Raw genomic sequence first — 134458 nt, forward strand, 5'->3', positions numbered from 1 at the left:
CATCACCACCTGCTTATTAATTTTTTTATGTGCATTGGTGTGAGGGTGTCAGATCCCCTGGAACTGCGGTTACAGACAGTTGTTAGCTGCCATGTGGGTGCTGGGAATTGAATCCAGGTCCTCTGAAAGAGCAGTGCTCTTAACCACTGAGCCATCTCCCCATCCACTGAAGATTATACTTAATGCTTAAGTTCAGGGTGACTGCACTGGGCAGTACACCTCAGGTGCATACTAATTACTACAGTGCCCAGTGTTCTTGTCACTCTCCCTGGCCTTTCTTCCTGTCTTAGGCTCATGATGAAATGATGATGTGCTCTTTTCTTGTCTCTGTGATAAAAGGCAACTTAAGCAAAGATTTATTTTGGCTCACAGTTTGAGAAGATATGGCCCATCACAGTGACTGGGGTGTCATCAGTGGTCACAGGGCAGCTGCTGGTTATGTCATAGCAGGGAGATGGGCCAGCAGCTGAGACTGGAAGCCCGAGGGGGGGGGGGGATGGCGTTCCATCTGTGCAGCTACAGGGAAGCTTTCCAGGTATGGCCAGTTGGAGAAGGGCCCACACCCATGTAACCCCTCACCCATGTGCTGTAAGGAAGCCCAAAAGACTCAGTTCCTCACAGAGAACTTTGGTGGAACTGTGCTTCAGTGTGTTGTTGGGACCTTAGGAGAAGGGGTAGGTAAGTAGGTGTGGCTTACATTTCCCCCTGGGAATACATTTTAACATTTGGCATTGTTGGTAGAATATGACAAACAGGATGGGTTTATGAGGAGCAGTGGTAACCCCAATATGAGGAATGAGACAAACAGATGAAGCGAAGTTGTGGAAATTGGGGTGGGGAGTGGTGTTTGTGGAGGAAACTTTGGCATGGTGGCATTCCCTGTAGGGCTTTATAGGAATAGTGGCCCAGGCACGGACAGTGCAGAAAATAGTGAGGTGTATATCTAAGGTGTGGCCAGCCGGGCAGGAGCTGTCAGTGGGGGAAATCCCATGATGGCAGGCTTCTTCCAGGTGGTATGCAGTGGCATTACTGCTTGATGGCTGGGCTTTCGATGGAAGTAGGGAGATGGTTTGAGAACTGCCCGTGGTTTAGAGAGGCATTGCAAGTCCTGGGAGTAGCACACTGGGGGTGGCGGTATCAACAAGTGGCTGCTGCGAGTAATAAAGGTCTATCCGAGGCCAGGGGTAGGGACAGCCCAGAGGCAGACTACTGTTATCGGGTGGAGAGAATGACAGGAAGAAAGACACAAGGTAGTGGCTTTGGTATTGGCATCCCTGACTGAACAGGTAAGCTGGATGAAACAGATGGGAAAATGGAGGTATTTTCTATGGCCAGACCCCAGTGAGTGTTGTGTGACACATCATTAGATCACTCAGCATCAGTCTTCCACTCTGCTAGTGCTGCCCATTCTGAAGGGGAAGAGCATCTGGTCCCACTCTGTGGGTTGAATGAGAAATGTCCCGTTAGTCTCCGGTATTTGAATATTTGTTTCCAATTGGTAGCACTGTTTGGGGACATTCAGAAGGTATGGTCTTGCAGGAGACTGTTTCTGAGGAGGTGGAGGCAGTAGACTGCCTACTCTAGTCCACTTGCTTTACTTTGTGCTTACAGTTCAAGACACAAGTTCTCAGTATCCAATTCCTGCTGCTTGCTGCTCAGTTCCTGCCCTGATGGAACCATAAGCCAACATAAACTATTGTATAAGTTGTTTTGGTCATGGTGTTTTGTCACAGAAACAGAAATAACCAGCAGAGCTCCCTAATCTTGCTATTGGTTTCTCTGACTGTGACCCGAGGTCACTTCAGATTCCAGGGCACTGTGTAGCTGGTTGAGATGACAGTTAATACAATTCACCAGAGGCCACAGATCTTTCCAAGTGAACTATTGTGTGAAGCAGTTCTAACTGGCTTTAAATGTAACCCATACACAGCTTTCTCCTTGTGTTAGATTTCCTTTCTGTTCAGAAACATTTATCTCTCACTGGAAGGTGGTGGGCCCAGAATCTGCTCCAAGCCCCTCTCTAAGGAACACAGACAGACAAGCTACTTTTCTGCTTTTTCCCACCTTAGTGAGCAGCAAGAGGCAGCTGCTGGGCAAAGGTTTTATCTTTACATTTGACAAGAAAACAGCCATATTCTTCTAGCATGTCAGAAGCAGCAAGGTGGCAAGGATCTGGCAGGTCTGAGTAAAGCTGGCCCCATCTGGGGCTGACAACCGGGCCCCAAGGTGGTTCCAAGTGGGCACTAGAGAACAGTATAGCTGGGCTGCACTTCTGATAAGATCATTATGTCCAGTTGCTTCAGTGTGCTGAGCATGCTGTCTGCATCATTCTCTCCCTGCAGCAGCCCCACAGCATCTCCTGCTGTGAAGTGCATCCATTCTGCTGGGAATGCTTCTGCCAGACAATCTCAGGCTTCCACCCAGGAGAGGCACATCTGATGGGCATTCAGTGAAGCCAGGAAATTTGTGTTTTCAACAGTTTTCTCAGTGAGAAGGATGGCTGGGGAGGTACTGCAGCTAATGGCTTATGCCCCGCTCCCTGCTTGCTCCTGACACATGAGCTCCACTGTAACCCTTTAAAAGCATTTAGCTTAGAGAAGCCCTTGGAAAACAATGCCAAGACAGTGTGCAGATGCACATTAGTGCCAGGAAACAATGCCATCCTGTGTCGAAAGCCCTGCAGCTTTCTAGAGGCCTGGCTTGAAAGCCCACCTCCCCCATCCCCAGGACTCGCCCACTGGCACATGGCTTAGGATAATGTTATGTAATGATTGCCACAGTAAGCTAAGCAGACTCCGGGAGTTTCTGCTCTGAGAAGTAGCAGAACAGGCTGTCATACACAAAGCATACAGCCCAATATACCACAACCACAACAATGTTATTCACAAAAAGCCAAGCTTACAGTCTAGCTAAAAAAAATATGCATTTTGGATAAAGATGGTTCTTTTGAAAAAAAAAAAAAAAAAACCGCTCAGGGATAATTCAAGGGCAAACCTGGCACCTTTACTTAAAGTCCACACAAAAGCCAGTAGTTGGGAGCAGTGAGATGTCTCAGTGGGTAAAAGTGCTTGTCATCAGCCTGATCTCAATTCCCAGGAGTCCACAGGGAGGAGAGAACAGACTATTACAAGTTATCCTTTGACCCATGCATATGTATCACAGCACACATCCCTCCCATACACACATTTTTAAAATGGACTGGTGAGACAGTAGCTCTCTCGGCAGGTAATGGCACTTGTCGGCAAGCCTGATATCCTGATTAGATCCTTGGAATCCTCATAGTGGAAGAACCAACTACTGCAGTGTCCTCTGACCTCCAGATATGCTGCCCATCTTGTCATCTCCCCAGACTCCTGAGACCACCTTTATTTACAGCTTGTACAGTGCGCAGGCCTGGTAAGGAGGGCCAAGTTATCAGGTTCGCCAACAAGTGCCATTACCCACTGAGCCGCCATCTTACCAGGCCATTTTTCAACATTTGTGTATGAGAGGGACACGGCTGCGATGTCCTCAGACACACCATTTGGACTGATCTCATTGAGTAACACATTAGAGCTGAAACTGTCCTCATGTCTACATGAAGAAAATAAGGTCCCAAGATGGGAGACACTTGCCCAGGGTTTGCAGTGAGGCAGATGCTGAGCCTGGTAGTCCGCTCCTCCTGCACAGTCAGCATCAAATACCCGAGCTTACAAGCCAAGGATGGAACACGTACTGAGTGCAGAGTGAAGGAGGGCTCCAACCTCGCCTCGCTGCAGTGTTGTGTGCAGACATGTGCCTCTACACCACAGTTAATAATTAAAATGTTCATTTGCGACACCATCTGTCATCAATGTTTTTCATCAGTGGGTCTGTTTAACCTGTTTATTGATCTGTTTGGCTATCATAAGGCTAAAACCATACTGGCTTAACTGCCACTGCTCTGTACATCTGGCATATAAGTTTCACATCTGAAAGTCAGGGATTTCAGAATTGACTCAAGTTCTATTCAACAGAAGTTGCAATTTCAATTAAATTTATAGTTTTTAAACATGGGTGTCTGAACATTCTTTCAATCTATAATTTTAATATGGGTCTTTAATGACTTTCAGTGAAGCTTAATAGTATTCTCCATTGTTATAAACTTCTTTGAGATGAAATCCTTGTTAGTTTGGGGTGAGTATATTTTCTCGCTGTTATTTGTGTTCCTTGAGTGCAACCAGGATTCTTCCATGCTCTGCACGTGCTTCATCCCTGAGAGACACCTACCTAGGCTGCTACTGTAAAAGGCATCTTCTTGAGTTAATTTTTGCTTATCAATGCGTTGAAATGCCTTTGGTTCCTCACAGATCTTAAATCTAGCACCTCTGAACTCTTCTGGACTTTCTACTAAGTTCTTTCTTCTTTTCATCCTTTTTGCCTTTTATCACACTGGTGGGACCCAGCAAAGCCACCAGAAGCAGTGACAGAGGGAGTCTTTGCCACCCTGACCTGTCCTCATTCATAAACTGCACTTACTCTTGGCTTTCTCCTAATCCTTGGTCTGTTAAGGGCCTTTGTTGCTGTTTTAGTTAACTAGGTATTGAACGTTACCTGTCTACATAATCTATTTCACTTTTCCTTCGCTTCTTGATGACTACTTGAGTTCCCCAACCTTCTCAACCAAGAGTGATTTCATGAACTTAACACACACTGGCTGTATAGACTAGAAGCAAGAAAGGCTACTTCCCAAGTCCAGAGCTACCTGATTGCTTCCAGGGTAGACTGTGGCTTAAGTCTAGTGGATGAGACTGCCTTGAGGGAGGCTGGAACCCCTTCTCTGACAGTTACAGAAGTACCCAGGAAGCAGGGAACAGGGCTGCTGCAGTAAATATTAGGGGTTTCTACTCCACCTTGGATCATGTAGTTCCCAAATAAAAGACACAAAACCTTTGTATTTTAATAAGCCTTAAAGCATTAGAGCTGGGCAGATATCAACCCTCTGTGCTAGTTCATCTACTTGCTTGTCAATGACCCCGAGATATCACTTGCATGTTCTGCCTGGGCCACTCCTATCCCACCGCATGGGCCCCATGGCCATGCACTCACCATCCACCTTCCCATGGCACTTCCTCTCCCTCTCCTCGAGGTCTCTCCTCAGACACCCCCATGGGACTGGGAGCAAGAACCAGACCAAATTTCTACAGGGGGTTTAGTATACACAACATGGTTGTCCAACTTGAAGGGAGGAAAAGCACACACCTTCCTACCATTCTCAGATGTGGCCAGTTTGCCAGCTCCCTTTGTTAGACCCTCTCAACCAGGGGATGGCATGCCATTTTCTTCTCTCAGAAGCGGGAAAACATGGCTACAGATGAGACGGCTCAGGAGTTAAGAGCACGCAGTGCTCTTGCAGAAGACCCAAGTTGGTTCCTAGGATCCATTGGGTGGGTCACCATAGCCTTTTAACTCTAAGGAACATGACACCCTCTTCTGGTCGCTGAAGGCACCTGCACTCACACCTGCATACCTACACATAAACACACACACAGGTATACATAATTTAAAAATACAACCTTTAAAAAGAAAAAAAAAAAAAAAAAAACCCAAAACCTCCAGTAGAATACTGGAGAAACAGCCTATGGAAACAGGTTTTCCAAATGGTGGTTTCCCCAGTATGAAGGCACAGCATACTCATTGCCTAGTGCCACCCTCCACATCTGTCTGCTGTGTGGGGATCTTTGGTTCCAGGAGACTTAGTAGGCCTTGATTGCTGTATTCACTTCAAGAGTTGTCTGGAAGCAGAACAGGAGATAAGTTGGGACCAGCAAAAGGTGCTTCAGGGGTGCAGAAGCTGATTCCACACAAGGAAGAACTTTCACGTTGACTTTGACAGGAAGTACTCTATCACAGCAAGTGAACAGAGCCATCAGCCAGGAATTTTGTGGAGGGAACAGATATGTGCTGGGGTGGGCTGCTGGTCTGTGCTCTGGAGTGAGCTCGGATATGAAATGAGCAGCTAACAGAGGTGCCTGGGTTTACTGGAGAGCCATTGTGAACAGGGAGTGTTTTAGTTTGGAGCTACTGGGTTCACAGCAGCCCTCCATAGGCTTCTCTGCCCTTTGTGCCATTGGCTTTTACGCCTTTGATCGTGGAGGCTGACATGCCTGTTTCTGAAGAGCTGGAGAGCCTTTACATAATGTGCAAACTGGATCAGGTACAGAATAGGGACTAAAAAACAAAGACCTCCAGAATCCATTCTTACTGTAGAGGGAGTATTGCTCAGACCACCTTCACACAGCACTGTGGCACCAACGGACTTTATTGGTGGGACCTAGAACTGTGGTAAACCCTGGCATGCAGACTGTGAGGGCTTGGGACAGGTGCTAGGAGAGCAGAGATGAGAAGCCTCCATGGGAACTGCTCCTTGGGCGCTCTGTCTCTTAGTTCTTACAGGCAAGTTTGCAGGCAGACAGTTCAGCACTTCACAAACTGATGGGTGACCTCGAAAATCCCCACAGACTCCTGAGCCTTTTCATCATAGTCTGTCCAGTCCTATGAAATAAGAAGGCAGCATTAGCCTTTCAAGGCAGAACAGGACAATGTGGACAGTGGAGAACCAGAAGTTCCAGAGCCTAACATAGGTTCTGACTCAGCTCGTCATGAAGGCAGGAGACTTTTAACAGAGCAGACAACCCAGGCCTAAACTCCATCTCTTGGTCTTGTAACCAGGCAAGTCTTGTCATTTCCCCAAACCCGAGTTCTGTCCTTTATTAAAAAAGAAAAACAGGAGACTTGAGAGTGAATGTTAGAAGAATGAAACATTTCATTTTCCATTCACAGGGAAACACATTTGGCATAGTAACCGGCACAAGGTGGGCACAGAATGCCACCCACTGCTGTTAAAAGGAGCCAGGCAAACAGAATGAGCTGGTGTTCTTCCTTCACAGAGGTAAAGCCCCAGGGGGGATTGTGCTCAGAGTGCCCCTGGCTGCTGCTAGGCCTTACTGTGCTTGATGCTATCATGTTCTCGTGTTTGTGGTGGTGCGGTTATTTTATGGGAGATTTCCACCCCTCTGGGCAGTTTACCTGAAGTACATAAGAGTGATGATGGTCTTCCTGACAGTGCTGTTTAGATGGTTAGTGATTCAGTTGAATTTTCTGAGAATAGTTTAAAGATACAAGTGGCCAGGGCTTCTTGAGTGATATACAGAAGATAGCAATAAAACTAAAAAATACCCTTTTTTCATCTGGATGTAAGATTTACTGGAGATAAGGAACAAGAACAGGGAAATTTCAGGCATTGCTAGCTCACGAGTCATGTCTGTGAGAGACAGGCCAATGATCAAAAAAGCAATTGTTCCTATAACTATGGTTAGGTCTGAGTCATATAGTTTACAGATGGAATTACAGGTTTTTGGTATGCACCTCGAGAAAGCAGTTCTAAGGAGGAAAATAAATGACCCTATTGGGAGTGAAAGCGAAGGAAAGTAGACAGTTAGCAAGGCCAGCTCAGCAAGGCTTTGTAAATTAGAACAAGAACCAAAGTCGGTCTCACTGTAACCACAAACTGCTGCCAGCCATACAAGAAGACTGGCTGAAATATGCTTTAATTGCATAAACTTTGTTAATCAATAATAAAAAAATGTTGCTTTGGAGTAAAGATGTAATTATGGAAGGAAAAACAGTAGGGGAGAATGTTTAACTACATGTGGACTTCTGAGAAAATTTGTTTTTTGAACTTGTGACTTAATGATTATGAGGTGATTTCTTTCTTCGTAAAGACTTTTGTTCCGAGTAGTATACAAGGGGTAAGAGGAAAAATAACATTACAGAGAACAGGAGGAAGTATGAGCTTGCTTCAACCATAATATGTCTATGTGTCTTCTTGTTGCCAACTTCACAGGTCCTCCTCAGAACCTTGACCTGCTGGCGCTGGACTCTGACACCTGCCCTTAAACATTATACACTTATGGCCATTTCAGTAGCAGAATCACCAACCAAAAGCACAAAGATCTGGAGCTTGCTTAGAAACCCTGTTCACCAAAAAGAGAATTCCCACCAGGTACCACATAACACCTTGCAAGATCCCCAAGTCTCACCTTTTCTTGCAGATTAATGTCACTGAAGACTGTCCCTGACTCCACACCTTCAGCAGCAAACCCAGCCTGAGGAGACAGGGAGGCAGCAGGGAGGGTGGGGAAAAGAAGGAGCCAGTGAAGACTGGTCCAGGGCTGTTCTTCCTATCAAAGCCTTCACGATGGAAGGCAACTTCAGCATACACAGCTGCTCCTGATAAACTCGAGTTTCCAAGTTACTCAGCACTGCTGTGGTGTCTCTGAATTATAGCCCTGGCCCAGAAGATTGCCTCAGTTTCCTTTCTGTTGCTGTGATAAAACACCATGACCCAAAAGCAACTTGGGAGAGCAAGGATTTACTTTTCGTACAGCCCATCATCCAGGGACACCAAGGCAGGATCCTACAGATAGGCACTAAAGCAGAGACCATTTGGAAGAGTACTTCCTGTCTTGCTCAGCTACTTTTCTTTCCCATCCTTTTCCTTCCTCCCTCCCTCCCTCCCTCCCTCCCCCCTCTGTCTCTTTCCCCTTTTCCCATCGTGTCTCACGATGTAGCTGTGGTTGATCTGGAATTTACTATGTAAACCAGGCTGGGTTTGAGCTCACAGCCTCTGCCCCTCAAGTGCTGGGATTAAAGGCATATAACCATGTCCAGCCTCAGCTATTTTTCTTATATAGCAATTGGGACAATTCTTCAGTTGAGGCTAACAAAAACTAACCAAGTATAAAGGCAGGCATGGGGTAAACTCTCCCATCACTCCATCTGCTGAAGGACCTGGGTATGCATCCCACTTCCCTCTCTGAACCTTAGTTTGTGGGCTGTTTATTTGGTGAGACAGGGTCTCTCTCTACATATCTCTGGCTATCTTGGAACTTGCTATGTAGACTGGGCTATCTTTGAACTTACAAAAACCCACCTGTCTTAGCCTCCTGAGTGCTGGGATTATAGTTGGGACCCACTATGCCTGGCTCTGAGCCTAGGTTTTATTTGTTTGTTTCTGAGACAGGGTCTCATGGATCCCAGGCTGGCCTTTAACTTTCTGTGTGGCTAAAGATTTTTATCTGTCTTTTTGTTTATGAATTGGGGATGCCGATACCATCTTTTCTAATTTACCTCACAGATTTACCGTGAGGTAAAAATGTACAAATAAGGGGATGAGCACTGACTCTAAGACTCAGACAGACCTGGGTTCAAATTACAGCCCTCACAGATTTACCGTGAGGTAAAAATGTACAAATAAGGGGATGAGCACTGACTGTAAGACTCAGACAGACCTGGGTTCAAATTACAGCCCCCTGCTTACTAGCTGTGGGACTCTGGCACGCTACAGTCTCTGAAGTTCCCTTGTCTAAAAACTAGGATGAATCACTCCACAGGTTATAGTAAGGATGAACTGAAGTAACACAGAAAAGTGATGGGCATGGAACACAGCACACAGTAGGCATTTAATAAGTGACAGTTACTATTCATAGCCTTCCTGCTTTGTGTGCTACAGCTCAGTGCTAGAACACAGAAGGGAAAAGCAAGATAGAGAATTCCTATTTTAGTCTCTGTAAGAAGCAAAGTTCGCTCACTTCATTCCCACCCAGTCTTAAAACTACACACCTGGGGCTGGAAGTCAACTGGTTCAAGGCCCCGGCATTCAAACTCCACTATCGTCTTGAACTTCTCATTGTCTTCAGCCTGGAGAGGAAGTGGATTGAGGAGGTGGGCCCAGTGGGTCCTCAGGAGACACCCATGCCCTCTCCTCTTCTACCATGTACACCAGTGAGCCTAGAACAGGACCCAGAACAAGCTAGCCCTTTAAAAAAGCAAAAAGCCTGCTTGGGTACTGCTCCCAGTGGGACCTTCTGTAGACAGACTCTGCAGAAGAGGGAGGATCCTTGGGTCAGCCCTCCTGCATGTCAGTAGAGCAGAGGAAACCCTACATGTCTACTGTGAGGATCTGAGTCATGAACTGAGAGCCAAGCATTGGCCCTACCACTATGTTCAGTGAATAGTAAATAACCAAAAAGACACGAATGTTAAGCTACAAGGACTCTAGACCATCCAGATGGTCCCAGTAAGTACACCACGGCCTTTTGCTAACCATCCACCATGTTGGGCTGGAGAGATGGCTCAGAGGGTAAGAGCACTGTCTGCTCTTCCAGAGGTCCCAAGTTCAATTGCCAGCGGTTGCTATAGATGGTGGCTCATAACCATCTATGAGATTCTGGTGCCCTCTTCTGGCCTGCAAGCATATATGCAGACAGAATGTTATATACATAATAAATAAATCTTTAAAAAATAAGGAAAAAAAAAAAACCCTATCTACCATGTCATGAGGAGAAGGACTAGGTATGTGGAGAGGGTACCTCTTGGGAGGTGGGTAGCCAAGAAATCCATGCCTACTTCATCCATGGGCTCAGACTACCAAGCACCATGGCCTGACTTTCATTCCGCATACTTTCTCTGTGTACTTTCAGAAAAACACTGTGGTATCACCGTGCAGTGGATGATATGGATATGGCAGACCAAAGGTGACTGAGCAAATGAACAACTGACTTAGGTGCATGAGAGAGTAACTAAGCAGGGGACATGGTGTCAAGTACCTGGACTCTCAGCACTCAAGAGGCTGAAACAGGGGTATGAGGAGTCTGGACCAACCCTGGGCTACCTACTGAGACCCAGTCTAAAGCAAAACAAAGAGTTAATTAAGTACATGGGACAATGTCCAGTAGTAGGCCACTGTGCCAGAGCTACTCTTGAACCCACTCCTACTCACCATCCTGACACCATCCCTGACACTACAGCAGAAAACTTACATTGTAAGACTTGATGGTGCTGCTCAAAATGTCTGAAATATAAAAAGAAAAAGCTGACTTGAATGTGTACCCAGGGTCCAACCAGGTGCCCAGACACGGCCTGGGAAAAAGAGAGAGCTGCACAGGTTACAGACATCACAAGCCTGCTTCCAGTCAGACTGGAAGAGCCTGCCTGACCTACCAATAGAGTTTTCCCGTGCACACAGCTTGCACTTCTGGACCATGGAGGCACTGCCTCGGCCTCCTTTCAGCGCCACACTGTCCTGGCAAGAAGCAAACAGAATCTCTAGTCATGTAACGGCTAGACGCGGGGGTCCCAGAGAGGTCTCACCCCACCACCTCATCCAGTGGAACAGACTAAGACCACAGAAGTGAGTCACTTGCTGACAAGTGACAAGAGGGTTAAGGAACACTCAGCAGGGGTGCATGCTCAGGATGTGCAAAGCCCTGGATTCAATCCCCTGAACGGGGCAAAATCCTAAGGAGTCTTCTTGTGGTTGAGAAAAAAAGGCCCTCTTGATTTTGAACTCTGCCTCATACCCCAAAGATGCCTGTTGTTCCCCATGCAGGTCACATTGGTGCTAAATACTTGCCCCCCAAGTGGTCAAAGGAAATAGAGATGAAGGCCAGTTTCCCCAAATTTCTGCCCAGGAGCATATATGTGAATGGTAGGGACTGTTACCATCAGGCGGATATACTGCCACTTCTCTGAAATCTCACCACAGTTGCCACATTTCATCTTGGGGGAGAAAAAGAGTATTAGTTGAGCAGGTGGAAAGGCTTCCTTGGAAAGACACCATGGGAAGGGTAGGTACAGTGCAAAGCAAGCGCATAGCCTAAAATGCCTCCTCTTAACTTATTTTAGACTCGCCCAAACTATTTTTGAACCTGAGATCTTCCTGCCTTTGCTTTCCAAGTACTGGGATTACAAATGAGTGCCGCCATACCTAATACATCCTCTCTCCTAGGTGACTCTTACATCATCCTACCATCAGTCCCAATAAGGACATGAGCAGATCTATCTCCAGGTAAGAACAGGTTGTTTCTGATGCTGTCACCCCCCCCTAGAATCTGTGCTATTTGGCTGGGGACTCCAGGTTGTCACAGGCCTCCAGCTCTGTGCTTACGGTCCTGAGTGATGGGGTTAACAGTTCATCATTTTGTTACTGTTTCTCTCTTACTCTGTTTCTTCAAGTCAAAAAAGTTCATTCTGCAAATGAGCTCTGGAACTCATGCTCCAAACGTTTGGAAATCGGAGCTGTGGGTGAAGTGTAGAGCCCAGCACTGGGGGGGCAGTGGCAGTGTGGAAATAAACGTGATACGTTATGGCTATGGTATGTGAGTCACTGAGACAGACTACGGGAATAAGGCAGAATCTGGGACAATGAAGGGCCTCACACTGCTTGGACCTCTACACACCATATGGACAGAGTACCCACCCAGCTTACTAGCACTGTGTGAGGACGAAGGGTGGCCAACTTTCACAATAAGCCAGCAAAAAAAAAAAAAAAAAAAAAAAAAAAAAAGTGAATTTATTCACTGCATTAAGTAGTCACAAGGTCCCTTCAAATAACATTTTGTTCAGTGTATGTTTACAAACCAAGAGCTGGAAGGATTTCACATCAGGAGAGTGCTAGCATGGGACTCCAAATTCAGATATGCCCCCCAGAACTAAAGAGGGTAAAAACAGAAAACTCCACCGTGTGAGGAGGCCAAACATCTGTAATCCTAGCAAGATGATCAGGAGTTTAAAGTCATCCTTCGCTACATAAAGAGCTCAAGGCCAGCCTGGATTACATAAGACTAATATTTAATTTAAAAAATTAAAATTTCATCCTGAAAAACTCACTTAGATGCCTGGTTAAGTACCTTAGACGCAATGGAACAGAAAAGTTCCCAGTTCAACACTGAGATCATAGCCGGGCAGTGGTGGCGCACGCCTTTAATCCCAGCACTTGGGAGGCAAGGACAGGCGGATTTCTGAGTTCGAGACCAGCCTGGTCTACAGAGTGAGTTCCAGGACAGACAGCCAGGGCTATACGGAGAAACCCTGCCTCGAAAAAGATCATAGCTTTGCCCCGAGCCCTAAGATGCCCACTGCCTCCCGATGCTCCTCCTCCCTTTCCCAGGAGGAATCCGCCTTCCGTCGCACCTTCAGGTACCACCGGAAGTCCTCGCCCACTGGCCGAAGGTTCGTGACGTTCTCTAGCGTGGCTTTGAGCTGCAGTGCGATTTTCTGAGAAGAGGGCGGAACAAGCTGAGTGCATGGCCTCGTCTGCCACGCCCCACTCCGCCCCTCCCGGCTCAAGCCGGGCCTCCCGGGTCTTACTCCTTCCACTCCCTTCTGGCCTGAGCAAGTGACTCTGAACCCCTCGCCGCCTCCGCCCCACCTCTCACTCGGCTACCCATGGGATGCCCCGATGGCGAATCGCCTCCCTTACCCCCATAGCTGCCCGGTCCACGTTATGCCGCTGCGACAGCTGCTTTCCGGCCCGTCGTAAAAGGCTGGCGTCGTCGCGCAGCCTCACTGCGAGTGGGCGGGGAGCCGGGCATAGGCGAGCGGTGTAGGTTACCTTTTTCTAACTTATCACTCCTTAACCTGCCGGGCTGGGCTGTTTTTGGTAGGTTCGCTGGAACCGGTGGGATCCCTAATGCCAGAGATGGTTCCTGATTCTCAGTCTGTGCCTTCACTAAGCAGGCAAAATAGTCGGGCTCGAAATCTCTGCCAGATGTCTCTAGGTCCTCGGTTCTCTACCTTCTCACTACCCTGTGGTCAGATTACATTGCAGCCTCCTAGATTTGGGATAGTCGCCCTCTAAACTGTCCACTGGTTCTACACGATCTGATGCTACGACCTTTCCCACAGGGCTGCCCTGTGTCCACGTCCTCCTCGTGGTACCTGTGCTTTAACAGAGCTGGCTTTCCCCACACTTTAGTTATATACTTACCGATACTGCAGGGTTTTTGAGACACGGTTTCTCTGTAATAATTGCCCTGGACTGACCTCGAACTCAAAGAGATCCACCTGCCTCTGCCTCCCGAGTGCTGGCATTAAAGGCGTGTGCCACCACACTTGGCCCCCACTTTTATGGCCTAGTCTTTTTAAATATTATGTGTTTGAGTGTTTTGGCAGGTAGTATGTGTGTGTGTATTCGTGTAGCTCCCACCACGGCTACAAGAGGGCACAGTAATCCTTTCTAACACTAATGTGAGCCACCCTGTGATGTTAGGAATGGGATGGGTTCCTCTACTAGAGCAGCAAGTTCCTTTAACCGCTGAGCCATTCCCCTTCTTGCTCGACACCACCAGACTAGCCTTTAAATATCTCAGAAATCTGGCATCCTGACATATCAGATACAAATGATATGCCTAACTTGAAGCACACAGTATGAAAAGTCTGAGGACGCTTAGGACCTTGTCTCAGACTGGAATGTCTCTAAGGATATGTATGCATTTAGGCTCATCGTGTCCCTTCAGCCAAATGAACCCTCTCAAGTCCCATTCCTTCTGGTGCAGTCTAATCAGCTATTTCCTGAAAGCTATGAAATTTAAGTAATGGCAAGAGAAAGTTCCTGCCAGTTTACCTACTGAACAGTTTTCCTCCACACTGAAATAAAGGATGTGTAAAAAAGCCCAAACACAATACAGCTTCGTGCCTGAGAAGCTAACGCTAATGCTAGCCAGGTGTTTTTACTACTGAGCTATAACTCCAGCAATTGCTTTGTAAATCTTCAGGGTTCTCATTTTCCTTGAAACTTAAAAACCTGGGTGTGGTGGCACCTGCCTATAATACCAACACTTGGGAGACTGACCCCAAGTTCAAAGTCATCCTGGGCAGCAAAGGGAGGGGAGGCTTTGTCAAAACAAGATCCAGGTACCTTGTCTTGGAATATTGCTAATGAGATTGACTCAGATGTGTGTGTACTAACACACGTCCAAACACTGCACAATGTGGAAGCTCTGAGTCGGTTCTTGCCTTCCACCTGTTAAGGCAGGGTCTTTCTGCTGGGTGGCTTAGTCCAGGCTAGCCGGCCCAGCGTAGGTCCCAGGGATTCGGATGGTGGTCAGGTTTATGCAGCTAAAGCTTTTACTGCCAGAACCATCTCCTTGGCCCTCACTGTATTTTTAAACCCTTCCCCATCATTTCCTATAAAATGGTAGTTTTTAGACAGTTGCTTGGGTTTTTGTTTCTTTCCTTTGTCAAGTCTCCTAGAATGTATTTTACATATTGAGAATTCACAAATTCAGGTGTTTAGAAAAATAAAAAAAGATGTTATCACATTTATTAAAGACCATCATTTATTGTTTATAAAAATTGCCCCAATATACAGAAAAAAAAAATCCTAATTATGGTAACTAAAATCTCCCACCCGCCTTGTGTCCACAATATCCAATTTAGATTGGTTTAATCTTGAAGTGTAATCCAATAAGACTGAAGACTAAACACTTCAGGTCCTGGACAAGATAATAAAACACTCGTAAGCCTTCTGGATCCCTAAAACACAAAAGAAAACCAAAATGTTTTAAGAAGCAGAGAACAATTGGCAAATACAAAAAAAAATAATAACCCAATTACAATAAAAATGCTCCCTTTGAAGATATTTACAGTAATAAATCCTGAGGAAGCACATGTCCATTAAGAAAGGTCACTTATTAAAATGGAGCCATTTAAGCATGTTGTTTTTACTGTGAAAATACATAAAATTAAGGGGAAAAACTGTGATTTTTAAAACAGTTTGTCTCTTATGCTTTCAAAACAAAACTGTATATAGAACTGGAAATCCAGGTCAGTGGAAGATAAATGCAAGGCTCTAACCACTTAATTCCCAGCACCACAAACCTAAACAAAAAGTCTCACCTCCACCCCCAGCACAGGGTGAGGGGGTTAAAATCTGTTTTGTTTTTGAGGCTGAGTCTTGTTATATAGATCAGGATGGCTCAATCATAAGACTCCTGTGTTTTTTTTTTTTTTTTTTTAAAACAAAATCTCAATCATTTGGTTTTATCAATGACTCCAGAGCCAGATGCTGGGGTAAAAGCCTTCTAGCTCAGAGGGGCAGAGAAAGCACCCAGCTGACCTTCCCCATCAGCCAATGCTCCAGAAGCCATCTCTCCTTCAAACCGAATGCCCCTCCCTTCTACTTCCCGTGTGTCTCCTCATCTGCCCTCCTGACTCCCTGTTACTCTCTGGTTTTTTTTTCCTGTGTTCATTCTCTGTCAACTGTTTGCTCTGCCTTTTGGCCTATGGTTGACTTTATTTAATCATGTTTACAATGTTCAAGCAGAAAGCTCTTGGATTAAAAGTGTGTGCTAAGGCTGAGCCACACCACAACTAAAGGCAGGGTTTTTCAAAGTAAGTAACAATCTCAGGGTTCACAGTGTGATCAGATATCCTGTGCTGTACCTCTCAAGTACTTGAGATTATAAGCATGCACCACCATGCCTCAGCTCCTGGTGTTTTCTAAGACTAAGAAATTACATGTCAAGATGTTGGGTGGAGATGGGCACACATGCTTCTGTTCAACATTCAAGGCCGGCCTGACCTATATAGCTGAATTCTTGGGACAGTCATGGCTAGATAATAAGATCCTTTCTGAAACCAAAAGGATGTTATCACTGGTTGGCTATTAAGGATATGAAAGAACTTTCCCTTTCTCTTTTCTATATTTCCTGTATTTTCTACAATGACCATCTATTGCTCTCAGAATTGAAGAAAAAAAAGGAGTAAGCAGGACTGACAAGTATGTCCAGGAAGCAGAGAGCTGCCAAATTCTAAGAGTTCTTTATGGCAAATAGAGTCACATCCAGTGTTAGAATTGACCAATGACAACATGAATTTAAAATTTAAACACAGCAAGATTTCAAATTTCACCAAGACTAAGATGCTAGTCTGAACAGTAAAACACCCAGAAAGCTGTTCACACAGTGAGCAGCATGGTGTGGCCTCATTTCTTTTCCTCTTCTGGTTGTCACTACGCATTCCTTCATGTCTCTTGAGAAGCAGTCACTGCATGAACCACCACAAGTAAAAGAAGCAACTTCTGAAAATACAACTGGGCTTGTGGGCTCAGCCATGATGGCTATAGTTAGGCCTATAAGGTTTCCAACTGTCACATGTACGTTCAGATGTTTCCTCTTGTCATTTCCTAAGCGATACGTTACACCAGCTATTTACACAGAATTTGGCTTTACAAAGATGACTTAAAGTATATGGAAAGTACACAGGCTTCATGCAAACATGACACTATTTTATATAAGGAAATAAAGCATTCAAGATTCTAGTACCAAAATTCCTGAAACCAACCCCTCCATGATACTGAGCCACTGTAAACTGGAACCCCCTATGAATGAAGAGGATCCCACCACCCACTTCTGTGTTGTGTCTGCACCATCTTTGTATGATGGCCCCATATGGTTGACACTTTCTGTTCAATCTCCAACAACAGACACAACTGATTATAAATGTCATATATGCTTACTTGGACTGGTTGACATCAATAAGGGAACCAATTTTTGATGTTGTGAAAGAAATGTGTTCATCTCCAATGACAATTTCAAGCTCCTAAAGACAAACAATATATATATCAAAGTCAGACAGTATTGGTCCATTCATCAAGCACACAGGACAAGGGCTCACCCAAACTCTGGTCTTTATGCTTGCATGTGTGTGAAAGATATATGCACGTAGGCATGAATCTCAGAACGTATTCATGGAGACATGAGGACAACTTGTACAAGTTCTCTCCTCACACCTTTACGTGGGTTATGGAGATTGAACACAAGCTGCCAGGTGTAGCCACAAGTCTCCATCCCCATCCCATCTTTTTAAAAGGAAGCACACGTGAAGCCTGTTCTCTGGCACCCCCTAAACGACTGTGTATCCCTCCTGCTTGCCTTCTTAGACTTAGCAGCATCTTTATAAGTAAATGGCCACAGCACACGTGTGTTCTCTTTCATTCACCGTTGCTTCTGAGATTTGGCCTCGTTGAGCTGGTCGACACTTTAAATGCTATGAACATGCCATTTCCTTACTGAGTGGACTTAAGTTCCCAAGTTCTGTTACTATAAACGATGTGGCAAGAATGTTCTAGATCTTGGGGCTGAGCTCACAGTAGACATTTGTGCCAGCCCCTGGTTGGGTCCCCAGGCCCACTCTGCTAGCTCCTAGTCACACGGCTGCCGATGTGGCTTCACAGATACCTTGTTCCTAACAGCACTGTACTGGCTCTTTCTAGCCTTTTGAAGACCTGGGTGAGGCTTTTAAGTGTTCTACTTCTGCAAGTTATAAATGCACCTGTAAATCTTTTGTGTTTACTGGTTATTATTTGAGTCTATAAACTGTCTACGCATAGCCTTGGCAACATTTTCCCCCTACCTCAGGTTATCTTTTTATTGGTTTAAATATATTTTCCAAGCATCTTCATCCAGTCTGTGGCTTGTTTCAATTTTATTTTGATGTCTTTTATCAAACTTTTAAGGGTTTTTTTTGTTTGTTTGTTTGTTGAGACAGGGTTTCTCTGTATAGGCCTGGCTGTCCTGAAACTTGCTCTGTACACCAAGCTGGCCTTGAACTCAAGATCCACCTGCCTCTGCCTCCTGAGTACTGAGATTAAAGACATGCGCCACCACAGCCTGGCTAAGTTTTAACTTTAATGAAGTCAAATTTATAAATTTTTTCCTTTAAAAAAAAAAGGGGGGGTTTTTTGTTTGTTTGTTTTTGAGATGGGTCTCACTATATAATTTTGGTTGGCCTAGAACGTGTAGACCCAGTCTGGCCTAGAATCCAAAGAGATCCACCTGGCTCTGCTTCTCAAGTGCTGAGATTAGATGCATATGCCACCATACCCAGCAGAATTTTACATTTTAAAAGCACCCTCTCCCCACTTCCCCTGCTTTAGGATAGAAGCATGGGGCTATACAAGACAGGAGAAACATGGAAAACTGAAGTCTGGAGTAGAAGAGTAAGTAGCACTTGAGGTGGAAGTATCTTTTCTTTTTTAGTTATCAGGATGGTAATGTAGGACTGTAAGGCTGGCTCAGTTAAGCACACTGACGGCCCATCTAGAGGACCTGAGCTCCATCCCAGCACCAACATGTAATTAGTGATTCCCTAGAACAGGGTATTCCTAGTCATACAGGGTTCCCTCCTCCCCATGTCCCACAGAGCAGTCCTCTTCCTCTTTATAAGTACAAAGTACAGTCAATAAAGTACTCACCTGCCGGCCCACTCGGTCAGGAGGGGGCCATAGAGCATCATCTTCTTTGGTGATTTCACTGTCATCAATAATTCTCTTTAATTCTTCCATCACACTTTTATGTACATAAGCCTGGAATCAAGTTTAAAATGTATGATGAGCCTATTAGGGGCCACTCTCTTTCAAACCACCGCACCCCAACAACATTAATTCAGAAAGGAACAGGAGATAAAACAACTGCTCCTGGAGATCTGCTTCTGGCACCTCCATAAGGAGGGTCAGGATCAAACTGTATCCAATGACAATATTCCAGCCCCCCAGCTTCCTACTGGCACATCCTGTTCACGTACATCTTCTCGCTATTCTCAATGTGAGAACAGTGAGAGGTACAGCCTTTAGTACAGATCAGGGAACAAAGACAGAAGGATGCAAGGAAATTATCTGGTCCCCTTTGCCCCTTTGTTATGTGAAGAACAAAGTTTGTTTTGGGAAGCTACAGCAATAAGACACCATACAGAACAGACAGGGTCTTGGAATTCACTGAGAGGTGAATCTAGTCTTTAAACTCAGTCTCAGGTATTTTAATATAGCAGTGCAAATGGACAGAGATACACCTTTACTCTGTGGTATGGCTTGGACATGATTTCAGTGTGTCTTTCCCAACTCCATTTATGTGACTAAAGGTTTGGTCCTCAGGGTGGTACTATGGGAAATGGTACAGCCCTTCAAGAGGTGGAAATTAATGGTGGGTTTTTAGATCATTGTAGCATATCATCAGAGGAATTGTGGGACTCCAGTGTCTGTGTGTATCTCTCTCCTTGTTTGAGAGGCCACTGCATGGCCACACATACATTCTCACTACTGCTGTGATGTTTGGATTTTGAACCTCCAGAGAATGATGAGCTAAATAATCTCATTTTTGAGTCTCATTTAGCCCCACTTTGGTCAGTGGGGTGCACGCCTTTAAATCTAGCACTTGGGAGACAGAGGCAGGTGGATTTCTGAGTTCAAGGCCAGCCTGGTCTACAGAGTGAGTTCCAAGACAGCCAGGGCTACACAGAGAAACCCTGTCTCAAAAAACAAACAATCAATCAATCAAACAAACAAACAAAAAATGTCATTTAGCCCCTGTGGCTTCAAACTTGCTATAAACGCTAATTAATTCCAGACAGAGTTTCCCTGTGTAGACCTGGAACTTGCTCTGTAGACCAGGCTGTCCTCAAACTCTGAGATCCACCTCCTTCTGCATCCTGAGTGCAGGGATTAAATGTATGCACCATCACCGCCACCATTTCTGTGTCCAACTGGAATTTCCAATCCCCCTGCCTTCAACTACAAAGTCCTGGGATTGCAGGCCTGTATCATTCCTGGCAATAATCCTGCAATAGTCTCTGTCAGATATATTGTTATAATGTTAATAGACAACTAATACACCCTGCTTTTTAAAGACAAGGTTTTCTGCAGCTTAGACTGGCCTTGGACACTTTGTGTAGCCAAGGATGATCTTCTGATCTTGCTTTCACCTCCCCAGTGCTGATATTACAGACATGACTACCATAACCGTTTTCTGTGATGCTGAAACCCAGGGCTCATGAAGACAAGCACTCTATCAACTGAGCCCCATCCCAGTCATTCTTAATCAGACAGTATGATTTTGAGAAGCATGAGGTCATACCAAAAACAAACTAACTAACAAACAAAAGATATGATGCTGACTTGGCATAAAATTAACTGCTAAATAGTATGAAGACACACTGACTATGTCATATTTTCAGGTGTAACAAAGTGGTTAAAAGAAAACAGTTCTTTTTTTTCCTGGAACTCACTCTATAGGCCAGGCTGGCCTTGAACTCAGAAATCTGCCTGCCTCTGCCTCCCAAGTGCTGGGATTAAAGGTATGCACCACCACTGTCCGGCTTAAAAGAAAACAGTTTTGATGAAGCCTTAATGCTATAGTAGAAATCACAGAATGTAACACATGGACTTTACTGAGATATGAATATGCCCAAATTTCTATCATTATCTCTTACAAGCAAAAGTAATAACTATGAACAAGCCTCAGATTTAATATGTAGGCCTTCATTTTCCTGTATGAAAATATGGCAGAATACTTTGTCACATGGGCTTTTAAAATCAGGATTAAAGAAATACATACATGTTAAATTCCTAGTGCCACACAAGGCATCAGCCTGCACTTAAAAAACTTTCCCCCAATTCCTTTCCCCTTCAGAAGCAAATTCAATGTTCTCTTCATAGTCTATGTACTAGGAACTATATCAAACACTGCAAATATACTTAATTCTATGATAGCACTTGGGAGTGGAAGGTAGGTCCTTTGTTTTACAGATGAAAACACAGAGACCAGGTTCAGTCAGAGAACTTGTCTGAGGTCACATGGTCAGTATGGGACATACCGAGGGTACAAACCAAGACACACAGATTTCAAACAGTTACTAGTTATTGATTCAGCTGTGGGGGTGAGAAAGCGAATTAGAGACCTGAGAAGTAATCTAGTTGTTTAGAAATGAGTGCTTGCTTCCCACCTTTCATCTTTCATTACCAGAACTAGAGAGCATAAACAATGTGAAACTGAAGGCTAGCTTACAGTGAAGGAAAGGTCTGTACCTCTTTCCTGATCATGACGTCATTTTTGTAATTGCTGTTGTTGGCATATCGCAATTTACCTTTGGGAGAAACAAAAAAAAGGAATGCAATGTATTAGAAACACAAACAAAGCATCATTACCCCTAAGAATATCAGCTTTACCTAAATCATATCCAATGTTCCCACCCATTTCCCAGCTGTGATATTAGTCTTTTTGGTGCTTTACTTTAAACTACTGAACAACAGAAGATGGACCTGATAGTGAACTAGAGTCCTGGCGAAAGGCTATGATTATATAGCAAAAGAACATATTCTCATCTCTGGCAAATAGTTTTTCTGCAGGTGAACGTCCTCGGCTGTAAACAGGAATTTTAATGTTGTCTTACCTGCACAGAAAACATGTTGATGTTCAACTGTGTTGTGAAAAGTTCTTTGAAAACTAAGGAAGCTGCAAGCAAGCAACAAGCAAGCAAACACACAGGCATGCACACAGTCACTGATCTATTTCTGCATTTTTAAATTGAGCACATATAGTTCAAAAGGCCCTTTTTATGTGTGTACAGCCAAAAGACTACTTTGGGCATATCCTGGAGATGAAGGGGGGGCGGGGGGGAAGCATGGTGATACACCTTTAATCCCAGAAGGCAAGGCAGAGGCACGTGAATCTGAGTTTGAGGCTAGCCTGGTCTGCACTGAAATTTTTTGGGACAGGGCTACACAGTAAGAATCGGTCTCAAAAATCAAAACAATAAAACAGCCCACAGCGGAAGTGTGGTGATTAGGTGGTCCTTTTCTACTGAAAGAAACAGAGTAAACTTTGGAAAGAACCACCTAATGTAGGCTGAAGGTCTGAGTAGTTTCATGAATAAAGTTACCTTGGGTGGGTGGGTGGGCTATGGGAGGAAGGTACAGTGAAATCTAGGGGCCGGTTAAGGGACCAAGAAAAGACAAGATGGTGTTTTGAACAGAAGACACAGGGAAGAGACTAAAAACTAGAAAGTGCTTGGGATGCTACAGGCATAAACAAAGTATTTGATTCTAAGAGTGTGGAAAGAATTTGTAGGGCTGGGGCTGGAAAGGCAGGCAGGAACTCAATCTTGGCTGTATGCCATGGTAGGGGTTTGAATTTTTTCAGGAAGGTAGAGGGACGCTACAGTAATGTAATTACATAGGCCCGTTGCTACATTTTCTTGTCCAGGATACTTTTAAAAGGACAAACCACACCTTTTCTCTTAAAATTTTACAACTGTTTCCTGCTGCACCTATTCATGCCCTACAAACACCTGTATAGTGACCCTCCTGCCTAACATCACCGACTACTACTGTCCTCCAATCACCCCAATGACCACCGGAAGGATGTCTGGCTCTTTGAGGTCCTATGACCTTGACCCCTGCTACCCCTATAGACGATTTTCTTTCTGAACTTCAAAACCTGATCCCTTTTCAATTACGGCTTAATTTAAATACACTCTTCAGTGTGCTCTCTAAAGCGACCTTACTTTCTGATCACTCCTCACTACAAGAGATCACTGTGGTTTCTTCCTTTCTTCCGACTCTGAAACACATGTTATACGAGAGGGGAAATTTATTTTCGTTGCTCTGTCCCCAGACTGGAAAAAAAAAACCGTTCTGAGATGAGCATTAAATCGTTGTTGTAATATAAGCAATCTGGCTTTTTAAAAAGCTACTAAGAAGACTCTCCAGCGGATTAAGATAAAGAACCAATGAAGCCGACAAAAGAATGCGCCTTTCACAACCCAACAGCACCACCGATCTGAGTCAATTGCTTCGCTTCGCCACATTCCGGAGCCCGCCTTCTCCGCCCTCCCCGGGCTCGGGTCCCATTGCCCGCAGGCTGTAGGCCGCTCTTACCGTCAGGCCGGAATTCAAACTCCAGGAACTCATGACCGAACTTGCCTTTGTGACCCACGTAGTAACGTAGGTAAAAGTCACTCTCCATGCTTCACAAGGGACAAGCACGACGGGAACTTTAGGAACAGATGACACCACCACGGTATGCCGTCCGCCTCTTAAACTGGCGTAATGGTGGCGCGCGGAAATGACGTCTACCACCGCGACATTAAGAGTTTTTCCGCTCTCCGGAGGCGGGAACAAGATTACCACGCCCCCTCGCTTTGCCACACGACGGAGTTCGCCGGGCTCCCTTCGTTGTAAGTCAAGAGTTCTGGAAAGTCTTGGGATCCGAGTACTGTACCTGGAGAGAGCTTGACCTAGCGCTAGAGTCCAGTCAGGCGCAACCTCAATTTAATGAGACAAGTGAGTCGAACGAGGCTATTCACACTCTGAACCTAGATGGGTTTCCACAGTAAAATGATTTGCCCATCTATGAGCACACTGCCCTCTCCCCGTCTTTCACTCCTCAGTGTATGGATTAGGAGTTGGCTTTGAGGCGGGAGAGTAGTAATGAATGTCTATGGTTTAGCGCTAAAGAGCTTAACGCAGTCAAAAGTTTGAGACCAGTGGCTGCATACTAAGTCCCTGTCTCGAAAAACAAAGTTGGCTTTACTTAACTGTCTTTTAAGAAAACTGTTTTCAACGACTCCTTCCCCATTCCACAATGTTGCCTGAAGCTTGCCTACACTTAGTCAACATCCCTTTCTGCTATTATAGGCAGGGTACTGCTACATGATCCAGACTGACCTGGAACCTCATCTTTCAGAGTGTCACCACTCATGAACAAGTTGCCTTTCATTCTTTCCTGTCTTCCAAGCTAACTGATATCTAGGATAGGTGTTATAGGTCAGGTAGTTGGATGTTGGATTCCTACATCTTATTTAGCAGTGATTTTCAGCCCTGGCCACATGCTGACGGACTCATTTCATTGAAGCCTCTTTAAAAAAAAAAAACAGGTCAGGACTGGGCATGGTGGCCACTGCTTTTAATCCCAGCACTTCAGAGGCAGAGTGGAGTAGATCTCTGTGAGTTAAAGCCTAGACTGCCCTATGCATAGTGAGCTCCAGGCCAGCCAGGACTACCAAGTGAGATACACACACACACACACACACACACACACACACACACACAAACTGAAACAAAATAACAAGGTAACAAGGTGAGTCAAACATGGGGACCACTACCAAAGAGGTTGAGTTCAAGGCCAGCCTGGTCTACAGAGTGAGTTCCAAGACAGCCAGGGCTACACAGAGAAACACTGTCTTGAAAAACAACAACAAAAAAAATGACACACATCTTTACCAGAGATGACATCTTACCACTCTCTGCCTTGCCACTGGTTTGTTTCTTGTTCTCTGAGACAGGTCTAGCCCTGGCTGGCCTGAAACTCACTATATTGGGCAGACTGGGCTTGAGTACAGATATCCACCTGCCTTTGCCTCTGGAATGCTGATATTAAAGGGGTGTGCCACCTGGCTCCTATTGCACTTTAGAAAGATCACTGTGGTTGTCATGTAAGCTAGACTGGAAAATGGAAAGGCCAGAAGTGTAATACATGAAGATAGGTAGTTGTTAAAGTAATCCATGAAGGTATACTGTGATGATGCCCCCATGTGTAGGTGGTAACTATGCAAATTGGAAAATGAGTGGATCTGAAATGAAATACCTTAATGAAAAGGGTAGGTGTGATGGCTATTCCTGGTTGTCAACTTGACTATACCTGGAATGAACTACAATCCAGAATTGGAAGGTTCACCTATAATCCAGATCTTAAGGCTGGGAGATGCAAGTTTCTGACCTGGATCTTGGCATGGAGATCTTGGGGCATAGTGGCTATGATCCCAGTAAACTAAGGCAAGATCATCTCTGAGACAAAGCAAGTCCGAGATCCAGGCGTGGTAGTACACACCTTAATCTGGGCCATACCTTCTGCTGGAGACCTACATAAGGAGGTTGGAAGAAGGAAAATTCACTCTGCCTGCTTGCCTTGTGGGACTGAACAACTACTAGAACATTGGACTACAGACTATAAGTCATCATAACAAATTCCCTTACTACACAGAGACTACCCACAAGTTCTGTGACTCTAGAGAACTCTGAGTAATACAGTAGGCAAAGGAAACTAAGCTGTGGCCAAAGCTGTACGGAGAAAGCCAGGAATATGGAGCCATAGAAGCCAAAATTAGAGCATTCCATGAGTGGCCTGGTATAAAATACTGCCTCTAGGTCAAGGAAGAAAAGGACTGGAGGTGTCTACAAGAAGCCTGAGATGACCTTGTAAAAGCCACCTCAGTGACATGAGAGTAAGTGGCAGCTCAGAAAGACTGGGCTGCAAGTGAACAAAAAAACATAATGGAAATACGGAGTTTTCTAACCCAGACAGACAAGAGGTTACTTCCTAGAAGAGACACTGCCTCAATTGAGTTCTTAATAAGTAGGAATAAAATCTAGCCAGAGGGTGCTACACATTCTGTTGTTCTTTAGAACTACTAAAAAGAAGTGTGGTTTTGGGCTGTTACTTTACCCAGTTCTTTATAAAATGGGAGTGGAGAATACTGAATATTTATTGCTAAGATTGAGATGTCTGTGCAAAACCTTTGGTATACATTAGGTGGTTAGCCAGTGAGAGCTCACACCTTCCCCCATCCCCCACCAAATCACCACAAGGAAACAAAACAGATTTTAAAAAATGAATTTAATCTCTCTAGAAATAGTGTACTGATTTTACAAATGTCCACATTTGGATGACGTCAGTACAGCTAGTGAAATGGAGCACACTTCCTTCAGCCCCTCTGCCTCTGGAAGAAGCTGGATTGCCGGGTACAGGAACAAACGGAACCCAGAATGACATGACAAGAGCAGAAATGGTTAATGTGACCCAATAATTTTGCATGCCCTACTATTACACCAAATATGGTAATTTAGAGGGTGCAGTGACAAGAAAATCATTTGGATAGTGTGAGTTTGCAAACCAGTACCTTACCCCTCACATTAACAGCTTGTAGAGAACAAAATGCTATTTTAAAAGCCTGTGGTTTGTACAGTCTTCTCTTGTAGTTTTTGTTTTTAAAAAAAGTATCAAAAACTTGTCTTTAAATATATATATTTATACAGGTAGCTTTTTTAAAATTAACTTTTTATAACACGTATTTGCAAATGCAGTTCCTGCTGATTCTTAAGACTGTGCACATGGTGCCCAGCCTGAATGAAACTCCCTTTAGTTAACTGAAAAAAAATTGAAGCCATAATTTTCCTCCACCTTCTAAATTCTTCACATCCTAGAAACTCCCAAATACCCTAAAAAAATAGTGTAAGGAGATCTTCATGCATTTATGGGGAAGGAAATTACATAATTTGAAACTGCTGACTTATTGATGTTCATGAAATGGTGAATGTGTGGTAGGACAGGAGTATCTTTGTAGTGTTGTGGGATTAGAATTGTTTTCTCCTCCATCCAATAGCACTGACTGTAGTGTGATTGGGGTGCCCTCTCCAGATTCTGTATATCATTTTGTTCTCTTCCTCACAGGCGAGAAAAATCTCAAAGGTGCTTGGGGCAACATGGCATGCTTCTATTGAAAATCCCGCTGCCTTTCCATTAGCGTTCACGAACTGTATCAAAACCTCTGGCTCAAATAAATAAAAAACCATCACTTCCCTGTGGCCACTGGAAAGCTTGAGGTGGAATAATGCCTGCAAAGTGCTGGCAGTGAGTTTTCCATGATGCCTTGCACACAGGAACCTACCACAGAAATGTCTGCTTACTTACATCAGACATTTTATAAAGTGCTTGTGTTGACCTTGTCTTTCCATCCAGTTTTACATCTTGCCAACCCTCCTAAAGTTTATTCTAGGTGTAATGAACTATGTTTTCCTTAAAAGTCCTGCTGCTGATTCACTCCCCAGTCTTAGCCCAGTGTCACTTCTCACAGAAGCAGCCTGAATACTACTTTTTTTTTTTCTTGTTTTTTCGAGACAGGGTTTCTCTGTGTAGCCCTGGCTGTCCTGGAACTCACTCTGTAGACCAGGCTGGTCTCTAACTCAGAAATCCGCCTGAATACTACATTTTAAGACATGGCTTAAGGTCACTTCTATGTAGACCTAATTTTTTCACCTCTTCAGGTAAAATGGCCCATCTCTTTTGTTATGCCTTGGGAGTAGTCTAAGTGAAATCTATGGGAAATCTTTTCTTTTTTTCCTCTTTTTTCGTCTTGTATCCGTATGTACTGTTGTGAGTTCTGAAAGGGTGAAAAACGTTGAATTGACCTGTGATGTTTGCAATGCCTGGCACGCAGCAACTAGTGAATAGTTTCAGAGTATGTTGCAAAGACATGAGAATAACTGGAGGGCTCAACAGTGTTCACTGCCATCAGTTTAAATCCCACCTCCTTCTTACTCAGAGTCAGAAGCTGTCTCAGCCTGTCCCTCTCTGTGCACACACATACACACATTCTGAAGAGTAAACAAAGTCGTAGCTTCCTGTTTCAGGAAGGTCATTTCTGTTAATGCCTTCATCAAGCCACTGGGCAGATAACTGTGGGAGAAGGAGCAGGTCCGAGACCTTGTTCAGGCTGCCCAGAATTGTCTTCTAGAGAAGGGAGGGGTTGGCATTGTTTTAGTAAGTAGTTTGTTGAATTTCCTGCCCTCTTGGTTTATCACTAAGCATTCCTCCGGCTGTGAATACATAGGCAGAGGCAAAAGGCAACAGAAGACCTGAATTACACCTCAGAATGAGGCTCAAAAACTTTCCAAGGATCGGAGGAAGTGGGTCTGCCTCCTCAGAGTGCCTCTGCTCTCCAGCTGTCTCTGGATTTGCCCATCTGTTTACTGTAGGCTGCTTTCAGACTGCAGCTGTAGTACATTCAGGAAACATGGTATTTCTGATATGAATTTAATCATCTTTCGGAAACCCTAGATATGTTTCAACCTTGTTGTGAAGGTTAGAATCTGACCAAAAGTTCAGAAACTATGTACTATTGAGGTTTCAATTTTCTGAGAGACAGATTAAAAGAAAAAAAAAAAAACCTGCCTGTCTTGTGTTAATTTTGATGATTTTCTTTCCCATTCGTGGATGAATGGTGATAGCTGTGCTCCAGAGGAGTTGGCCACCTGTTTCTGAGACTGGAATGGGTCAGGGGTCAGCTGCATTTATTCAGTGAATATCAAGACCATCAACACATGCATACCAAAAAAAAATGCATGGATGAGTCTGAAACACAGCCATGTTTTAAAGGCTAGGAAACCATGAGTGACATAGAGCAAGCTCCTAGGAACAGGATGACAGGCCCCCAAACGGTCTGCCTGGAAAGCCATCAAGCAGGTGAGCCATTCAAGCTTCACTGGTTTGGGGGAAGCTGGTATGTGGGAACATGGAGACATGTCTCAAATGTCAAATTCCAGTTATGTCAACTTTAGACATTAGTCTGCTACCACTTAAGCCAAACACCTGGGTTGTCCCTGGTCATTCAGCTGGGGTGTAGAACAGCAGAGTTACAGAAAGACCACACTTTGGAAGAGAAAACTAGTGGGGACTAAATTCCTTCTGGGACTATGGGATTATGTTTCCAATAGTGGATTCCACAGACAGAAAGTGGCATTTCTCCCACCCCACCCCCAAGGCTCAGAAACTGTAAAGGTGTTACATATGAAGAAAATTCTATACAAATACCCAGAGTTTTTCCTTTTATTTATAAAGCAGTGAAACAAATCCTTGTGTGGACACATACCTAATATGCTATAATATCTCATGGTATTTCCCCAAAATATAAATTTGGACATAGTCACCTTTTTGGACTTAGTCTAATCCATGTGAACATACAGTGGTAAGAAACATGTTTCTTATTTTAAAATGTTCCCCTATGAAGGAAAAATGGTGGAATGTAAGGGGATGAGAAATAGATGCAACCAAACCTATTCCAAAATCTTTGTCCTCATTCACATGACTTAGAGGTTCAGAGCCTGAGCCAGTCCTTACAGTAAACTTGGGAACCCTAGAAATGCCTTCACTTGGCTCTAGAGCAGTGGTTCTCAACCTTCCTAATGCTTCAAAAATTTTAATACAGTTCCTCATGTCGTACTGACCCCCAGCCATAAAATTGCTTTTATTTCTACTTCATAATTGTAATTTTGCTACTGTTATGAATCATAATGTAAGTGTCCATGTTTACCGTGTTCTTAGGCGACCCCTGTGGGAGAGTTTTGACCTACAAAGGTTGAGAACGGCTACTCTAAAGCTCAGCCTTCAAGCTTCAGGGGAAGCTTACTGAAGTTGACCAGAGTCCTCACTGAGAGCTGAATTTTGAAAGGACTCTGCCATCTTGAGCTCATGAAGGCTTGTAGCACTGTGCAGTATCTGTACACTGATCAGAAAGCCTAGGTAGGCATCATGACAGCCACAGAAGAACCGAGAAGCTTTTTGCTGGCTCATCAGGGCCTCAGGAGTAGCCAGAGGTGAAAAGATCTACCTTTCTGACCACACATCTGCACAAACCGTGGCATCTGTTTTCTGAGCAAAGATTCTGAAGGTGTCTCTGAAAACTAGACACCCCTTGTGTGTTGTCGACTATTTTAAAATAACTGTTTTTATGTATTTGAACAATAGTCATAAGCGTGCCTCTCTACAGATTTTTTTTCTCTCATACAAACACACACACATAAACACAGAGTCTGTGCAGTGGGCCAATCATACCAAAAATAAATACTCTCGCTTCTCTAAATTATTTATAGAGCTAACCTTACTTTTGAGATATGTTAATAAATAGTCTAACTGGGGAAGGGAGTTGAAGTGTTCTTTCTTTTTATACTTATGTTGATGGATAGCCACAAAGCATAATTTTATTTACAAAAAAAACCCAAGCTCCTCAAACCTAAAAAAGCTCTCAAATCAAACATCCTCTGTAAATACTGTATTCAAATGATGAGTAAAGTTTGTACCATTGGCCCCGTTTGGTTATGTGCATCATGTTAGTCACTCAGCAGTGGCTGTCCCATGAATTCTTCATGGGTAGTGCAACCAGTTAAAAAGTGTATAAAACATTATACATATAAAAACGTTCACATCCTTTGGATGTTTGCAGTTCATCATAACTTTGTGGTTACCTTTCCGCAACATAAATTTAAAAAAAGTCACACACACTCACACACACTCACACAGACCCATATATAGAAATGGCATTCATCCAATCACACACCATCCAGAGAGAGTAGTGCATAGGACTGAACTCCATGAGGCACGAAGTGGGTGGGCCCATCCTCAGGGCAGTCCATCATCTTCAAGACTTAATGCCACTCGCTGGGGAAACAGACCAAAGAAACCATCGTTAGCTCATAAGAGGTGATCTTTACTGAATGGCAACAAAAGCATCAAACATACGATCACCTTCCAGACATTAGCTCACATAACCCTCACTTCCAATGATAAGATTTATCTGACTTACTTTAGAGGTGAGAAAACTGAGGCTCAGTCATAGCACTCTGGATCACACAGCAAATGGCTGAACTCAAGTTTGCTCCCATGTCTGTGCAGATCTACAAGTGTAGCTTTCCCCCACCATTCTGTTCTGTCCTTTCAGAAGGGTGGCAAAGACCTAACCTTGGTTCCTTATAGTAGTTTACGTTGGGTGAACTTAAAGAGGGTTAACTCTCGAATGTTAAATCTTGGGCTATTAGCTACCGGTCCCCAGAATACAATCACAATTAGGTGGGTACCATGCTCTGCCCCTCTTAACTGATAGAAGAGCACTGGGAAGCAATGCAAGTGATACTGTTTGGTCCCTCTCTCCCCTATCCCTCACGTCCAGTTACTGGATGCTCAACTCTCTTCTGCCACAAATGGCTAACCAATGGCTCTGATCCATTAAGGGTTTAAATTCTTTCCTACATCTGTGTGGATTATATCTTCTCATGTTCCCTGGCTTGCATTAGTCTCAGAGTCCTGGACAGGAAAGCTCCAAAACTTATTTTTGAAGAAGTGATCCCTTTTCTAGGATGCACATCCAGCATTCCTTAGCTCATCATGAGTGACTCCTGATTGCTACTTTCCCCATTTCCTGCCACCTTCCTTGGATGGACCCAAGCTGCATTTCCCCTCTCAGAGCTATGTGATTTGGGGGCAGCCTCATTGCACTTTTCTAAGCCTTAGTTTATCAGCTGTCAATGATTCTTAGATCTACTTCATGGGATGGGTGAGAAGCCCAATGAAAAGATGTATCTGGACTCCTGACATGATACCTAGCAAGTATGGCATCTGAAGTAGTCTAGTCAAACCCAACCCACATAAAATAAGCATTTTCCAACTCTGGACATGCTACATATAACAAAACAAAACCCTGTTGCCTTTCAAGTTAATTTTGAGTTATTTTTAATTTCTCCATGCATGCTTGGTCATGTTTTACCAACAGTGGTATCGTCAAGCCACCCTTATTTTTGCCAAGCCTATCTAGGCCAAACACAGGCCCTAGTAGTGATGGCAAAGTCACAGGAGAAAAGGACAGAAGAAGAAAGGAGGTTGAGAATTCTGATTTCCAGAGCTTCGAGGACATGTACCCCATGTGAGAATGGAAGGAACTTGGGCCTCTGTGCACTGCCTGGAGTTAATCTTGGTTCTGCCACTTTCCGCCTATGATTTCAGGGAAGTTATTAAAATCCTGTGGGTCTCAGTTTTCTCAACTGTAAATGAAACTAATGCTATCACCTCTGAAGGTAACTGTGAAGACTATATGAGAAAGCCGTGACACACGGAAAGCAGTGTCTGACACATAGTAGGTGCTTGCCAAATATCCCTTTGCCTACTCCATTTCTCTGTAACTAGTAGGAGCTTATCATACAGAACAGGGTTTCTCTTTGTATCCTGGCTGGCCTGCAACTCGCTCTGTAGACCAGCCAACCTCTAACTCAGAACCACCTTATTAACCAGAGTTAACTTCATTGCATCATTTCCTTCTCTGGAAATGATGATTCTTTAGTGTAGACTGATTTGTAATTTACAAAATGCTCTTAAACTTTATAACCACAGGAAGCAGAGACTGGAGTTATCACTCTCATCTCACTAGTAAAGCAAAGGAGATAGGGCAGCAGGGCAATGGGACAGTGGGACAGTGGAGTCATTGTCCCTCTCCAAGCTCTTGGCTTCCTGTACCATGCCTTCTCCAATCTCTAAAAATCTTGTTTGCCTGCACTGACCACAGTTACGGAGCCTCAGGACCATCTGCTGACCCTCACTACGCTGTCTGACTTTGTTTCATACATCTCTCCTTTATAAGCAGTTTGCTTCAAATGCAGTTTGTCTGCCACACATTCAGTAACATTATTCCGCATACCCTTTCCTCTGTCTAGGACAAGCCCATTCTTTCTCTGTCCCGATTTCAAGCCTTCTAAAATCAGAAAGCCTGCTAGGATTTGCTGTAGCTGCCTAGATTTAAGGCCCTCACTCACCAGCCCCTCAGGCTCAGAGTGGCACTGCCCTACCTTGCACTTGACGACAGGCAGCTCGGAAAGAGGGTTCTTCGGGAGTTGGTGCAGCTGTGACCTTGGTTCCCCCGGCAAGACAAAAAGCTCCTTGAGGGCAGGGGCAGGGTCTTCCAGGTCTCTGGTCTCCCCAAGACAGGGCTCTGCCCACAGTGGGCGATCATAGCTGCTGATTGCCTGACAGGGGGATGGACTGGATGACCTCTGAGGTCATACTCAGCCCCCTGACTCTGCTGTGCAACAATAACACCTGCTCTAACAACCACTTCATACTCCTCGCTCCCCAACAGGCCATGCCCTTTCATGCCTCTAAGCCTTTCCACAGGATTCTCTTTGGAATGTCATTCCTATTCTTCCCTACCTGAAAATTACTATTATTTATTTTTAAAGACACAACTCATGTGTTACTGGGAGTCATTCTATGCGCTGGATCCCCAGACAAGCCAGCAGCCCCATTGCGGTGCTCCTAGACCATCCACCCATTCAGCATTTGTTAAAGCCAGTCGTGCTATGCCACGCCCAGGAAAACAGACTAACCACATCAGACCCTGCCCTCAGGGACCTCACTGTCCAGTGGCTTAACTGCTAAGCAAACTGTATGAGGACTGTGGATGGAGAGGCCCAGGAAACTGAGGGAGAAGAAAGCAAGCCTAGGAAGGCTTCCTAGACAGAGATTCTTCAGCTTCCACTCCATGACACTGAGCACCTCTGACACCCCGGCAGCGACTTGGGAAGCAATGCACTCCTTTATTAACTCTGAATACTTGATGTCTAATGTAGTGTTTAGCATTTAACTGGCATTCAGAGCTGCTTGAAACTCAGCCAGTTATCCTTCTGCAGAAAGTCATTTGGCTTCTTAACTGCCAGGAAGACCCTGCAGGTAAAAGGTATCCTGATACTCTGTCACCCCATCTCCTGCTTCAGTATAGCTGTGTTTTCCCAGAGCCAAAACAGTGCCTGATATGTGGGAGGTTCCTGATAAGGTGGGAGGGAGGGAGGGAGGGAGGGAGGGAGGGAGGAAGGAAGGAAAGAAGGAAGGAAGGAAGGAAGGAAGGAAGGAAGGAAGGAAGGAAGGAAGGAAGGAAGGAAGGGAAGGGTGAGCAGAAAGGAGGGGAGGAGCTGTGAGGAGTACTTACTGCGGGATAGACATGGCCAATCTGAGCCGTCCTCCCTATGTGCAGTTCATCTTCCTCTTCCTCTTCTGTTGTTTTCCTGTACACTGGGTTGTCGAAATTCATGCTCTTGGTGTTCTTCCGCTTCCAGTTTCTCCAGATGAGGTACCCACTCATACACAGCAGGGCTATTACCACTGGAGGGAAGGTCACATCGCACTGAACAACCGGAGCTCTGGCCCAGCATCAACACCCATCTGCCACCTCCCCGACTTCATTACCCCTTGCTTCCCAGCTCTGTTTCTGTGTCTCCACCAAGTTCCTTTACTAATTTTTCATCTGTTGTGACATCTTTCCCAACTGCTCTAGGAAGATCCTGCCTCCCTCTTAGGTGTGTTTGCAGGCCACACTATTTTAATATATCTGCTCTCTCAACTGAACTGAGCTTTTGAGGGCTGTGCTAACTTTTAAATAAAAGTGTGTCTGTGAGTGTATACATATGTACATGTATGCACAAGTATGGGCAGGGCCAGGAAAAGGCATCCAATATCCTGGAACTGGTATTACAGCTGGCTGTGAGCCACCTGACATGGACAATGGGAAGTAAACGCTATACTCTTTTAGAAGAACAGCCAGAGTCCCTAACTGCTGAGCCATCTCTCTGGCCCTGGACATGATTATTTCTTTCTGTGTCATGCCCAGTATGTGCTCAGTGACACTTGCTAAATGGCTGACAAGTGTTTGCCTACACCTGTACCCTAATGCTGCTGCTTCACTGGAACTCTTAAGAAGGCCACCCTCCCTCCAAATTGCAGGTCTTTCCAACTCTAAGGCTCCATCAGATGAAGAGTCTCTCAACAGAGATATAGAAGGGCAACAGAGGTTTAAGTTGAAGACTTCGGGGCTGGTTAAAAATACTAAGAAGTCTGGTTCTTGGACGGATGGGAAAATCAAGTCCTACCACACTTTCTGTCCCTTTGTCAGAACAAAGGAAGGGGTGACTTATAGGTCCAGGGCCAAGGCCTACGAAGGAATCTATGCTGGATTCCAACTTGATGGACAGATCTTTTAGAACTGGTGGAAGTGCAAACAAAGAGTTAGATCCAGATGGTGGGAATGAGCAATAATTCAGCTGGGCATGTGAGGACTGCAGAGGTAACCCAGGGTGGCCTACAGGATGGGAGTTTCTCAGACTGTGCCCACCAAAGAACATACTGGCTCTGAGCATATTGCTCAAAACAATGCTGTAGAGGGGTTTCTGTTTGAGTAAGAATACCATAATTCTTATAGCAACAAGAAAAAGAGCATTATAGAAGCAGGTAAAAGAATATTAGAAATAATCTAGTTATACTCAAGAATCAATATAAAAAACCAATAGCCTTCCTTTTAGTAAGCAATAACACATTAGTAACACAGTCTGTACTTTATCGTTAGATCAGGCAAGTATGACTTATAGAGTTTCTGCAACCCTGTCCCAAAAAAACTACCCATCCAAACAAACAAACATAATTCTGCAAACAAATAACCAATTAGAAAATGGCATGGAACAAGCATATTCATAGTGGCCCAGAAAAAGTTACAAACTGCACAGACTAGCCGAACAAGAAGTAGGCAAATGCAACACGATCTATCAAAGTGTCTGAAGGCTGAAATAAAGATGCCATGTCTTAAATGGGAAAGCTTGATACTGTAAAAACGTAAATTCCTCACATAAGTGTATATATCCAAAGCAAGTTCAATGAAAATCCTACCGTAAATTTTACAAAATGGCACAATTATTCTAAAGTTCATCTAGAAGAGAAGCCATATACAAACATTTAAGAAGATGTTTACAAGGATAACATTTCATAAAGTATTACTAGTCTATGTGAATGGACCGATACCAGATGATGGGGATTACACAGGCTGACATGTGTCGGCTACAATAATGATGGTCACTCAAGTCAGAGGGAGGTTCCTAAGTATGGTTTTGGAAAATCTCTACACACATATAAAGAATTATATTCACAGACTAGAACAGGTATAACAATTACAAAAGAAAAGTTACATCTCTAGCTCAGGCCATCCTCTAAGATAATAATATAAAGCGCTGAAAAACGAGTTTAAGTTAGAAGAAGAAAATATTAGTAGACATTTTAATAATTCAGAATGAAATAGGCCTTTGTAAGTAAGACATTAAACACAGAACTGACAGAACAAAAGATGGACAGATCTAAGACTTAAGAAATATAAATTAATGAATGGTAAAAGATACCATGAGCAAATTTAAAATCCAGTGTCAGACTGGGAGAAAATATTTGTTTATATATTGCTAAGGTTCTAATATTTATTATGCATTTCTGCAAACAAAATAACTAAAAGAAAAAAATGAGACTGCCAGTAGGCAATTCATAGAGAATAAAATGTAAATGACTGTCCAGGAATCTTGTGGAAACCTAACTGTACTGCTTGTGGGAATAATACTCATCTTTCCCTGAAGATCAGTAGACATTTAAATGTGATGATTTAATTCATTACATTTGACTTTATTGATTCTTTCAGCAAGGCTCACAGCAACCAGAAAGGACACACAGACGGCAGGAACAGGATCACTCAAAATAGACTAGTCATCTCTCCACCGTCTTTTGTGGTGAGCCCTTTTAAGACCAACTCAAATGCTACCTTCTCTAGACCCTTCCCCTCCACTCTGGGACTACCTTTCTATTTCCTCCCCAGGAATATCAAGATGCTATTATATCACCAATGTATCTGTCATGCCTCTACTACAGCACATTATATAAAGTGGTCTTCACATGATGTGGATGTGGGGTGTGGAGGGGGGTGGGCAGGGAAATGCGCCTGGATATTCACATAGCGGCAGAAGTTGAAGAGCACTGTGTGCCAGGCAAGAACCCACATTGAACCAGGTAGCATGCAGAGTTCTTTATCCCTCTAGTGCCTTTCCCAAACCTTGGGCAAAGAATCCTTTTGCCCCCGCCACTAGTTGGGGCCACACTCACCTATGGGCACGATGACCCCAATGACAGCAGCGGTGACTGTTGAACCCATCTGGCTGCCTTCATTCCCATCTGTAAAACACGATTTACAGAATGATGCTCCATCACTGTGAATCCAAGCCCTGTCTGCCTTCGAGCTGTAAGGACCACCCAACCTCTTCTTGTCCTTGCTCTAGGATGATACTCCCAGTTACTGTGTAATAATTCAGTCTTGACTCAAGTCAAGTCCCATACTGTCCCATAGAATCAAGATGGTAGGAAGCTGGGGGCTACACAGCAGGTGAGAGTTTAGGCCTCCTTGTTGCTAATAGGGTCAGTTGTCTTTTTCCACCAAAATCCAATGCATTGTCTCCACTGTTTTGGTGGTCAGCCTGTCCTATGCACTACCAGCCTGTTTTCTTAAGAGATTAAAACAAATATATACTAGAATGAAGTAGAATGTAACTGGGAGCATAGGCTTCTGGGTCAGGACTCCTCGGTTCAGATTCTATCTCTATTACATATTACCTGTGTGACACTGTGGAAGTTAATATAATATTAAATACATAATATATATATATATATATATATATATATATATTATATTTCTTTATCTTAAAATATTTTCTACCTCTTAGGGTAAGATTTAAGGATTAAATGGGATAATTCATATAAGATATTTAGCATAATGTCTAGCTGGCCTTGCCTAATTCAAGACAGTAGTGAGGGGGTAGTAGTTATTATAAGGACTAAATTTAAAAAGGTATGTTAGCCATGCATGATGGTGCATGCGTATCACACACCACTCAGGATGGTAAGGATGGAAGACCTCAAGTTTAGATTAGCCTGGGCTACATAGTAAGACCCCATCTCTAAAGAAAAGACTTTTGTTGTTGTTGTGAAAGGCACATAAAAGCCCATTCTTAAACTGAAGAGTGATTGTAGAATGTACTGTATTTTAAGTAAGTATCCTTCGCTAACTCTAACAGCTATCTTCCCTGAGACATCTGTACAGCACTAGGCCTGGGATCCCTCGAGAGCTCTCTGAGACATGAGACTAATGGCTAGCCACTGGCAACATTCCCCAATCCATCTCCTCAATCTAGTTCTCCATGTTTCTTTAAGAGATTCTGGCTAATCAGAGAGCTGCACTGCTTACCAAGTTAGCTAACTGCAGGGTGCTGGAGAGATGGCTCACTTGTTAAGTGCTTGCCATTTAAGAATAAAGATCTGAATTCTACTCCCCAGTACATGGCAGCCAGGCATGGTACCATGTGTTCATAGTCCTAACACTGACGAAGTAGAGACAGGAGGAAACCTGAAGCTTGCTGGCCAGCCAGTTTAGCTGAATCAATGAGCTCAAGGTTCTGTGAGAGATTCCATCTCAAGAATTAAGATGGAGAACTATTGAGAACACTCTCCATACACATATACATATTACACCCCCCAACACACACACGTGCACACACAAATATGAACATGTACACACACACACACACACACACACACACACACACACACACACACAAGGAAGAAAACAAGCTAGTTGGAAGCACTGCTGCCCCCTTGCTCTGATGTGCTTGAAAACGTACTGACTCACTCAGAGCTCTGCCCCACATGAGAGGAAATGGAATCCCACCTCTGCAAACACCAGGCTGCCTCAAACGTCTATTCTTAGAATCTAGCTTCTGCTGGCAAAATAGCCCTGATCTGAATGAAGAATGTCGCCAGGTTGCTTGGTTTCTGGCCAGCCATATATGGAAAAAACTGTGAGAAATGGTTTGTCCTTTAAAATGAACGTCCTTGGCAATTATAAAGGTATTTTCTGGCTAACGAGATAGAGCAGTTCCAACAGAGACAATTACTGCTCCCAGTGATTTAAGCCATGCTAAGCTTGATTATCTCATCCCAGGGTTTGGAACCAGGCACAAGCAGATCCTACTCACAGACATCCAGTTTATCAAGGCTGCTGGGAGCTTCGATCACTTTCCAAACTTGATGACACCCCGCCTCAGGAACACATGAAACACTGACACACACCCAGGCAGCTGGCACTTCCATTTACAATGCCTCTTTTGCCTAGCTCCCTCTCTTGAGGCAGGGTCTTAACGATGTTGCCTTGGCTAGCCTGGAATGCTCTATGTAGATCAGGCTGGCCTAAAACTTAGAGAGATCCACCTGCCTCTGTCTCCCATTTGCTGAGACTGAAGATGTGTGCCACCACTGCCAGGTTCCTTTGTCTCTCCTGACCATTTGAGAAGCAAGTAGAGTATACTTATTATTTGTTCCTTTTAGGGGGAAAGGAGGCTTAGAGATGGAATGGATGGCTTGCCTCCAGGCCCTTCAAAACTTATGGACACACACACACACACACACACACACACACACACACACACACACACACACGTTTCCTCAATTCCAGGATGGCCCATTCTCCTTCTCTCCCTTGCTTCCTTCTAAGAGGTGGACATTACATAGTTCTGGCAAGATTTCCCTTCCCAGCCACTCCCAACCCTCATCCTAGCTTCCACAGAGATCCCCCAAGTTATGAGAAATGCAGAGCCGACTTCCTTACAGTGCTGGGAGTGGTTGCTCGTTGCAGGGCTCGGGGTGGACGGGCTGGTACTGGGAGCCCTAGGGATGTTAACTGAGTGAGGGACGGCAGCTGTGTGGCTTGGCGTCTCTGTGCTGTGGTTCTGGTAGGTAGGGTCGTGGATGGTTGTCCCAGGGGCTCTTGTGGTAGCGGGTACTGTCCTTGTCATGGCAGAGGCTAAGGTTGTAGTTGAGGTAGACTGAGGGGCTAGAGGAGAAAGACCAGGGAGGTTACGTACACAGGGCAGTTTGCTGCTTTAGTGCCTAAATTATTGCTGCTGAGTTACACGTAGGGACTCATCCTCTGGGCTTAGCTCAGACATCACTTTTGTGAGACTTCTCCTATCCCCCTGAATGGGTCATGATCGTCTCCCCAGCTGAGTCCTAGCACTTCATGTTGATCTGATAAAGATGAGTCAGTGGAACAGTGCTGTGGGAACAAGTGTGGGAGAGGCCTCTGGAAAAGACCAGAGGGAGCAGACATACAAACCCAGAAGCATTTTATCCTAATCTAGAGTCACATCATTAGGTTTAAATTCTTCACATTAAACAATTGAATCTGGACATTATAAAGGAGACCTAATGCTCAACCCAAAGGCCTCGGCTGTGCATGGAGACTGGGAACCCAACCCCATTTATGAGGATGCAGTGCTATTCCACATGAGTTGCACGGGCACTCAAGGGCGTCTGATGCAGCATGCTAGGTCTAGCTAAGAACAGGCATCTGCTAGAAACGGTCAGCGGAGATCAAGGACTCTTTACTCAAAGTCTTCTTGATTTTATGTTACTTTTAAAAGACTTGTTTACTTTATTTTATATCTATAGGTGCTCTGCACCACGAGCTTGCCTGGTGTCCTCAGAGGTCAGTAGAAGGAATCAGGATTGGAACTTCTGGAATTGGAGTTAAGGATGGCTGAAAGCCAGTATATAGGTGTTGGGAACTGAACCAGGGTCCTCTGCAAGAGCAACAAGTGCTCTCAGCCACAGAGCCTTCTTCAGGCCCAGTAACTTGAGGTTTTCAAGGGATTCCAGAAACTTCCTGAAAGTTGGATTTAAAACATCTTATGCACATTACACTTTTCTGGGAGATGGGAAAGCCTTAGAAGGTGCCGCGAACTCACACATTCAAGGAAGTGTAAATAAGACAAAATGTGCAAACGTGAGAGACAACCAGGGAAGATGGAGGAAAACCTGGAACATACTGTGTCCTAGGAGTCAAGGGCAATGTTTGTCACTAACCTCGGTAGCATCTCTTCATGTCTGGGCCCAGCCACATTGTGTCAGGACAGGCACACGTGTACTTGGGAGAGTGGCTGGAGATCTGAGGAGCAGGAAGGCACAGGTATTCACAGCCGCCATTGGGCTGGGCACTCAGTTCGCAGGCATCTGCAGCTAATGGCAGGGGGAGGAGCAGATAGAGAGCATGTTGGGACATGGACAGGCTGTGCCAGGTCCTCTTGTCTACCAATAATGAGATCTCACCAACTGGACTTACTTAAAAATCTTTCCTTACTTTTACTTGGGCACCTACCAGCATAGTGCTTGGAACTTTATCGTTACCCGTAGTCATTCTTACAGCTCTGAGAGGTGGGGGTTACAGTCCCAACTGACAGAGAAGCCTACGCTCAGAGAAGACATGTACATGTTACAACTCTAGGAATTTTGGAGACAGACTTTAAATTGAGTTATATTGATTCCCAAACTAAAACTACCCCTCCCCCACGGTGCTTGTCTTGTTTTTCCCTCCTCTGTGTACCTGCCATTCTTTTCTGCTTTAAATCTCTAGAACTAGATTCAGGCACCAGTCTTATTATCTTCTTGCCCTCTTTGCTGTCTCCATTACCCTGGCAACCAATACCCATTACAGTCGGTCACGACAGCCCTGCAGTATGAGTATTAGACCGTTTCCCATAAGCCACCTGGCTAACTGCAAGGCCTCGAGACACATGATTTCCTAGTACTGCAAAATGGGTGCAAGAAGTGAGCATGCACTGCTGTGTCACAACAGAAGGAACTTGGCCATCAGGTGAATCCGAGTTTATATTTTTGTTCTTCTACCTGCTGACAGTGTTTTATCTCTCCAACTTCAGTTTCCTTGGTTATTGAATGAGAAATACAATAAGCACCTGTTATAGTGTTGGCAAAACTAGGATGCCTATGTGATTATTTATTCCTAGCCTTGCTTCACACAGAGGCTGAAGTAGACTGAGACAAAATATGGCAACACGTTCTGCAACAAAGAAGGATTATTGTATTCCTGGGGATGCTGGATGAATGGAAAGAAACTTAGCCTGTCAAGTGGCAGGAGAGGACACAGGCAGGTGCGGACCAGGGAAGGCTTACTTACCCTTTGGCTGCTTCAGCTCATGGAAGATTACAATGTCATGTGGGTTATTGAGGTTCTCAGCCAGGATGGAGATTTCCAGGCCGTTGAGACGATTTGCGCTGAAAATGGCCTCGTTCTCCAGATCCGTCCAGAATACCTTGTCCTGTGGAGTACGGATGTAAAGACTCGGAAGCCCAGAATCTAAACTCCATCCAAGCTTAGGGCCTAGCCCCAAATCAGGGACAGGACGAGCTGGTCCCAGCGCTATCTACCCTGCCCATAGGTTGTCAGAAGATTCTGTCTCTGTCGATGAACCAAAGTCTCCTAGCTTCCTTTATCTTAGATGATTTCTTGGTGATTCTGTGCTGCTGAGCTAAGCTTACTTCCTGGAGCCAAAAGAAAACCAAGGTTGGATGTCTACAACTGGTACCATTCCTGTGGCTTGGGACTAAGATCAGAAGAAATGTGTGAGTTCCTGAGGGCTAGCTGCTGTTGGGCCTTTTGGGAGGAACACACAAGTCTATATGGTTAGTCCATAGAAGACTAGACACACATCTGTAGGCAAATCCACAATTACAGGTGCAACCATGCATCTTGTCCACAGACCCAGACACACCCGCACAGGTCCACCTAGACTCCTGAAGACACTCATGCTGAAGTACCATTTAACGTACATACACATCAAAGAGCACACACAGGAACGCACACGTCTACTCTGGTGCACTTATGCAAACTCATGCACATGCACAGACTTTACACATGCGGGGAGGTGCTCAAGTACACATACATACACTTGATCGAAGCAGGGGCTAGATTAGAGGAGGTACTTGGCACACAACGTCAAGCCATACTGAATGACGCTGTTCTAAGACAATACTGCCATTGCCCACACAGACCACCCCTTCTTACTCGGCCTTCCCTCGACAGCACGGTTAGTCTGTGTGTAAGAAATTTTGGTAGGTTCTGGCTTCCTTATTTCCCAAAAAGAAAGGATGTTAAGGTCAAAGCAGACAGGCTTCTTGATTCTTTTCCTTCTTGGGAGCTTCCTGAGGGCTTGGGTAGTGTCTATTTTACTTCTATGACCCCAAGATTTGGCAAAGGTCAACAAAAATGAGCCTAACTGCATAGCATCTCTCAGGGTGTGCCCTACACTAAGTGATTCTAAGGACACGCATATATATTTCTCTCTCCCTGCCTCCTTCTGTATGTGAGACACAGGAGCTGAGGATGTGGACAGGAAGCATCTGTGCTGAGTGATTTACTGATGTGACAGTATCTGAGGAGCACAGAAAAGGCTGCCAGGCAGACTGGGAGGCTGAGCCTCTGTGAAGGCAGCTCTTGGAGTCTACACAAACCTGTCAGCTGGCTTCCCGGTTCTTTTGTTTCCCTTTGGACAAGTCTGGAAGCATCCTATTTGAACAAGCCTTTTCTGGGTTTCAGATTCCCAATAGGGTCATGCCTACCCCTCTGGGGCTCACCTCAAATACAGCTACCGAAAAAGGGTGACTCAGGAAGTCAGTGGAGAAAATCAGCATCTTTCTGTTGCCTCCGTTGAAGTCAATGCTGGATAGCTGGTGCAGCTTGGAGTCCACCCAGTACAAACGCTGGCTCAGCAAGTCTTGGGGAGGAGGGGTCAGGTCAGACCGAGGTTACTGCAGCTGCCTCTCCACTCCACTGCATTCCCCCCTACCCACATGCCCAGCCTAAGGGAACAAAGATACTGGCCACCATGAGGGGACTCTGACACAAGACCCATGGGTCTCCAAACAGTTGTCAGGATCAGTTCTAGTGCAGGCTCACAACTCATGTAGATAGGCAGGGCTCACCCAGCGTGATTCCGTTGGGCCATTCAATGTTGTCTGAAACCAGTGTTTGCCGGTCTGCACCGTTGAGTCCAGCCTTCTCAATCTTTGCCTGGAAGCCCCAGTCAGACCAGTACATGAACCTGAAAGACAGAAGACCCCAAATTAGCTTCTTGTTTGGAATAGATGGAGTATCTGAGTCACAAAGGCTCAGTGGTCCACTGAATAGTTGGGGATTATATTTAATGGGCAAACCTCTGAACTCCTTTGGAACTATCAAATCTTTTTTTTTTTTTTTTTTTTTTTTTTTTTTTTTTTTTTTTTTTTTGGTTTTTTGAGACAGGGTTTCTCTGTGTAGCCCTGGCTGTCCTGGAACTCACTCTGTAGACCAGGCTGGCCTCGAACTCAGAAATCCACCTGCCTCTGCCTCCCAAGTGCTGGGATTAAAGGCATGCGACACCACTGCCTGGCAGGAACTATCAAATCTTAGAACAGGCATTTTACCCTTCAGCTCGTGCGAGCCTGGGGGAAGCTCAACTTGCCCATAATCTACTCAGTGTCAGCTGAATGGCCTGTGAGCTCGGCTGTCGCTGTGGCTGCTCGCACCAGAATCCTGGAGCCTTACACACCTCTCCTGATTTACAGAGATGAAAGTAGAAGACCATCTTAACCCAGGTCCCTGCTCCTAGACCCTCGTTTCCACTAGAGATCATGGCAGCTCACTGTTGCTAACTCACCCTTTCATGAGAAAGAAGGAACATTTCCACTAAGGAACATTTCCTCAGTCCCACCCAGATGTGGCCAGAGTAAAGTAGCCTAGGTTACAGGGGTCCACATACCGGGCAACAAGGGTCAGGCAGGGGTGGGGAAAGGTGAGAGGAGCTAGGATCAGAGCAGCTTCCAGGGACCCGAGTCCTCGAATCTTACTGGTTGCACTGAGTGAATGGCTTATGTAATTCCCACTGGGGAAAGTTGTAGGGAGACAGACTTGGGATTGTTTGGGAGGGAGGGAAAACTCCACTATGTAATGGGAGGTATTCCACAATGAAATAAGGGCCATGAAAAACAGTAATGAGTTCTCTGTCCCCAAAAATGGTTAAGCAGCTGCCCAGATACCTATGGATAGAAGCCTGAAGAAAAGCCTCTACCTCTGAAGCTACCAGGGACCTCTAGTCCCATAGCATTCCAAGACATGCCATTCCAGCTTTACAGTGAGTGAGCCAAGAGTCCAGGGTGATCTCTGGTGACTAATGCCCAATACCTTGCCTGAGGACAAATAGCATGTGGGTTGTTTGGACTTTTTTCCCTGTGTCTGACTGGCCGACAGGCTTCTAGAACCTTTGACAGCTCCGTAACAGACACACGAGAACTGAGCACCTTTGGAATGGAAGGTTTGTGTGGGGTTACTCACCCTCTCAGGGGGTCCACGGCAATGGCTCGGGGCTCGCTGAGTTCACGGCTGAAGAGAGTACAGCGGCGGCGTCCATCGGTTGTGGCCACTGAGATGGTCTTATTGCCTGAGTCTGTCCAGTAGATGTGCTTATGGACCCAGTCCACCGCCAGGCCCTCTGGAGAATGCAGCTGCTCATCAATGAGGACCACCTGCTCGTCCGGGATACTGGCCTTGTCCATGTGGGCGCTTAGGAGAAAGCAGGGCTGGCCATGGGCAGATGCTCCACCCATGGGCCCATGTGGAGCTGCCTCTGCAACCCTCCCCTCTTTGTCTTCTCTCTGGGCCATGGCAGTGGGTTCTAGAGGAACTTGACTAATCTCCACTCAACACATTCCTTGAGCCACCAGGGTAGGGACACGGGCTGAATCAGCTAGTTTCTGGCCTGAAGGAGGTCAGTTAGTGGGGGAAGAAGCTTGCAGGCAGGCACAATGCAGTGCGGAAGCTACGGCAGCAGGGAAATGGAGACTGCACCGTCCTGCAGAGTGGGAGAAGCCTTTGTGGTTGAGTCTTGAAGGACTAGATCACCAGGGGCACAAAGATGAAACCAAACACACACAGAGACCAGTATACACAAGCGTAGAAGTGCACACGTTCAGAAAGGATGCAGTGTTTGGTGTGGCAGAGCTGGATTATGGGATGCAAACCTGGAGATAAGTTTAGGCAAGAACTGCATCCTGATAGCTCTGGGTACACTGCTAAGGAACTGGGTTGTAACCTGGGGCAAGGGTGGGACAGGTGACCAAGTGAGTCCAGGGATATAGCTGGGAACGTTAGATCACTGTGGCAGCTGAGGAATGGACGGTCTCAAAAGGAAGGGAAGGGAGGGAAAGGGGAGGTTATGACATGCAGAGGTGAGGTGAAGAGACTGCAGAAGGCTGTGCAGTGCAGAGCAAGCTGACTACACAAGCACACAGGAGGCGTCAGGTTGCCATCCCCGCCCCCTCGGTGCTCTCTCCATCTTAATACTTCCGTACTGCCCACTGCCATCCAAAATTCTCGGGGGGGCACCTTTACTCAATGCATAGCAAACTGCGAGTCTCCATTCCTGTCCCTCAACCACAGACTGCCCAGCTCCCGATACCTGATCTCCCATGTGTCCCATCTCAAAGAGGAGCACAGCTGTGGTTTCTGAGTTAATTCAGTTAATGCCTCATCTAGCACCATACCCAGGCTCTCACCACATCCTGCTTCCCAGTCACACTTGCCGGACAGACTCTAGCTGCTTCTGTGTGTGTAGGCATGAACTCTGTGTGTGTGTGTGCTATGGGTAGGTAGGAATCCAGATGTCAGCGAATCACACTTGGCAGTTCGCTTCTGTCTTCTCATCCACCCACGCACCTCATCCATCTTTCCTTCTACAGTGACTCAGTGTCTACCCAATGCCTGGTTATCAGCAGGCTTGCCAAGTAGATCTCAAGGGCAAAACAAGAACATTAACTCTCCAAGGAGGTCCAGATATGCAGGGAAGCCAGATAAGGGAGAGAACTTTCTCAAGTATCCAAGAAGTTTCTCAAGCGCTAAAGTCATAGCCAGTGACTGGAGCACCCAGTGATGACTGGGGTACTACCATCCAGGAAGGTTTCCCAACTGTCGAATTGGGTCAGAGGTTTCCTTAGAACTCATGACTGCAAAAAGGTGGCCCTCCAGGTGGGATCCTCCAGGCAGAGGCCAGATCTTAGTCACGTTGAGTCCACAGGGTCCAGAACACAGGTATGTGACCTTATTTGTAGTTCTCCATGGAGAACCCAGGGAGGTTTCTCCCTTTCCTCATTTCCTCTGTCCTGCAATTGACAGCTAGGCCACCAGGGGTCAGACATAGTCTAGGATGTGGACTCAAGGCTGTTTCCCCACAGGTTAATGAGTCCTGGGACTTCTACTCCAGCTGTGATTCAATATCCTTTGTCAAGCCCAACTCTGCCCTGAGGCAGAGGCCAGGCTTCTTCTCTGTAAACTGCCCTCCTTCAAGCCTCTCATGCTTTGCCACAGCGTGCATGACACTCACCTGTAGATCTTGCGGTAGGAAAGGTCGCACCAGTATATTCGATTGGTAGCTACTTCCACGTCCAATGCCACGACATTCTTGAGCATGGGGATGAGGCGCGAGTAGTCCCGCTTCACCAGGTCTATTCTCCGCACCTCATGTCGGTTCGTGAAGATTAGGGTTGGGCTCTTGCCAGCTGCCATGGAAGGAAGCAGTGTCAATGGAGAAAGCAGTGAGCCTGGAGACCAAGCTTCTAACCCTCGTTTGCTGGGTGAGAGAGAGGTTCATTTTCCTATGAAGTGGGGAGGATGGTCCCTACTTCACAGGCTAGAAGGGCAGATGAATAATGAGTACCAGCACACAGCAGAAGCTCTACTTTCTGTTAGGTACATACTCCCAAGTCCATGACTCCCCGTGTCCTCATGCCTGCACTGAAGCCTTCTGCAGCACGGACCTGGCTGCCTGTCCAGTCCATCAGCCTTTCTCCCATCATGGATTCCCAGTCAAGTTTCACGACCCAGGCCCTTTTCAAGTCTTTCCTTTGCCTTAGAGTGTGTTTCTTTCAAGAGATCACTACCCTTTCTACTTGGGCCTCCACCTGCCATCCTGCAAGAACGGCCTTACCTAAAGCGCATAAAGGTCCTAGAAAGATAGCCCGCCATCAACCGAGATAGGACATGTGGCATCACAAATCACATGCATGCACTGGACAGAGCATATAACTGAACTTGTATAGTCAAAACTTATTTTTAGACTCTAGTGCTAGATTTAGAAGATCACATGGGGCCTAGATATTCTTGACTTCCATTTGGAAGACCGATAGATATCCCAGAGGTCTTTAAGGACCATGCGCTGCCCCGCCCACAGGTGGTTTTGAGATGATTCAGGTAATTCTCAGGCATAGTTCCCATGTTTTCCAGTACACATTTCTGTCAGCCACCTGGTCCCGTTTCTATGAGTCTGTGCCAGGCTAGTGGGGACAGGATGGGCGCAGTCCAGAGCCATATACCAACAGGGACTGTGTAGTATTCACACAAATATACTGTGTATAGTGACAGAAACTTCCAGGGCAGAGGGGTAAGAGGGAAGTGGTGATACAAATATCCAGAAAATGGGGTTCACAGTACAGGAAGCACCAGATGGAAAAAAAAAAAAAAAGCTAGGTTCTGGGCCTGCTCAGTCACCTAAAACCAGAACTTTCCCCACCCCAAATTACAGCCATGACTTCATCTCTCTCAGCTGGGGTAGAGCACATCTTGTGAATTTTATTGAGGACTGTGTCAGCAACAGGGACCTGTGTGTTTATGCTTTGAGTTTTTTTTTAATAACTATACCTTAGTCACATGATTTGGTATATATATTCAGAGTTGTTGCCATTGCCTACATATGGGTCATGTCACTCCTGTCCCATATGGAAGTAAAGACAGGTTTACATGTGATGTGTGAATGTGTGTTAGAACATGGTGTGGGCAGGATATTTTGGGATTTATGGGTTTTTATATCAAGTATTGTAGCTACTGTGTTACTGTAATCTATGTGTTCTATCAAGTATTTGTGAAACTCCAGAACTGTCTGTTCAATACCTCCGTGTGAAAAGCTACGTACGGTTTCCTTATACTCAACCTGTAGCAAAGTCTAAACTCCTCCTAGACTTGCCTCTCTCGCCATCTTTCTCGTATACTGAAATATTCTTTTTTTCCCTCCAGTTATTCTTTTTTTCCCTCCAGTTATTTGTCCTTGGAATCTTCTGATTCATTTTTCTCTAGAATCCCCACATTAAACTTACAAGCAAACCCTGTTGGTTGGCCTTCAAAATATACACACGTCTGTTCACTTCTCAATATTCCCACAGCAACCATCCTGCTCCAAGCCTTTCTCCTGGAAGATCCCAGTAAAATGTGGCTTCTCTCTGGCCCTCTGTAGTCTGTTCTCAGCAATGAAGCCAAGCAGAGCTTAAATATTACAATGTGCTTCCCTTCCACTTGGAACCTTTTGAGGACTTCTCTCAGACTCAGGAGAAACCAAGTCCATCTTTAGGACGGTCTGGAAGGCTCTGGGGGAATGCTCCAGACACCTCTGACTTCACCTCCCGCTAGTCTCTTTGTTCCAACTACACCAGTGTCCTCGTGATTCCTTCAACATTGGAGCACACTCCCTGCCTAGGGCTTTTGTGATTTTTGTTCCTTCGGCCTGGGATGCTGTTCCTGCTTGCCCCCTCATCTCCTTCAGCTTCTCATTCAAATGTCACCTTCTTAGTGAGAGCGTCCCCGACTCTTCTGTTTAAAACCACAAGCCACCATCCTCTCAGCCTTTCTCATCCCCATTCCCTCCTTTATTTCCCCTCAGCCCTTACTTGCCACCTGCCAGGTGCTGTATTTTGGTTAGCTATCTTATTTTTTCATCTGTCTCGGTGACAAACAAGCGTACCGTGCCATTTGCTGACTGAATCTTAGTGCCTTTAGCAGTGCTACTGCATTTAATATGAAGAACTAAATAATTGCATCAGCTGGATAAATGGATCAATATAGAGAGCTGCACACGTTTTTGTGTGAGCTGCCTATCCTGGCTCTGTGGTCCAAGCTTGTGCCTGTACACTGTGTTGTGCTAATGTAAACTGCAGGCTATCATGAATGATTCGAACCATGCCTGTGGGTGTTAGCAGGCAGCGCATCACATATGTGATGTTCACTTGTACTTTGAGCACTGTGTGTGACCCATTTGCTCTCTCTCTCTCTCTCTGTGTGTGTGTGTGTGTGTGTGTGTGTGTGTGTGTGTGCTCCTCACACATGTGGCTGTTTGGTGTTTTCTAGACTGTCCAGCATTGTTCTCTATCCTTTAGGAAGTCCATACCTACAGCTTTGCAGTTCTTGGTCAGAGTATCCATCTCATAACCAGGGTGGCATTCACACTTAAAGTAGCCCTTGTAATTCACACAGATTTGGCTGCAGGCATCTGGGTCCTGGCATTCATCAATGTCTGTGGAAAAGACCAGAAGTCAGAACTAGCAGGAGGCTCTGCATGTGCTTGGGTAGATGGGGGAGGGCTCACCACCACAGGTCTTCTGGTCCAAGAGCTGAAAGCCTGCTGGGCATGTGCACTCAAAGCCGATTTTGAGGTCCGTGCAGATGTGGGAACAGCCGCCATTATTGTGCAGACACTCGTTCAGCCCTGGGGAGGGATACAGGCTTCTGAACTCTGCTGACAGGCAGGCAAGCGGTCCAGAGCAAAGCAAAGCCTTGGGGCAGCAGACACCCACAACCAGGCGACCAGGAAGCGGCACTGAACCAATAGCCAGATGGGAAGGAGGAGGATCAGAGGGCAGGCTTCCTGATTAGACAGGGCCAGTGGAACAAAGAAAACACAGGTCCTTGTCCCCCTAGACCACGACTCCATCCATTACTAAACTAGAGGCAGCTAGGTCTTACCTGGAGCTCTGAGGTCGTTCACAAACACATTTTTAATAGTTCCTTCTTCCTTCTAACCTTTAAGCTTAAACTCACATGTATAACGTTCACCCCAGGGATATCCCCTGAGTGCTTTCTGAATGCCTCTGCACATCCATCTCCAGGTTCAAGGGCTCTCTCTGGAGGCAGGTGCTGCCACTTTGGAATGCTGCTGCCCTTACAAACCTCTTCCCAGCTCTGCTCTGTGGGGTCAGCCCAGGTGCAGGGGCTCCCTCAGATCTCCATAAACTGCTGACTTCTGGCCCCTACTATTTGTGCTTTCTCAAGGCAGGGCCCAGAGTTAGTTGGCCAGTTGGCAGAAGTCAGATAGTGCAGAATGCCCTTGCTTGCTACAGCTGGGTCTCTAGGCCACACTTTCTTTTAAATATGCCTGTGGCCAAGTCAAAATTCTCTCCTACCAGGATTTACACTATGGAGCCTTTTCAACTTCTCTCTGACCTGTCTCATTGATCTACCTTGCCACAAGCCTAGACCAGGATTACCAAGTGCTACAAACGGTGAAGGGATGCCAAGAGGTTGTCTGGGTCTGGTCCCTCATTCTCCACCCCCTCACCACCGTCTGGAGGGTCCTTGGGGAGGCCAGGACCAAGGCTTACCAAGTTCTCACAGTACCTTCTGAGCTCAGAATCACAGAAAGTTAATCCCACAAGCCAGGAGAAAGTACCATAGCAACCCCTCTGCCCACCAGGCTCATGCACTGTGACTCCAGCCAAGCAAAGCAGAGCTGAGCGTGGCCATGCATCCAGCTGGTCGGAGCTGCCCACCCCAGGCCATGCACAGCTGTGGGCATCCCCACCTCCAGCCGGAGCCATGCTTAGGGAATGTCCCCTTTACCCCTGGGCCTCCTCCTGTTTCCCTGGAATGTTGGTGCAACTGAAAGAACAAGACCACAGCGAGCCCATGACTTTGGGGGACTGGGAGTAGCTCCATGAGGCCCATCCCTGGGGAGCCCCAGACTTGTGGAGGTCATTTGAGCCATGGTGGCTTCAGACTAGTTGCTGGGAGAGCTCCCACTGGGAACCATTTGGTCACTCACACCCTCTGTCACCTGTTTTGGGTTTTACTATTCCACGAGCACCATCCATCCATTCATGTTTTCCCGTTCACTCACTGCCTCCGTCACACACCCACCCACTTCCTTCCTCTCTCTTTGCAGGTCGTGGCAATCTGCAGCTCTATTTACTGGACACTCAGCGACAGGGCATGTGCAGGGTGGTGCTGCCCAGGAAGAGCTCAACCTGACTGTGGCTTCTGATGAAAGAAGCCACGGAGTGCTTCAAGGCCAACATGGGTTGAGAGAGAAAAGCTAGGAGACCCAGATTAGTTTATCCCTGATCATCTTCTTTGGAAGGGCGAAAGGGAGTCTCTGTCCTTCTCAAATTCTGTGGAGCCCGGAGAGGAAGGAAGGGGCTGGAGGCCTGAGTAGGATTTGATGTCACTTCCCCCAGCACAGTACATACTTGCATGCACACACCTTCATGCATACACACACATATACACACTAGCTTATGTGCAGAGGCATAGACAGGTCTGCAGGCTCTACAGACATGGAGATGCAAGCAGAGATACATGAATGCAGTAATTCAGAGATGTGGGTACGGACACTTGACTCTCACCAGCACAGACAAAAAAAGGACACACGTGGACACAAACAAGCATGTATTTCTCTGTGACATGTCATGCAGAGGATGCGGATAGAGAGTTTGGTAGGTTAGAAGACCCTGGATAACCACAAATCTGAGTGTTGTGGACAAGGGGTTCAGCTGCTCCTGATTCCCTGCCCCCCTTTCTAGGAGTCCCTTCTGGATCTCTTCCAGGCAAGGCCTGCAGGCAGTGGGGTCTCTGTCTCCTGCAAGCCCAGGCAGAGGCTCAGTGAGCTTTACTTAACTATGTTTCCCTTCAGTCTGACTTCATTTACATCTTCAGTAGGGGAGCAAAGAAGCTCAGAGCTCCGGGGCACACTGTTCCTCTGAGTCCCCAGGAGGGGAGATGCGGGTCTTCCAGGAGACAGGACAAGGAGGGGCCAATCTGACTCTGTTCTCTGGGACTCCTTTGTCCAATTCTCTAAATTCTGGCCTGAGACAAGTAGAGATGGCTCACAAACCCTTCTGCACACTCATGGCTTCTGCTCCACCTGCATCTCAGAGCCTCTGCTCTCCTCACTAGTCCTTGGAGAGCAGGCTCACCCTACTTCTCTCTAGTTAGACTGCAACTCTGGATTCTTTCACCAGTTCCAGCTTCTCAGGATTTAGAACGGTGACACTGCCTGCTGCTGGGAGGGCCCTACTCCCATTCAGGCCCGGCCTGCGCTGCTGGGCTATGCTCCTAACGGGCTCCCTGGCTGCTTCCTCCAATCTTTGACTTTGTACGATGTCCTGCCAAGAACTGGAAGAGCTCAGGGGCCGAGGCCATGGCTAGATCAGCAAGGCAGGAACACAGAGGAAGGGAGAAACTTGCAGAGGGCGCACACTCAGTTTGTATGTGGCTGAAATGAGGAGGCTGATTTTGTGAGAAGCAGCTGCATCTGAGTGTGCGGATTGTTAAGAGGGCCCTGGGGCTTTGCAGCAATACAGACCACGAGATCCCAGAGGCAGAGGGCCCAGTGTGAGGCTACAGGAGAGCACAGGGTCTAAAGGGTAAGAGGGCCTCCAGCCTGGGTGCCAGGAGGGAGCACGGTGAGAGCATTAGTTCAGCTGTTAGGTGTAGACAGGTAGCATACCACACACTTTCTGAGGCTCATCCGACCAGTCCCGGCAGTCCCTCTGATCATCACACACTTTCCCGCCGTCCACGCACTCGCCACTCTTACACTGAAATCTGCGGGGACCCTCACAAGTTGACTCTGTCGGGCCAGACAAGAGAGTGGACAGTGCCTGTGAGAGGGTGGGAAACACATGGCTGGGCAGGGCCAACCAAGGCCCACAGAAAATGCACAGAGTTCAAAGGCCAACCCTAACAGGTCTCTCAGGGGACCTTAGGACAGACAGTGGAACCACAGTCTTCTCACAGGACAGATCCTCACATATCCACACAGGGGTCTTTGTCCTGGGGGGCACTTAGGGTCCTGGGAGTCCCATGAGCCTGGGATATGCTCATTGCCCACTCTGAGATGAATGCTCCCAGATGGCAGGTGGGTAGGGTCTCTATCCCTCAAGGGCAGGTAGTGAACAACAGAGCCTCCTGAGATTGAGAGGGACTCTCTGGGGGGGGGGGGGGGGAGGCTCAGTCTGGGAACTAGTAAGGAAGCTTAGGTGTAGACACGGCGGGAGGCTAGATTCCCTGCAGAGCCCTATCTGGCCCCCTTAGTCCTCTTCAGCCTTTACAAAGCCCAGTTCTTGGACCCCCAGATCCCCATGGGAAGGAATTCCAGTGATAATGGGCAAGGGACGCAGAAGGGGTAAAATCGTCTCAATGATCAAGGGAAAAACTCCCCCAGCTCTGTTCTGTCTGAGCTTGGGAGGGTCACAAGCCTTTCCTCACGGACCCTTGCCAGGACCCTTGCCAGGATCGCACGCACCCTGCAGGCAGCCTGCTTCGTCACTCCCGTCCAGGCAGTCCCGCTCCTGGTTGCACCGTTTGATTGCAAGAACGCAAGTCCCATCCCCACACTGGAACTCATTCTCGCCGCAGGGTCCCAGTGCTGCTGAGAGAGGACAAGAGGTGGTCAGGACCCACGCGACCAGGACAGCTCTCCCCACCACCTCATGTCCCATCCGCCCCTGGAAAGAATGAACCAGTGGCTGAGCTTAGGAGGCCTCAAAGGACACCTACCCAAGACATCTCTAGTGTACACATGGGGAGACTGAAGCTCAGAGAGGGGGAAGGCCTTGCCAAAGGTCACACAGCACTCCAGCTTCCTGTTTCCCTGTCCACCACCTCAGCACAGACATGAGGTTTTCCACTGAGTATTGGTGCTCATGACTTAGTGATTTGGTCCACTCAGTCAACCTTTCCTGAACCTGGCACTGTGCTGGGTGTTGGTGGGGAGCCTGGAGACTAAGAGCCCATTTCCAGAAGCTCAGGTGCAGAGAGATGGGAAACGCACAGATGAAGAAAGCACACTGTGAGTTGTGCCTGTAAGAGCAAGCAGCCGGGATCTGCCAAAGTCCTGGAAGGCTCCCAACATAGCTGGGGCAGTCAGCAGACTCTGACAGGGTCAGGGTCGGTATGGAAGCACTCCTAGGTCGGTATGACAGAGGTGGCAGGGGTGGGGTGGGGGGTGGGGGCCAGTGCCAGACTCCTTGGAACAGGAAAGGGCAGCAATAGGTGTGATGAAATGGCCACACAGCAGAGACAAAGGTACCAGTGACGAAGCCTAGCTTCTGGGGTCAGACCTGAGCTCCACTCCTTAGCAGCCATGTGACCTCCCGCAAGTCACTTCATTCTCCCAATGTAAAGTCTCTGTTAAAGCAGGGTTTGTATTCCCAGTAGGAGGGTCATATCAGCAGGCTCTGGGTGGGACTGGGTGACACGGAGGGGGCTTACAGCAGTCGGCCTCGTCAGACTTGTCCTTGCAGTCGCGATCGCCATCACAGCGCCAGCCCAGGTGTATACACTCGCCACTGCGGCAGGTGAACTGGGTGGTAGGGGCGCAGGCTGCTGGCGTGGCCGTGGTCCCCTGGCCCGCTCGCCCGCAGAGCTCAGCCGCCTCATCTGAGCGGTCCTCGCAGTCGAACTGGCGGTCGCAGACCCAGCGCTCAGGGATGCAGGTGCCACCTCCTCCACAGCGGAACTCGCGGGGCGGGCAGGCCGGGTCCGAGCAGCCGCGCTCGTCACTGCCGTCACCGCAGTCATCGTCGCCATCGCACACGAACACAGAGGCCAGGCAAGAGCGGTTGCTGCACTGGAACTCGTGCGGGGCGCACACTGCGCAGGACAGAGAGCCGTCGGCCGGCCAGATCCCATCCCTTGTGACCCAGCCCGTTGTTTCTGCTACAGTGGGGTACAGGGAGTTCTGACCCTCCCCTACAGGCCGGAATAGGTCCTGCTCGAGACTTGAAGGGGAGCTGACCTTGGACCACATTTGCCCTTTCTGAGTCTCTGGGCTTCACCAAGTACATGGTGGGGCAGAGAGGGGCTCTAAGTTTGCAGAGCACTTTTGTCTTGAAGGATAGGAAATCATCTGTAACATGACTGACACCAGACGACAGGGCAGGGGTTTGTTTGTCCGTTTGTGGCATAGTTGGGTATATAGCTTGCAGAGACTACTTAATTCCCCAGCCTCTACTACCCTGGTCCCCACACCTCACTCCTCAACAAACCCCAGCTATGACTACCTTGATGATTTGCTAGGTCCAGAACACACAGTTCCACTCCAGGGTTTTGTTCGAATTGTTCCATCTTCTGGGAAACCCATTGCAGCCTACCATTGCTTTTAGTTCTAAATCAGAGAGCTTCTACTATAAGGGTCCAAATTCCATCTGTATCCATCACATGCCTCTTGTTTCCCTGCATAGGAAATCTCCCTCTGCCCCAGCCTGCCTCTGTGTGCCTTTCACAGCCACCCACACGTCTGGGTGCCATGCCCTTCATTCTCCCTAATTCTAAGGACAGGCACGGAGACCCCTTACAGGGTGTGGATGAAGTAATTAAAGAACAGCCTGTCTTCAGCCTGGGCTTCCTCTCTCTGATAGGCTAGTCTGAAGTCCGCAGGAAAGACCTTAGAGACCAGCCAGCCCAGCTGCTAGTTTAAAGACAGGAAACCTGAGGCTCAGCGGGGAACACCCTGCTCTCGATCACATCTGACAAGAGAACCAGAACTTGGATTCCGGAGCATTTCCGTCTGCTCTGACCCATCCTCTCGGCTTTCTTGTTTGTTTGTTTGGGTTGGTTTGGGGTGTTGCCTCCTTTCCCTCTTTAGAGTTCCCCCCTGAGGGCTCAAGGGGGTCAGGAACGCTATGGCCACCACCAACACAATGGTAGCAGCTCCGCATCTCTCCACATGGGGGCGCCCGGAGCCCACATTTCTATTTTCTGGTGACAAGATGTCAATTTTCACTGTTACTGAACATAAAATAAAGTGATGTCTTCGGTGTTACAGTGTCAGCAGATCATGTCACGTTCTTCTGACAGCTCTACCAATTCCCTAACGGCTGCATTTTCCCCCTTCTGGGCTTTTGGGATGTGGTGACACCAGAGGGGAAAGCACATGCTCTCTGGTACCCCAGCCCCCAAGATGCTGCTGCTGACACCCACCTGCCTGTCTAGACACAGTTTATACAAGCCCAGAGAGAGAAGATTCCATCTTCTGAGAGTCCTGATAGGAAGTGCTTCATAACAATGGATTGATTCCCAGGGAGGTTCTGATGCTGACAGTAACTGGCAGATCCCACCACCAAGACCAGGGCCCCCACTCCCTGCATTCACAAGCAGGACAGAACTGGAAGGAAAGTTTCCTTCCCTACACCAGCTACAGCAAGCCCACAGGACCTTCTCTCAGCTCTGGTTTCTTTAACAAGAAATGTCCCTGTCTAAAATGCCCTATCCACCTGCAGTGGTGGCTGGTAGCTTTATACTAGAAGGATCATGTGACTACACGGTTGGGGCTGTTGAGGGGGGCTGTCATGGGAGGATGAGTTCTCACAGAACTATCACAGCTGAAGCCACTGCATCACTGAAGCTTTAAACTGTAGACCCTAGCCAGGACCCTCGCCTCCATCCCCATACTTCCTGCTTCATCCATCAGCCCTCCACTCTTGGGATCTCAGAAGCCTTGAGGAGATGGCCTGGCTCCTGGACCAGGAGAGGTGGCTAGGGAGAGAGTGGGGAGTGGGGAGATGCTTGGAGAGGCAGTAACAGGCAAGTGCCTGGCATACACCCTCCCGATTGACCATGTAGATCTCAGCCCTAGTAGCACAGTCAGTCTGTAGTTACCAGGGGACCGTGGGATCACCTTCTTGTCCCTTTCAGAACCTTACTCCAGACCTGGCACACTGTAAGTACCCAGAGAAGTGGAATGAGCCTCCCCATCCCCCAACCCCAGCCCAAACCTTGCCGGACTGTTCTCTGAGGAGATAATCCTGTGTTTGAAGTTCAGCCATGTGGAACCATCCCAATGACCACTTCCATCTGTCCCTGCTGAGGCTGCTTCTTTGCATGTGACATGCACCCCAGTCTGAGCTTTCAGCAATAGTCGTCCTTCACACCCTGAGAATCTGTCTGCACATGCCCTCTCCCCAGTACTGCCAGTGCCCTGGCCCAAGACACCACATTTCACACAGCCCAGTTTTTGGTCCCCTGCTCTTACTCGGAGATCAGTAGAAACGGCAGAGTTGGAGAATGGATGAGCAGATGTCAGTCATGGTAAAAGAGCTGTGTGTAGACCTGAATTTGAATCTCAGTTCCACCCCTCAGCCTTGGCCATGTTTCCTCCCTTGTCTGAGCCTCAGTTTCCTCATCCATTAAATGGGGATGGTAATGGCTATTCATGAGGTGTTCATGAGAATGAAAGAAGAAAATGTCTCCTTAAGTGCCCAGCCATTTGTTTCTAATGTTCTTATCATTATTCATCCCTTCCCACCGACCCTCCCAAGAAGAGGTCAGCACTCCTGAGGCTGCCTGGCCACGGGGCCCTGGACTCACAGGTAGGACAGCCAGCCTCGTCAGCTCCACCCTCACAGTCCTTCTCTCCATCGCAGCGCCATGAGGCAGGCACACACTTGTGGCTGCTGGGTCCACAGCTTAACTTCTCAGCAGGACACTCTTCACTGGCTGTAGAGACAGACATCCAGGCATAGCTTAGCTAAGGGTGACACAGGTCATAGCACCAACCAGTCATGCTACTTAGCGTAAGTCCCTGGCAGTCTGCTGGGGACGCCCTGCTCCATGTTTTCATTGGAAGCCAATCTGTTCTAAAGGCTGTCTGTGTCCTAAATCTGGCCTCATCCCACACAGCCCTGCTGAACACTCTCAGAGTCTCCTAGCCTAAGGCACACAACTCTTTCTTGACCCAAGGGCCCCAACATGTCTTCCCTTTAAGATCTAGCACCACGGAGTTGCCACACCCTTGATATATTCCAGCTGTGTGCCTCTGGGTAAGATATGGCTAACTGGACCTAAGTTTACCTTCCAGCTCAGCAACTGTCATCTGAACCTGTGGGTCTGAAGGGCTCATCAGAACCTTAGCAGCAACAGGCTAAGTCTCTGCAAAGATGGCGTCGAGCCCACCACAGAGAGCAGCCTCCATGTGCAGGGCCCAGCGGGACTGCGCAGCTATAATTACTGCAGCCGCAATCAGAGGCTGACTCAATCAGGGGCCTAGAGCCCCTGGGTTGATTCTCAATTTGTAAGAATGAGAACCCCATTCAGTACTGGGGGAAGCTCCTACTCTGAGCTTCCTTTACTCCACATGGCGGCTGAGGCAGATGCATCCACGACCTCTGGTTGGCTCCCTGCAGCCTTCCCCAGTGTGCAGGAGTCCCAGGCTCAGGTCTAGATTGTGCTAGACACTTCTATTTAATCTTTATAATAACCCAGCAGGGTGAGGATTATGTCTCAGCCTTCAGCATGGAACGTAAGGGCGTGGGCTCTGAAGGCCGGCTGCCTGGGCTTGAATCGGAGCTCAGTTATTTGCCGGCCACGTGACCGTGGCCTAACATATTTCTCTTTGTGTCAACAAAGTATAGATGACACAGTGATCTGCTGCATGGGATTTTTTAACGACCAGATTAATGTCTGTGAAACATTTAGAAGAACACCCGGCCTAGGCTTACTACGTGTTCCCGGTCACTATTATCCACACATAATTGAGTCTTGTTGATCCATTCAATGAATGACATTGAGCACTGCTGAATACCATGATGCTGAGCCCTGAGTTCCATATACACACAAACACGCACGCACACAAGAGTGACATGGGTATTTGGCAGCTTTGTCTGATACCAGAGACTGGGCACAGTTTTATACCACAGAAGAAGGGTGATTCATGTCTCACCCTGATCTATGATCCGTTTCCTCTCATTCTGTTTCTGTGGCTGGAATGAAAGGCCACAAGAGATGAATAAAAATGGGCTGATGCAAGAAAAGGCACAGAAAAGTGAGCAGGGGCAGGGGGAGGGGCAGGGGGCAGAGGGAGGGGAAGTGGAAGGGGGGCAGTGGGCAGAGGCAGTGGGGAGGGGCAGAGGGCGGGGGCAGGTGTCTAAATCAAGGACCCCAGGTGATTCCATACCATTTCAGTGGGGAGAGTGGATCCCGAAGCTATCCCATGACACCTGTCATGGAGTACAGGGCAGTCCACTGGGAACCCAGTGCTCACAGAGTTCACTCTACATGAAGTAACTGCCTGGTAGAGTTCTGGAAAGCACTGGTACTCAGTGAACTTTTAAAATGGCCAATTTTGCTAGAAGATCGCCATCTACATACACATACACATACACATACATGTAATCCCAGCACTCGGGAGGTGGAGACAGGCAAATCTCTGAGTTCAGTGCCAAACTGGCCCACAGAATGAGTTCCAGGACATCCAGGGCTACACAGAGAAACCTTGTCTCAAAAAACCAAAAACAAAAAAGAAAAACCAAAAAAAAAAAAAAAAAAAAAACAAACAAAACAAACAAAACAAAACTGTTTTGGGCTGTCCTGTGGGGTGGTGAATTGTGGGCTGATGGAGGGGGATGGCCATTCGGGGAGAGCAGGCAGTCCATGTTGGAATGCCAGAAGCACTTCTTGATGCCTCAGAGCATGAAGCAGCTGGAGCTGACCAGCCGACTCTCAGAAGGTACTAACAGAGAGGCAGGAGCTGAGGCAGGTGGTAGAAGCTCAAGTTCCTGGGCCCCAGGTCATGGTGACTGAACAGAGATGTTGAAGGTCAAGGAATTTGCATTTTTAAAAAGTCTTATATTTTTCTTCCAGTGAAGACGTGTCTGGCAGATGTATAGGGGTGCTGGTGTGGGGAGAGGTGCTAGTGGGAGGGGTGCTGGTGGGAGGGGTCCTGGTGGGGGAGGGGTGCTGGTAGGGGGAGAGGTGCTGGTGAGAGGGATTGGGGGGAGGGGTACTGGTAAGGGAGGGGTGCTGTTAGGGGGAGGGGAAGTGGACATCAGATCCCTGGGGGCTGGAACCAAACTCAGGCTCTCTGGAAAAGCAGAAAGCACATTTAACCGCTGAGCCACTGCTCCAGGTCCTGGAACCTGCATTTTAGTAACGACTTTCAACTAAAGCAGTTCCTGGGTACCTCTGTGGGAGAACCCCTGGATTAACAGTCTGCATACTGAAGAGGTATGGTACACTTCATCTTTGTGTAGTATCATAGCTCCCTAGAGAAACAGGGTACAAATGTTTGCAACCCCACCCCCCAGAGAAAGCAATAGGTGGGAGGAGAAGGTGAGCACAAGGCACTATACACTTGAAAAACTAAGTCTCGAGGGGAGTGGGAAGAGCCATGGCCACAGTTACAGTTACGCACACGTAAGTGGGTCAGCCTGCTCAGCTTCAATGTTTTCCATTCCACCTTCCTTTAGGAGGCAATTAAGCCATGGAGAGCAGCGCCCGACCAATGGGGTTAATGTCCTCTTAGAAAAGACACTGCAGAATGGATACAAACAAAACACACACACACACACACAGGCACACACACACACACACACAGAGGCACGCACACACACAGGCACACACAGGTACACTCACACACACAGCCACACACACACACACACACACACACACACAGAGGCGCCCACACACACAGAGGCACACACACAGGCACACACAGGTACACTCACACACACAGGCACACACACACAGGCACACACAGGTACACTCACACACACAGGCACACACACACACAGGCACACACACAAGCGCACACACACACACGAGTGCACACACACACAGAGATTTTTTTTTTTGTTCTTGAGCCATAAAGAACAAAGTTATATCATTTGCAGGAAAATGAATTCAATCGGAGATAATCATATTAAGCAATTAAGCTAGACTCAGAAAGACAAATATTGCATATCTTCTCTCATTTGTGGTTCTAATTTTATATAGACATATAAAATTAAGTGTGTATATATGACATTAAAATAGAAGCAAAATTATCTAGAGGAACACAGGGGCTGACAGGAGAGGGACGGGCAGAAGAAAAGGAACACGATTAATACCATACACATTTGCATGAAAATGTACTTACAGGCACAGTACTATATACGTGAAATACACAAGTAAATTATAATATAATTATATAATATAACATATAGATGTTCGAGGTAGACTCCACGCCCCTCTACTATAAAGATCTGGGGGAGAAAGCAGCCTCTGGGAGGAATGGACCCTCACCAGATACCAATCTGTGGGTGTCCTGTGTTTGCATCAGAACTATGTACAATAGATTCCTCTGATTTACAACATACTCAGTTCAGTCTGTGGCATTTTGTTTTAATAAACAGAAACAACTAAGAACCAACTAACTCATCATCACCCCCACCCTGAGCCCTGACAGGCAAGAAGGCTGTGAGTAGATTCCGGAAGCACCATTCTCAAATGGACTGTGCAGTACTGTTTCCTAGACTGAGGAGGGAGGCAGTCCCAAGGTTCAGAGACATCTAGTAACTCACCCAAATATGCACAGCATATGAAAGACACTGTGTCTGGGTTCCTCTGAACCAAAAGTTTATAGTCTGACAAAAGCCTTGTCCTTCCATTAAACCAGGCATGACTGAGAGCCAGTCCCAAACTCTCTTACCCAAAGCTGAGGTGACTGAAATAGCCTTTGGCCAGATGAACCATCTTGGAGGCCTGGCTCTGCAGCCCCCAGTGCAGCAGGCAGCCGATTGAACTTTTAATGAATATTTATACAGTTAACAGCATAACCTTTCAACAAGGACAATGATTAAACAATCTGTCTGCTTCCTTTCTTTATAATTAATAAGGCATTTGCTGTGTCCCTAAATAGACAGTTCTAATTACAGGCTCTCAAGGACCCAGCAGTGCTTTCTATCGGTCCCTTCACCCCTAAAGAGCCGAGGCTCTTGGAAGGCCAGGACAAAAGAGGCCAAGGAGACCAGGCTGACAAACATCTCTTGGAGTGGTATTCCAGGGTCCAGAGAAGGGCAGGTGCCTCACAGGCCTGTCTCTCTTGTGATATAGCACTTCTCCAAAGCTGGGTCTAGGCGTGGCTGTCCTGGCTCCAGGTCAGGCCTCTGCACTGCCCACTGCTGAGCTGTGGAAAGTGCTGATGGGTACCTCCCAGACAGAGAGCAAAGCCTGGAGTGTGTAAGTCTTGCTGAGAGAGTCTTATGGAGGGAACAGAGCTGGATTTCCATTCCTATCTATACTGCTTAGCCACTGCACATGAGGAGACTGCTGCTTTTCCTGGCATGGCTAGAAAGGTCAATGAGGTGCCCACCTACTCTTTGCTCAGGTAGGCTGAGCAATGTGACCAACTGATGCCTACTTCCAGGATCCTTGAAGCCAAGACCTATAAGCCAGTTGGTATAAGCTAAGAAGCCTGGTTTTAGAGTCAATAGACCTAGGACCAAATCTCATTTACTGAGGTCCTTAGACCAGATGCCTGACTTCTGGCTCTCTATTTCTCCTCTGTTGAAGGGAGAGTTGAATGATTACCTGGGGTTGGTAAGTGGTTTGCAGGAGGCAATATGGAAAGCCCTATACTCAAAAGCCTGAAACACACTTGCAGCTCAGGAAGCAGTTACTCTTGTCCTGTCCCATGCAATGAAAATGTAAATCTGCAGCCGATGGAAGCTGATTCTGCCCCTGGGGGATGCACAGGAGCTCACGTGTCTCATCAAGACATGGTCTCCATCCCAGTATAGCCTTTCCCTCAGAAATAGATGCTCCCAAGGGACACCCTTGACTTGCTGTCCAAGTGTTTAAGCTTCTAAGAGGCTGAAGCAAAAGTCCCTACTGCCAGACAACACTGTGAAGGGGTTTTAAGTGCCACCCTGAAGTCACTGAAGGCATCTACTATTTTCGGGAGAATAACGTTTCAGAAATCCTTTGCCAACTCATAAGTTAATAATTTAAGAAAAAAGAAAGATGTTTGTTGACAGTGCCTGATGGCTCCTCAGTGGTCCTCAGTCTTAGAGACTTGAGTCTTATGGACAGACAACTTCCAAATGGGGATATAGCCTGCTCTACGGAGACTGGAGACTTGGGTTGTCTGGAACCACTAGTCTCACTTGGCTGGGCAACCTAAGGAAGTGCCTTAGGAGGCACACCCTTGCACCCTGTCTCCCTGAAGGAGACAAGCTCCTCCACACAGCATCAGGTAGAATGAGTGATGTCAGATTTCCAGGCCTGTATGTCCTGATCTATACAAAGGTGAGCAGGAGTGAGGAGTGAGGGCCTGAGCTAGCTGCTAAGAAAGAAAAAACTCCACACCTGGTAAGTAGCACCCAGATCTGTAACTCATTTCCCTTGGACCAGTCTCTCCGCTCCCTGCCTGTGCCCCTCCCAGCAGATGCCTGAAGGTGGGTCAGAAGCATCCCCAATCAAGTGAGCTATAATTAGAGCACAAACGATCCTTTCATTAGGCAAATGTTCTGGGCTTTCCCAGTGTGGCTCTGGCTGTATTTGATGAGTGAGTACCTGCTCCCAGATCCCTCTGCTTCTCACAACCCCCCTTACAATACTTGAATAATATGAATCTAGTGTCCCGATAGTCTAATAAACTGTTATGTTGCGGGCAGAGAGTTTGAGGCCCGAGTACAAAAACAGACCATGCTAGCACTTACTCCAATATTTATATTTTCTCACTGTAAATGGAGAAACTGAGGCCCAGGAAGACTAGGCAACTTACATGACGTTTCAAGGCAAACGACCTGATCCAACTGAACCAGACCCCAAGCCTACTGTTCTCTTCTATCTGTAATCTCTCCGTTAGGGGTGAGGAGTAAGGCTCTATCCTGGGAGCTGGCACAGTCCCAGAAACCTGGTAGGCTATGAAAGTTGCTATGGCAACACCAATTAAATGGACAGCGGGTTGGCTGCTGGGTTTTCATTCAGTTGGGAAGCTGTGAGCAAGCTTGCTACCAAGTCCAGCTGCCTCAAATCCTGCCTGGCCTCCAAGACCCTCTCAAGATGATCCTTCCAGACAGCCCTCCCTAGTCAAAGACCCCATGACCATTGCGGTGGTTCATAAAGTAGGGATCCCAGACTTTGTACCCCACTGGGCAAGGGCAAAAAAGAGGGTCTTAGACTACTAAGAATTTAGGAATCTTAAAATGGGGAAATCATTAGGATTCTAAATTGGGACCATATATGGTGAGGAGGGGCAGGTGATATAGGGCCTCACACGAATTCTCTGGGATAATCTACAGGGAGTTGGGCCTCTTCGCTCCTGGGTGCTGCCTTGGCTGCTGCCCCATGAATCTCAGAGAGCTTGAGAAGCCTGTCTTTTGTCACGGGAGACACACTTGCCACAAACAGGCTGCCGGTCTGTGAGGCAAGTCTATCAAGTTCTTAAGGCCTCTAGCTGCTCAGCTGTTAGCTTTAAGGGATCTGGGAGTCAGGAGTGGGGTATGTAGGTCCATTACCAGTCAGAGGACAGTGAGCACCGGCATTCTGAGGGAGAAAGACAAGGAAACAGGCAGGATAGGAAAGAGGGGGGAGAGGGCATGAGCCAGAAAGGATGGAGCCTGGGAGAGTGGGACAGGTGAGAGGCCCAATAGGGCAGGGAGGCAATACCACTAAACAGAGATGTAGAGAGAAGGGAGCATAGCCAGAAGGCAGCAAGACTGCCCCCCCGCCCCCCAGTGATCTCCACAAAGCCTCTACCTGTGTCCAGGATCAAGGCAGAATTGGCTATTAGGGTAGGAAGCCCCAACCCAACCCCAGAAACTCTCCAGGAGGCACAGGACTCTGTCCCTTTTCTGTTGAGCAGCCATGGCCAAGAGGCCACACCTGGTCTAGTGTGTTTCTTTCTCTGGGGAAGATGCAGCACCCTTGCATGCTCCAGGCTGGCATGAAGATGGCGGTCACAGGCAAGTGTGGCAGGGATTCCTTCTTTTGGAAGGGCAAGGAAAGAGCACAGGGTTTCCTTCTGTCTCCAGGCCTCCCAGGACAGCATGGTGTAGCATTTGGTGTGGTAAGGAAAGGATGGGCCTGTGGTAAAACTGGGGAGGGCTTGGCAGCTGCCTAGGAAATGAGGGGCCCTTTGTCTCGGGTGGGGGTCTCTCTTGCTCTCCCTTTCTCTCTCTCTCTTGGAAACTGGTAGCTCTGTTGCTAGGAGACAAGAAAACCCAGTTATCATCAGTGGCATCCTTAAATGGGACTCTGGCCTCCATTGTTCTTGCCTCTACCTCTGGGGCAAATGTTAGACCCAGAGAGGGGCTTCTGGATCTCCCCTTCGTTTCTACTATCCTCCACGTGCTCCCCACAGCCTTTTGTCTCAGGCTTGCACTGCTACAGCTCTGCCTCTGGACCACTGGGCCCTCCCCCTCCCCCTTCTCATCTCCTTTTTAATTTAACAAATGTCACGGAATGACCTGCCAGGTCTAAGTTTGCTTTGAGGATTAGAGCCTAGAAAAGAAATCACGGAGAGACAAAGCCCTGAGTGTGGAAGGCAGTCCCGGAGCACCAGCTACACCACCTCACCCCGGTTCCTTATGTCATCATGTAGCCAGCCAGGAAGAACAGGCCTGAGAAAAGAGGGGGGCCCTTGAAGTCTTGGCTGGGTGGCCATGGACAAATCACTCCAGCTCTCTGAGTTTCTGTATGCCCCCTTTGAAGATTCAGAAAGTGGCAGTACCTGCCTCTAGAGGCTGCTCTGAAGAGAAAAGGAATACAAAGAGCTTAGCGAGGTGTGGCCCGCGGTAAATGATTAACACGCACCAGCTGCCGCTAGCGCTGCTGGAATTACAATTCAGATCCTCAAGAATGAGAGCAGGGGCCTGAGGTGAGGCAGGGCTGAGCACCTTTCTAACTGGTGCTGCAGGAACTGAGCCCAACCTACAAGGGAGCTGAGAAGGAGGCAGGGAAACAGGCAGGCAGAGCAGCTCCACAGATGCTCTCCTGCTTGCCAGGGGCCGCCCACGGTCCAGAGGGTCTGACACAGAGCATCCTCTGACCATGTCCTGTGAGCCTAACAACCTGCCAACGTGAAAGTACTGAGGAGGAAACTGAGGCCAGGGCAAGACTCACAACAGGTAGCCTTTGACTCATCAGATCCATCGGGACACTCCTCCTCGCCGTCACACTTCCACCGCTCCGGGATGCAGTGGCCATTGTCACAGGTAAAGTCGCTGTCTGCACAGGTCCTCTTGGCTGTGGGACAAAGATAAGAAAGAGTGTAAGGATGAGCACTGAATGCTTTCCTAAGACGGAGGCAGGAGGCAAATGGATAACTGGCGTGTGTGCTCAGCCTAAGAAGTGTACCCCCAAGGCTCCCCGAGGGTCTGTAAGGAGCTCAGGCCCAGCAAGGCTGGCACCATGGCTCCACACCACAGCCTCTCTCTCCTCGACTCCTCCTGCAGACAGGTCTCAGCCTCTTCATCTGTTTATATCCCACCGCACCACCAGGCCCCCAAGAAGCTCATGACCATGAACCCTAAAAGGAGACAATGATTTCAAAACAAGATAAATGAGGAATTTTGTCCTTGAAGTTGTGGCCATGATGGAGCACTTCCTGGTCAAGACACCCAGGGGGGTCCCTGTCGTGGAACTCTGCAGGAAGACTCATCCACACTGGAACCCTGCTGGGCCTCCTGCCATCGACATGAATTTGAGGACATTACTAACCTCTAAATTCCCTCTTGACTATAAACTGGGAGAGCAAAAAGGCTGAAGGATGGCAGGAAGTTAATGTGTGGGGACGTGAGGGTGTGCCTTTGGGCCCTGGTGCATGGCAGGTGCTTGCTGTCAGTACAGCGATTGCTGTTTGGATAATAATTAGAAGGGAAAGAAATGGGATGATGTGTGCCTTTGCAAGCTGAGATCTCATGACTCATAGCGGATTGGGGGGTAAGAACATGAATACCATGTCCAGCCCCAAACTACTTGCTACCCCGTGTGCCTAGTTCTGAAAGAAACTGGATTTAAGGGTCAGAGTGGAGAAAATGGCCATGTCCCAAGGTTGCCACCTTATTATTTCTCTGTGTTGTCCTGGTGTCTGGCACTGATCATAAATATCATCAGACAAGGGCAGAACAAGGCAGCTGTGCCAACAGGGACCCTGCAGGTAAGCTGGAGGACTGCCCACCCTGGGAAGTGTGAAGTTGGAGGACTTGGCCTTTGGCTCCTTGCACCCTTCGTGTACTCCAGGGCCTCCAAGAGTCAGACTTCTCAACATCACCTGCATTCAGCTCCCATGAGCCCTCCCTCAGACTGAGGGTCCAGGAGTCTGGGCAGGAAGGAAGGGACCCTGCAAAGGGAGCTAGCAGGCCTGGATTTGCATTTTGGCTGTTCTGCCTTGCCATGTACTCTCAGTAAGACACTTTCCCTTCCAGGCTTTAGGTCCTCATAGGGAAGGGCATTTGGTAAGACGCAATCTTTTGGGCATGGTAGATAGTCATAGGCTAAGAGGCTTCAGGATTGACAGAGATAGCCCAAGAGGGTCCTCAGGAGATTCAGGCCCTGGGAGTCCTCTCCCTGAATGACAGTGGAACTAGATGTGATATTGGGGCCATCTAGATACTGACTGTCTCTAGCAGCTGGAGGGTCTTCTTCCTTCTCCTCCCCTTTCCAACTTCCCAAATGGCCTCATCCTGACTACTGTTGGCCCCTACGCACTATTAATATGTCCCTCTCTGCCAAGGCTGTCATCTAAAAATCCTTACTTTGCTTTTCCATTATAAGCTTGGATGTAATTTCCCATCACCTCCAGTCTCTGCCGAGGGCCTCCCTAAGTTGCCATAATCCTCTCAATGGTCCTCTACAGCTTGGCAAACTTGGTACAGATGGTAGATATTTGGGGCTTTCGGTTGCACAGACTCTGTTCCTCAGTTTTGCTACTGTAGACAGAGCCCTGACAGAAAGTAAGTGGGTGCATAGGGCTGTGTTTCAGTAGAAGTGTGTTTCCAAAGACCAGCAATAGGCTAGTTTTGGCCTGTACCCTTAAATCTGACGCCTGTTGCTTTACGTCATCATGGATTCTGTGGTCTGGTGTGGCTTGCTTTTCTCCTGTCTTTCCACAAGGAACCATGTCATATTCCACACAGGACTCACTCAGGGAAGACCGCAGGAAGACACCAATTCCTGACTGGCATCTCTGTTCTTACACATCCAGGGTAGGGTTCCCCCCACCCTTGGTAAACAGTCAGTGGCCTGAGGGTTTGTTGGGTTTCTGTTTGTACTTTTTCCTTCTTGTGGTCCTCCGGCTGCCTAGCAGGGTTTTGGGAACACTGACTGTCTTCTCTGATAGTCCATGTCTGCTCTGCTTTTTCCATGTCATCCTTTGGCCATCTCTATTCTGAGTTTTCTTCATGTCTTCCTAAGACAGGAAGAAATGCCTCCGTTTGCCTTCCTAATGCCTCCGTTTCTTACTTTTCCGGCTCTCTTGATGCTGCTGGGTATTTTACTCAGGAAATCCCAGGACAAACAGCCTGATGTTTCATCATTTGACACAGGCAGAGTCCCAGGCAGAGCTCTTAAGTTATATGCATAAGTGGGAGCAGATCTGAACCTGTCTAGTCAGCAGGTTTCCTCCAGCACAGTCTTCCAACAGTGGCTGGCACATGTGGCAGAAAAGCCCCTCAAGTTCCTGGAGGAGCCTGTGAGAGAGAGCCCCACTATCCAACAGGCCCATGCTCCTGGGAATGCAGAGACTAGGACAGATAGTCCAAGGAGCTCCAGCAAGGGGACCAGCCTGCAGGAGCAAGACGAATTGCATAAAGTGATGCAAGAACGCTGTCATGGGCACAAGACAGCCAGATACCATCCCAGGATCCTTAGTTCCTGGGCATTCTTGGAGTGCAGGGGAGAGCTTGCTCTCTCCTTATATGCCAAGTCATGGCAGACACTGGGCATGGAAGCCATAGCAGCCAAATGCCAGAAATGGCAGCTCAGGCTTAGCTGACCCACAGCAGACTGAAGGACAGACTGTTTCAGTATCTGAGCCGGTTTGGCCATATTCCCCCCAGATCTAGACTTGGGCCTCTCACCCCAAATCCTACAATCCCCTCACAGCTATCCTGGTAGCTGTTGTCAATCTGTTTTACAGAGTAAATTGAGGCTCAAAAAGGTGAGTGGGTAGGCGGCAGAAGGACTTCTGGGGTCTGTATGACAGCTGCAAAAAGTAAGTAAATCCCTTTCCACAAACCTGCAGCCATGAGGGTATTGATTGGCAGGGGAAGAGCAAAGACTTCTGAGACAGACGCCCCTCAAATCTCAGGGACCTCATTGAAAGACAACCACCAAGCACAGAAGCTCCTGCACAAAGGTGTACCCTTGCCATGTGCCCAGAAGTGTGCAGCAGAAACCTAGCCTGTGACGATCCATGCTTGGGTAATATACCACCCTGGGGAAACGGAGGTGGTATGATCACTTTCAGGCTAGAGACTGCACTAAACCACCCTTGAAGTCCCTCTGTTGGACCTCTGCAACCACATGGAAGGATCTGGCACTGGAGCTTAAGATGAATTCTGGCATGACCTTTCTTCACTAGGTAACTGAGGGCAAGTCCCTTCTGTCTCTGAGCCAGTAGGGATGTGGCTTTCCTGTGTAGCACTGCAGCAGGACAAACTGCAAAAGAACTTAGTGAATAAGCTCAGTGTCGTCCGGTCCCTCCAGTGTAACCAGGCTCTGCCACAGGAAGAGGCCAAGCAGTCGGTCAAGCTGTCACTGCAGGCCAGGCCAGACCCTACTCTCCTGGCCTTGGCTTTCGTTCCCAGGGCAATTCCCCAGCTGGGCTCCAGGCTGTGGTTCCCTGTTTCCAGGGATTTATGTCCCTCTGTGCCAGTCTGCCCCTTGGACAATGCCCACCTCTGTGAGTCCCTGTACTCCACGCCGCAGGAGTGATACATAGTCATCCAGGGTCTGCGACATCATAATCTGATGCCATGGCAACAGATGGACTGCCACAAAGGCCCTGGGATTCCACAGGGTGGTGAGGAGGGGCCTAGCCCAGGGAAGAGCAGAGGACAGTGGGAAATCCAGGACAAAGGAAATGAGAGCTACTGCTATGTATAATAAGAGCACAAGCCAAGGAAAGCGTCAGACAGTGTGTGGTCAAAGGGACTCTTCTGCCACCTGTGGCTGTGTGACCTTATTCAAGATGCACTACTTCTCTGAGCCTCACAAAACACACAGGGCTGCTATGAGTAGCAAATGGGCTTAGGATGGTGCTAACGGTTTGTGAACTGAGAAACAAAAGGGGACGTGGGTGAGTATAAAGTCACAGCCCTGGCCCCAGCTGACTGGTGTATGGTGTGCACGGTTGTCAGTCCACACATCTGGGTGATGCTCCTCCTCAGGCGATGGAGGTGTAGTGCTGACTGGTCCTTCAGCAGCTCTCAGCCTCTGTATGCTCCTGCAAATTACCATGCTCACTCATCACTCCCACGTCCCACCCCCCAGGGGCGTCCTTCCCAAAACAACACACATCCACAAACCGAGGATCCCACCCACACTCCTGTGCAGAGATGTGGCTTCAAATAAGCCAGCTGCCAGCTGCTCCTCGGGCCCAAGAGAAAGTCCCACCAAGACACATTCCCCAGATGAGTGACAGCTCAAGGCCACAGTGTGTGCCTGTGGGAGGCTGCACTTGAGCTCAAGTATCTGGGTCTACTGTGTGGCCACGAAGCCTGATAAAGGCCACTAGAGGAAGACTATCCCAACAGGGGTGCCGAGGTGAGGATGGGGGGTTGGGTGAAGAGTGTTCTGGGAAGGGCTAACACGCCTGGACTGGAGGAACCAGCAGAGTCTGTAAGGGACTGGGAAGGCAGCAAGTATCATGGAGCCTGAGAGCTCTACCAGGCTAGCAGCCAACTTGCTCTGCCTGGCATCAAACTGTCCCTTGGAGGCCCAGTTTGACCTTGCTTTCCTTGAGCCCACCCATGGACCCACTGAGTGTGTGGCTAACCAAAGGATGGCTTATTCAGCAGCCTGTGAGACCCACAGCTCTGTTTGCTCTGGAATTTGGTAACGCAATATGGACCAATGGCTCCTAGTGGAGGAAGATAGTCAGAGTACAGGTGGAGAGCCTGGGTGGCCATCTGCCCAGGTCTTTGGGATATACAATCCCCCTTGGAGAATCAGGATGCCACCAGCTTAACAAAAGTCACCCCACCCCCATCCCCAGAAAAGCCTGCAGCGGATACCTGACTGGTTATTTCTTCCAGCACATCCAATCTTGTCTAATGAAGAGTCCCACTTTTGGATCCCATGTCTATTAACTCCAAGAAAAGGAAGTCCAGTGAGCCATACCTGGGAAGCACTATGCGATGCAAGCTCTTGATCCCAGGGGAAGATGAGGTCCTTGGAAGGGGAGGCTGGCTACACAGGCACCTAGCAGAGAATGGTACCCAGCCATCTCTCTGTGGGCCTCTCCTACCACACCATGCACAACAGCTATTCAAAGAGAACTCAGCAATGAGGAAACTCAAGTCCTCACACTAGGGACTGTTTGAGGGAGGGTTCAGGACAGGGAGAGGGGACTGAGACCAGTCACTTGGGCCAGGGAGATAGGAGATGTCAGGGATACAAACTGTCTACCCTCTGGTCTCCTGAGCTCCAGAGAGCTGCAGAGCAAGAGACCAATAAGAAAGGTGGACACTGCAACTGAGTGACCTGAGGTGGGTCCCTGCCCAAGGAGGCAAGGGCAAACCAAAGACATAAAGCCTCCACGCCAGAACCTGCCTAGAGGGGCACACTCAGCTGCTTCCACTTCCTCTCTCAGGCTGAGGCCAGCACCGGGAGGCCTGGCTCTGCCTGCAGCCAGCCCTAAGGCAGCTGGGCACTTGCACCCTGTTCGGGGGAGATGAAAGGGCTGCTCCCCACACAGTTACCCTTCTGCAGAGCTCGCCAGGCCCTGAGGTTGCCAAGACAACTGCTGCCAGCAGAATGAAGATCCGGGGTGGGGGCAGGGGGCGTGCCAGCCCGCCCCTGGCCTACTAACCTGGCAGGCAGATTTAAATGACAGCCCAGGAAGCTACTATTAAACTGTCACCCCAGTCAACAGGACGACAGACTGAGAGTGTTCTCCGACTGCAGCAACAACACAGCAGGAGTGAGAGGGGGAGGAGACAGTGGCCTGGAGCAGCCTGCACCCCCTTCCAGGAGGCCCTGGGCTGCAGGCTTGTCCACCCACTGCCAAAGACACCCCACCCCCCAGGCTGTGGCAGGTCCTGGCATGGAGCTGCAGCTTGGTGCAAGGCCTGACAAAGATTATTTTTCACACTTAAGAGGAACCTTTTCCCAAGTGAAACTCCACAACACAGAAAACAGATCAAAATGGATCTGTGCTGTGGAAACAGGACAAGAAGTGGGGGATCCCAGCAGCTGTTTTCACTCAACAGCCCTGCGGGAACCTTCATGAAACTCTAGGAACTCGACCCCCCTGTGGTCCAGCAACTCTGGGTTCAAATCCTTACCCCTCTCCAGGCATGTGATGGTCCTATAAGCCCTGAGCTTAAAGATCCTGTGGGTCTGACATTTAAAACAGCTTCCCTGTCTCAGGCACCAAGTCTCCATGGATTCCTAGTTGTAGTGCCTCACACCCTGAGCCCCTATACTGTGTAGGTTTCTCTAACAGACACTGCCAGTCAAAGATGTCAGAAGAAGTAGATGGCACAGTCACATCCCCACAAGGAATGTTTCCACAGGTCCAGGCTCATGATGGTACTGGGCAGCAGACGGCTGCTAGAGTCCTGACACACATCACGAGTAGCATGTGGGGCTTAGGCCCTTGGCTCAGTGCTGTCCACTTGGCTCCAGGACTTAGGCCACCACTATCCATCACCAGGTGACATTCACAGACATCTGAGTCCTTTTTCCTCCCACCTGCAGAGAATGAGGAAGACTCCACAGCTGCTTGTCAATTGCTGCCCTGTTCACTGCAGGTTACATGTTCTAACCAGGGCACATCAGGAGTCAAACAAAATGTACCCCCCCCCCAAACACCAATAGGGAGGGGCCAGAAGACCAGCCAGAGGCCATGTGGGAGACACCAGCAGAAACACTTGTGGGGATGATGGAGCTGGGCCTGGAGCATCAGGGTCACTTGGTGACCTATGGCTGTGGCAGATGTCATCAGTGGGACTCCCTCCAGTACTACTATCTCCAGTGAAGAGATGGGCTTTCCTGCCATCCTCAGCTGGGGACCTTAGAGGAAGGTACCATTACCAGATGACAGGAGGGGGCGGGGTGAGCAGAACATCACAGCCAACAGCGTCTGAGCTGAGTTATGAGCCAATACCTTTCTCCCTAACCTAAGTCCTTCCCCAGTGTCCTCAACCTAGGATCTCCCTCAGACTATCTCTAGCCCCACATCCCTAACTATCAAAGTGGCCTCTTCCACTCTGGGACTTAGTTTTCTCATCTCACCAACCTCTAAGGACTCACTCCAGCTGATGTTCTAGACCAGTGGCTCTAAGACACATAGGCTGTGATCTTTGGTGTGCTCCAAGGCCCTCCAAAAGGGTCACACAGGGCTTCCCACAACAAGCCCCTCCTTCTAGATCCAGCACATTCCAGTTGGTGCTGGACACTCTCTGACCCCAGTCTGGCTGTCACCAAGGGAAGTACAAGCTCTCACTGGGGTATGTGGGACTCCCAGTCGCCACAGGAAAGATGAGCAGCTCTGAGGGAGACAACAAAGGCATCTTCCTGTCCCAGTGATTTGTAGAAGCAGGCAGTATTGGGCCAGTGACAGCTGGGGGTGGGGAGAGGGTATACAAGGAGACATGGTTAGGACAGGATCAGCAACAGTCTTGGGCTGGTGCCTGCCATGTAGCCAAACCCAGTGTTGCTTGGAGGCACAGGTGCATACCCCATGAATACCATCTTTTAAGGATCAGATCAGCCCCATCCTGGAATGTGGACTGCCCACCTGGTACTAGAATTGTAGGTCCCAGGGGAAACAGCTAGAAAAGAACTCTGGGCATCCCCAAAGTCAAAGCTTCCAGAGAGCAGGAGGCAAGGTTGGGAAATCCTTTAGATCAGGGGTTCTAGCCCAGGGTCTTGCATGGCTCCAGCTTCACAACTGCCACTGGGGCAGAAGATACCTGACTTGTCTCATCCTCTTCTGACCAGAATCCTTCCCACCTAAGCATTCTAGCCCTGCTGCCAATATGCTAAGGGACCCTGAGCAGGCTTCTTTAGGCTTAAGGCCCCATCAACTGCCAATGGAAAAGCAAGAGTTCCCAGAACAGAACTTGGCATCCAGTGGCAAGGAAGCCAGGCCATAGAAGCCTAAGAACCCCCAGGTGCAAAGGAGTATGGGAAGGAGGGCTTGGGTACCACTGTGCTGGTGGCTGGCAGTGCCCCCATCTGACAAGGCAAAAACCAGTGGATCCCTGCTACAGTGCCACCCCTCAGGAGGTGGTCTTCCCACCCCTAGCCCCAGCAGTGTGCATATGCCAGCTCCAAGGAGAACAGTGAAAGCCCGGTCATGCAGCACCACACAGCTCTCCATCTATCAGCATCAGACAGAGAGATGCTGTGTGGTGCACAGTTTCCACTGGAAAGACTAACGAGCCTCTACCAGATAGGGCCAGGCAGAATAAGACATCCTAGAGGCTCAGCACGCAGTGATAAGGGCATGGCTCACCCACCTTCCCCAGCTGAGACCAGGGGAATGCACACCCTCATCAATCTGGTGCAGTGGGAAAGCTCTTTGTGGACTGGAGAAGTCCACAAAGCCAGGCCTAGGCTGAGACAGTCCTGGGCACTACTCCAGGTTGCCTCTGGTTCCTGGGGGGTACACTGGACAAGTCCCTTACCCCCTGTAGTTCAGTCTTCTCCTCCTATAGTCATCAGAAGAGAAACAGCACAGTTTGTCCATGAGCCCAATTTAAGGGCTTGCTCCAAGTGCCTATAGGTGAAAATGAAGGGGACAAATGAGGAGGTCTCCAGCTGTGGGCCAGCATGTCAACGCCAACTTCCAGAAGGAAGGACAGATGTCTGTTAGGATGTCAGCTGAGCCCAGGGTTCAGGTAGAAGCCCAAAGGATGGAGCAAGGGGCTCTGAAGGCTGGAACAACAGAGGAGTTTAGCTCAGAGGTGAGGACCAAAGGGAAGTGTTTAGAGGACACAGACATGAGGGAAAGTCAGCTGAGCTCAAAGGACTACGTCAAGGCAGATGCTCCTACACAGTCTATACCAAGCTGAGGTAATAAGGAACCCCCAAAGCAATGCCATAATCCAGAATGGGACAAGACAAGGGTCTTGATTAGAACCAAGGGTGGTAGGCTGGGCATGAGGACATACATCTTTAATCACAGCCCTTAGGAGTCAGAAGTGGGTGGATTTCAGGGCCAGCCAGGGATGCATAGTAAAACTCTGCCCCATCCCCTCACCCCCAGCAAAGGTAGCAGAGGACACTCACTTCCTATCTCTGGACCAGCTTTAGGACACGGATAACAAGCCAAGGGAGGGGCTGCCTGAAAAGCAAGACTTTAGTTGGACTTCAGAGAAGGGTGATATGGGTTAGGACAGAGCTAGCATATTCTCATTCTCTCTCTCTCTCTCTCTCTGTCTCTCTCTCTCTCTCTCTCTCTCTCTCCTCTCTCTGATCCTCTCCCCCTCCCATGTGTCTCTCTCTCTCTCCTCTCTCTGTTCCTCTCCCCCTCCCATGTCTCTCTCTCTCTCTCTCTCTCTCTCTCTCTCTCTCTCTCTCTCTCTCTCTCCTCTCTCTCTCTCTGTCTCCCCGAGGTCCTACACATTGGCTAACCCAGACCTCTTGTGTTTAGTGAGACTCCAGCCAAGGTCCTGAGAGGAAGCTGAACAATGATCGATGAGTTCATCTCTCAGGCCCTCGTTTTTCTTGCCTGGAACATAGGGCTAGCATTTTGGGGCGGTGTACTTTCAATACAAATATTGAAATCGTAGTGGACTGGATAGCCCCACCAAGGCTTTTCACCATCAATGTTTTCCTTCTGGGACTTCAGGGACAGCTGGGCTGCCTTCCTGGAATGGTTGAGGGCTCAGATCGACAGGAGACATATGTGGCTCAGGTCTCATGAAGTGCTAGGTGGAGACCAGGCCACCTAGAGCACTATGGGTAGGCAGGACAAACCTGGAACTTGGGCCTTGGAGGCTGCCTGGGCCAGTCCTCAACTTTATAATCAGGGAAACAATGCCAAAGAAGCTGGGGCCAACCTGAGGTGACATTTCTAAGGTAAACTTAGCAAAGCAATTCTTCCCTCACAGGACCCAAAAGGACAGAACTAAGTGCAGCTGAAGAGATCAGGAGAAAGGGTTGGGAGGCAGCTCAGCTGATAAATCACCTGCTGTGCAAGCAGAAGGACCTGAGTTTGTTCCCCTAGCACACATATTTAAAAAAAAAAAAAAAAAAGCCATGTATAACTCTAGGAGGGTAAGGGAAGACAAGTAGAACCCTAGAGCTTACTGGCCAGCCAGTCTAGCCAAATAGTGTGCTCTATATTTAGTGACATTTGGTGAGAAACCCTGTTCGAGCACAGTATCAGTCCGTCTATCTATCTATCTATCTATCTATCTATCTATCTATCTATCTATCTCGGAATCACAAAGGAGCCATAGAACCAAAGATCCAACTCTCCAAATTCCAAGATAAAAATTTTACAGTCTCAAAACACAAAGTTAGACTACTCAGGCCCCCTGGGCCAGAACGTGGGAGCACTAGCCACAGCTTTCCAACTCGGCCATCAGAGACTCCCACAGGCAAGCTGCAGAACCCTAGAAACTCTTGTCATGGGATCTAATACAGGTGCCAGAAGCAGCAGGCATGGCCACCCCTCCCCCACCGCAGGCACAGGAATCCCGTTCCCACCACTGACATATGGCCAGTCTGTGCAGGCAAGAGGCTGAAAGCTGTCCCTCCTGAACAGGGAGGGACATAAGTTCTCAACGGGAGACCCCCACTTTGTACAAATGGATTCTTCACCCTCCTTGTTCTTTGGCTTTGGTCAGAAAGATTCTCAGGGAAGTGGCAAGGAGCCAAGAGCTGCCACGAAATGACTTTAACCAGCAGACAGGCTGGTAATAGGTTTCGGTGGGAAAAAGGCAAGAGCAGGCGATTCATCCCAACTTGCTATGTGATAAAGAAAATTAAGGCATAACACCGAGGAGGCAGCGCCTCTGCTAACCTGTGTGGAATACCAATTACTCCAAGCTTCTCAAAATTGCTAGAAATAAAAAGAAAACTCCAGAAGAGTGTGATTGTGGCCCAAGGCTCATCTGGATTAGGCTGTTTGTTTGCCCTGGCACCCTAATGAAGGGAGTGAGGGAAAATTCCCCATTACCTGGGAGACAGCTATTCCAAAATGGGGGTGGGGGGAGGAAAGGCAAGCCCACGTGCAGCCACTGGTCTGCTTGGCAAGTGCTTACGGTAGAGGGAACCCCCACGGTCACTCAGAGAGGGCTGGGTGCAGAGGCTGCTAGGCCTTCCCTTGTTCTTCCTTCTATGGCACCTCCCGTGCTAGGGGTAGTATCTGGGAGGACCTGCAGAGAGAATATCTTGTGTATTGCATGGATATACCACCTGTCAATTAAAAAACCTATAGCCTATAGGAAAAGGTAGAATAGAAGGTGGGACATCTGGGAAGTAGAAAGAATTCTGGGATGGAGCCAGGCGGGAAATTCACCTGGGAAAATGTGTCGAGATGGACACTTGGTGCCCGAGCACAGGTAACCAGCCATATGACAGAGTGTACATCATAATAAATGGGTTATTATAGTTATGATCTAGTCAGAGAAGAGCCTAGCTATATGGTCAATTTATATTTTGAGTCTGAATCTTATTTCTGAGAGAACAGGGCTGGGAGGCAGAATGAGATCTAACTTACACAAGGTCCAGCTTCACTCATCCTGCTCCGTAGGAGAGTGTCAGATCTCTACTGCTGGAAGCCACAGAATCCGGAGGCGGGAGGGGTGCTTACTGTGTGCCAGGCACCTGCCAGGTACTGGTGAACTTAGAAGTTAGGGAAGCCTTCAGTGGGACCTTGTCTCAGAGCACTGGTCCTGGAGACAACCAGAGGGCAAACAGCATGAGTAGAGTTAGCAACCAGGGCCTACAGACAGAGCTGAGCAAGACATGGGCTGAGAAAGGGAGCAGAGGAGGAGGAGGAGGGCCAGATGCTCCCAGCCTCCCTGTTCACAGGCCTCTGGCCCACACCTCACAATTCTATCTTTCCTCAGTGCCCCTTATGTGAGATAAAGATACCAACTGCCTTGAGCCAGCCCGTTCCCTAGTAAAACGCCCCACTGGATGGAGGTGAAGCCGCCTACCACACAAGCATTGCCTGCACTACAGAGCAGATTCATTCCCCTTGGTCTTCTCTTCAAGTAGCCAGTTCCTCTGGGCACAGACGTTTAGGAAGAGTCTGGTCTACTCCCTGCTGTGGTCTTCCTCCTGCCAGGAGCAGGTTACAGGTCCCAGGGCTCACATTCTGGCTCTACCTCTTACTGGCTATGTGAGCTCATGCAGGTTACTTGGCCTGGTATATATGATTTACTCTTAGATGAGGAGTGTGAGACTTGGCCTGACCATGGAGTGATGGCCACTTCATTGCTCCTTAAGGTATACAGCACCTAAGATCCTCGCTTAACTTGGTACTGAGAAATGAACCTAGGGCCCCATGCATGCTCTACCATTGAACTACACCATCTATCTATCTATCTATCTATCTATCTATCTATCTATCTATCTATCTACTTCTATCTGTTTATTTTGGAGACAAGGTAGCAGGTCACTTTGTTGCTCAGGCTGGCCTTACACTCACTGTGTAGCCAAGGACAATCATGAACTTCTGATCCTCCTGCCTCCACTATCATGCCTGATATACATGCAGTGCTGAGGACCGAACCACAGGCCTAGTGCATGCTATGCAAGCACTCTTCTAACAAGCAACTTGTCCAGTCATTACTTAGTTCTTACAACTCTCCTGAGGTTCACAGAGGAACAAGATGGGCCTAGATCACACAGTGAATGAGTAGGACCTAGTAGGCACAGTGCTCTCCAGCAGCTCAGGGTACCTCCTCCAAGGAATGAGAACACAGGAGCCACAGAGGGAATTCTGAGCTTGATCCCGGTCAGTCCTGTGAAATGAGAGGGGTGCTCTTTCGGGAACCTCTCCAAGCCACCACAAAACTCTAACAGCATAAAAGACGCCTAAGGTACAAATTGCTGGACAGGGCAATAGCCTAGTGGAACAGGGAAAAAAAAATACCACAGGGAGTCCAGAGTCCAGGCTCCAGTCCTGTCCCTCCATCCTGGCTCTGTGCTTGGATCAGCCTGGGTTTCCCCATCTGTCAAACACAGCACAAGGGTTCCTGCCTCCTTCCCAATGCCAGTGTATACCTGCCAAACCTTTCTCCATCTTGCCTTCTGCCTATACAGTCTGTGATCACCACCTCTGCCAGGGAAGGCTCAAGAGGCCGCTGGGCACACAGCCCAGCCTGTCTCACTTTGCTCTCCAGCCAGGCCTGGGCCTAGACCACACACAGGGATGTATGTTGAAATGGACATGCAGGCCCTCAGGCATGACACAGTGCACATACATGAAGATGAGCATGCATGCACAGAGATACACTCAGCCACTTATACACTCATATGTGCCCCCCACACTGAGCCACACTGTGTACACGGGCTGCATACCCACACACGCACAGGTGGCTTCCTATGATGCTCACACACTGCAGAAAAATATGCAGAGATTTGCCTGCCTCTCCTGTGACAGCCAGATGGTGGGATTCTCCCACTGGGCTACCATTTAATGCTCTAATTAATTAAAAAAAAAAAAAAAATCCTAGGCACCCAAGGCCTGGATTTGTTCCAAATGTCTCAGGCATGGCCCAGTCATAGGCCAAGGAAGACAGCAGGACTTAGGGGGAGGGGATACATTGCACCTAACAGAGGCCCCATCCCTCACCTTGCTAAGAATCAGGGCTAGGGCCATCTGCCCCTACAACTCAAGCTGAGGAAAGATTACACTGTAGCAGTCCTGGATTTTCACCTAGTCCCGGGGAAGCTGTTTCTGTTGGAGGGGGGAACCGGAGGTAAGCCTCTTTAGACTGCACTGCAACGTGGTGAATGTGTTTGCCAACACTGAGGTGGACTGCAGGCTTACAGGAAAATCCAAAGCTGTCTTTGCTGAGTCCTACTGTGCGTAGAGCCTGTATGCTTCCATGAGAATGAATGAAGGGAATGTGTTTGTGCATGGGAGTCTGCTCTGAGACAGGAGTGAGGCAGAGCTGAGGGATAAGGCAAAGGGACTGCCAAGCTTCCTGCCCTGAGCTTCTGCACTCCAGTGAGGCAGTCAGCTGGAAGCAGTCACCTGACCTAAGTCTTCCAGGGAGCCAACCACTCACCCTACACACACACACACACCACCATTGCCCAGGCCATGAGGATGGAGGACGGTACAGGTGAGGGAGAGAACTGAGCATCGTCTGTCCTCCAAGCCTTTCCCAATGTGGCCTTTGCTTCTGAGTGTTTGGGAAACACGTAGTAAATTTACCGCCTCACTTATGAGTAATCTGCTGTCAGGAACTCTGTGTAAGCGCAGGGCTGAATAACAAGGCTTAATTAACATTAATGTTGTGACAGATCTCAACCAGAGTGGGGGAAAACCCCATATTCTGTACCCAAGCCCCTACCTGCTCTCTCCTGCTCATGTGGGAGGTGAGAGGCTCCCCAGGGGTCTCAGAGACACTGATAGACAAAATGAAGACACAGGATTAGGGCGGGGGTTGGGGTCTTGAAGCCTGGGAGGAGGTTGAGAGGGAAAGAGAGGGGGGAGGGTCAGTCCAGGATGTCAGAAGCCTCGAATATTCATTTCCAATAGGGCTGTTACACGGCCCTTGAGAGTCAGACCCCAGGCTCCGAATCCTCTAGCCCTTCATATGCCACATGACCTTAGGTGAGTTCCCCTCCCCGCCCCCCCGCCCCCCACCCCTGTTTTGGTGCCTCACAGAGTAAGGTCACTAAGTAGCCACTGTGACCATCAGTTCTCAGTCCTCTGAGGTGGGGACCACTATGGCCCTGTGCAGACAGGACACCCTGACCTGAACAGGGAAGCTGACCCACCGGACTCTCATGCTGTGTGACTGTGGTAGGGTTGGTCACAGTATGACGGAATGAGGCACCAGTGCCATCTATATTACACTCACTGAAAAGAGCACCTGCAGGAATCCAAAGAGCCCTGGGGCTGTCTTGGGTTGGGCCTAAACCTGGCAACAGTGTTTGTAGAATGTCTCGGTAAAGGTAAATGACATGGAAGGAAGAAGGGTTAGTGGGCATTCCACTAGGGTGGCCCCAGAGCCTGTTTTTCAGCCACTGAGGCTTAACTAAGCTGCCTCAGTGACACCCAGTGTACTCGGCCACTCAGTGTCAGTCAGGCTCTGGGGAGGTGACAACAGTGCCAGCCGCCCAGGAACAAGCACATTCCCTGTTCAGGATGACACCACCTTCCATTCCCCTCAGCTGTCCAGCAGAGACCTGGTGTGAGGCAGACACACCGTAATTTATCATTAATGACTGTCATTATTAATAATAATGAGGGGGCTGGAGAGATGGCTCAGCGGTTAAGAGCACTGACTGCTCTCTCAGAGGTCCAGAGTTCAATTCCCAGAAACCACATGTGGCTCACAACCATCTGTAATGGGATCTGATGCCCTCTTCTGGTGTGTCTGAAGCTACAATGTACTCATATAAATAAAATAAACAGATCTTTAAACTATATATATTAATGAGAAGATGCCTGCACTCAAGGAAGAGACCAGGGCCTCTTGGGTTACTTTAGACAAATCATCTGTCAGTTTAAAGGTCTTGAGCTCCATCCCAAAGTGGACCACACATTGTCTTTAGAGACTGGAGGGGCCCTGGGCCCAAGGTCCTCAGTTCCTGGTATGAAATTACACAGCTGGAACCTGGTGCTAGAGACCTGCCTGGGAATGAGCTAGAGCAGAGCCTACCTCCAGAAAAGCACTGGGGACCCTTATTAGGCCAGTGGCCCCCAACAAGCCCTAGCACACCCAACCCCTGCTCCAGGAGGTCCAGCCCCTTACCTTCTTGATGCGCACGCAAGGAAATCACTCATTACTTTCTACCTCACTTACCTCCTCTGTGAAGAAGGGATAAAGTCAGGGTGTGCTGACAAGGTACGTGGGAGAACCCAACAGGCACGACCCAACACCCTGGAGATCCAACCCTGCTGGGGTCACTAAGAAACTGGGCATCCTCAGGCTAGTCTCACTGTTCCCAGAGATGCTCTGAGTCAGGAAGACCAGCCAGAGGCCCTGGTGGACCCTGTGGACGGCTGAGGGATGCCTGAGGCCTCAGGACAGATAGAACATTCTGAGAGCTGAGGAATGCATTATGAAGGAGCAAGGCTCTATCTCAGAAGCTATACAAGCTAAGAATCCATCCACCTACCCACCCAACAAGCATCCACTGAACCCTCTGTGCCCACTGGGGATTGGGAGAGAGCCAATCTTGCTTGCTGAAACCACCCTAAAGAAACAAGACACACCAAAGGAACCAGATCAACCCCAGGTCAGGACTGTCCACTCTTGGAATGTGTCAGGGCCCAGAAGAAATGCAAGGGGCACGGAGACAGTTTGATAAGATCCAGATAGCACACCTAGGGATGAATGCTGGCCCAGAAGGCATCCTGCTTGAGACCTCCATGCTCTCTCTGACCCCAAGGCCTCAGGTCCCAGGCCCTTCCTTGACCACAGCTCAGTGCCAATCCCCAGAGCCCCTGCCCACCCCCGACACCCAGTGAAAGAGAACAACATCTGTCCTTGGTGAGGAGGGGCAAGAGTACAACCAGTCCAGGCAGGTGGCAGGCTCACCCCTTGCCCACTCTCCTGCCCCACAACATCCATGCATAAACCACCCCCAAGTTCCTGGGGAACGGGCTCTGAGGAGGCCAGGCAGCCAGACCACCAGCTGCTTCCCCTCCCTACACAAACCATGGACACAAAGCACCCTCCCCCAGCTCCGCTCGCCTGTGGTGACAGCCTCTTGGCACTAGCTCTCCCCTCCCTCCATCTGTCACGAATTGGTGCAGACAAACTGTGAGAACCAAAGAGGAAGTAGCAATGCTGTGTGGACCCCTCCCCTCCTCCTGCCTTCCCAGCCTCCCTTCCCCTCTCCATTCCACCCATACTTCCCCCTCACCTTCCATCTGTCCCCATCTCCCTACAGATGAGGACATGGATAGAGTAGGTATGCAGAAAGGATGAGGACAGGCTACCCAGCAACACCCCTGACAGCCACTATGACTATAGCATGGCCACCCTCTTTTCTTCCCTTCTCCCTAACCATCAAGGGATGCTGAGATTGAGAGCTGTGTTCCCATCTGTATAATGGGTATAATAATTTCCTACCACGCCACCCCCTGCAAAGGGCTATCATAAGCTTCAAGACTACACATGGAAAGGGCTTTGTCCACTGTGAAGCTTCGTAGGAGACAGATGGCCAGTGTCTTTGTTTGGCATTGTCTGTTTCAGTGCTGCCTCCCCCTGGGAGTCATGAGGTCACAGCAGGACTTGATGGATAAATGTCCTCAGAGTACTGATAGGAAGATCACAGGTGGACCCTTCAGGGCTACAGAGTCTCCCCATAATTTTGAGAGGAGAGCAGGGTAAGGGTGAGGAAACCAAATAGCCATCGTATGCTGTGCTGGAGGCAGACTGTGTATCAGTGCCTGGGAGTCCTGGTCCTCTACACAGCACCGGGATGCCCAGCCACGCCAAACTTCCCACCAGGCCCTAAGTCTCTCTGCACTCTCCAAAATGTGGAGTAGAGACCAGCACTTTTGTTTTCAAGTGAGCCATGCACAACTGGCTCCCCAAGTGCCTGGAGAACACCTGCTGTAGGGTTCCAGGAGTGCAGAGCAGCAGTCAAGAAATGTGGGGGTGTGGGAAGGCTGGTCCAGTGTTCAGGGGACTGAGATGTGAGACTTTTATTTTTAACCCTGAGATGGTTCTGAGCAGACCAGAATGAGTGAGTCACCCTTGTGTGGGGTAGCACTTGGCAGTGACAAGCAATATGAAAACATAATTTTCACTAGAAAAGCAAGCTGCCTGTTGGCCCCACCTGTGAGAGTCCCTGTGGAGGGGAAGCTCTGGTCTGACCCCAGCCACAACATATAGAGGAAAGGCCATGGGTCCTCCACAACATATAGGGGAAGGTCATGGGTCCTCCACCCCTTCTTCGTGGCAGGGGCTGAGGCTCAGAGGAGATAATACATAGAAACAGAAACCAGTAACCCTGAGGTAGGGCCCATGACACATAACCAAACTCAAGTAACATTGGTGAGAGAAACACAGGGCTCTAGTCTTCTTCACGCTTCCCTGGAGCTCTCAGTAATCCTATGCCCAACCCCAAGTGCCAAGAGAGCAGACATACTGCAAGAAGTAGAGAGCACTGTGCATGCGCAAGGCCCAGGGTCACCCTCCACTCACCCTGATTCTCCCTTCCACCACAGGCATTCCCCTGGCCCTGCCCCCACATGTCACATATACATTGTGAACCACAGATTATTATTATTAGACCATCCCAGAACGACAAGGACAGAAATGGAGAGAAACCTGAGAGGCGAGAAGTGTGTCAGAGAAGCACCCTGGAAACGGTGGGTCTACAGGTAAAGCAGGGTTGGATGCATGTGGGAGAAGGAAGAGCTTTTCGCTTGGAGATGGCTGGAGTACAGTCCTGGGGTTTGGGGTGGGATGGAGACCTGAGGCTGCAAAGGAGACAGGTGCATGGTAAGTTGTGACTGGCTCTGAACATCGTCTGAGGAGACTGCTATCTCTAAGGCAGGCATGGAGGACAGCCTTGCCCCTTTCAGAGTTTCCCTGCAAAGCAGTTAGACAGGAGGCAAAAGACCGAATTCAAGAAGGGCGAACTACCATGGAGTCTGGGCGGGTGAGTCCATTGGGGAGTGGCGCATAGACTGGCAGGTGGCAGGCAGGGTGATTTTGGGGACCACAACAGATGAGGATGCAGGGAGTGGAGATTTCCAGTCAGAGTCCCACACTCATGTACTGTACCATGGCTGTCACAGATCTCGATGCTGCTGCCCAAGAAGCTAAACTTTCTGTAGTGTCACCTTTGCCTCCAGGCACAGCACAATCGATCCTCCGGAAGTCAGTCACATTACAGGAGGCATGCATGCCAACAGTGTAGCCTGTGGGCCCCACACTGAGATCAGCAAGCTGGAGACCTTCAAGCTGGATGAGTCTCCCTGCACTGGGACAACAGCAGGGTGAAGAGAAAGGGATCCAGAGTGGGCTTGAGAGAGGTAAGCCTCTGTAAGCAGAGGCTCCTAAATCAGCTGGACTCAGAAGGCAGGCAGGTGCGACTGACTAAAAACACTGTCTTGGCAGAGAGAATAGTCAGCGAGTGTCCTGTCTCAGAAGGTACTAGACCCTACCTCTGGCTGCTAAAAGATTCCTGTATGCGCTGGCCAGAAGCTGCTTTACTACCCAAAGGCCAAAGCTTGGTCATGAGGTGCCTCGGGACTTCCATAGGGACAGCTCTGTGAGGCCAGGCATAGAAGCTTTCAGTGGTGCACAGAAGAGAACAATTTGGGCCTCTCCCTTCAAGCCCTCCCCATTCCTGAAGACAGAATGCTGGGGCCGGGCAGGAGACAGAGGATGGAGGTGAGGCAGCCCTTCACCCCTGCCTGTCACACTCTGCATCACAGACCAGTGTCCTCTCTGAAGGGCCACATCCTTCCCTTCCTGGGCACATCCAGAGGCAGGGCCAGACATGTAACGTCCTCTGCACACCACCCTCTGCCGGTCCCTGAGGCTCTGCACTCATTTCTAAACAAGGTTCCTGGAAGGACTCACTCTAAACTGGGCCAGTAAGTACCAGCCTGGGCCACGAGAATCCGGGGTACTAAAGAATCTTTTGGGGGGCTCCCTGGCTCCTCCCACCTCATTCAACAATGATACAGGAGGCAGTCTCTCAGGGACAGGTTAAAGACAGGTTTAAAGGCCTCCCTGGTAAATTGAAGCCCTAAGAAGAATTTTCACATCTGGGCTCCCAACTGGCCTTGAGCTAAGCTGAGACTGCCAGGCCTAGAAAGGAGCTCGGGCTGAAGTTCAGTGAAGTTCACTATGCTGCCCATAGTGGCTCAAATACTGGTCTATGAAACCCTCCCCAGGGAAGGCCATAGCTTCTCCAGGGTCCTGCAGTTAAATCACACAAAGGGCAGCTTCCTGGGTCTTAGGGTGGGGCTGAGAACCTGGAGTTGAGGAGCTTGCAACATAGTTTGGTTCTCTAGCAGCCACAAGGGTTCAGGCCTGGGTTTCTGGAGAAAGCTCAGCACAATACTTAGGGGCAGGAAAGACCCAGGCCAGCAAGAGAGAAGGAAAGGCAGAAAGTGCTGAGCATAAACTCATGACTGCAGTCCACACTGTGTGACCTCCAACCCATGGTGTGTACTTGTGGGACCACTGTTTCTGGTGCTTTCCATGACACAGGCGTTACTTAATCACTACACGGGACAGTCTGTGGGGTTTGTGTTCAAGGGACTTACCCAGAGCTGAGGCTGGAACTGGCTGACAGTGCAAATATGATGGCTCTAGTGCCAGCTGGTACAGCCCCTACCAGGGATGTACACAGGTGAGGCTGGCGGCAGGAGGAGACAAGCCACCTTTCACAGGCAGCCAATACAAAGTCCGCTCTGGCCAGCTCACAAGCATTAAGAAGTCACCCCAGGCAGCTCAGCAAAAGTAAACAGGCATAAAAACTTCCAAGTAGGGATGGAGGAGATGGCTCAGGAGGCATGAGCACTTGCTGTGTAAGCACCAAGACCCGGCTGAAACCCAAAACCCATGTAAAAGCTGGCCTAGGAAGCACAGCATGTAACCTGTAACCCCACACATATACACAGCACACACATATACAACCCCCACACACATATATACATACCACACACCACACATACATACACCACACGCACATACCACACACACATACACTTACCACACACGCACATACACACATACGTATCACACACATCCCACACACACACATACACACCACATATACCACATACACACAACCCCCACACACATACACTTACCACATACGCACATGTTGCTGACATTGTTTCCTCTTTTGTGTACAGCTCAGACTATGTTGCCTCAGGGTTAGGGCAGATCCCCTAGGGCCCATAGGGTTAGCTTTCAAAGCTCCCCGTTCTGTCTCTGGATGTGAGCCTCCTCAAGCTCCTTGGAGCCTCCATACTCAGGACCTGACTGTGGTGAACTCCAGCTTCTATGAACATTCTGGATTTCTGTGCTGAGTATGGCCCACTTCCAAAGAGCAGACAGCCCCCCAAGAGGTTCATGGACCTGCCAAGTAGCCACTTGGCAAGATGGGCCTGCAGCCTGGCCCCCTGCTGTGGATAACTACCTCAGTCCTCAGGGAAGAACCAGATAACACATCGCAGGCTGTGGCCCAGGCTGCAGAGGCCCAGGACAGGCTAGGAACAGATTGCTGGCACCTCTCTAGTTACAAATAAATCCCAGCCACAACAGCCTGGGGGGAGGGGGGCTTTTGCTTGGTTTGGACAGCCTTGGCAGGGGTTGGAGGAAGGGTGTCATCTTGGCTTGTCCAGAACAGTCACTTCCCTCCTGATTACACCTGCTCCCAAGCAGGTGTAGCCAAAAGAAGGGACATTTTTTTAATTAAAAATTTGTATACACTGTATTTTGATATTCTTTTCCCTTCCCCCCAAATTCCTTCCAGATCCTTCCCATCTCCCTACTTACCCAACATCATGTTCTTTCTGTCTCTAAAACAGACAATAAAAAAAAAAAACCTGGGTGATGGGCAGCAGATGGTAGATCAAGGTCTAGGAAGTGGGCATGGGGAAGGGCTGGCTTGAATGTCCTTGGATTCAGGCCATCAGAAAAGCCCACGCTGCCTCCAGCTATTCAGCCAGGCAGTATAACCTGGGTCTGATGGGACCTTCCTGCCTCTCATCAGCTGCCATGTCCCTGATGTCCCCCTGGACCCACTGTGAACCAAGGGTGAGCCAGCTCCTGGGGCCACCTAGAAGCTGCCCTAAACCCCATAGCAGTCAGGATGGGAGTGACCACTGAGGCACTATTGCAGCCTGGTCACCTCCTTCCCTCTGGGCAGCTGACCTACATCCATCCCTCCCTCTGTTCTCTCAGCAGTTGCCCTCTTGCTGCGTCCTTGGCGGAGGACAGCGGCTGACATATTCAGGAATCATGTGCTCAGGAAAAGGAATGTTCATCCACTGTCTTCACACCTCCATGCTGTGGCTGCTTCAGGATGGCTTGAGGGGCAGCCGAGCCTCACTTGTTCTCTGGACTCCGTCAAGGTACGTAACCATCCCAACCAGGAACTTAAGCACACAGAGGGGAAATCGGCCAAAGAAGCCTGCACTTTGTGGCTGAGTTCTGGATCCCAAAACGCCCAACTGCTCTCTCCAGGCCCAGACCAATGTCTCCTATGCCCCAGGCTCACTCCAGCCCTGAGTTCAGACCCAAGCAGGAGTTTGATGCTCAGAGGACCCACCAGTGCAGATAAAGCAAGGACCAATGAATGAAGGGAGAAATGAAGTTCGGATTGGAAAGCCACTTGTCCAAGTCACACAGCCAATTTGAGACAGAAACAGAATAAGCACCGCAAAGCTAAGAGGGAGATGGGTTCTACTAATGTGTGGAGACAAATGAAGCAATAGTTTGGTTATATTGTGGGTTTTTTGGTGGGTAAGTGTCCTTGGGCCAGAACACAGTTGTCATTTATCTCTGCTCTGTGTGACCCAGATATGGCTACTTTGTCGTGGGCCTGGGACAAGGTGGCCCCTGTGCTTAGAATCCTTTGGGCTGGCTGGACACCAGGGCCATTAGGGCATACAGGGGTGTTCCTGAGACGTCGTCATCTTTTGTTGTCTGTTTCAGTTTCATGTATTTTGCTTTGTTTTTGTTTTTAGTTAGAGTCTAGCTACAAAGACCAAAGAATTTAGGCGGACCTAAAATTCTCTTGCCTTAGCCTCCCAGTAGCTGGAGTTACAGACATCTCTATCCACAGGAGAACATGTCGCCACACTATGGGCCACCCTCATAGGGTAGTATAATCCAGTCCTTTAAAAACAATGTACATGGGACACTATATATGATATGAGAAAATGATCTGAATAATGTGGCCTCATTTTTGTTTAAGAGAATTACTTCCATGTACTCAGAGAAGGTTATTTCTGTAAGGAAAAATAAAAAAAATGAATGAATAAAATCAACTGAAGTTATAGCTCAAGAACTTCCAGTAACTGAGAAAGTCCTGTGAGGTTCCTTAGCCTGAAATGCTTCTTCAGGCAGTGGAGCCTATGCCTTCATTGGCCTCCCAGGTGCATGTCTGTGGGGCAGCACTGAGTGTAACAAGCCAGGCCAATGTCAGGGTACCACCAGGGGCCACAGAACCACTCCCATGGTTTTGGTGGGTGCAGTTTTCCAGGAAGGCTTTCTCTCCTGTTTGTCCTGCCATGTTCTAGAAGGCAGTGTTTGGGGCTGGAGAGACAGCTCAGCAGTTAAGAACATGTGTTACTCTTGCAAAGGACCCAGGTTTGATTCCCAGCACCCACATACATGGTGGCACACAACCATCCATAACTCCAATTACAAGAGATGTAACACTCTCTTCTTACCCACACAGGCACTCATGTGGTACATTCATATATGCAGACAAAAACTTCATACACATAAAATTAATAAATCCAGAAGGATGTAGGCAAAGGCAATGAGGGGTCATGGGAACTGTGGGGATGGTGCTGGGTAACTTAGTCATCAGGACATTCATGAGACCTGATAAGATCCCAGAGTCCATACTCCCAAGGTGCCCAACTCTGCTAGCTATAGGTCCTGGACTGGCCCCCAGTGAACCAGACCAGAATGGTGGTGAGAAGCATCGAGTTGGTACTGAGCAGGGTTCCACGATGGGAGCCTTCTCTTCTCCCCTAAGCTTGTCCTGAGCCTTTCCAGCCCCTGGGTGGGTGACATAGCAGCTTGTAGCAGGAGGGAGAGCTTAGGGGCTGGTAATTAAAACAGCTGCAACCAGGGGTACTTCCAGATTGATGGCCACATGCACCTCAAGACAAGTATTGCTCAGGAGGGAGCCAGCACACCCTATGACAAGGACTGGCAGAGATACCCAGATTGCTTGGAAAGAGAGACTATGGCACACCTATGGGTCTGACACGCTGTTCTGACTGATGTGTGTGAACTGGCCTCTTTCTTTCAGCTGCAGCAAACCACACTGCCAGAAGCAAGTCCTACCCCTGACTGGTCAGTTGGCTTAGGGCAAGCAACTTTGGTTCTTGGCATTGTCTTTTATGACATGTAATCACATACTGCCAGTCCTTGCCTAGAGATCTAGTGTAAGTAAGACCCAGCAGAAAGCAGATTCAGGAAGCCATGGACACAGAACAAATCACTTTACTGAGCTTGCCAGACATCCTGAGAGGCCAGGCAGGGCCAAGCCAGGACAATATATGCCTGAAGTCCCCAATACCAGAGCCCAAAGCTCTGGGGTATGGCAAGCATGTGTCTGTCCCTTAGCCAGACACAGAACAGAGAGGTGTTCTTGGATGTGCAAGAGTGGGAGGGGGGATGTCTGCTTTTCTTCCCCCCAGTCCCACTCAGGATCTGAACACCCTGCTTCTGAGAATGGGCCCTGACGGCACCAGTGGTCTGGAAGCCAGGAGGCAGAGTGCAGGTGAAGCTGTGATAAGTGACACTGCATTCCAGGGCCACTATCAGGTCCTCCTTTCTCAATGGCACAGCCAACACAAGCCCATTAGGCTAGGAGAGGGGGCCTGCATTGGGACTCCACAGGGTCTCCAGAGAAGGTCCCCTCCAGCCTCGCTCCCCAAACCAGAAACTTTTACCATAGGGAGACAGGACTGGGCAATGTGTCCTTTGACCCCAATAGGGTGGACAAAGCTGAGGGAGAAGCTGATTTGTGTTTGTAATCATAGCAGTCCAGATGACTGAGGCAGGATGATTACTGTGAATTCAAGATCAGCCTGGTCTACAGAGTGAGACCATGTCTCAAGAGGAATAAATATGAAAAGGGGAAGTAGTATAGGTGGGAAGGAGGGAGGGAGGAGGAGTCATTTTTAGGCAGTCATTTTTACATGGCAGAGCTCCAGTCCAGAAGCACCAGGCCATATGCAGCACAGAAGCCATTTCTCTCTAAGCCTCTGTTTCCTCTTTAAAATGGGAATGAGAAGAAAACAGAGATAAGAAGAGCTAAGAAAATAAGCCGCCTGACATGCCCACAGGCCAGCAGCCAGTACCTGTTGCTGGAGATCCCCAAAGGAATGTGTCTATTCTGGAGTCCCTGGTGCCTAGCACAAGGCTAGGTGAGAAAGCCTGAGACTAAAGAGAGGGCAGGAAAGGAAAGGTACCCTAGGACAGGAGGCACCTACACCTTCAGAGACCCAGCTGGGGCCCAGCCACCTTCCTGGAACAATGAGGACCTTGGGGACATAACTATTCACCCTGAGCCAGGAGAATGCCACCTGACTATACCCTGAAGGAGTGCTTGTTCCACTACCCCTCTGGGTCCCGCTCCTCCTCTGTCCCTGAGGTCCCTCGGATTCACCTGCTACCTCATTCCCCAAGGAGGAAAGCTGTCTGTCTGTCAGTCAATCAGTCAGTCAGTCAATCAGTCAGTCAGCAGCAGCAGGAGTGGAGGAGGAGGAAGAAGAAGAAGCCACCAGCCATGAGCCAGCTGCAGCCTCAGAAACTGAGGGGACTCTGACCCAGGAGAGGCCATGGAACACCCAAGGGAGAGCCTTCAGCACTCTCAAAGCCTGCTTGGACAATCCAGCGGCATAGACAACAAGGCTAGCTCGGAGCCTGTTGCAGCGCCATGGTACAGCAGACACGGCTAGGAGGGAAGGAGGCTGCCCACCAGGACATGCCCTTCCCAGCCCCAGCCTACTTTCCGAGACCAGCCATATCTGTTAGATGCATTTCTCCCTGCTGGAGCCTTCAGAAACTCTTGTCGTGGAGTAGGGTTTGGGTGGCTGCTGTAGTAGCAACCTTAGAGGTGTTCAGCTGAGTTTTGCCCACCATGGTACCCACTGCCACCTACCAATTGCCTCCTGCTCACTGAGCATTCTCTCAGTTAACCCCCTATCTCTAGGAAGGAGGGACTATTGTCACCAGGGCCATTCAGCCAGGAGGAGACAGCTAGGGTTATCTGATCCAGGGCTGCACAGAGTTGGGATTTCAGTATTCCCAAGTCCCTTATCTCAGCCTGAAGGAAGAGTGGCACCTTCTTCAAGGAGGTAACCCCTTGTCTAAGTCTCAGACAGTGGTTCTCAACCTTCCTAATGCTGCAATCCTTTAATACAGTTTCTCATATTATATTATTATTATTATATATTAATGATATTATACAATTATGTTGTTACTGCTTCATAACTGTAATTTGCTACTGTTATGAATTATAATGTAAATATCTGATATGCAGAATATCAGATCTGTGACCCCCAACAGGGTCATGACACCCAGGTTGAGAAACACTGGGAAAGCAGGGAACATGGGAGAGAACAGTGTCCTGGGAAGGCACACAGCACACACAAAGGTGAGAAGCAGAAGGCAGGTGACTGAGCTACAGTGGTGGCCAGGCTCAAAGGAGGATGCAGGAAAAGGCTGGAGGGCAGTGGGCACAGGGCCCCGACAAGGAAGGCCAATGAAGAGGTCACAGTACTAGCTCCATCCTCAGGGTGCTGAGGTGGCAGAACAGCTTGGTTCAGAAAAGAACAGCTCTCTGTCAATAATGTCATCTATCCAAAAGGGCAATGAAGTGGGGCCTGGTGTCTTGGTTAACTATACCCCACAGCCAAATGTGTGCGACATCACAAGCCAGAACCTGTAGCCAAACTGTCATCATTCATAAGGACACCACCAGGCAAGCTCTGGAATCCCTGCAGCCTGGCCAGGACCAACTAGTGGGCCTGAAGCCTGGGAGGCTGGGCTGTAGCTGCTCTTCACTGAGCAGGACGGATAGCTAAGGCAGATAGCTAAGGCAAGGGAAAAGCAGGTGAGTACAGAAAGGGTGCTTCCTGATCCAATCTCCCACAAAACAGTCCAGCATTCCAGAAGCTGGGGCAGCGGGGGGAGGGGAGGGGAGCCTCACACATCTCAGGATGAGAAATGGAGGCCTGGGGGGGCCTGTGCAGGCTCTGTGGTTGCATGCCTGAATGCACATTGAAGCAATTTTACTTAAACACACTGTTCCTTACCCCTCTGAGTGTCTACAAGTCTCTCAGGCTCAACCGTCTTATAGACTGAAGAGCACCAGTCGAGGCACTGGCCTGGGCTAGCTGCCGGGCAGTCCAGACTGCTTGACAAGTGTAAATAGGTGCTGTGTTTCATGGCCCAGGAGCAAAGGCCTGGCCAGACACCAGAATCCCCACCTCTGCTCCCAGACACCAAGAAGCAACAGGAAACTCAGGCCTATGTGAGCCCACAGGCTGGAGTCCCACCCAACTTCCCCCGGCGGGAGCCCTAGGGCGTCAGACCCTTCCTCCGCTTTGAAGGAGGTTGGGACCTGCAGCTCCCGTAAGCTTCCCTTCCCCAGACCCCTAGCTGTGAGCCAAGAGCCCTCCCTGAAGATAAAGATCAAGGCTTGGAAGACCTCAGTGTGAGTTTCATAGCCAAAGACAAGCTGTGTGACTTGAGAGTCGGTCACCTCTCTGAGCATTGGTAGTGACCTCTGTAGCATGGGGTGTATGCTACCTTTTATTTGTGTTTGTTGAGACAGGGTCTCACTGCGTAACATTAGCTGGACTGGAACTCACTATGTAGACCAGGCCGGCCTCAAACTCAAAGAAATCCTCTTGCCTTCCAAGTGCCGGGATTGAAGGCACACACCACCATGACCCACCTGTGTCCCTTATTTTAAGATGACAAGTCTCGAGTGACTCTTTAGAGATGAGCTCCGCAGTGGCCTTCTATAGGAAGCCTGTCTCAGCCTCCTCGATGCAAAAGCTCCTTCCTTCCCTTCAGCCCCCTGGGTACTTGGGCTGCATCAGAAGCTTGGATTCATTGGGCCTACACTGAACATTTTTACAAATTACAGCCTCTGCCCCCACTCTATTTTGCAGCCTAGGGACAAAGAGGCTGAGCCGCCAGGCCCCTGGTGGACAGAACAGAGTGAAGTATCAGGGATGGAGTGAGTCTGGGCAGGTGGCCTGGAATGGTATATCCTCAGTGTCTGTATGTATCTGTGTGCCCAGAGAGTTCACAAGAGGGTGTCATATCAGATCTGGAGCTGGAGTTACAGGCAGTTGTGGGATGCTGGGCATGGGTATAGATGCTTGGGACTGAACTCTGATCCTCTGCAAGAGCTCTAAGCGTTTTAACTGCTGAGCTATTTCTACAGCTCTGTGGGGAAGAATTTCCAAATACCTTCCCCTCCCCTTCTTGCCAGCCCCATGAGAAGACTTCCTATGATCTAATACAGAATGGAGAGACAGGCATCCTGGTGGGCACCTGAAAAAGCTCAGTAGAGTCAGGCCGTGTGCAAAACACTTTCTACTCCACACCGTCGGCACCATGGGCATCTGCCCACTAACTGCCTAGAACCCTGCCTCACCCATCTCAAGCCAAAGCAGCTGCCAGACTGCCTCAGAGCTCTCCTTGTCCCATCTCAGATTACCAGCCACCCTTGCCCGTCACGCTATACACCTTCATAAGTGAAGAGTAGCAGGCCGTCCTTTCCACTCACACTCCCCACTACGTCAACTTATGCCCTGAGCTAACAGGCAGGCAGAGAGATCTTAACCAAGCTCTACCATCCATCCTACCTATGCTGTGTGACCTTAGGTAAAACACCCCATCTCTCCGAGCCTATCTCTACCTATAAAATGACAACCTTCACAACCACACTCACAAGACTAGTGTTTTAAAGAGCCAAGGGGATAAGATATGAAGTTTCTATTTCTGCACCCTGTTCTGTGCGCGACCCTCTAAGAAAACCGGAACAACTCCCAGACATGAGATTCCCTCTAATATTTTACCCAACCACAGCTACAGCATAGAATTAGGATTAGGTTAAGAACGCTGATAGAAGATGCCTAAATTCAGGCTTCCACTTGGCAAGTAGCCACAGAGCAAGTAACTCAACCTGAGAGCCGTTATCTGTAATGTAAACCACTGTGAAGAGTGTTAGCTCTCCACTGGCTGCAGTTACAGCTCAAATGGGAAACTGAGGCAGTCAGGCTCTGTATGCCCAAAAGCCTGCTCTAGGCTAGTCCAGAGTGAACTGCTGGCTGACTGGAGAACAGTCAAAAGAACTCAAGGAAGATCTCAGCCTGTCTATGAACTCAAGGGGAACCAGTGAGATGGCTGGGCCGGTGAAGGCATCACAGTCAAGCTGGAGGATGCTGAGTTTGAGGCAGAGAACCAACAAAGTAGGAGAGAGTTGATTCCCACAAGTTGCACTCTTATCTTCACATACATGCTTTATACATGTACCCCATCCCCCAAAAATGTTAAACCTGGAAACTTCAAGGACTTAACAGATGGTTACCGAGTGTTGCTCGGCCTACCGTTCCTGAATGCTAGATATGTGGCCACCTGGTGCCCTCCCCATTCTGACACTGTGCTGCCACACTGCAGGGCTGGCCTGATTCTGTACACCCAACATCAGCAGGCAGACAACAGGCCTCTGTAATGACAACTGAAAGGCCTCCTAGGTAGTTGTGCCTAGAAGAGTGTGGGTTCTTGGTACCAGGAACTGCATTCCTTTTACAGCAGAGAACGCCTGCTGACTCCGTTGCGGCCGCTCCCACAGCCACCTGAATACCGGCCCGCACAAGGGGGAGCTTCCATTAGTAGCTCAGGGTGTACAAAGGCCACTTTCAGCAAAGGCATTGGGGCTCGAATTTGGCCTGCCTTCTCTGCCGTTGCTCTGGTGGCTTCCAGGAAACACACTCTTCCTCCTGAGCCCCTCCTTGCTGTTGGCCCCATGACTCACACCCAGGCTGGGCTGGCAGGAGGAAAAACGCTCTCTGAAGGGTGACTCGACAGAAAGACAGCGGTCTGTGACCAGGACCTGAGCCTACCACGCGGAGGATGCGCGCGGAGGTGCGGCCGGGGCGGGCCAGGGCAGGGCCTAGAGCCCTTTACAGCACACCGCCAGCCCCAGGATTGGCCGGTCAAGCCACAGGCCTATGGGGTGGTCCTTGCGCAGCCAATCAGTGGCCCCGGGGAGCCCATTCATTCATAAAACCGAGCAAGGAAAGAGCCCCTCGCGGCCTGAGCTGCGTGGAACTTTGAAGTGCGCGCGCCCAGTGGGGTCCAGATAGGGGATGTGATCCATAGAGCTTAGAGGTGTGCAAGGGCTGCCGTGTCGCCGCCCAGTCTCGGGCTAGTAGCTCCAGCAAGCCGCGCTGGGCTCCACCCTAAGCAGGACACGCCAGCCACCCGGCTTCCGCCAACAGCTAAGAGCCACCCAGCCCAGAACAAGGCGGCTAGCCTGGGGCAGGTGGCCCCATGACGGGTGCAGCCACGTGCGCAGCGGAGCATGGCGCCCCCCACGCTTCCCCCTCCCCTGGTCGCCGCGACTCACGGCAATCGTCCTCGTCGCTGTTATCCGAGCAGTCGTTGTCCTCATCGCATCTCCACACCGAGGGGATGCAGCGCTCGTTCCGACACCGAAACTGGTCCTCTTCACACTCCTTGACCGGCCCTGCGGGGGTTGGGGGTTGTGAGCTGGGTTACTGCACAGGAGCCTGCTCCCCACCGTGCAGCCCTGGCTGCCGAGAAGTCCAGCGGGTATAGGAAACGGGGGAGATACCGGTGAGCTCCGGAGCTCCAGGCACCTTAATTTGGAGAGGACAGGATGCCACGGGTTCCTCCACTGCAGGACCGACTGATGGATGGCACAGCGAGACCCGACACACGCTTAACGGCCCGTGGCTATACCCCGCCTTCAGACACACTCACCCTCACACACACACAACGCAAGTCAGGTACACACAGACCTAGTCTGTGGGAAGCCCCGCACACTGGCGACACACGCACCCGGCGCAGGGGCTCAGTCCCTTCGCAACCTGTCACTCTACTCGGCCCGCAGGGATCCCCGGAAACGCATTGTCAGGAAAGACTGTAACGCTTCGCTCATCATCGTGACGGAGCGCGCGTGTCAAATTAACCTAAACCCCAGACCCTGAACGTCTACCCCCTGCAAAGTTCACGGGCCGAGGGGGGGGGGGAGTGGCGGCGCCCATCCCCCCAAGAGGGTGCCCGGAGCCGAGGTAGAGCTTCGGTAACCAGAACCCTGAGCGGGGGTCCAAGGCAAATCCAGGGAGCTGGGGACCCCGGAGCCTCTCGCGAGCCGGGCTTCGCCGCACAGCACCCCCTCCTCCCGGCCGCGCTTTGTTGGCCCGGGAAGCGCCGTACGCACCTTGGCCGCCAGGCAGCGGATCCGCCGCGGAGAGATGCTGAAGCTGAAGCAGCAGCAGCAACAGCGCCAGCGGCCGGAGCGCGCCCCGCTCTGGGCGGCCCATGGCGGGCCCGGGGCTCCGGCCGCCGCGCCCCGAGACCCCCGCGCCGCCGCCGCGCCTCAGCCCGCCAAGTCTTTGCCGCGGCGCCGGGGCTGCCGCTGCCGCCGCCGCCACCACCACCGCTGCCGCCCGCCCCGGCTCCCCGGCTGCATTTCAAGCAGGTTCGGTGACGCTCGGCGGCGGGGCGGGCTCAGGCTGGGCGCGCGGCCCCGGCCCTGGGCGGCCGCCGCCGGCGCGCGCGCTCCCTCCCGCCGCCGCCTCCGCCCCACGCTCCTCTTGCCGCCACCTCTTCTCCTCCCCCGCCTGTCCTTGTCCCCTCCTCTCTGGGTCCGAGCCTCACGACCCTGCTCTGTGCGCGCGCAGGTGCTGGGAGCCGTAGACACAAGGACGAGCCCGGCTAGGCTCTGGCCCCCTCGTTTCCCAGCGGAGGTGGCGAGCGGGCGAGAGAAGGAGACATATGCAGGAGAGCTCGGGCTCGGGGGAAGATGTTCCAGACGCACAGGCCAGTGCAGTGAACGCGCGGAGCGCGGGAAGGCTAAAAGCATTGCCAGGGAGAAGCTAGGGGTGCCAGGCAAGACCTGTCCCAGCTTTAGATTAGACTAGTCCCTTTCTGCGACCCTGTGCATCTGTGATTATTATACACTATGTGATCCTGAGAGAGGTGAGGGTCTGACGCACAGACTGTTACCCATATTTATCCTTCTTCGTTGGCCCAGCAGAGGAGCAGATCAAGTGCCCTGAAAGCATGGCAAGGTAATCCTTGCTGTGGAGGATAGGGATTGTGGAGGCCCAGATATGTCATTCTTGCCGCCAGAGGCCGCACATCTAGTGTCTCTGTTTGGTTCCCACTAGCCTCTGCACAAAGAATGCCCCTCCCCTGGCAGTGATACCCCACCTCCCCTACTCTACAGTGTCAGGAGGGCAACGCTTAGACTGGATTTCAGCCACCTGCCGGGTGAGCCTGGCCCAGCAGCACAATCTTCAGAGAGTGAGACTCTTGGGCACTGGTTGTAAACTAGGCCCGCTGAGGGTGCCAAGGCCCAGTGTTAAATTGACCCTCTCTCTTCAGAAGAAAGAAAGAGAGAGAGAGAGAGAGAGAGAGAGAGAGAGAGAGAGAGAGAGAGAGAAGGCAAGCAAGCGTGGGAGCTGTGATCCCTCTGCCAAGCTGGATGGGAACAGCCCCGCTGGGTCAACAGCCTCCTCAGTCTAATGCCTCCCCCCAAAGGGTAGCCCATGACAATGGCTATGACCACTGCAGACCTTGGGAGACCACAAGTGCATCATCCCTTGGTCACGTTAAGGCCCCATGCTAGGTCTGGAAGTCCTGGCCACAGTGAGGTCTCTAGCCGAGGGGAAGACAGACCATCAACAGAAGAAAATGTAACAAAAACTTATGCAGCATGTGCTGTTGTGTGTTGAAGACTCAAGGCTGCAGCATCGCAAACAAGGTGCTTCCCCAACCTCCCGATGCTTACGTATTAGTTAGAAAAGAGAAATACAGACGCAAAAAAAGAGTTCTATCAGGTCATCATAATGGCAATGAGAAAATAAACAATATGAGGGCATATAAGTTAGAGAGGCGGTCACCTCAGAGGAGGGGATGTTTCACTGACATCGAGGAGCCCGACCACATGGCAGTCAATCCCAAGGCTACTCTGGACAGAGGGAAGAGCAATGGAGATCTGTCACATAGTGATAAACTAGTGATGGGAGAAGTTTGTGCATTGGGGGGGAGGCTTTGGGCAGTCCACAGGCCCAATCACAGGATGGCTTTGTAGGCCACAGCAAGGAGTTTGCATTCTGTCTCAAACACAATGATACTCACTGTGACACCCTCGAAGGTTAGGATGGAACCCCTCCTGCAACCCAGATTCACCCATCCAGCCTCATATGCCTTCTGCTCTGCACTCCTGGGAAACTCAGACTCATATCGGGCCTCAGGGAGGCTGGGAACTGGGGTTCCTTCTGTGCTAAGATTTTTGCATGGGGTAAAGTTTAGTCTGTAGCTCAAAAGGACAAGAGCATTGGCCTTTTGGTCTGGGCCTGCCCCTTCCTTCCCTGACTATATGAATGTGGTCACCTCCACGTCTGCGGTTCAGGTTCTGCATATAAAAGATGGCATGGGGCGGGGGCCGGGGATCACAGTACTCACCACACAGGCTGATGTGAGGTTTAGATTACATGTGGTTGTGTGAGAGCCATGTACAGAACACAGTAGATGCCTAATAAATATTAGCCATTGATACTATTATTCAAAATACCTTCCTGAAAAGCCTCTACTGGCCCCAAACCTCAAAAAATACAAATTCCCCAGCCTGGGAATATAGCTCACTGGGCACAGGCCTCTAATTCCAGCTACCTGGGGGACCTAGGTAGGAAGAACACAAGCTCAAGGCCTGTCTGTGGTACAGAGAGTTCAAAACCAGTCGGTGCGGCCTCCACAGCAGATTCTTGAGTCACCAGAGGCCCACCTGCCTGCTCCTTACACCCACCTGCTCCTCAAACAGGCCTGCTCCTCACACAGGCCTGCTCCTCACACAGGCCAGCTCCTCACACAGGCCTGCTCCTCACACAGGCCTGCTCCTCACACGGGCATGCTCCTCACCTGTCCCTGAGAGCTAAGTTTCAGACCTTTTCTGACTTTTGCCCTCTGTGTGGAACATTTGCCTAGGCTGGTATCTGTCCAGCCTCGGAGCTCTTCTCACATAGCCTTCTGTAAAGAACCTTCTAGTCTCCGGGCAGTGGTAGCACACACCTTTAATCCCAGCACTTGGGAGGCAGAGGCAGGCAGATTTCTGAGTTTGAGGCTAGCCTGGTCTACAGAGTAAGTTCCAGGACAGCCAGGGCTACAGAGAAACCCTGTCTCAAAAAAAAAAAAAAACAAAAACAAAACCAAACAAACAAACAAAAAAGAACCTTCTGTAGAAGTTTCCCATGGTCCTGTAGGTCAATCTCACTGAACTGCTGTTAGATCTACTTCTGTGCAGAGGCCTCAGATCAGAAAGGCTTCCTAGTCCCTGCTTTGTCTCCACTGGTAGCTTGTTAAAGAGTGGTGTGGCCCCACAAATTTGCCCCAGGACCAGAAAGCCTGGTTGGCTGTTGGGGGGCATAAATGATAAAACTCCATTGCTTCCCTTAGCTCTCTGGTCTAAGGCCCTAGACAGCTTTGGAAAGACAGTAATGAAGTCACAAGAGGATTAGCAACCCAGAAAGTGGGCTGTCCAGGGACATCAGGTTCCCACCTCCATGTCTTAGGCCTGTGTCACTCACACAAACAAGATCAGAGAGCAGGGACCCAGCTGAGCTGAGAACTTGGAGCTTTCTATCTGTCCCCTGCTGTAGGACTGTGAAAGGCAGCCTGGTTTCTGGTTGAGCACAGGCTGGTAATCCAGGTGACCCCATGTGACCCCGAGGGACCCCAAGTGACCCAGAGGGATGGCAGGCATTTCACCATGCCCCCAGACATTAGGCTCCTGACGCGAGGCTGCAGTCCTCCATAGATTTATGTCCTTCAGTCACATAAAGGCAATGCCCCTAGCTCCTCCACAGGTAGAAGACATGTCCACAGGCCACATAGCCTCAAGACAGATCTCCATATTAATGAGGTACCTAAAGGCCAGAAGGCCTTAGCCAATTAAGCTTTCCTTCCCAGATATTCCTCCCTATAAAAGGTATTTAACCTCAGGCCTGCCCTGAGAAAACTGGGTATGGTTTTTACTCATCTACTTTCCACCATAACAATAAATGCTTTAAACCATTGACTGTCTCTTTTCATCGGGATCCACCATGGGAAACAATGGAACAGGCCTTCATCTACAGAAGATCTCTCTTCGTTCCCAGGCACTGCGACCAAGGCCACCAACCCAAGCAAGCCAATCACCAGAACAAGCCAAGAACTCTCACTCCCATGGGACCCAACCGAAGCACTCTCCCTGTCTCCCCTTCCGCCGGGACCAGTCCAGCCTGTGGGCCCCCACTTTGTTCTCAGCTCTTCCGAGGCTTCCAGTAGCGCCTGGGTACCCAAGAGCCTGAGAACCAGATGGTCCCCAGCTGCCCTGCAGACCCAAGGACCCCCAAGCCAGCTCTAGCTGTCCCCGGGACTTCAGACTGTGTTCCCCCAACCTGGAGCTGTGTCTCCGGGGCTTCACATAGCCCAACACCCTCCTGGTGCTGGTGTAGGGTGAGCACAGTCAAACTTCCCACATCCTGCCTCCCCAATCGGCCCTAGCCTTGTGGGGCAGACGCAGGACATCACTTGAACCCAACACCCTACCTTGACTTTACAGAAGTGTAGCCTCAGTCTCTTTTGGTATACTGTGGGCCTGTTACCCATTCTCCTTGGCAGGATCTTATAAAAGAGATGTTCTAATTCATGATATGAACTCCATGGGTTAAACCACTAGATATCTGTTGTGACCTCAGGGAAGTTGTTTGGACTCTCTGTTAATTTTCTCTTCTATAAAGTGGTCATATGATCCTATGAGGTGGCTGAGTGGGTAAAGGTGCTTGACACAAAATTTGATAACCTGAGTTTCAGCTCTGGAACTCATGATAGAAGGAGAGAACCAACTCCCTCAAGTTGTCCTTTGGCTTCCACATGTGTGCCATAGAACACATGGGAATACACACACACACACACACACTTACACATGCATGCACACAGGCACAGACGCATGCACATGTGTGCTTGCACACTGTAATAAACATTTTGATAAATAAATCGAGTAGTAAATAAATAGATTAGGAATGAGGTCAGTCAGAATGGTTTATACCTCAGCACTTGGGAGGATGAAACAAAATTGTCACAAGCTTGAGGCCAGTCTGGGCTACATAAAGACCTTGTGTCAAAGATAAAAATTAAAAAGGGACTACTGGCTTCTGGGCAGGGAGAGTTTAGAGGACAACATGTAGCAAACAAGAGGCCCCGGGTTAGATGGCAGATCCGCCAGGATTTGCCACTGGAGGAGTTATATCTAGTATAGCTCACACAATTCGGATGCTAGTTGCTGTGCCTAGCAACTGACTTACCTGTTGATTCTGAACTATGTTTGTGTGGTGTTTTCCTTCATGCCGCAACTCAGCTGGGTTCCAGAGAGAAAGCCACTGCTATCCTAGCTAAGTGAACACGGATGACAAGTCTTGGGAGAAGGAGCAGAAGATATGTACGGTCTTGACAGAACAGAGTTGGTTGTGAATGTTGAATGTCCAACCTGACACTAGACAGGATCTAAGCAGGTGCATGGTGCCATTTCCTAGGAAGTCTCCAACAGTTAGATGCAGGAAAGGTGATTCTTTGGATCATTTACATCATGGATGGGTTGGAGTTTTGTTTCCTCTGGAATAGATTTGTCTCTGGATGTGGGCATGACTTCTCTATCTCCATTGCTTCTGCCAAAAACATTGTCCATGATTGTTTTGTCCAGGTCATCCTCCATGCAGAATGCTTTACTCAACATAATAGGACTCTACCAGTGCTTAATAGAATCCTCTGGCCATGGAAATTACCAAAACAAATCATGTCCATAAAGCACACAGGTCTCGGTGTGCTACCTATCACCCTGAAGCAGATGACTTGACTATGGAATGATATTTGGAAAACTCAGCTATGGTTTCAACTATGAAGTTATATTGTTGGAGATTGAAGTAACACCATCTAGGATTGGGTAAATTATATCACTTGGAGACTAGCATGTGGTACTATCTTTCTTAGTGCTGTAATTCGAATGATTGAAATAGGAGTGGATATTGACTCTCTTGCTTCTCGTTTCTTTACCACTGGTTTGGAGGCCTTAGATTCCCCATGCCCTACCAAACATAATTTTCATGAAGGGACACAGTAATAACTTAACTGGACAGGTTGTCAAGACCAGCACCTGGTCAGTTTGGACTTCTTATGCGCCTGGCTGGAATCAATGTATGGTGTCATTATCATCCACGTCTATCACAGAGGTTAACAAAACAAACAAACAAAACCAAGAAAAGAAAAAAAGGGACTACTACTTAAAAGCGTCAATTACCTATTGCTATATAACAAACAACCCAAACTTAGCAATTTAAGACAAAATGGGGCTGGATGTGGTGGCACATGCCTTTAATCCCAGCACTCAGGAAGCAGAAGTAGGCAGATCTCTGAGTTTGAAGCCAGAATGCTTCATAATGAAATTCCAAGACAGAGACGCCATCTCAAAAAACCAACAAGACAAAAAGACAATGTGGATGTGGATATGGGAGTGGGGAGCAGCTCGGATGGGAGCTGTGGGGTCCCCTGAAGCTTACCTGGGCTGGCTCTAGGATGGCTCCCTTTCATGGCTGGTGAGTCCAGGCCAGTACTCAGCAAGGACTTTAAGGGACTGCGTGAGTGTCCTCATGACATGCCAACTGAGACCAAGGGACACGGTATTCTTTAAATTAAACTTAATTTACTTTTAATTAGCACACAGAATAGCAGGCTTCCCTCTAATGTTTCCATGTATGCTCAATCGTGGTTGATCCTTCCCGCCCTGCTGATTGGTCTCCCCATCCCTGCTCCCATTCACACTTAGCCATTTTAACTCCAGGACTCCCCCTCATCCTCATATCACATGTGTCTGATACACTCTCCACTCACTTCCTTAAGTCCCTTTCCCCTCATGGACCCCTTCTGGGTTCCTACTCCACCCACACTCATGTACACATGCATACTCATGGATCCAGACCGAAGCTAGGATCCACGTATGAGCGAATGGGAGATGTCTGTCTTTCTGGTTCACCTGAATACCTCTCCAGTCTCATTCATTTTCCTGCAGAGATCATATTTCATTTTTCTTGTGTGTGTATAGGTGCATATTCTATGCATGTGTGTGTGGATATGTGTGGAGGTTAGAGGACTCCTCTTACAGGCATACCTCCTGTACCACTCATATTGTTTCTTTGACTTGGATCTTTTACTGGCTAGCAACTTGCTAATTAGAGGCTGGCCAGCATGCCCTAGGGAATAGCCTATTTCAAATCATTCAAGCATATGGGACTACAAGCACACAACACCATACCTGGCTGTGTAGCTATGGGTTCTGGAGAGAAAGCTCAGGCCTCATGTTTGCAAAGCAAGCACTTTATCAGCTGAATTATTTGCCCAGACCCATAATATCACTTTTCTGTGCAGCTGAATAAAATCCCATGTGTATATCTATCATATTTTCAAACTGTCAATCAACAAACGGGCCACTGAACTGAACATATACTTTTCAAAGGAAGAAGTATAAATATTCAATTAATATTTTAAGATGCTTTCAACATTTTTAGCCATTGGGGAAATGTAAACTAAAACTACTTTGAGACTCTTTCTCACTGTAGTCTGAGTGGCTATAATTAAGAAAACAAATCCTGGGAGCTGGAGAGATGGATCAGTGGTTAAGAGCACTGACTGGCCGCGAGGTGGTGGCGCACGCCTTTAATCCCAGCACCTGGGAGGCAGAGGCAGGCGGATTTCTGAGTTCGAGGCCAGCCTGGTCTACAGAGTGAGTTCCAGGACAGCTAGGGCTACACAGAGAAACCCTGTCTCGAAAAACAAACAAACAAACAAACAAACCCAAAACAACAACAACAACAACAACAAAACAGCACTGACTGCTCTTCCAAAGGATCTGGGTTCAATTCCCAGCACCCACATGGCAGCTCATAACTGTTTTTTTCTCTCCAAGATCTGACACCCTCACAAGACATATATACAGACAAAACACTAATGCACATAAAATAAAAATAAATTTTAAAAAATTCCAAAAAGCTGCCAAAGATACAGGAAAGGAAAACTCTTATTCATTACTGTGGGAATGGTAATCAGTAATCAGTGCGGAGGTTCCTCAAAGAATGAACAACTGAACTATTATGGCCTAGCTTTATAACACTGGTGCACATATCTAAAGGACTCTATGCCTGTGACAGAGACACCTGAACGTCCATATTTATTGCTGCTTTATAATGAAAACAAGGGAGTGGAATCAGCCTAAATGTCCACCAGCAGGTGAGTGGATAACAGAAATGCAGTGGAAATACCCACCCAGTGTCTTTTCTGACCTAATTGTGGATGTCACATTGTCATTCCTGCAATGTTCTGATGATTGCACAGGTCATATGGGAGAGAACTCAAACATATGACTCCCCCACCCCCACCCCCAGGATGCAAAAATCCTGGGGAATGCCTCCCAGGCTAGCTTCTGCATCATCTCCTAGGGTGTGTGAGCTCAGGTTAACATAGCTGGTGCTCTTCAGAGGGCCAGCTATGTTAACCTGAGGGCTTTGGCACACAACACACACTGTGATTGTTCTCATTACCACCATGGTCACTGCTTCTGTCACGAGGAGAGTTAAGCACCCCAGAAGGATTCTGAGCAGCCACTGTTGACACAATTGCCATTGACTGCAGGACCTTTTGTACAGAGGTAGACACTCAGCAGCTGAGAGACGAAGGTGGTTCAAGAAGCACAGAAGAGGACAAACCCCACCTCCATCTCTTGCTCCTCAGGCAAGTGCTGTCAGGAGAGACCTGGGATAACTGCTCCTCCTTGGCTTCTATCGATACTGGCTACTTCCCTCTCTTCAGGTGTGCAGTCCCCATCCCTAACCCTTGGGGGTTGGATTAAGTCAGCACTTCCTGTGTCTTCTACCATACTGGTCCCATTTAAATGACATTTCCCATTCCCACAAGTCTCCACAACTATTCCTCTCCTTACAGTCCTCTCTCAGGATCTGGAGAGGGTAGGTTCAGAAACACTCTCCCCAGGATACGAAAGCCAAGCCAATAGATAGCCAGGCAAAGTGGTACACAATTCCAGCACTTGGGAAGATGAGCAAAAAAATAGGGAGTTCCAGGCCAGCCCAGGATACACGCAAAGACCCTGTCTCAAAAAGAGAAAAGACAAATTCCTAGCTGCTAGGGTCCCTTATATAAAATGGCTCCACATTTGCATATAACCTAAGACCATCTTGAACACTCGGGTAAGTGGCCTGTGGCTCGTTTAGGAGGCCCGACACAATGTGACTGCTTTGTGGCTGGTCTGTTGGATTGTTTAGGAACAACCAGGGTAATGTCTGTGCATGTTCTGTAGAAACGCTGTTTTGTACAGCATTCTGCTGTCTGAGGTTGACTGAATCTGAGGATGTGGAACTCATGTATATGAAGCACCCACTGTATTTTCCTTAAATCCTCTCACTTAATAAACCTGGCTTCCTCCTAAGCAAAAATCTCCATGAAATTATAGGTTTGATATGCGGATTGCGTTTCTGAACACATTAAAATGAGTGTGTGACAGTAAAGATAGAGCCTCTGTCCGTCAGGGGCATGCTTCTCTAAGGGATGCTTTGAGGCATCCCATTTGTTCTGGGAGAAGGGATGGAATGCCAGGGCCCATAATAGAAAGGTATTTTATGTTTTGAAAGTATCCCAGGTCATTGGCACCCACAACCTATGTCACAGGGCCTTCTAGAAGGATACACTCACAATTTTTTTGTTTGCTTTTGATTCAGATTACTTTTTGATTCATTACCTCTTAAACAAAGTTTTTTAAATTTTAGATTTTTTTTTTTTTTTTTTTTGATACAGGGTTTCTCTGTGTAGCTCTCTGGCTGTCCTGGTACTCACTCTATAGACCAAGCTATCCTTAAATTCACAGAGATTTGCCTGCCTCTGCTTCTGGGAGTGTTAGGATTAAAGGCATGCACCACCATGTCCATATCCGTGGCCAGTGAATTTAGTTTGGTTTTAATGTGCACAGGTGTTTCGACTGCATATGTGTCTGTGCACCACATGCATGCCTGGTGCCTGTGGAGGCCAGAAGAGGGCATTGGATCCCCTGAAACTGGAGTTCCTCTAGATGGTTGTAACCACCTAACATAGATCCTAAGAACTGAATTTGGGTTCTCCAAAAGACCAGCCAGAACTCGAAACCTTTTAGGTATCTCTCTCCAGCCCTTAGTCAAAGTTGCATTTGTGCACAATTAATGAAAACCTTAAGACACTGGGTCCCCACTTCCTTTTCTGGTCTCCCACAGGCAGCTGCTATTAACTTGGGGCTGAATTCTTTGTGGGGCATCTACATCACTAAATAACACAACTCATTCTGTTGCTTGTATTTCCAGTTACTTTATTTATTTAGCGTGTGTACACATGTGTACCAAGGTGTGCATGTGGAAGTCACAGGATAACCCATGGAGTTGGTTCTCTCCTTCCACCACGTGGGTCCCAGGAATCTAACTCTGGTTGTCAGGCTTGGCAACCTTACTGACGTCATCACAGGCAAAGAAACAGGTAGCCTGGCTGAGTTCATTTCTCTCTGCTTTTGATTGTGGACCCGCTTTGACTTCCCACCATGGCAACTGTAATGTGAAACATAAGCTCCCTCCTCTCCTCTGAGTTGCATCAGCTTAGAGTGTTTTACCATAGCAAAAGAAATGAAACCAGAACCACACATTGACTGTGTCTCATGGTTTTGAAACCATCACCATCATCCATACCTGACAAATGGTAGCTTGCATCCCCACCTCAACTCCTAGCAATCATCACCCCGTTTCCTGTCTCAGTCAATTCAACTGTTCAAGGAAGTAGACTATTGTTCTTTTGGGGCCTGAGTGTTTCACTTATGTCTTCAAGGTTCCTCTGTGCTACAGCATGCTCCAGGATTCCATCCATATAAGGATACATAACATTACGTAGGTATCCCACATTCGTCTAACCATGTGGCACTTGCTCTGGTTCTATCATGTCTATCGCCATGACATGAACATACTGCTGCTTCAGTGAACACACCTGCACACGCACCTGCTTTCAGCTATTTGGAATAAGCCCAGACATGGATTTGCTGGACCGTGTTGTGACTGTAGTTTTAATTTTTGAGGAGCCACTGGGCTATTTCCACAGCAACGACTTTATTTCACGTTTCCATCCAGAATGTACAAGGTTTTCCAATTTCCCCCATACCAGCCAAAAGTTGCTAGTTTACAGATTTTGTTATTTGTTTCATTGAGTTTTGAAAATGTAATAGCTATCCTAATGAATGTGAGGTTGTTTCTTAATTGTGGTTTGAATTTGCATTGCTAATGATCAGTGATAATGAGCATATTTTCATATGCTTTATTGCCCATTTGTTTATCTTGTTGGATAAATGTCTATTCAAGTCCTTGGCCCAATTTTAAATCAAGATGGGGTAGTTTTGTGGTTGCTATTATTGAGTTATAGGACTTCCTGGAATTCTTATAAAAATGTATTGTATTATATGCGTGTGTGTGTGCGCGCACGTGTATGCGTGTGAGTGTGCATGGATGAGAGTACAGATGCCCCTAGAAGGCAGAAGAGGGCATTGTATCCACTGGAACTGGAGTTACCGGCAGTTCTGAGCTGCTTGACCTACATGCCAGAAATTAAACTCAGGTTCTTTGCTAGTGTGGTCAGTACATGTTCTCTCCCACTGATCCACCTCTCCAGCCCCAAGTCCTATATTTCTTCTGTCAGCCCCTCATCAGACGTACACTTGTGAAAGGGTTAAAAAATTTCAAAACCTCCTAGCAGACTGAACAGAACCAAGAGTACAGGTCAGCTTGGTCGTGAGCTCTGTGTTTCAGGAACTTGGCTGACCACAAGATAGTTGGTTGGTTATGAATAGGCTCTTAGAAAATAGCCTATACAAAATGTTCCTCATGACTGTTCCTTAGACCCTGTCACAAACTGAATAATGGGCTGGTATTTTCCACAGGTGCTTTCCAATAACCCTCCTTCACTCCCCCTGGGTTATGGTTCCTCCCCCCCCCTGAGTTGCGGTATTTGGCTTTAAATTCTGTCTCCAAAGCCCCAGGGTCAGACCCCATTGCCCGTGCGTGGGCTACAGGTCTTGACCTCAACATGTTGATCGAAATATACCTCTTGCTGATTTTATCAGGTTTCGTGTCTTGTGAGTTAATGGGTGGCCTCGAATTCCTGAGGCTTAGGTGAGGTCCTCCCTTCATGGGGGCCTTATACTTGCAAATGTTTATCTCATTCTGTAGGTGATTCTGTAGATGGCCTTTTCCCTCTGTTGACTTTCCTTCGTTAAACATTCTTTTAAATTTTGTTGTGACCCAATCTTTCTATTTCTTGTTTGTTGCCAATGCTTTTGTTGTTGCATTTTGCAAAACTTTTTATATGATAATAAAAAATAAATGACATTCACAGTGTGGTATGATTAATATTTCTCTTACACAGCTTTGTGTTTAATTTGGAATTAATAATTGATACTATTTTCCTTTAGTGTATTAGTCAGGGTTCTCTAGAGTCACAGAACTCATGGAATGTTTCTCTATATTGAGGGAATTTATTGTGATGACTTACAGTCTGTAGTCCAACTAACCCAACAATGGGCAGCTGTGAATGGAAAGTCAAAGGATCTAGTAGTTGCTCAGCCCCATGAGGCTAGATGTTTGTCTTCTTAGAAGTAAGTTCCAACAGATGTCCTGTCAAGTAGGTGCAAGCAGTTGAAGAAGAATGAGTCTTCCTTCTGCCAATGTCCTTATGTAGGTCTCCAGCAGAAGGTGTGGCCCAGATTAAAGGTATGTACCACCACAGCTGGATTTGGGATTTGCTTTGTCCCAGGCTGACCTTGAACACAGATATCTCCTTTCCTTAGTCTCCTGAGATTAAAGGCATGTTCTACCTTGCTTGGGCCTAAACCTTCCATGGCCACTATGCCTTAAGATCTCCATGCCAAGTTCCAGGTCAGAAACTTGTGTCTTCCAGCCTCAAGATCTGAGTCACAGGTGAGCCCTCCAATTCTGGTTGTAGTTCATTCCAGATATAGTCAAGTTGACAACCAGGAAGAGCCATTACATTTAGTATTTATTTCTTGCTCAGTTTTCCGAGTGTTCATTTTTTACCCTTCTCCAGTCTCCCTCATTTGGGTAAATCTCAAAACAACCACATGCAGTAAATATCCTAGAAGCTCTCTTCCCTGCATGAAGTCCCCACTAGTCTCTAGCAATTTCTTCTTGGGTTGGTCTTGGGGGATGAGCTCTCAGGTCCCATGAGCCCTTGAGGTCACCTAGAGCTTTCTGACTTCCCTCCTGGGTGGGATCCCTCATTTCCTAGTTCCCATGTGTCTTAGTTAGGGTTTCCATTGTTGTGAAGAGACAATTGTGACCAAGGTCACAGTTCCTCTTAAAGGAAACCATTTAATTAAAACTGGCTTACAGGTTCAGAGGTTCAGTCCACTATCATCATGTCAGGCAGGAAGCATGACAGAGTGCAGGCAGACATAGTGCTGGAGGAACCAAGAATTCTACATCTTGATCTGAAGGGAGCTAGTGACACAGATCAGAAGAGAACCAGGATGAGATCCCACAGGCTTAAATCTTGGAACCTTTATGAGAAGGAGAGAGACCAGAGGAACACTCTCGCCATATGATGCCCCATATTGCCCGAGGACTGTGCTCTAGAGAAAGCCATCACCAGATAGTCCTTGACCTTGGATGAGAATCATGAACCAAAATAAACCTCTCTCCATTAAAATGTACCCAGTGCTGTTTTTAACAACAGAAAACAGCTAGAACAGGGGTCCTTAAGGTGAAATCTTAAGGGCCTCACATTGCTAAAAGTGTTTCATATTTGATTGACAATTCGCCAGGTACAGAATTTTAAATTGGAAATAATTTTCTTTCTGAATTATGAAGGCTTGCTCCATCGTCTTCAATTTTTGTCAAAAAGTCCAACAACATTCTATTTCCCAATCTATCAAAAGAGTCTTTCAGACTCTGTGAGTCTAGGAACATGTTTGTTTCTAGTCATGGTGCTGGACACATAGTAGGGTGACATATCAGCTTTGATTTGAAGATATTTTTCTAGAACTAATTCTAAAGAGACTTTGTTCTTTCTGGGAATAATCATTAAACCACCTCCCACCCCCCACCCCCGACTCCTGTTACTGAACCCCCAACCCACACCCCCGCCCTCTGTCTCCCACTTCCCCAACCCCCACATCACTCCATCTCCCACCCCCACCCCCTGTCTCCCACCCTCAGCTCCACCCTCAGCCCCCTGGGCTGCTAGCTTTTGTTCATCTACTTTTCATCCCTTTTCGTTTTCCATTCTGGAAAGTTTCAGCTCTCTACAAAATTAATTTTTCACTTATACTTCCAGGAGCACGTCGCTGTCAGACTGCTCCTTTTTTATACTACCTTCTTCTTTTTTCATGAATATAATACTTTCTCCTCTTTCTTTGAAGTAACGCATTGGCGATGCTTTGTTGCTTCTGCTGAGGTGTTCTTCACCATGCCTAGACTCCACTTCCTCCAACACAGTCGCCCTTCCTCCCCCCATTACTGAAAATGCTAGCCACATACTGGGAGAATGTATCACAGCACGAATAACAAACAAAGCATTACCACCCAGGACATGTAAGGACATCTCACAAATCACCAAGAAAACAAACAACTCAACTAACTTAAAAGAGCAAAAAGATAAACAATCTTCACATCCAATGAAATAAAAACGGAAAGTAAACCTAAACAGAAGCAGTGTATGCTTAATAAAAATCAGGGGAATGCAAATGAAGAACCAGAGAGAGCCAGGCATGGTGGCACAATGCCTTTAATCCCAGACACAGGAGGATCTCTGAGTTCAAGGCCAGCCTGCTCTTCATATCACGTTCCATGGCAGCTATGGATAAATAGGCTGATGCTGCCTTAAAAGTAAATAAATAGATAGATAGATAGATAGATAGATAGATAGATAGATAGATAGATAGATAGACAGGGTTTTTCCACAAAGCAAGGAGCCCAGTGGTGGAAGTATAGTCCATATCATGGTTGCCTCAAATTTACCATTCTCCTAACTCAGGCAGGGAGCACAGGTGTACACATTACATTTAGCCAGCAAGCTTGCTTTTGTTTTTCCTCCTCCTTCTCGTCCTCCTCTTCCTCTTCCTCCTCCTCATTATCTTCCTCTTCATCTTCTTCCTCTCCCTTTTAAATGTGTCTGAGTGTACTGTCGTGTGTATTCAGGTGCCCATGCAGACCAGAAGGTGTCAGATTCCCTGGGAGTTGGAGTTACAGGTGGTTTCCAGCCATCCAACTTGGGTGCTAGGAACTAAACTTGGGTCCTCTCAAAGAGTAGCAAGTGCTGTCAACTGATGAGCCATCTCTCCAGTTCCAAACATTCTTATATATTCCTAACTCAGCGTTGGTTGCTGCAACCACTTTGGAAGACTGTAATTTCATTCCTAACTGCAAGGCCTGTAGAAGGAATAAAAAAAGAGCAGTTTATTAGTTGGTGGTTGAAATTATGCTAAGGTAACAAACTCTGAAATCCCAGTGCAGTGGTAATAAAGGTTTATTTCTTGCTTGCACAAATACAGTACAGGTCAATGACTCTCCTGAGCACAGCAACTCACGTACACAATCTCCTTCCTTTCCTGGGGGTGTGGGGTGCAGGGGACAGTCTTATGTAGTCCAAGCTGGCGTTGAACCAGCAGTGTGCCCTTTAATTTTTTTTTTTTTTTTTTTTTTTTTTTTTTTGCCCTTGAACTTCTGATCCTCTGATCTCGGCTTCCCAAGATGCTCAATGCAAATTCCTTCCGTTTTAAGAGACCCTTTTCTTCAACTCCTGGGCATGGTGGCAGGCAGGGAAAAGAGCAAGAAGTGTCACTCTAGGGGTAGTGGGAAGGCTGGACCTAGGAATAGCAAACATCACGTCTATATACACACCTTCTGTAAGAACCCAGTTGCATGGTGTGCTAGTCCATTTTATGAGTCTATAGCCCAGTGGTTCTCGACCTTCCTAATTCTGAGGCCCTTCAGTGCAGTTCCTTAGGTTGTGGTGACCCCCAACCATACAGTTATTTTGCTGCTACTTCATAGCTGTAATTTTGCTACTGTTATGAATCCTAATGTAAATATCTGTGCTTCCTGGTGGTCTTAGGCAACCTTTGTGAAGGGGTCAGCTGACCCCCAAAGGGGTTGTGACCCACAGGTTGAGAACTGCTCCTGTAGCAGACCATCTCATACAACGTAATTCACCAGGGAAGTACCTTTATTTATCACACAGTCCTGGAAGCTGAGAGGTCCAACTCAGTGGTCTGAACTGGTAAAGTTGTCATGAGGTGCTGAATGCCATCTCTGTGAGTGACATACAAGTGAGAGAGGTGGTGGGTGCCTGGGAAAGAGGGGAGACAAAAAAGTTGACCCAATTTATAACAGCCAGCTTTTGTGAGAACTAATCCATCTCTGCAGGAGCTAATCCAGTCTTGCAGGGAAATATTATCCCCTTTAAAGGTTTTGCTTACCAACACAATTACCTCGGCAACCAGACTTGGATGTGAGTTTTGGTGGGAGCCAACTGTACCACCTTGGGAGTTTAGGCTGGGAAATGTAGTCTTCCCCATGGCCCAGGAAGACGAAACAAGGCTGGGAGCCTGTGGTCACACTGAGTTCTCTATTGCAGGGCACAGGGGCATCTCCTTTGAGTCCAACACCAGATGATGTCGAAGGTGGCATTAGGTCAAGGTACTCACACTCCCAGGAGGAGAGTTCCAGTGTGAGGGTCCAGAGGGTCCCAGTGGGAGGCAGGAACAGCTGGGGTCAGATCAGGTCAGCTTCAGTTTGCCTGCTTTAGGTTGTCTTGATGGTTCCTAAACCAACCAGCCCTCACATGGGGAGTTTCTAGTCTTAAACTTTTCTTTTCATAATCTCTTAATCCCTTGGTGCCCAAGTGTTCCCCATCAGGGTCCACGATAGCCTAAGACTTCTGTTTTCTTAGGTCAGGGGTCTGGCAGCTTCAGACACTGCAGAAACCTTCTGGGGATGAGGCCTTTATATGACAACCAGCCACAGCCTGTTAAGACATATAGGTGCTGGTAAAAGCAGCCACTGGTTTCCAAGGTTCTTTCGGATCTGGAGCAAGTGGAAGACATGGTGCCCCAGTCCCCAAAGGCCAGCTGTCCTCAGCACCAGCTCTTCTTCTACCTGACCAAACAAAGGCCCCACCCACCTGGGTTGGCTTGGTTCTGTTATTTCACCTGATAGTGGGAGAGGACAGGGAGGGTTAACCAGCTTAGCGGACCCAGGGATCAGAACCACCCTGGGAAGACTGAGTCACCAGGCAATTTCCTTCATCTCTCTGAGCTTCCATCTCCCCATCCTTTAAATGGGTGCAACTATTCCCATTTGTCAGAAGGACCCTGAGAAAGTACCATGAGATAATGACTGTAAAGAGATGGCTGTGAGCCCCAAGGTCCGAGCTATCAGAACAGAGCGAACAGGAAGCCCATGGGCTCCTGCTAATGAAAGCAGGGCTCCTTATCTAAGGCAACAATGATGGAGGCACAGCCTGGGCCAGGGGCTCACCGGGTGAGGGGCCTTAAGCACAAGGGGGAAGAAGAGATCACCACAGTGTAGTTATGACTCCTGCAAGGCTCCAGGAAGTAAGATGGAGACCCTGACAGGACTAGAGACCAGGAGGTAGACAGGACTCCCAGCATGCCCTGGGCCAGCTCAACTTCCTGTTTCTAGGGAGACAGATGGCTAAGCTCCTATGGCATCTTCATGCTGCTGACTCCCTTTCCAGAGATCAAAGGTCACAGCCTAAGCACCCAGGCCGACCCAAGCAGACACTGGGTGAGAGCTGAAGGGATTTTGTGCAGAGTCACCTGGGACAGGAATTCCTGTGTCCAGTATCTTCATGGCTCATCTACTCCCAAAGTAATACTCCTGGGGCACTGAGGAGAGCTGTAGGGCTTAGGGTCCAGCATGTCTGTGCTGTACCCTAGTGGCCATAGGTTAGGCAAGGACTTGGGATCCAGAAAGCTTGGATTAAGCTCTGACTCTATCACACACACTTGCTGAGACTTCAGGCAAGACCCCTTACTTCTCTGTACCTCATTTTCCCAGTTCATAACATGGTTCAAAAGCAGTAACACCGGTGCCTGCTGACAGTGTTCATTTAGTGAACTAATATGCTCAAAACGCTTAGACCAGCACTTGGTAGAGTAACCATGAAAGCATCTGCAACTGTTTTGTTATTTATTACCTAATTATATTCTCCCAACCACCCTGTGAGGCTCACTTAATGCTTTCATTTCAAGAGCCCAGGCTTTGGGCTCACCCATATTTGGATCTATGGACTGAGTGTGAATCGGTCCCTGGCTGTGTGGTCTGGGGAGAGTTGTTGTCCCTTTCTGAGCTTGGTCTCCAGCTCTTGGAAATGAGGCTGTTGTCATGAATGGATGCAATAGTGTAGGGAAGGCTCTCAGTCCACCCAGTGGGCTCTACTGAGAAGTTATGGCAGGGCAATGAGGGTTTGGCCAGGATCTCAGAACCGACTAGTGGGTCTGGCCTGAAACCTAGAAGTAGTTCTGTCAGGCTTCCTCTCCTGACCTTGGCTTCTGCATCTGCAAAGCACAGAACTGAGAAGGTTGCTGGATGGGCCCTCAGGCCAGAGAACACAAGCATGCAGCCTGCAGGTGTGTTATAGGGAACCTTATCAGAAAGAATAAGATAAACCCCCATCCCCACCAACACACACAAAAGAAGAAAAAAAGGCTGGTCAGTGGTGATGTATGTCTTTAATTCCAGCACTAGGGAGGCAGAGGCAGGCAGATCTCTGAGTTCGAGGCCAGCCTGGTCTACAGAGTGAGTTCCAGGACAGCCAGGGCTACACAGAGAAAACCTTGACTCAAGGAGAAAAAAAAAAATCAGATGACATTCCCTGGTTTCTGTGACCAGGTCTAGACAGTACCAGGGACTCACCCTGGAGCCCAGTTCCTTATTGGAGCTTCCCCAGTGTGACACGTATTCGTTCTCTGCACATCAACTGTGACCCTAGGCCAGTCTCTCAATCTCTTCCAGCTTTGGTGGTGTCATCTGGTCACCTCGTAACCTGGAGAGAATACCTACCATGTATATGAATGGCAGGCACATATTGAGCAAGTGCTGTGTCAGACTCTTTGGAACTTAAATTAACTGCCTCCTTAGCCAAGTAAGGATGGAAAATGGTTTTAGGGTCATAGTATGGGGCAAAAGAGACAAACAGGAGGATCAGTGCCAGGCACTTGCTAAATACTATATAGACCTTTGTGGTACCTCAAAGTTTACAAGGCACCAAGACCCCCTCATGACCCTTGGGAAAACAGGGCACAGTGAGCAGGCATTATTATAATTTTTAAAATCATAACCATCCACCCACCTGTAAACCCAGGTCCCATCCAATGACCAAAACCCCTGGCATAGGAGACTGGGGGCTCTGAGCATAACTGTGTAGTAGAGAACCCATTGCATGCCAGGGGCTGCCCAGCCTACAGGGTGAGTGGACTGTTGCCTGGCCACAATGGGAAACAATAAGATTAGATCTAGTTTTTGAAGAAAAGTTGACCAACTGGATCTTTGTATGAAATCTGACCATTTCTCTCTTAAATGTCTGTAGCCAACTTGATTAAAACAACTGGCTCCTGTGCTGGCTGCATCCTGCAGAGGAATGTTTGAGGCCTCGAGGCTCAGACCCACAAGGCTGTTGAGTGGCTGAGCCTGGATTCAGAGCTACGGTTACTGGGAGCAGCAGGTGGGCCAGGATATACAGAGCTGGTACATTAACATCTGTGGACTGGGTCAGTCATCTCCTTAGACACACAGGCTCAAAGGGACAGGCTTTACAGGTGGAAGCTCAGGCACTGGCCTGGGAATCAGGAAGCTCCAGCAGCTTCATAAATGAGATGCCCCTCCCACACTTCCTGTCTGAACACCTGTGCTGAGTTTGCAGCTTCCCCAAGGACAGGCTGAGGACAGCCTTGGGGAACTGCAGGAATTCTTGCTTCTCCAAGTAGTTCTGATCCAGGTATCTGCCCAGCAGCCTGATGATCTCAGCCATGAGGGCAGGGCTGTACCTCAGGGACAAAAGCCCAAGGACATCAGCACTTAACAGATTTGGTCCTAGCCTTGAAATGCACAGAGAACCAACAGTTTCTCTAGGCCTCAGCTTTTCCATCTGTGATTCAGGGCTGATGGTCACCCCACCTGCTATCCCAACCCTCAAGAATAAAGTGGCAGCCTATGGTTCTACACAAGAGGAGGTTCCACTCCTAAGGGTGAGCTTGAGCCTGAGCTAAGTCAGCCCCTCAGTTAGGACCTTCCTACAAAATGAGACATAGGGATTGTCAGGTCTGTGAAGGACAGCAGGACAAGCTGCTTCTTCCTTCATGCTGACCCTGGGCTCCCATGGCTCTGCTGCCTGGTTCCTTATGCTTGGCCTGAAAATCGGGGATAAAAATATCACCTTGTTAATTGCCTATGGAACAAAGCTATTTCTGAGGCTGAGAAAATGGCTTGGTTAGTAAAGTCATGAAAGCCTGAGGGCCTGAGTTCAATTCCCAGTATGCACATGAAAGACAGAAGTGGCCAGCATGTGCCTTTAATCTTAGCACCAGGGAAGTCGGGTCAGAAGGATCCCTGAAACCTGCTGGACAGTAAGTCTGGCCAAATTGATGAGCTCCGGGTTTCTGTGCGCGCACACACACACAGAGAGAGAGAGAGACAGAGACAGACAGAGACAAAGAGACAGAGAGAGGAAGAAAGACAGAGAGAGAAAGACAGAAAGATGCACGCGCGCGCACACACACAAACACACACAGAGAGAAAGGACAGAGAGAGAGAGAGACAGAGAGAGAGAGAGAGAGAGAGAGAGAGAGAGAGAGAGAGAGAGTTCATTGTCTATGTAGTGCCAGCTGCCAGCTGCCTTCTTCCATGGGCCTGACCCTCCTAGGCTTAGCTTTGGTGTTGGGAATCTGTCCATAATATTAATGCATTTTGACCTTTTGTGGCAGACAGTGATGAGCACACACTGGTCCCAACTTCCCGGTATAAAATAAAAAGTGCTTTTACCCCAGGGTCTTGGTGAGACAGGGCCAGGCTTGGATCTCCAGCCCCAAAGTGCCCAGAGTAGCCCTTTCAGGTGAAGCCTTCCCAGCAGATGGGCAGCCTGGGGCCTCTCAGGAAAAAGCTGAGTCCATCTTGACATTGTCCCAGGGTCATTCATGCCTACAGCAGCTGAATGCCCACATCCCTGCCTCACTGACTCCTGGCTTCCCGATGGATGTACTCTGGGTCTACTCTGGCCCCTGAAGTCATTCCTCCTATTCAGGAGAGTCTCCTAAGCCTAGACAGCACCTCCTACTCCCTCTAAAGCATGCCATAGCTGCCATCATCCTCCAAGCCTTGGGCTGGCATTCCAGACCTTTCTCAGTCTGAACCTTGCTGTGCCCCCCTCCCCCAACTCCTGAGGAGCACACTGGGACCCTAGCTTCCAGCTGCACCATCTTTCTTTGCATGATCTTTCCTTTCCCAAAGCTTTCACACCTGCTGTGTGTTCTTCCTTGTATTCTTTCTATGTGTAATGCTTGAGATCACTTGCACATGGCACAGTGCCACAGACAAAGATAAGAAAGCAGCCATAACACACACATTCCCCTCATGGGCAATGCTTCCAGAGGGGAAACCGGAAAATAAACAAATGAGTGAGTTAAAGTGGGTCAGATGGCATGGAGGGCTTCACACGCAGCGGGGAATGGAGACCGGAAGCTTTGTAAGTCTGAGGATGTAGGTCAGTGGTAGAGCGTCTGCTTTGAATGTACTAGGCCCTAGGTTAGGCCCCTGGAAGGGGAATTTTTTTTCCTGATTATATAGTTCCTACTATATAGTTTAAGGTTGTAGTTCATGATTAGCTTTGAACTTAGTAGGATTCTACTGCCTCTGTATTTCAAGTTCTGAATGACAAACATCTTGTCCAGCTCTGGGATTTGGTAGCAACTGGGAAGCTGGTGTGCCTGGGAGTCAAGGGGCTGAATCCAGTGCTGATTTTGATGGATGGTTACTGTTCAAAGTGTGAGAATGTTAGTTGGGTCCCCAAGGAAGCCTGGAAACCCGTTCATTCCTGACCTATTAGATATCAGACAGTGACAGTGCGTAGGAGGCAGCCTTATCCTCCAGGCTGAGCCTTGAACTCAGATTCCTGACCTACATACCTCACTGCCAAGAACTCTTTTTGGGGAGGGAGGTGAATTGCTAATAGCCTAGGCTAGCCTCAAATTTTCTATGTAGCTGAGGATAACCTTAAACTTCTGATTTTTCTGCTTCAATCTCCCAAGTGTTAAGACCATTCCTAGCACAAGCAGGAACTATTGACTCTCTGAGGCAGTAGGCTACAGGCTGCTGAGTCTAGAGCCAGTTTGAGAGATCACTTCAGGTGACCAAGCAAAGGCTGGTTGGTAGAACTTAGGGGGTGGGTAGGAAAACGTGAGGATTATGGCCTGGACCTTCCAAGAGCCATGAGAGTGGTTGGTCATTCGTGTGCTCACTAGTACTCCCACAGTGGTCAAGGACTGTAGTCTGGAAACAGGTTTCCTAGGTGCACTCTGACTTCATCTCTGTATTTAATTTGTCTCGTCCATCACACTGACAGCTGTAATGAGGCCATTGGGAGCCCCTGACCTGGCCCGCCAGGTTTCTCCTGTGCTTAGGTAAATGAGAGGGCTCCTCTGCTGCTGATCTGCCAGAGGGCCCTGAGAATGGGACGGTTCAGCTGGTTCTTGGGGGATCACCAGGATGGAAGTCTGATCTAGAATAGCTCCCTGGCTTTGGGGACCATGAAAACCCACTGTCCTCAGTTTTCAGGTATAAAAGGTGAGGCTCAATGTTTAGCATTTTCTCTAAGCTCTTTCCCACAGTTATCTGGCAACACCCAGGTATGCCTGACTCACTATTAAAGGGGCTGCTTGCCCACTCTGCTCTCTCTTGCTCTCCCTTGCACCTTCCCCCCTCTCTCCCCATTTCCCTCTCCCCTCTCCACATTCTCATGGCCGGCCTCTCCTCCTCCTCTTCCTCTTCCTCTTCCTCTTTTTCCTCCTCCTCCTCCTCTTCTTCTTCTCTCTCTTTCTCTCTCTCTGCCTTTCTCTGTCTCTACTACCCTCTCAACTCCCCTCTCTATACCCTAAATAAACACTATTCTATCCTATACTATCATGTGGCTGGTCCTTCAGGGGGAAGGGGTACCTCAGCATGGTCCCCGAAGAGGCACCCTCTTCCCCCACACCTGACTACACCTCCACCAAACATAGCCCTTCTCTCTTTATCTTTTTATAAAACACAACACTCAAAGTCACACAGCTGCTGGGGGGCTCATCTGGAGCCCTCTATGACTCCTCCAAGGACCACCAACAGGACTCATATCCCCTGCTTCCTACATGGGGATATTGGGCCCCAGAATATGATATCAAAGTAACCCACTGCTCAAGAATTTGTATCCTGGAAGAGAGGGTCTTTGTCATCCTTAGGTCTCTGGTGGGACACAAACCTCTCAGTTTCTGTGAAATAAATGCTAATCGAGTTTTGGACAGAGGTTTTTTGCTTTTTCACATATGTGCATTAAAAGAAAAAAATTCTAGGTGGGCACCACTCAGGAATGGAGAGACGGAGTTCCCTATGGCAGGGGACACTAAGCCAAGGCTGGAAGGACCCCTGTGTTAGTGCCAGGCCTAGGGCCTGAATGTGGAGCCAGGTGTCTGCTTGTTTCATGATCTGTAGCTCACCCTGGTTTCAGGTGTGAGGTCTGTCCTATAGATGTCATCTATAGAAACATTGACTAATGTAGACTGTAGGACTTCGGATGAAAAGTAAGCAGAGTCTGGGAGGGCACTAAAGATCATCTGAGAGGGGACATCAGAACAGAGGGCCAAGGGGTGCAAAGGAAAGGAAAAGTGGGGTGAGGTGGGGTGAGGTGGGTCGAGGTGAGGCTTTGAACTCCTAGGAAAGATGTCCAGGCTCAGGGAACATCTAATGCAAGGGCCTGGGTCTGCAGCAGACCCCAGGCCTCTGGCCCCATTCAGGAGGCTGCCCCCCAGAATCTGCCCACCTTGATGCTCCAGCCCGGTCAGCAAGGTAGGTTTGCTTGGAGCCTTGTTAGAAGCAGCTGTAGCTCCACCCTCACGTCAGAGCAGTGGTTCTCAACCTGTGGGTCGTGACCCCTTTGGGAGTCACATATCAGATATGCTGCGTATCAGATACCTACATTACATTCGAGACAGTGGCAATGTTACAGTTATGAAGTAGCAATGAGATAATTCCATGCTGTGGGGATCACCACGACATGAGGAACTGTGCTAAAGGGTCACGGCATTAGGAAGGTTGAGAACCGCTGCTTTACAGCCTGACTTTCACAGTGTGGTGCTGGTAACTACCAGGGGTGCACGGGAGATTGGGGGCATTTGCAGATGAGCATCTTATCTTCATGGTGATATATTCGTTTTAAAATGAATTCATTAGCACACCAAACCTGACATTACTGCCAAGGACTCTTGGGGGAAAGGCTTTGTTTATCTCAATTCGAAATTGAATGCGCTCACACTCAGGCGATGTCAGTAATTGGAGGCGTCTGTCAGTAAGGGGTTCATCTTCCTTGTTCTCAGTGGCTCTATATAATCCAGATAGATACTTAGAGCATAACATGGTTGGGGGAAATAAAATTGTCCAGGGCCGGGCTCGTGCATGCTGGGCAAGCATCCTGCTGCTGAGCCACACCATGGTCCTAACTCTCTTTAAAAACAGCCTGTCCTTTGTTCTCTTCTTGGTAACTGAACCCAGCAGTTAGAAGTGCAGATTGGAGCCCTCTACTTTGTAAGGTTTCTTGCCTGTGGCCTTGAACCACTCTCTCAACCTGCCTTAAATCCTGCCTGTGAACAAGAGACAGAGACAGTCCTCAGTATCTTACCTGCCAGAGGCTGCGATGGGCTAATCCCAGGGGGTCCTCGATCCTGAGTAAACTACAGATGTACTGGGGTTGGCACATTCCTTAGGGAGCTCCTGGCAGGGCAGTTGCAGGGAACTCTCAATTGTGAAGGGGTCCCATCTACTGCCTCCTCTTTTAAATATGTAGTTACCATTATTATTGTCATGTATGGTGTATGCGTGTACCTGTATTAGTGTGTGTTCGTGTGTGTTCACGTGTTCACATGTATGTACCTATGTGCATATAGAGGCCAGATGTGCAAGTGAGAAGCCTTCCTCTATCAACCTCCGCCTTATTTCCTGAGACAGGGTCTTTCTGAATCAGGAGTTCACCCACTACAGATGTGTTATTGTTGTTTGAGACAGGGTCTCCCTAAGTAATTTCTCTGGCCTGCAATTCATTACACAGACCAGATTGGCTTCAAATTCATACAGATCCGCCTACCTCTGCCTCCAGGTGCTGGGATTAAAGGTGTGAGCTACCAATCCTAGCTCTGTGCCCAACTTCGTTTGTTTGCATGTTTGTTTGTTTAGAAACAGGGTTTCTCTGTATAACCCTGGGCGTTTTAGAACTAGCTCTGTAGACCAGGCTGGCCTCGAACTCAATGAGATCCAGTTGCTTCTGCTCCCTAAGTGCTGAGATTAAAGGAGTGAGCCACCACTGCACGGCTGTGCCCAGCTTTTTACCATAGGTGCTGAAGATCTGAACTGAGGTCCTCGTGCCTTCATAGAAAGCGTTTTACTTACTGAGATTTGTGCTCAGACCTTCCACTCCTCTTTGCCTATACACGTATACTTATGAGAGCACACACACACACACATACACACACACACACACACACACACACATTTTGGTGAATCAGTTTTATCACTGCTGGTACTGAGTTAATTTTTTATTTCAATGTAAAAAATTTAATAACATCACTTTGTTTTTGTGCTCGTTTTTAAGATTAAAGTCTACCTGAGGTGACTCACACTGACTTTTCCCGTGCAAAAATAATGAAGCATCCTTTTAGAATAAAATTTAAGAAGCAAGTCCAAATGGGGGGATGAATATGATCAAATACATGTTATATGAAATTCTCGAAGGCTTAATAAAAATGGTATATTAAAAAGAATCATCATCACATTTCTGTAAACTTCAAACCATTTAAAAGAAGAAAGTTTATTTTTAAAATGTAGGATTAGTTTTTTGTTGTTGTTGTTTGTTTGCTTGTTTAAGGAGCTTTTACAGAATAGCAGGTTGATTAAGGGGCAGTATTCACCAAATGTTGGAGCTGGAGCTTAGTGGCAGATGTGCGAAGTCCGTCATGGCCTCAGTGGGGAGAAATGACATGGTTCCTGCCCCCCACCCCCAACAGAGCCGGCAGGAGTGGGCCTCCACACGTAGCAATGGCTGCTGTGGACGTGAGGCTTGTTTGTGTAATACTGCACATATTTTCAGAGTCCTCTGAGGAATGCCCTCCCTGTTAAGGTTAGTGACTAAATGAGTCAGGAAGGTGAAGGTGTGGCTAATGTCTCAGCAACATGGTGACTGCTGGAACGTTCAGGACAGCCCTTAGGGCTGTGGAAAGAACTCTAAAACCACGAGTTTGAAAATAAATAATTTCTCAACTATGCAAAAATATAAGGATGCAATATAAATTGTAGGAGCGTCAGAGGTCTAGAGGAACAGAGGCAGCTGCACTATGAGCCAGCTTGTCAGAAAGATACAAAGACAGACAGATACAAATGCAGGCAGATTCCTAAGTTCAAGATCAGCCTGGTACAGAGTGAGTTTAGGTCCAGTCATGGTCAAAATTGTAGTTCTAGGACAAGGTCCCACCAGGCTATCTTATTGTCTGTGCTTCGTGGGATAGTCAAGAAGGAACATGGAATAAATAACTAATTGATACATAAATTTAAAAACTGGGCATTTGGCCTTCATGAGAAGAGCTAACAGAAAGTGATAAAAGTTCATTTTTTTTTTTTTTTTTTTTAGAATTTTTTCCTAATAGGATTTCTGACCAAGGTATAACTTTGAGAGCAAACACAGCTTTTTTAGAATGTTTTCTGCTTTTCTGATTTTCATAGAAAACCCCAAGAATTACTTTTAGAATTTTTAAAAACAGGACTTCTGACTTGGTTGGAAGATCCAAGAATTTTTTTATAGCAGCTTTTCTGACTTTGGTCAGAAAACCCATGAGCTATCCAGAGAGCTTTCAGAATTTTTGCTAGTTGAGAGAGCTGTCTCAACCAGAGAGAGCTGTCTCAAGCAGAATGGTAGCTGTTTCAACCAGGAAGCTTTTTAGAATAGCAAGAAAAAGCTGTCAAGAGCAGAGCAGAACACAGAAAGAAAACAATCTGAAAAGCTGTCTCGAGCAGACTAGAGGCAAGACCTATCTGCAGACAGCTATCTAGAGAGCCATCTCGAGCAGAACATAGGCCGCCAGCTTGTAACCCACATTCACAGCTCCCAAGTCCCTGACCTAGCTGAGGCTGGTCCTTGGCACAGATAAGCAGGAATTCTGCTTTACTGGGTCTGTTTCCTCCCAACCTTGACCAGGGATTCACAGAACACTTCAGTAGGCAGGAGGGAAGGCGGAATTATGGGTGACAGGCCCAGAGCTCTTTGCAACCGGTTCTAACCTCCAAAGCTTCTTCCAGTCTCCCCCTCAGCCAACATAGGCTCTCCCACAGCCTCCACTGCCTCCTCCACACCCTCCCCTATTCTCCCTAGTGCCTAGCCTTCTACAGCCGTCACCTAACAAACCCCACACACCAGCCACACATCCACCCTCAGCTTCTCCAGCCTTTTACAGCCTCTGAGCTTCCCACAGGCTGCACCCTTCCTGAGGACAGGAAAAATAAAAGGGCATCTAGTCCTGTAGCTGATAGCCATAGAACACTGGTCTTCAACCTCCCTAATGCTGCAACCCTTTAATACAGTTCCTCATGCTGTGGCGACCCCAATAATAAAACTATTTTTGTTGCTACTTTATAATTTTGCTACTGTTATGAATCATAATGTAAATATTTTGGAGGTGGAGGTTTGCTAGAGGAATCTGACCCGAAGGTTGAGAACCACAGCTGTAGACGCTAAGCAGATTGGTGGGGAAAACCTGGCATCCAGAGGCTCCTGCACATATATATACAACCATATGCTTTCCTGACCCCACCCCCATGCCCCACAGTGTCTACTTCCTCTTCCCCTCAGTTTCTTCATCTGTCCTCTGCCACCATTCAACAGAAGGGGAAGAAAGCCAGCAGCATCAACTATTACCTTGGCTTTCTGGTCAAACTGTAACTTCTACCCTTTCTAAGAGAGAACAAAGCCACTCCTACTGCCAAGGGTGGACACCTCACTCCACTGTCCCCAGCTCAGATACTGTGAGGGCAGTGATGTGCCCAGCACAGGTCACTTTTGGTCCTGCCACAAGCTGTTTGCTGAAAGCAGGTGTCCTGTCTGGTGTGCTGGGTCATTCCGACCTAACATTCTGTCTCACCTCTGCCAGATGACATAAACAGAAGCCTGAGCACTGGGGAGGGAGCAACTAGTCCAAGGCCACACCAGTTAGTGACATGTATGGCAGGGGCCTAATTGGCCAGGACGTGAAGCAGGAGGCCTTTTCTCTGGAACCAGCCTGTTTTCCAGGTCTGAGGAGCCTCCTGGGAGGCAGGAGGATCCTGGTCAAGGCCTCCACTTGTCTAATTTTCTAGCCTAATTAAACACCTGCAAATCTATTTGCTACCTAAGATACAGGAGGAGCCCTAAGGGAGCAACGGAGAGGGGGGAAAAAAAACAACCATTCAAATCCAAGAAATAAACAGCCCTGCAAGAGTGCAGGTCAATAATTTCAATGTCCTATAATTTCAGCTCCCATCTGCCTCTTCCCAACCAGATAGTTGATACCTATTGTTCTTAAAGAGACTGCAAAATCACCATCATACCTTCCTTCTTCTCAAGGTTTCCCTTGGCCCAAGAGGGAATGCCTGATGGCAGCCCTAGTCTACGTGGGCCAGCTGTATGGGTGCCTGCCTAGCCTCTCTGGGCCCTGTCTTTCTTGTCTAGGTACCCGGATCTCCTCTCCTCATCCCACCAGTGAAAAACTGAGAGAGCATCTTCCCCAGCAGGCTCCAGCTACAGGAAACTTCCTGTTGCTCCCAGAATGTACTACAACAGGATGGAGACACTGTGGCCATTAGCTTTTGCTGTGTGGTAAAAGGCAGTTGGTTTAAGACAATAAGCATTTACAAGCCAGCGATCATTCTGGTCTCACTGGATCTATTGCAGCCGAGTCAAGGCTTCCCTTCTGTGACAGATGGATTACAAAACTGGCTCCAGCCCCAACCCCAGCCTGCCCCTTGCAATGTGGCTTCCCAGTCCGCCCCCCTCAGACGGGGGCTGTTTCTACCCATTCATCTGGGCTGGCCATGCAGAGTGAGGCCCTACTTCAGAGGTCTTGCATTCAGCTGCTTGCAGTCTGGGGCACTGTGTAGCTGCTGGAAATGACCAGGACCAGGCTGCTGGAGGCTGAAAGCCCTGTGGAGGGGGCGTCCAGCTGTCCTTGACAGCCAGCTCTGCACCTGCCTAAGACTGAAGGCTTTCCTGGGACACTGGCCCTTCAGTACAATAACAGAGACAGTCCTGGAACACTGACCCTTCAGTACAGTAACTGAGGACAGTCCCAGGGAAACTAAGATGGCTGATCTCTCTACAGCAGCTTGACCAGCCGACTCCAGCACAGGAGCAAACCCACTGAGGTCAGAACTTCCTTGCTGGCCAGTGTTTGCCATGTTAAACTGACTTTAGTATTTTGGAATGTTGTTACATATCAAGACTTTCACTGACACATCTTCCCATATTTCTGTGATTACTGTGAGTGACTGTCCTCTGAGCCAAGAAACTGCCATCTTAGAGTGTTCATTTGTGCCTCCCACTTTACAAAAGACCATCCCCAACTGGGCTGGTTGATGGTTTAACCCCCTCCCCCACCTCCACCACTCAACTGCTTCCTGCAACTGGCAACTCTGGAGGGGCTAGAGTATATGTAAGTCAGAGAAGACAAAACGGGATTTGTCTATGTGGCCACAGGGCAGCCCTCATCTTTTCTGGGTACGACTTTCTAGGTGTAGCTGGTTGGGGAGTAGTAACCCCTCATCTGTGTTCTGTAAGGAACTATAAACTCATTAGTACCCAGAGTGACCTTTGGTGGAATTGTGCCATCGTTTGTCATTGGGACCTTATCTCCCCTGGGAAGGGATTCTATCAACAGTGAAGAACTCAGCATTGCTGTCTGTGGTTGTGCAGGCTGTGCCCTGCCTGACTGTAGGAGCAGCAGATACAGAGACCATGTTCTAAAGGACACTGCTTGGAGCTGTGTGGGACAGAAGCCCACTCAAACTCTCCAAGGCACTTGGCCAAGTGTCACCCTCTCTCCGTAGCCCTTCTTGACTCCCCTGGACCTAATTTATTAGTGGAAAGGACTCATCTGTGCTAAGAAGCACACAGGGTGTAGTCTGGCATAGTTCAAAGGCCCTGCCAAGTGCACCCTGGGCAAATCATTTTGACTTCTTTTGGAAATTTACAGTGATGCTATCTGCCTCTGTGACTGTGAAGAGAGTGGCTGGACAGGGCCAGGCAATAGTGTGCACTGTCCCCACATACCTTGAGAAAGAAAACAGTGCATGCATCCTCCATGTCTTGCTGTCCTCCCTCCTGCATCCCCACCCCATGCCAGGTCCTCTCTCACACACGTCTCACACTGTTCTAAGTCACCACTCCTACATCCCCATGCTGTGTTTAGTCCTCCTTCCCACACACCCATGCCTCACTGGGTCCTCCCTCCTGTGTCCCCAGAGTACACTGGGTTCTCCCTTCCATCCCTGCACTCACTCTGATACTTCCTTTTCCCTGATGCAGCCACTTCCCCCACCCCCTCCTCCCCACCTCCTTGTCCCGAGGCTTCTCTGAAACCCATGCAAATGCTGGGCAAGTGTGGCAGCCCTCTTGCATCTCAGCATGTGGGAGGTAGGGCCAAGAGGTCCTTAAAGCAAGTTGACTAGCTAGACTAACCAATCAGTGTGTTTGAGGCTCAAGGGAGAGAACCTGCCAAATACACAGGGTGGAGAGTGAGGTCGACCTCTGGCCTCCATGTGCATGTGTACACACGTGCATCCTCACATTCATGCACATACATGCATGCACGCACACACACACCACATACACAAATAAAAAATTATATCTGTGTTGCTATCTATCGTGATAATCAGGACACAAAATGGCATACCCAAGAGCTTCTTTTCAAAATACGCCTTTAAACTTTTTGGAATAGCTAGTACCTAAACTTTGCAAGAAAGTATATTTAACTGCACAAAAGTTGCTTCCATCCCTGATCACGTCTCAGATATCATTTGTAGAAATTTTTGTCATTGTTGTTTGTTTGGGGACCCTTATGTAACCCAAGCTGGTCCTGAACTTATGATTCTCCTGCCTCAGCTTTCCCAGTGCTGGAATCACATATGTACACCACTACCAGACAATTTGTAGTTGCTTGAACAACCTTGTAGGGGCAGTGTATGGATGTGTAAGCACACATGCATAGCTCTGACCCACTTCATTAGTGTTTATCAACTCCATAAGTGGACAATCTATTTACTGGGCACAGTGTGACATTCCAATACCCTGGCTTTTTGCAACTGGAACCAGATCTTGTTGTTGGTGGTGGTGGTGATGGTGGTGGTGGTAATAGTAGGTTTTTTGTACTTAATGTATTTTGGAGATCTTTAGAGGTAAGTGACAGTTCTAACCTTCTCAGTGCACTGAGCTAAATGCTTAAGTGTATTTACTCATTTAATCCTTAGTTTTGGCGCAGGAGAGATGGCTCAGGAGTTAAGATCATTGGCTATGCTTCCAGCCGTCCCAGGTTCAATTCCCAGTACCCATATGGTAGTCCACAACCGGCTGTAATTCCAATTCTAGGGAATCTGATGCTCTCTTCTGGCTACCTCAGGCACTGCACATCGATGGCAGACAGACACGTGCAGACAAAACATCCATATACATAAAAATAAATAAATAAAAATAATAGTCTAGACCTGGAGTGGGTTGGAGCAAGCCTTTAATCCGAGTACTCAGGAGGCAGAGGTACACAAATTTCTGTAAGTTCAAGGCCAACCTGGGCTACATAGTAAGTTGTAGGGCAGCTGGGCCTCTGTAGAGAGTAAAAAAAGTTAACCATCAGTCTTGAGGTTGGCATTACTATTACTATAACTATTGCTGTTGCTGTTATTATCATGACAATCCCATTTGGGAGCAATGACAGTGGAAGAAAGGAAGTCAGTGGACTACCACAAACAGTACAGTCACCCCAGGAAGGATCCAGGTATCTGGCTCCAGAGTGTGAGTTCTCAGGGATCCCCCAAGCCGCTTCAGTGTACATCTGGCAGTCTCAAAGAATCCCATTACAGTTAGACAGGGCCATTCATTTAGTAGCCTCCTCTTCATGGCCGTTATCTGCTGCCACGTCGAACAAGGCTACTCGGGGTACCTCTGTCGTTTGTCTTTCTGGACATATGGAATGTATCTGTTGAATTAATTCCTAGAAGCTGAATGCCTGGGTCACAGGGTGAGGGCAATTTTACGTTTGATAAATATGACTGGATTGTCTTCCAAGAGTCTATCAATTTATACTCCCATCAACAAGGCGGGAGAGAGCAGTCTGCTTTGCCCAGCACGGGAGACGGTCAAGCATTGAAGTCTGAGCCATCTAATCAGGGGAACTGTAACGTGTTCTTGGTGGCCTTTCTCTTTCTGTAATTGAGCATGGACATCTTTTTGTGTGTTTACAAGCCATTTGCATGTATTTTCTGCAAGGCATCTGTCCACGTCCTGTGCCCACTCATCTCGGGTTACTTATCTTGAAAAAAAAAAAGTGGTCACTTTTTACATACCCATTTGTTCAGTTTTCTTTATTTGTTCGACCCCACCCCCTTCCTCATGTGGTTGATTTTAGTGTGTGTCTATTCTTTTATGGTTCCTGGTTTGTGACATTTAAAAACAATTAGGTGTATGTACGATTTGGGGGAGTGTGCACATGCCACTGCACATGTGTGGAGGCCAGGGGACAACTGTGTAAGATCACTTCCCTTTTTACACGTTTACTCGGATGCTGAGGTGGAGCTCAGGCCCACAGCCATCTTGTCAGCCGGGTTTAAGTTGTTTTGAGAACGGCCTCTCTGTCCTACAGTTAGGGCAATAGAATTTATTACCCACATTTACCTCAGCACCCAAGGGGTTTATTTAGTACTTTTAAATTCCTGGTCCACCCCAAATTAATGAAGTGGCATGCAGGTCCTTTTTAGATTTGTGTGTGTGTGTGTGTGTGTGTGTGTGAAGATGAAGGGTCAGCTGTGTGGAGTTGGTTCTCTCCTTCCACCTTGACATGAGACTTACGGTCAAACTCGGTCATCAGATTCGCACTGTCTGTTGATGAACACCTTCATCCACTGAGCCAATTCACTGGTCCCTGATTTGCCTTTTTCCACTCCTCTCAATATCATTATTAAACAATCCACTAAGCTACTTATTTGCAATAAAACTCATTCTCATCTGTTCTAATTCTGAATTCATCATTTTTAAGCATGGCTCCAGCTATTCCAATTTATTTATTGTGGAATAATATGTATATACTCAACGCATGTATTTCTAAGTGTGGTAAGCTGGCAATTATATGTCCTCGTTGTGTTCAACCTAGCATACAGAACGTATTCATCATCCTTCCCCAGCCGGGCTCCACTCAACCACCTCATGGGCAGCAGCCTTGAGGTTTATTTCATATATATATATATATATATATATATATATATATATATATATGTTCTGCTCCTTCTAATAGAGCTCTGCCCAGGTCAATATCAAGAGCTTATTCTTGTAATCGCTGCAGAGTCCCATCATAGGTACATCCTACAGTTGTCTTGCCCATCTCCTGTCTGAAAACACTCCAACGTGATTCTACCCAGGAAGACAATTATCGGCATTATACAAATCTTTTTACAGGTATTTGCTTCTTCATTTCTCATGGATGAGATTGCTAGTCTAGGGGTAGGTGGGTGTCAGTTTTATAAGAGATTCTCAGAGCTGAGAATAGGGAAGGGGCAGAGCTTGCCTAGCATATGTTAAGACCCTAAGTTCAATCCCCTGTACTAGAAACAGACATAACCAAGAGCCATCAGATTATTGAACAAACAAACAAACACACAAACTGAGTATGCCTCTAATCCCGGCATTAGGGAGGCAGAGACAGGTGGATCTCTGTGAGTTTGAGGCCAGCCTCACCTACAAATCAAATTCCAGGATGGCCAGGGCTGTTACACAGAGAAACCCTGTCTAGAAACAAAACCAAACCAAAAATAGTTATATGGTTTTATATTCCACTAAAAAATGTGTAAGAAATTCAGTTACACTTACTTATACTTTGCTAATATTTGGTATTTTCTTTTTTGAGGATCTAACAGTGGTTCTCAACCTTCCTGGTGCTGCAATCCTTTCTTTAATACCGTTCCCCTTGTCGTGCTGACCCCAACCATGAGATCATTTTCATCGCTACCTCATAACTGTAATTTTGCTACAGTTATGAATCATAATGTAAACATCTGTATTTTCCAACAGTCTTAGGCCACCCCTGTGGAACGGTCCAACCCCAGGTTGAGAACCACTGCTCGGCAGTATTCTGGCTGTGGGTGGTTACTAGGTAGACCAGGCTCAAACTGAAGAGATCTGCCTGCTCCAGCCACGCAAATGCTCCGATCAAAGGCGTGTGTGCCACCACACCCAGCCTATATTTGGTATTTTCCGTCCTGTTGTTTCTGACAGTTCTTATATGCGTGGTTTCACTGTGATTGGAGGATGACTAAACATAGCTTCACTGTGATTGGAGGATGACTAACAGCTCTGTGGCACGGACTTCATTATTCTTTGGGTATCGGCACACTTCCCTAGGTAAGTGTCTGCTCAAATCTGGGGCTAGTTTTAAATCCGATAATCTTTTAAGAAAATAATAGAATTGTAGGCATTCTCATATTCCTAGATACACGTTCCTGATTTGTATTTCCTACCATCCTGGAGCCTGCCTATTCATCTTCTCAATGAGGTCTTTTAAAAAAAAACCTGTAATTCTCACTTGCATAATGTCAATAAAAATAATAGCGATATGAAGCACTGTGTCACATGGAGCGCGATTGATTCCTTTCACTCCACTGCTCAGGCGGTTTTCTCTGGAAGAGGGCAGAACGCCTTCCGAGCTCAGCTCTCGGAGGCGGAGATAGAAGGATCAGTAGTTCATTGCCATCCCCAGCTACATAGCCAGCTCTCGGGCAACCTGGACCACGTGAGACTGCGTCTTTTAAAAAGGGAGGAGGTAAAACTTTTTTTTAAAAGTGTGTCTTATTCTTTGACAATTTCATACATGCATGCGTTGTATCTTGATCTCTTCCCTCACTTCCTGGAAATGAACCTTTAATGACAGGTTGCATTTTTCTATTCTAGAAGCAAGAAATCTTTTAAGATATAGAAAAGGTTTATAAAAAATATAAGTCAGAGCTGGGGAGAGGGCTCAGTCAGAGCTGGGGAGAGGGCTCAGCTTGCATTCGTGCTTTCTATGAGGACTGAGTTCAAACCCCCAGGGCTTATGCAAAGTCACTGTGATCCTAACACTCCTCTGAGAAGGTGAGAGGCAAAAAGGAGCAGCATCCTGGGAGATGGCTGGGAGCCTGGCCTGTGTAGCATCCTGGGAGATGGCTGGGAGCCTGGCCTGTGCAGCATCCTGGGAGATGGCTGGGAGCCTGGCCTGTGCAGCATCCTGGGAGATGGCTGGGAGCCTGGCCTGTGCAGCATCCTGAACAAAGAGACCCTGTCTCGAGGATAAGGATTAACACCTGTGATTTTGCTCTGATGGCAAATACGCACCAGCATTTATACACACATGCACTCACACGCATGAGCATACATATACACAAATAAAGGAGTGTGTAAATAGATGTTAGGCATGTCTATGATGGCCCATTGTCCTTCACTATTCTGCACCTGCCATGGTCCCATTGATGCCCCAAAACAAAACTCTGTTCTTCTGATACTACAGTCTCTGTTTCTCGGATAATTCAAACAAGTGTTCATCCACACGATCAGGTGGAATAAAAGGATGGCCCACCTCTTCTCTCTGATCAGCAGTCTGGGCTTCATCTCATGGTTTTCTGTATCTTCAGGTGACAGAAACTCACAAGATGCCAGAAAGAATTTAGGAGTTGAAGCAGAAACCAGATGAAAAACTATGAAAACGATTACACTGGCCATTTCTGCACTGAGCAGGAGGCCGAACTCAATAAACTCTAAAGTGT

At 48.2% G+C, this 134458-nt stretch overlaps 3 protein-coding genes across 25 annotated transcripts; all 3 read right to left on the minus strand.

The window, feature by feature from the left end:
- Positions 1-6262: 6262 nt before the first annotated feature.
- On the minus strand, positions 6263-13420 carry Czib (CXXC motif containing zinc binding protein). Of its 3 annotated transcripts, XM_034503838.2 has the most exons (8): positions 13283-13420; positions 12994-13077; positions 11524-11580; positions 11023-11104; positions 10842-10873; positions 9643-9720; positions 8061-8126; positions 6263-6513 (listed from the first exon to the last, which is right to left on the minus strand). In XM_034503838.2, the coding sequence occupies exons 1-8, from the start codon at positions 13286-13288 to the stop codon at positions 6436-6438; spliced, it is 483 nt and encodes a 160-aa protein (XP_034359729.1). In that variant the 5' UTR covers positions 13289-13420; the 3' UTR covers positions 6263-6435. The 3 variants fall into 3 exon arrangements, with proteins under 3 accessions (XP_034359729.1, XP_034359730.1, XP_034359731.1); XM_034503839.2 differs by lacking the exons at positions 12994-13077; positions 13283-13420 and adding an exon at positions 12839-12986; XM_034503840.2 differs by lacking the exons at positions 12994-13077; positions 13283-13420 and adding an exon at positions 12711-12848.
- A 1702-nt stretch (positions 13421-15122) lies between these two features.
- Positions 15123-23705, minus strand: Magoh (mago homolog, exon junction complex subunit). The gene is made up of 5 exons (XM_034501708.2): positions 23513-23705; positions 21662-21720; positions 19058-19168; positions 17321-17403; positions 15123-15336 (listed from the first exon to the last, which is right to left on the minus strand). The coding sequence occupies exons 1-5, from the start codon at positions 23598-23600 to the stop codon at positions 15237-15239; spliced, it is 441 nt and encodes a 146-aa protein (XP_034357599.1). The 5' UTR covers positions 23601-23705; the 3' UTR covers positions 15123-15236.
- Positions 23706-26232: 2527 nt separating this feature from the next.
- Positions 26233-98372, minus strand: Lrp8 (LDL receptor related protein 8). 21 transcript variants are annotated; one of them, XM_076934516.1, is made up of 21 exons: positions 98227-98372; positions 97390-97509; positions 66820-66942; positions 58306-58434; positions 55210-55590; positions 54242-54364; positions 53444-53566; positions 51559-51597; positions 50309-50428; positions 50111-50236; positions 47282-47456; positions 45238-45465; positions 43851-43969; positions 43503-43642; positions 42046-42187; positions 40938-41090; positions 39682-39906; positions 37131-37199; positions 34156-34328; positions 33020-33196; positions 26233-30845 (listed from the first exon to the last, which is right to left on the minus strand). In XM_076934516.1, exons 1-21 carry the CDS (start codon positions 98327-98329, stop codon positions 30807-30809), a joined length of 3027 nt encoding a protein of 1008 aa, XP_076790631.1. In that variant the 5' UTR covers positions 98330-98372; the 3' UTR covers positions 26233-30806. The 21 variants fall into 21 exon arrangements, with proteins under 21 accessions (XP_076790631.1, XP_076790630.1, XP_076790638.1 ...); XM_076934515.1 differs by having other exon boundaries at positions 54242-54367; XM_076934523.1 differs by lacking the exon at positions 55210-55590.
- Positions 98373-134458: the final 36086 nt, after the last annotated feature.

This window comes from Arvicanthis niloticus, chromosome 5 (assembly GCF_011762505.2).
Source record: "Arvicanthis niloticus isolate mArvNil1 chromosome 5, mArvNil1.pat.X, whole genome shotgun sequence".
Taxonomy (NCBI): domain Eukaryota; kingdom Metazoa; phylum Chordata; class Mammalia; order Rodentia; family Muridae; genus Arvicanthis; species Arvicanthis niloticus.

Coding starts and splice junctions, on each gene's coding strand:
- Czib (XM_034503838.2), bottom strand. Junction 11,105..11,523: donor GGCAGTATATCCGCCTGATG/GTAACAGTCCCT, acceptor GCTTCTTGCCAG/GACAGTGTGGCGCTGAAAGG. Junction 6,514..8,060: donor ACATTAATCTGCAAGAAAAG/GTGAGACTTGGG, acceptor CTTATTTCATAG/GACTGGACAGACTATGATGA.
- Lrp8 (XM_076934515.1), bottom strand. CDS start 98,329: ATGGGCCGCCCAGAGCGGGGCGCGCTCCGGCCGCTGGCGCTGTTGCTG. Junction 47,457..50,110: donor CAAGAACTGCAAAGCTGTAG/GTATGGACTTCC, acceptor CTTCCATGGCAG/CTGGCAAGAGCCCAACCCTA. Junction 43,970..45,237: donor GCCGTGGACCCCCTGAGAGG/GTGAGTAACCCC, acceptor TCTGTCTTTCAG/GTTCATGTACTGGTCTGACT.
- Magoh (XM_034501708.2), bottom strand. CDS start 23,600: ATGGAGAGTGACTTTTACCTACGTTACTACGTGGGTCACAAAGGCAAG. Junction 17,404..19,057: donor CTGACCGAGTGGGCCGGCAG/GTGAGTACTTTA, acceptor GTTTGTCTTTAG/GAGCTTGAAATTGTCATTGG. Junction 15,337..17,320: donor ATTGATGTCAACCAGTCCAA/GTAAGCATATAT, acceptor TTTGTGTTTTAG/GGATCCAGAAGGCTTACGAG.